The 144,179-nt window shown below is 43.4% G+C and overlaps 3 protein-coding genes and 2 non-coding genes across 11 annotated transcripts in view; 3 read left to right on the top strand and 2 right to left on the bottom strand.

The window, feature by feature from the left end:
- The window catches only part of LOC129860373 (semaphorin-4G-like), an 85,700-nt gene extending 26,748 nt beyond the window's left edge, over window positions 1-58,952 (bottom strand). The window contains exons 1-5 of one of the 2 annotated variants that reach the window (XM_055930729.1): window positions 58,613-58,952; window positions 32,609-32,879; window positions 10,657-10,805; window positions 10,172-10,234; window positions 9,868-9,966 (exon numbers count right to left, since the gene is read on the bottom strand). In XM_055930729.1, coding sequence (XP_055786704.1) covers window positions 9,868-9,966; window positions 10,172-10,234; window positions 10,657-10,805; window positions 32,609-32,735 — 438 coding nt within the window. In that variant the 5' untranslated portion in view covers window positions 32,736-32,879; window positions 58,613-58,952. The remainder of the gene's footprint in view (window positions 1-9,867; window positions 9,967-10,171; window positions 10,235-10,656; window positions 10,806-32,608; window positions 32,880-58,612) is intronic. The other variant, XM_055930728.1, reaches the window with a different exon arrangement.
- Window positions 58,953-68,331: 9,379 nt separating this feature from the next.
- LOC129860372 (transmembrane protein 180-like) lies at window positions 68,332-93,238 on the top strand. 3 transcript variants are annotated; one of them, XM_055930726.1, is made up of 8 exons: window positions 68,332-68,553; window positions 84,977-85,261; window positions 85,449-85,528; window positions 85,721-86,170; window positions 86,563-86,780; window positions 87,836-88,007; window positions 90,865-91,058; window positions 91,224-93,238. In XM_055930726.1, exons 2-8 carry the CDS (start codon window positions 85,085-85,087, stop codon window positions 91,478-91,480), a joined length of 1,548 nt encoding a protein of 515 aa, XP_055786701.1. In that variant the 5' UTR covers window positions 68,332-68,553; window positions 84,977-85,084; the 3' UTR covers window positions 91,481-93,238. The 3 variants fall into 3 exon arrangements, with proteins under 3 accessions (XP_055786701.1, XP_055786699.1, XP_055786702.1); XM_055930724.1 differs by lacking the exon at window positions 68,332-68,553 and adding an exon at window positions 73,687-73,936; XM_055930727.1 differs by lacking the exon at window positions 68,332-68,553 and adding an exon at window positions 73,968-74,090.
- A 5,877-nt stretch (window positions 93,239-99,115) lies between these two features.
- Window positions 99,116-99,231, top strand: LOC129861548 (U5 spliceosomal RNA). Its single transcript, XR_008760620.1, has one exon. It is a non-coding gene; the product is annotated as a U5 spliceosomal RNA (small nuclear RNA).
- Window positions 99,232-102,197: 2,966 nt separating this feature from the next.
- LOC129861545 (U5 spliceosomal RNA) lies at window positions 102,198-102,313 on the top strand. Its single transcript, XR_008760618.1, has one exon. It is a non-coding gene; the product is annotated as a U5 spliceosomal RNA (small nuclear RNA).
- A 16,881-nt stretch (window positions 102,314-119,194) lies between these two features.
- On the bottom strand, window positions 119,195-141,820 carry LOC129860370 (putative pleckstrin homology domain-containing family M member 1P). 4 transcript variants are annotated; one of them, XM_055930720.1, is made up of 12 exons: window positions 141,644-141,820; window positions 139,404-139,493; window positions 137,083-137,330; window positions 132,108-132,758; window positions 131,430-131,859; window positions 130,982-131,159; window positions 126,687-127,658; window positions 126,431-126,576; window positions 120,400-120,593; window positions 120,112-120,175; window positions 119,808-119,965; window positions 119,195-119,705 (listed from the first exon to the last, which is right to left on the bottom strand). In XM_055930720.1, the coding sequence occupies exons 2-12, from the start codon at window positions 139,455-139,457 to the stop codon at window positions 119,588-119,590; spliced, it is 3,213 nt and encodes a 1,070-aa protein (XP_055786695.1). In that variant the 5' UTR covers window positions 139,458-139,493; window positions 141,644-141,820; the 3' UTR covers window positions 119,195-119,587. The 4 variants fall into 4 exon arrangements, with proteins under 4 accessions (XP_055786695.1, XP_055786697.1, XP_055786696.1 ...); XM_055930722.1 differs by having other exon boundaries at window positions 141,563-141,649; XM_055930721.1 differs by lacking the exon at window positions 141,644-141,820 and adding an exon at window positions 141,064-141,496.
- Window positions 141,821-144,179: the final 2,359 nt, after the last annotated feature.

Raw genomic sequence — 144,179 nt, 5'->3', positions numbered from 1 at the left:
GTTACAAGTCCGACGCTCTAACCACTAGGCTACCTGCCGCCCCCTTTGTGTAGGCTTACCCTGGCTTCAGTGGTCGAAAAAGTACCCAAAGTCATACTTGAGTAAATTGTCATACTTGAGTAAAAGTGAAGATACCTTAATAGAAAATGACTTAGTAAAAGTGAAAGTCACCCAGTAAATCCAACTTGAGTAAAAGTCAAAGTATTTGGTTTTAAATATACTGAAGTATCAAAAGTAAATGCAATTGCTAAAATATACTTAAGTAACAAAAGTAAAAGTACAAGTATAAATAATTTCAAATTCCTTATATTTATCAAACCAGCATCATTTTCTTTTTTTTCATTTACAGATAGCCATGGGCACACTCCAACACTGACATCACTTACCAACAAAGCATTTGTGTTTAGTGAGTCCGCCAGATCAGAGGCAGTAGAAATTGACCAGGGATGTTAACTTGATAAGTGTGTGACCATTTTCCTGTCCTGGTAAGCATTTAAAATGTAATGAGTACTTTTGGGTGCCAGGGAAAATGTATGGAGTAAAAAGTACATAATTTTCTTTAGGAATATAGTGAAGTAAAAGTAAGTTGTCAAAAATATAAATAGTAAAGTAAAGTACAGATACCCCAAAAACGACTTAAGTAGTACTTTAAAGTATTTTTACCTAAGTACTTTGCACCACTGCCTCGTGTGATGTTTTGACAACCGTGTAAATCTATCTAGGACAACGTGACTTTTATCAATATATAAACCCTGTATTTATTCCCCAAAAATCTACAGGTACCCTGGTCCTGTGTGGCTCAGTTGGTAGAGCATGGTGCTTGCAACGCCAGGGTTGTGGGTTCAATTCCCATGGGGGGACCAGGATGAATATGTATGAACTTTCCAATTTGTAAGTTGCTCTGGATAAGAGCATCTGCTAAATGATGTAAAAATGAAACATGAATTAGCTGCTAATGTGGCTATCATACAGAACTACAAATGCCTGTCTCAAGCTTCACGTCACTCACCAGGGCCATGATGATCTAGACAAGACTGCCAAATCGAAGCAAAGGTATGAATATCTGGATTAACTATCTAATGTTAGCTAAATTTAGTAATGGGTAAATTTGTTTAAATTGACAATTCTGTGAACTGTCTAGGGCAAGTTTTGAATTTACACTAGGCTACACAATACCTGTAATCTAGCTAGTCTTGAGGCAACAGTGTGCTTACTTTACTGCAGGAAGACATTGATCTGTTTGCTGTTACCCTCTGGACAGCAGATTACTAGTATAGCTACAAGGAAAGGTAATGTAACCTTATTTAGTCCTATTTGCATTGGTGTGTTTTAAATGAATTGGTATTCACACATGTTTTTCAGGTAGAATTACTGTCATGTTATTGATACCAAATTGCCAACATTATTCCATAACCAATGGGTGAGCCTGAGTCTTATCACCTCCACTAGGAAAGCTGTTTCCACTTCCTGTAATATTTCAGTTATTGCAGGAAGTCCAGAGGAGCAGGAGTGTGTGAAGGGTTTTGTCCCAGCCCAACTCTAACCCCTGATAATCAACATAACAAATCACAGTGATAGGCTATGATTTGTAATCAGGTATGCTTTGTAATCAGGGGTGGATTCATATACTGTAGATGTTATTGATATATAACGCACGCTCCACTCTCAAGTTGAACTTGTTGACTGATGCCAAGGCGATGGTTGGCGAAGATAAAGGGAGCAGCTGCAGCCAAGGCATCATTGGTCCACACCTGCCCTGTCCTATCTATTTGTAAATTAATGTACTTGCCTTTGTGGTAGTAATTTGTGTAGTAATTTGTTGCATCGTATTGCTCAGTTTATCATTTGTGTCAACTTTGAATTCAATCTTAGCCACAGATTGTTAACTTACTTCATTTTGTACTTGACCTTTATAGACGCAGACCCGAAGACATTCAAGCAGCACTTTGAGAGCATGTATCCAAAGTCTTCAATGGTCCCAGTACTGGTTGATGTGCAGGCCTAAGTGACCACACACACTCAAATGGAACTCCAGCTAGGGTAAGATACTTTCATCATTCACACACAGTAGACATAGTCCATGCTTTTGTCACTTCTAGGTTAGACTACTGCAATGCTCTACTTTCCGGTTACCTGGATAAAGCACTAAATAAACTTCAGTTAGTGCTTAACACAGCTGCTAGAATCTTGATTAGAACCCAAAAATTTGATCATATTACTCAAGTGCTAGCCTCTCTACACTGGCTTCCTGTTAAAACCTCTTCGGCCTAGGGGGCAGTATTTTCACGTCCGGATGAAAAGTGTGCCCAAAGTAAACTGCCTGCTACTCAGGCCCAGAAGCTAGGAATCAAATAAAATCAAATTTATATGTCACATACACATGGTTAGCAGGTATTAATGCAAGTGTAGCGAAACGCTGGCGCTTCTAGTTCCAACCATGCAGTAATATCTAACAAGTAATATAACCTAACAATTTCACAACAACTACCTTATACACACAAGTGTAAAGGAATAAATACGAATATGTATATAAAAATATATAAATGAGTGATGGCCGAATGGCATAGGCAAGATGCAGTAGATGGTATAGAGTACAGTATATACATATGAGATGAGTAATGTAGGGTATGAAAACATATAAAGCGGCATTGTTTAAAGTGGCTAGTGATACATTACATAAAGATGGCAAGATGCATTAGATGGTATAGCGTACAGTATATACATATGAGAAGAGTAATGTAGGGTATAAAAACATTATATAAAGTGGCATTGTTTAAAGTGGCTAGTGATACATTTAGTGATACATTTAATTACATCAAGATGGCAAGATGCAGTAGATGGTATAGAGTACAGTATATACATATGAGATAAGTAATGCAGGGTAAGTAAACATTATATAATATAAAGTGGCTAGTGATGATTACATCAATTGTTCCATTATTAAAGTGGCTGGAGTTGAGTCAGTATGTTGGCAGCAGCCACTCAATGTTAGTGATGGCTGTTTAACAGTCTGATGGCCTTGAGATAGAAGCTGTTTTTCAGTCTCTCGGTCCCTGCTTTGATGCACCTGTACTGACCTCGCCTTCTGGATGATAGCGGGGTGAACAGGCAGTGGCTCAGGTGGTTGTTGTCCTTGATGATCTTTTTGGCCTTCCTGTGACATCGGGTGGTGTAGGTGTCCTGGAGGGCAGGTACTTTGCACCCGGTGATGCGTTGTACAGACCTCACTACCCTCTAGAGAGCCTTCCGGTTATGGGCGGAGCAGCTGCCGTACCAGGCGGTGATACAGCCCGACAGGATGCTCCTGATTGTGCATCTGTAAAAGTTTGTGAGTGTTTTTGGTGACAAGCTGAATTTCTTCAGCCTCCTGAGGTTGAAGAGGCGCTGCTGCGCCTTCTTCACTACACTGTTTGTGTGGGCGGACCATTTCAGTTTGTCCGTGATGTGTACGCCGAGAAACTTAAAAAACTCTCCACCCTCTCCACTACTGTCCCGTCAATGTAAATAGGGGGCTGCTCTCTCTGCTGTTTCCTTAAGTCCACAATCATCTCCTTTGTTTTGTTGACATTGAGTGTGAGGTTATTTTCCTGACACCACACTCCGAGGGCCCTCACCTCCTCCCTGTAGGCCGTCTCGTCGTTGTTGGTAATCAAGTTTACCACTGTAGTGTCGTCTGCAAACTTGATGATTGAGTTGGAGGCGTGCATGGCCACGCAATCGTTGGTGAACAGGGAGTACAGGAGAGGGCTGAGAACGCACCCTTGTGGGAACCCAGTGTTGCGGATCAGTAGGGTGGAGATGTTGTTACCTACCCTCACCACCTGGGGGCGGCCCGTCAGGAAGTCCAGGACCCAGTTGCACAGAGCGGGGTCGAGACCCAGGGTGAGGGAATAGCTACACTGTTTGTATTCGGTCTTGTTTCCAGTCACCTTGCCCTGATTAAAAGCAGTGGTTCGCGCGTTCAGTTTTGCGCGACTGCTGCCATCAATCCTTTTCCTTTTTTTCTCCCCGTTTCTGGTTAAACTCGCACACCGAATCAGCGTATTCGTCAATGTTGTTGTTCGCCGCAATGCAGAACATATCCCATTCCACGTGATCGAAGCAATCTTGAAGCGTGGAATCCGATTGGTCGGACAAGCGGTGAACAGACCTGAGCGCGGGAGCTTCCTGTTTTAGTTTCTGTCTATAGGCTGGGAGCAACAAAATTGAGTCGTGGTCAGCTTTTCCGAAAGGAGGGCGGGGGAGGGCCTTATATGTGTCGCGGAAGTTAGAATAGCAGTGGTCTAGGGTTTTGCCAGCCCTGGAAGCACAATCGATATGCTGATAGAATTTGGGGAGCCTTGTTTTCAGATTAGCCTTGTTAAAATCCCTGGCTACAATAAATGCAGCCTCGGGATATGTGGTTTCCAGTTTACATAGAGAGTCCAATGAAGTTCTTTCAGGGCCGTCGATGTGTCTGCTTGGGGGGAATATACACGACTGTGATTATGATCAAAGAGAATTCTCTTGGTAGATAATGCGGTCGGCATTTGATTTTGAGTAATTCTAAGTCAGGTAAACAAATGGACTTGAGTTCCTGAATGTTATTATGATCACACCATGTCTCGTTAATCATAAAGCATTACACCCCCGCCTTTCTTCTTACCAGAGTGATGCTTGTTTCTGTCCGCGCGATGCGTGAAGAAACCAGGTGGCTGTACCGACTCCGATAGCGTGTCTCGAGTGAGCCATGTTTCCGTGAAACAAAGAACGTTACAGTCTCGGATGTCTCTCTGGAATGCAAACCTTGCTCGGATTTCATCTACCTTGTTGTCAAGAGACTGGACATTGGCGAGTAGTATGCTCGGGAGCGGTGCGCGATGTGCCCGTCTACGGAGCCTGACCAGAAGACCGCTCCGTCTGCCCCTTCTTCTACGGCATCGTTGTTTTGTGTCGCCGGCTGGGATCCGATCCATTGTCCTGGGTGGTAGGCCAAACAGAGGATCCGCTTCGGGAAAGTCGTATTCCTGGTCGTAATTTTGGTGAGTTGACGTTGCTCTTATATCCAATAGTTCCTCCCGACTGTATGTAATAAAACCTAAGATTACCTGGGGTAACAATGTAAGAAATAACACATAAAAAAACGAAATACTGCATAGTTTCCGAGGAACGCGAAACGAGGCGGCCATCTCTGTCGGCACCGGAAGTTTTATTGGATATAATTGGTTTAGATTTAGATAGAAAACACTCTACAGTTTCTAAAACTGTTTGAATAATGTCTGTGAGTATAACATTACTGATATAGATATTTTGTAGTCATGTTGCGCGAGTTAGAACCAGTGTTTTTCTGGATCGAACGCGCCAAATAAATGGAAATTTTGGAGATATAACGATGGAATTAATCGAACAAAAAGACAATTTGTGCCAACAAAGAAGATCTTCAAAGGTAAGGCATGAATTATATCGTAATTTCTGCATTTTGTGTCGCGCCTGGCGGGTTGAAATATGAATGCCATGTGTTTGTTTGGTGGGGTGCTATCCTCAGATAATCGCATGGTTTGCTTTCGCCGTAAACCTTTTTGAAATCTGACACGTTGGCTGGATTAACAAGTGTAGCTTTAATTTGGTGTATTGCATGTGTGATTTCATGAAAGTTTAATATTTATAGTAATTTAATTTTGAATTTGGCGCTCTGCCATTTCACCGGATGTTGTTGAGGGGTTCCGCTAGCAGGAACGTCTAGCCGTAACAAGTTAAGGCAAGGGCTGATTTCAAGGTTTTACTGCTAACCTACAAAGCATTACATGGGCTTGCTCCTACCTCTATTTCCGAATTGGTCCTGCCGTACATACCTACACATACGCTACGGTCACAAGACGCAAGCCTCCTTATTGTCCCCAGAATTTCAAAGCAAACAGCTGGAGGCAGGACTTTCTCCTATAGAGCTACATTTTTATGGAATGGTCTGCCTACCCATGTGAGAGATGCAGACTCGGTCTCAACCTGGCCGGTTCCCCTCTCTCCACTGGGATTCTCTGCCTCTAACCCTATTACAGGGGCTGAGTCACTGGCTTACTGGTGCTCTTCCATGCCGTCCCTAGGAGGGGTGCGTCACTTGAGTGGGTTGAGTCACTGACGTGATCTTCCTGTCCGGGTTGGCGCCCCCGCTTGAGTTGTGCCTCGGCAGAGATCTTTGTGGGCTATACTCGGCCTTGTCTCAGGATGGTAAGTTGGTGGTTGAAGATATCCCTCTAGTGGTGTGGGGGCTGTGCTTTGGCAAAGTGGGTGGGGTTATATCCTGCCTGTTTGGCCCTGTCCGGGGGTATCGTTGGATGGGACCACAGAGACTCCCGACCCCTCCTGTCTCAGCCTGCAGTAGTTTATGTGTCGGGGGACTAGGGTCAGTCTGTTATATCTGGAGTATTTCTCCTGTTTATCCGGTGTCCTATGTGAATTTAAGTATGCTCTCTCTAGTTCTCTCTTTCTCTCTTTCTCTCTCTCGGAGAACCTGAGCCCTAGGACCATGCCTCAGGAATACCTGGCCCGATGACTCCTTGCTGTCCCCAGTCCACCTGGCCGTGCTGCTGCTCCAGTTCCAACTGTTCTGCCTGCGGCTATGGAACCCTGACCTGTTCACCGGAGGTGCTACCTGTCCCAGACCTGCTGTTTTCAACTCTCTAGAGACAGCAGGAGCGGTAGAGATACTCTGAATGATCGGCTATGAAAAGCCAACTGACATTTACTCCTGAGGTGCTAACCTGTTGCACCCTCGACAACCACTGTGATTATTATTATTTGACCCCGCTGGTCATCAATGAACATTTGAACATCTTGGCCATGTTCTGTTATAATCTCCACCCGGCACAGCCAGAAGAGGACTGGCCACCCCTCATAGCCTGGTTCTTCTCTAGGTTTCTTCCTAGGTTCTGGCCTTTCTAGGGAGTTTTTCTTAGCCACCGTGCTTCTACACCTGCATTGCTTGCTGTTTGGGGTTTTAGGATGGGTTTCTGTACAGCACTTTGTGACATCAGCTGATGTAAGAAGGGCTTTATAAATACATTTGATTGATTGACATCGTGTCAACAAAATGCTGTCTTCAATGCTTAAGGCCAGGTACCACACCCTCATAGGGTACTTTTCCCCCCTTAATCATATCACAATCAACTTTTACCAGTTAAATGTAGACACAAATTTCTGAATATTATATATTAAACATTTTCTGAAATATGTCATTAAAATATGCAAATGAGGTGATATCTCATTAAATATGCTAATATTTCCATATCGCGCAAATCCATTTTTCAGGACACTGGATGAAGTCAGCCTAAATACTTGAATTGAATTTTGTTAAGACACTCCATGATGGGACATGTCCAGAGCAGATCTATCTGTAAAATACTAAAGACATGTATGTAAAATGCATTTTTGGCATATTTTTCCACAGAAAATGTAATCTAGAATATAAATAAATAAGCATATCAACAATTCCCTCTAGGCAGGTCTAGAGAACATATCTATTCAGATGCTTCTGAAGCTGAGAAAAATTAGTTGGCGTGTGGGAAGAGTCTGCCTTTCGGGAAATTGCAGTGAAAGACAAGTACACTGAATTTAGACTACCAAACGCCTATTTAGAAAGGGGAAAGAGAAAAGGCAACCTAGTTGCCTAGTCAGTTGTCCAACTGAATGTATTCAACTGAAATGTGTCTTCCGCATTTAACCCAACCCCTCTGTGACCCAATAACCATCTGTTCAAAGTAAGTTACTAAATATAGTCCAGTTTGTAACAATCTCTATGAAATGGGCTTTTAAATGATGTCATTTAATGAGTGAGATTTGAAATCATTGATGTATGTCCATTTATTTAAGTGTTTCAAACTCATTAAAATGTTGATGAAGGTAGTATGATAAACTTAAGAAAATATACATTTTCATCAAGTTTTTGTCATTTTTATGGTTAACCTTTTGAAAATACTAATATTAATGGACCAAAACACCAACAAATCTCAAAATTGAAAGGTAGATGCAAGAATGTCATTTCATTCTGTGGTGACTGGCCTTAAGTTATGTTGTGTATGGCTCAATTTGTTGAAATGCTGTGGTCACTCATCGTCTTTAATGTTGTGATTCACATACACACAATGACCATGATATGAATGCTGCAACTGACAGAATGACTACGATGGACAACGCTGAGACCCCGATTATGACCGGACATTGGCCCGGATTTCTGTGACAATGACCTAAAAGCGGTGCAGAAACACTCAAGCACCCCATTTTATGTTTATTCCATGACCAACCATCCCTCTAGCTACCCCTTATTCCAGACTACGCCTTTTCTGCCCGATGGTCCCTCAACTTCACACACTTTGGAACTCTCCATCTTATCTCTTTAAACCCTCCCTACCGCCGCCCAATTTCCCTATGCTGCTTCCTTCACTGCTACTTTTGATGTGATTACATCGTTTTTAAAGTGCTGTGGTGTACTGTTTTTGCTACCTTTTTTTCTCTCGCTTGTGTAATGCCGTTCTCCTGCTTATTCTAGGGTTCAGACTGAACGCAGTGTTAAACGGGCTGGTCACAATTGACAGCGGCAACATGGACCTGTTCAATTGACAAGAAGGGTGTTGATGCAGCTGCGTGTAGGCATGGCTTCCTTGTTTTGAGTCCGTTTCTCATTCTGCTGGAGTTCAGCTAGCATTTTATATTAAACATATCTTACACACCCAGTTGTTTCTCCATTTGTAACTCACCCCCCGAACAGCACAATATGCTGTTTTACATTTTGGTCTAATTCCTGAAATGGAAAAGCAGAAGAATCTGTGCGCTCTTGGATAAGTTAGTAATAATAATTAATATGGTGCTCTTCAATGTCCCAGGTTTCTGGCATTGATGAATAAATAATGTAATTTTTTACTTCAAGTCAGATGTTTATATGTTATGTATGAAAGGCATATGTATGCATTGTTTACTATTTAGATTTATTTCATTGATGTAATTGTTGGAGTTCGGGTGTTTGACGTGATTGACGGGTGACTAGGTCTATTCTTGTCAAATAACTATGCTTAGTCATTCGTGATTATGGATGCATTCTGCAATGAGTTAATCTAATTTTGAATCTGCAACAAGTTAGATCTGAATTTCTTAAAATATAGCAGTGCATTCTGACACCATGAATTGAAATAGATTTCACCTCGTTCATATAGATGGCAGAAATAATAAAGGATTAAATATAGACTGCCATTGGCTGAAGGAGAAAACGATGTTGCTAATTTAATCTAGGAAGCTAGCTAGCTTCTTTGCAAAAATCTGGCCTAGAATTCGTAGCCCATTGTAAATATCTGACTGCTCCTCGGTTAGTATTATGTTCAAAACACAAGACCAAATGCATAAATAAGACCACAAATATTAGTTAAATAAAATATGGAACAGTAAATGAAAATTGTCAACATATCTTTCATTTTGGATCAAGGAAGCTAGTAGGCAGCTAGTTGACAGCAAAGGTGTCAACTAGAGATGACGTGCAGGAGCTTGCAGGGATTTGTAGTGTTGCAGGACGTCTCATTGGATGCTAATTAGCATTTTTGAATCATCTGAGAGTAAATAGAGCTGAATATATTGATAAAAGTCACCTTGTCCGAGAGAGATTTACACTGTTATCAAAACGTCACGCCAGGGAAAGCCTACACGAAACACAGACCTTGTTTGAAGTGGTTCTAAGATCTCCTTTGGGAAAAATGGATGATGAAAAAATGTTTGGAACCATTTCCGTGTTTAACCACTAGGTTTTATGGGGATTATGACGTGTCCACAGTAGGGCTCTATGGGCAGTTTGTTGGGAGCCGGAATATAAACCAGAAAATCCTCAGCAAAAGGAAGGACAGCTCTTACTATGTAAGCACAGAGGGGCCTGAAGGCGTGCGTGCCACAGACGTACAGGTGAGTCTCATTGTACCTCTGCAGGAAGCGGATGTGATTGTAACAATCTGTCTGTAGGAGACACAACAGTATGGTTATACATCTATATAACATCAACCTAATCTTGAAGGCTAACGCATTCACTTGACTCCTTCTTGATCAGGAACACATTATAATAACAACACCACATAATTGTTATACTAGATAGGGCCATCTAAGAGAGAGCGAGAGCGAGTTTGTGTGTTGAGCAGTGGGTGCTACACGTCTTTGGTTATACCTGATTGTCTTTTCCTTTGTTGAGACACTGCTTCTTCTGCTCTGCCGAAGCTTCCCAATCAATCTGCAAACATCGGGAGACAGTAATGACCACTCAGTGGGAGCATGGGGCAGTGTACCATGGCAATATTTCAATACTGCAGTGAATACTCCATTTTAAATACTCCAGTTACTCCCATCAACTACATCATTGTGTTTTAAGCTATTCTATTGGCCCGTGGGTAAATTTGCCCCCAACATTTAATCCAATACTCACACTGCAAAAAATGTACCTATAATAGGATTTACTGAATTTCCTTAAGGCTATTATCAGCCTGTCCTGTTTAAAAGTTGTGAAAGAGAAAAAGATTTGTGAAATAGGGTTAGTTTTGCCATTGCAACATATCGGTTATATGATTTGTTGTGCTGTACCAGCTAACCAGTTATAATACAATACAACGTTGTTGCCCTTCGAAACGGAAAGTTAGCGTCCTGGCTGGTACTCACCGTGAGATTGCCAGGTGTAGAGATGTTGGTGGTGTCCAGGGCGTAGAGAGCCCCCCTGGCCCCTACATACAGCACCCCATTGTCCTCCTCCAGTAGCAGCGTGCTGTAGTTCTGAGATGGGCTGCTGAACCGCTGGCAACCCAGCAGGCCTGAAAACAAACACACAAACTTACTGAGACTTTGGGGCAATTTAACTGAACCTGCATTGTGGTATTTGCACAGTTTTCCAAAGGTCAAATAAAGTCACAGAATAGTTTTGGTACTGGAAAAACCTATAATTATTATTTCTACTGCCAAGCACAGGTACAGTTGAAGTCGGAAGTTTACATACACTTAGGTTGGAATCATTAAATCTCATTTTTCAACCATGTAAAGGCAGTCAATGTTGTTCTCCCCCTTAGACGAGAAGGAGCATGGATAGGACCAAGATGCGGATTGAGGGAAATAAGCCATCTTTTAATGAAGAACAGCAAACAAGACACTACAAACTACAAAACAACAAACTAACAAACCTTCAACCGTCCTGTGTGGCCCAAACACTGACACAGGAACAAACACCCACAAACACCAGTGAAACCCTGGCTGCCTTTGTATGACTCTCAATTAGAGACAAACAATACACACCTGTCTCTAATTGAGAATCATACCAGGCCGAACACAAAACCCCACATAGAAATACAAACATAGACAAACCCACCCAACTCACGCCCTGACCAACTAAAATGAATACAAAATAAAGGAAAACAGGTCAGGAACGTGACAGAAACCCCCCCTTAAGGTGCGAACTCCGGGCGCACCAGCACAAAGTCTAGGGGAGGGTCTGGGTGGGCGTCTGTCCACGGTGGCGGCTCTGGCGGTGGACGAGGTCCCCACCCCACCATAATCAATCCCCGCTTCTTTATCCCCCTCCCAATGACCACCCTCCCACTAACCCCACCTAAATGAAGGGGCAGCACCGGGATAAGGGGCAGCACCGGGATAAGGGGCAGCACCGGGACAAGGGGCAGCACCGGGACAAGGGGCAGCACCGGGACAAGGGGCAGCACCGGGACAAGGGGCAGCACCGGGACAAGGGGCAGCACCGGGACAAGGGGCAGCACCGGGACAAGGGGCAGCACCGGGATAAGGACCAGCACCGGGATAAGGGGCGGCAGGTCCTGGCTGAGGGACTCCGGCAGGTCCGGGCTGAGGGACTCCGGCAGGTCCGGGCTGAGGGACTCCGGCAGGTCCGGGCTGAGGGACTCCGGCAGGTCCGGGCTGAGGGACTCCGGCAGGTCCGGGCTGAGGGACTCCGGCAGGTCCGGGCTGAGGGACTCCGGCAGGTCCGGGCTGAGTTGCAGCTCCGGACTGTAGGGCAGCTCCGGACTGTAGGGCAGCTCCGGACTGTCGGACGTCTCTGGCAGCTCCTGACTGGCGGGCGTCTCTGGCAGCTCCTGACTGGCGGGCGTCTCTGGCAGCTCCTGACTGGCGGGCGTCTCTGGCAGCTCCTGACTGGCGGGCGTCTCTGGCGGCTCCTGACTGGCGGGCGTCTCTGGCGGCTCCTGACTGGCGGGCGTCTCTGGCGGCTCCTGACTGGCGGGCGTCTCTGGCGGCTCCTGACTGGCGGGCGTCTCTGGCGGCTCCTGACTGGCGGGCGTCTCTGGCGGCTCCTGACTGGCGGGCGTCTCTGGCGGCTCCTGACTGACGGACGGCTCTAGCGGCTCCTGACTGACGGACGGCTCTACTGGCTCGGGACAGACGGGCGGCTCTAATGGCTCGGGACAGACGGATGACTCAGATGGCGCTGGGCAGACGGATGGCTCAGATGGCGCTGGGCAGACAGATGGCTCAGACGGCGCTGGGCAGACAGATGGCTCAGACGGCGCTGGGCAGACAGATGGCTCAGACGGCGCTGGGCAGACAGATGGCTCAGACGGCGCTGGGCAGACAGATGGCTCAGACGGCGCTGGGCAGACAGATGGCTCAGACGGCGCTGGGCAGACAGATGGCTCAGACGGCGCTGGGCAGACAGATGGCTCAGACGGCGCTGGGCAGACAGATGGCTCAGACGGCGCTGGGCAGACAGATGGCTCAGACGGCGCTGGGCAGACAGATGGCTCAGACGGCGCTGGGCAGACAGATGGCTCAGACGGAGCTGGGCAGACGGGCCGTTCAGGCACCGCTGGGCAGACGGCAGACTCTGGCCGGCTGAGACGCACTATAGGCCTGGTGCGTGGTACCGGAACTGGAGGTACCGGGCTGAGGGCACGCACCTCAGGGCGAGTGCGGGGAACAGGAACAGGGCACACTGGACTCTCGTGGCGCACTCTAGGCCTGGTGCGTGGTACCGGAACTGGAGGTACCGGGCTGAGGGCACGCACCTCAGGGCGAGTGCGGGGAGAAGGAACAGTGCGTCCAGGGCTCTGGAGACGCACAGGAGGCTTGGTGCGTGGTGCCGGAACTGGAGGCACTGGGCTGGAGACACGCACCATAGGGAGAGTACGTGGAGGAGGAACAGGGCTCTGGAGATGCACTGGAAGCCTGGTGCGTGGTGTAGGCACTGGTGGTACTGAGCTGGGGTGGGAAGGTGGCGCCGGATATACCGGACCGTGAAGGAGGACACGTGCTCTTGAGCACCGAGCCTCTCCAACCTTACCAGGTTGAATGGTCCCCGTAGCCCTGCCAGTGCGGCGAGGTGGAATAGCCCGCACTGGGCTATGCAGGCGAACCGGGGACACCACCTGTAAGGCTGGTGCCATGTACGCCGGCCCGAGGAGACGTACTGGAGGCCAGATACGTTGGGCCGGCTTCATGGCATCCGGCTCGATGCCCAACCTAGCCCTCCCAGTGCGGCAAGGTGGAATAGCCCGCACTGGGCTAAGCACGCGTACTGGGGACACCGTGCGCTTTACCGCATAACACGGTGTCTGACCAGTACGACGCCCTCTTACTCCACGGCAAGCCCGGGGAGTTGGCTCAGGTATCCAACCCGGCTTCGCCACACTCCCCTTTAGCCCCCCCCCCAAGAAATTCTTGGGTGAGCCTCTCGGGCTTCCAGCCTCTCATCCGTGCTGCCTCCTCAATCCACCGCTCCTGGGCTGTGGCTGCCTTCTTCACCTCCCGAGAGCGGCGATTCTCTCCAACCCTTCCCCAGGGTCCTTTTCCGTCCATGATCTCCCAAGACCATTCCTTCTGTGTCCAGTGCCTTAGTTCTTTCTCTCTCTCCTCAATCCGCTTGGTCCTGTTGTGGTGGGTGTTTCTGTAAAGGCAGTCAATGTTGTTCTCCCCCTTAGACGAGAAGGAGCATGGATAGGACCAAGATGCGGATTGAGGGAAATAAGCCATCTTTTAATGAAGAACAGCAAACAAGACACTACAAACTACAAAACAACAAACTAACAAACCTTCAACCGTCCTGTGTGGCCCAAACACTGACACAGGAACAAACACCCACAAACACCAGTGAAACCCTGGCTGCCTTTGTATGACTCTCAATTAGAGACAAACAATACACACCTGTCTCTAATTGAGAATCATACCAGGCCGAACACAAAACCCCACATAGAAATACAAACATAGACAAACCCACCCAACTCACGCCCTGACCAACTAAAATGAATACAAAACAAAGGAAAACAGGTCAGGAACGTGACAAACCAGTCCACAAATTTGTTGTTAACAAACTATAGTTTTGGCAAGTCGGTTAGGACATCTACTTTGTGCATGACACAAGAAAATCTTCCAACAATTGTTTACAGACAGATTATTTAACTTATAATTCACTGTATAACAATTCCAGTGGGTCAGAAGTTTACATACACTAAATTGACTGTGCCTTTAAACAGCTTGGGAAGTTCCAGAAAATTATGTCATGGCTTTAGAAGCTTCAGAAAGGTTAATTGACATAATTTGAGTCAATTGGACATGTACCTGTGGATGTATTTCAAGGCGTACCTTCAAACTCAGTGCCTCTTTGCTTGACATCATGGGAAAATCAAAAGAAATCAGCCAAGACCTCAGAAAAAGAATTGTAGACCACCACAAGTCTGGTTCATCCTTGGGAGCAATTTCCAAACGCCTGAAGGTACCACGTTCATCTGTACCATCAATAGTACGCAAGTATAAACACCATGGGACCACGCAGCTGTCATACAGCTCAGGAAGGAGACACATTCGGTCTCCTAGAGATTAACGTACTTTGGTGCGAAAAGTGCAAATCAATCCCAGAACAACAGCAAAGGACCTTGTGAAGATGCTGGAGGAAACGGGTACAAAAGTATCTATATCCACAGTAAAACGAGTCCTATATCGACAACCTGAAAGGCTGCTCAGCGAGGAAGAAGCCACTGCTCCAAAACCGCCATAAAAAAGCCAGACTACGACAAAGATCGTACTTTTTGGAGAAATGTCCTCTGGTCTGATGAAACAAAAACTGTTTGGCCATAATGACCATCGTTATGTTTGGAGGAACAAGGGGGAGGCTTGCAAGCCAAAGAACACCATCCCAACCATGAAGCACAGGGGTGGCAGCATCATGTTGTTGGGGGTGCTTTGCTGCAGGAGGGACTGGTGCACTTCACAAAATAGCTGGCATCATGAGGGAGGAAAATGATGTGGATATATTGAAGCAGCATCTCAAGACATCAGTCAGGAAGTTAATGCTTGGTCGCAAATGGGTCTTCCAAACGGACAATGACCCCAACCATACTTCCAAAGTTGTGGCAAAATGGCTTAAGGACAGCAAAGTCAAGGTATTGGAGTGGCCATCACAAAGCCCTGACCTCAATCCTATAGAACATTTGTGGACAGAACTGAAAAAGCGTGTACGAGCAAGGAGGCCTACAACATAATGTCACACCAGCTCTGTCAGGAGGAATGGGCCAAAATTCACCCAACGTATTGTGGGAAGCTTGTGGAAGGCTACCCAAAACATTTGACCCAAGTTAAATAATTTAAAGGCAATGCTACCAAATACTAATTGAGTGTATGTAAACTTCTGACCTACTGGGAATGTGATGAAAGAAATAAAAGCTGAAATAAATCATTCTCTCTACTATTATTCTGACATTTCACATTCTTAAAATAAAGTGGTGATCCAAACTGACCTAAGACAGGGAATTTGTACTTCGATTAAATGTCAGGAATTGTGAAAAAATTACTTTAAATGTATTTGGCTAAGGTGTATGTAAACTTCCGACTCCAACTGTACATGCTTCCACTTTTCAGAATAAGAAAACATTATGTTGAGTCTGGTATTATTCCTGTATTAGGGTATACATCTTGCCTCATAGAATGGCTGTACTGGCTGTACTTAAAGTTGTACTTAAAGTAATATAGTTGGAATATTATGCACATACATTCTCTTTACAATGGTTTCTGTGAACCTATAGCAGGCTGTGTTTTCTACCAATTCTTTCTCTTTTCCGGTATCTTAACTCGGCCCCTATGCTCCACACACAGATGCAGTATAGACTCTCTATCAGAAGTAAAGGAGTGTAACAAATTGACTGAAACAAGCTTTCAGTCCCCAGTAAATCAATGGGCGGGATGAAATTAACATAAATTCCCTTATTACTGCGAGCAGCCTGGGACACACTCCCATCAATTCACCAGAGAAAGGAGAGGGGGGGAGGAGAGGAATAAAGGGGGAGAAAGAGGAGGGGGGAAAGGAGGAGGAGAGGAAAAAGAGGGGGAGGAGGATAGAGGAAGGAAAAAGAGGAGGACAAGGGGAGGAGAGGATAAAAGAGAGGAGGGTATACCCATCTGCACCTCGCTGATTCATATTACTCAGTGTATTTTCCATTGTTCCTCCCTCCTTCTGTCCATCCCTGCCTCTCCATCTCTCACTTATTCACGCTATCTCTGTCAGCTTCCATCTCCTTAATCGCTCTTTCTCTTTCTATCCCATATCCTCACTTTTGAATCTTGATCTTCAAACTCCATCAATTAACTTTTATATCAAATGATTATCTTCCATCTCATCACTAAATGAGACCACATCTAATTATTGCAGCAACCTAGATGAAAACAATGACCTCTTTTCACATCTCGTAGGCAGGGCAGTTTGCCCCCATTTTAGACATTCTAGACTGCTGATAAAATATTTTTGTTTGATCAGTTTCCATGAATTAAGTGAAAAACACAAGGGAATGAATGTGGAACCCTGTGTTGTTCGTCTGCTGTATTTTCTTCAAGGGATATGAAGCGCAGACCCTGTACAATATGTACAACCCATAGAAACATGCAATGGTTTGGAGCAGGTGCTGTGCATTTTCAGCAACAAAAAAAAAGACTAATCGATTTGATGCTCCCATGAGGTAAATTGAAACAATGTTTTGAGTCTTTGGTCTTCTAACGGTCAAAACATTGTTACAATAACACATACAGACACTTGAAATAATAGATTTGCAGGGTGCCAAGGCTTACTATACACACAGTTACGCCAGGCAGATTGATTAGGTTATTCTAATAGGGTTAAAGACATGCTCCGGTACTTTGGTGACTATAAAGTCTTTTTTAAACCTCCCACTTTGGGCTGGATGTATCAATGTGTAGTTCATACATGCATAATCCTTATTATTGTCTTGCCTTAATTAGTCACAAAATCCCTAGTTTGAAAGCAATTGTTTATCTGGGAGCTATGCTGCGCTATTTTCCCTACATTTTCCCCCCGTGTGGGCCAGCCCCTTAGCAATTCCAGTTCAACCAATGAGCTTCAGCCCCTCGCCATATGAGTGACAGCTAGCAAGATGCACATGATGCACCCACAGCAGAGCGGGAGAGAGAGCAATGACATGGTGCACATATCTGCACATATGTGACAGAGTACGTCATTTTCGGGGACCACTTTTGGCTCGTGAGCTCTACTTTCAGAACTACTGGCTGAAAAGTATACAAACATATCGGAGAATCCTTTTAATAATGTAATTAAATGCTTTACTGAAGTTTTGGACAAAAAAGTCAATACATCTCTGTGGACAGTTACAAATAACTCAACCACCCTCGCAGACTGCAATGGCTAAAATGAATTTGGGACTGCCAGTCACTACAACAAATACTAAATGTTGTTGTCACTGGTAAAGTCACTTTGATATGCTATCAAACCTCTTTGAAGACCCCCTCCCTACACAAACAGTCTAAATAGTATCTCAGGGATACAATGGTGATACTATGAGTAGCACCCATGACCATAACCAGACTGAGTCGGTGTCAACCCACTACCCACCCCCTATGTCTTGAGGGCACCATGCTGCCAGGCAGGCAGAGAGCTAGTCAGACAAGCAGGCAGAGCCATGAGTGAGCCATGAGGATCTCTTCTCCACTCACCAACTCAAAGGTCAGGACACACTGGGGGGGTTATGAGGAGAGGTAGGTGCAGTCACGACACAGCAGGACACACAAACACAAACAGAACGACAGACGTGCGTGCACACAGACACAAATACACACAGGCGCAGGAAGACAGACAGACACAGTCACACTATAACTGTCCCTTTCTCAACAACCCAACTTGAACCCCAGAGGAACGTTATGTTTAGTCTGAGATCATGTTATTTTGCACAGTCACAATGACAGCCCATGGCCATGTAAAAAACACATTTCAATTTTCACTTATTCTATGAGTCATCCAAGAGTGGGCACAGGAAGTGGCTTGGATTATACATAAAATAAATAGTGGCAGACCATATGACGTAACATGCCACGCATGATGACAAATGATGAGGATGACGCAAAATGGCCGCCACCCAAGGCAGTTGGGGGGCGAAGATTCCTTTATGTCTGTCAGAAGCCTGACCAATGAGCTGCTCCGAAGGCAATGTTCTGAGGCCAAACAAACACATATGACAATTGTGGAATTTTGGGTAACAATTAATTGTCATGCAAATGACCAAGGTAAATGTTGTAATTCTTTTCCATTTTATTTATTTTTTAAGCTTGTAATGTATCATAATGCATCTTTGAAAATGACCTACGCCATACCTAATCAATACAGCACAGCTTCGGTGACACCCTGTCGCAAAAACAAATGGTTTTGACAGCTTGGAACGTTTGGAATTGATGCTCCTCCTGCGCCTTTCTGCACGTAAAAAATGTTAAACGTTTATCGGGTAAATCTACTTGAAAATAAAGTTGAATGTATTACATTTACATTTAAGTCATTTAGCAGACGCTCTTATCCAGAGCGACTTACAAATGATTATGACGAGAAAAAGCAAGGTCGGTGACACGATTATACAATAATTGTGACAGCCCTACACATCAGTATTAGGAAGGCCAGCCTTCTCCTGACTACGCAAAAAAATAGAATCTATTAAGCATAGCTCCAGTCCTCGAGGGTCACGGTCCTGCTGATTTCATCTATGCCTTTTACACGAACTAGCAGCTAGCTTCCACCTGGGAAACAATACGTTCACTATGTACCCATAACCAGGGACAAACCAGCAGGACTGGGAAACTTGTGGGCCTGAGTTGTGCACTTCTGATGTAGAGAGAGAGAGAGAGAAGGAGGGAAAGAGAGCAAGAGAGAGAGAGTACAGGATAGGCAGGGACCAAGAGAGAAAGACAGGTAGAAAGAGGGAGAGCGAGAGAGAAAGAGACATATATTGGCTTGCGGTTCCTACTTTAAACCCACAGCACAAGCTGCACATTGGGCTCTGTTAATCGATGATGAGAGTCCACAAAGCGAGGGGGCATTCAAGTTGAATCTGAGCTGACGGAGCGGTTTCTATTTAACATTGTCGAATGCACCCTGTGTGTACACTGAACATACACACTTTGCACCTATGCCATTTCACCTGACTCAAAGCTCTTTCAGTATCAGGCTGTGTGTGTGTGTGTGTGTGTGTGTGTGTGTGTGTGTGTGTGTGTGTGTGTGTGTGTGTGTGTGTGTGTGTGTGTGTGTGTGTGTGTGTGTGTGTGTGTGTGTGTGTGTGTGTGTGTGTGTGTGTGTGTGTGTGTGTGTGTGTGTGTGTGTGTGTGTGTGTGTGTGTGTGTGTGTGTGAGAGAGAGTGTGAGCCTTGGGGTAAATTGAGCCAATGGCAAATTTATCAAATTGAAGTGTTTTCTTCCCAGGCGTAACGCAAGGCATTATTACTGGGATATGAGGTAACAACAGGGTCTGGCTAAAAGTGTTTAAAAAAAGTACAAAGTGTTTATTAGGTGCTAAGCCTGTGTTAGAAAATGCTTAAAATGCTTAAAAGACAAAAAGCGATTGTGATTGTGTTGAAGTGTGTTTAGGAAATAAAGATAGACATGATATAAAAAAGTAGGGTTAATACTTAATTCAGTACAGAAATGTGTAGGCGGCTTAACTTGCCCTGTCCCACGCTCGGGGTAAGTTGTGCCAAGAGAACACTTTTTTAAGACAAGCTATGTTTTATAAAATGGAATGTGTACATGAATTCTGATTATTTCTAAGCATACACAATATTCTTTTTTATCAATGTTATTAATTTAGGGGTAGACCAACTTTAATATTGCAGATAGATTGTAATTGTAATCAATGTAATTGTCTGCATCACTTCCAATCCCCCATATTTTTTTGGTGTATATTTTCCTATATTATTTTCCCCTAACCCTACCATCCCTCCCCTAATTAGAGTAACAGACAACAACACTTAGGCTTCTACTTCCAGCGTATACAGATGAAGTCGGAAGTTTACATACACCTTAGCCAAATACATTTAAACTCAGTTTTTCACAATTCCTGACATTTAATCCTAGTAAAAGGTTAGTTAGGATCACCACTTTATTTTAAGAATGTGAAATGTCAGAATAATAGTAGAGAGAATTATTTATTTCAGCTTTTATTTCTTTCATCACATTCCCAGTGGGTCAGAAGTTTACATACACTCAATTAGTATTTGGTAGCATTGCCTTTAAAATGTTTAACTTGGGTCAAATGTTTTGGGTAGCCTTCCACAAGCTTCCCACAACAAGTTGTCCCATTCCTCCTGACAGAGCTGGTGTAACTGAGTCAGGTTTGTAGGCCTCCTTGCTCGCACACGCTTTCTCAGTTCTGCCCACAAATTTTCTATAGGCTTGAGGTCAGGGCTTTGTGATGGCCACTCCAATACCTTGACTTTCTTGTCCTTAAGCCATTTTGCCACAACTTTGGAAGTATGCTTGGGGTCATTGTCCATTTGGAAGACCCATTTGCAACCAAGCTTTAACTTCCTGACTGATGTCTTGAGATGTTGCTTCAATATATCCACATAATATTCCTCCCTCATGATGCCATCTATTTTGTGAAGTGCACCAGTCCCTCCTGCAGCAAAGCACCCACACAACATGATGCTGCCACCCCCGTGCTTCACGGTTGGGATGGTGTTCTTCAGCTTGCAAGCCTCCCCCTTTTTGCTCCAAACATAATGATGGTCATTTTGGCCAAGTTCTATTTTTGTTCCATCAGACCAGAGGACATTTCTCCAAAAAGTACGATCTTTGTCCCCATGTGCAGTTGCAAACCGTAGTCTGGCGTTTTTATGGCGGTTTTGGAGCTGTGTCTTCTTCCTTGATGAGCAGTCTTTCAGGTTATGTCGATATAGGACTCGTTTTACAGTGGAAATAGAGACTTTTGTACCTGTTTCCTCCAGCATCTTCACAAGGTCCTTTGCTGTTGTTCTGGGATTGATTTGCACTTTTCGCACCAAAGTACGTTCATCTCTAGGAGACAGAACACGTCTCCTTCCTGAGCAATATGATGGCTGCGTGGTTCCCATGGTGTTTATACTTGCATACTATTGTTTGTACAGATGAACTTGGTACCTTCAGGCATTTGGAGGTCTTGGCTGAGTTCTTTTGATTTTCCCATGATGTCAAGCAAAGAGGCACTGAATTTGAAGGTAGGCCTTGAAATACATCCACAGGTACACCTCCAATTGACTCAAATGATGTCAATTGGCCTATCAGAAGCTTCTAAAGCCATGACATCATTTTCTGGAATTTTCCAAGCTGTTTAAAGGTACAGTCGACTTTGTGTATGTAAACTTCTGACCCACTGGAATTGTGATACAGGGAATTATAAGTGAAATAATCTGTCTGTAAACAATTGTTGGAAGAATGACTTGTGTCATGCACAAAGTGATGTCCTAACCGACTTGCCAAAACTACAGTTTGTTAACAAGACATTTGTGGAGCGATTGAGAAATTAGTTTTAATGACTCCAACCTAAGTGTATGTAAACTCCGACTTCAACTGTACATACTATATACATTTTACAGACACAGTATATTTTACATTATAAACTAGGTGGTTGTTATGGGATTTTTATGAATAATGACTAAATTGTGTATACATGTCACGTTCCTGACCTGTTTTCTGTTGTTTGGTATGTGTTTAATTGGTCAGGGCGTGAGTTTTGGGTAGGTAGTCTATATTATGTGTTTTCTATGTTGGATTAATGGGTTGCCTGGTATGGCTCTCAATTAGAGGCAGGTGTTTGGCGTTTCCTCTAATTGAGAGTCATATTAAGGTAGGTTGTTTCACATTGTTCGTTGTGGGTGGTTGTCTTCCGTGTCTGTGTATGTTGCGCCACACGGGACTGTTTCGGTATGTTTGTTCGTTCGGTTTTTGTGTAGTCTGTTTTCCCTGTTTGTGCGTTCTTCGTGTTACATGTAAGTTCTTAAGTTTAGGTCTGTTTAGTTCGTTTTGTTATTTTGTAAATCCTTCCAAGTGTTTGTTTTCGTGTTTCGTCGTTTGTTTTAATAAATCATTATGTATTCACAACCCGCTGCAATTTGGTCAAATCCTTGCTACTCCTCTTCGGATGAGGAGAAGGAGGAAGCCCGTTACAGAACCACCCACCAAACCCGGATCAAGCAGCGGGTAAACGGACAGCGCACGAAACAGGATTTCTGGTCTTGGGAGGAAATCATGGAAGGAAAAGGACCATGGGCTAAAGTTGGAGTAAATCGCCACCCATGGGAACAGCTGGAGGCTGGTATGTGTTTAATTGGTCAGGGCGTGAGTTTTGGGTAGGTAGTCTATATTATGTGTTTTCTATGTTGGATTAATGGGTTGCCTGGTATGGCTCTCAATTAGAGGCAGGTGTTTGGCGTTTCCTCTAATTGAGAGTCATATTAAGGTAGGTTGTTTCACATTGTTCGTTGTGGGTGGTTGTCTTCCGTGTCTGTGTATGTTGCGCCACACGGGACTGTTTCGGTATGTTTGTTCGTTCGGTTTTTGTGTAGTCTGTTTTCCCTGTTTGTGCGTTCTTCGTGTTACATGTAAGTTCTTAAGTTTAGGTCTGTTTAGTTCGTTTTGTTATTTTGTAAATCCTTCCAAGTGTTTGTTTTCGTGTTTCGTCGTTTGTTTTAATAAATCATTATGTATTCACAACCCGCTGCAATTTGGTCAAATCCTTGCTACTCCTCTTCGGATGAGGAGAAGGAGGAAGCCCGTTACAGAACCACCCACCAAACCCGGATCAAGCAGCGGGTAAACGGACAGCGCACGAAACAGGATTTCTGGTCTTGGGAGGAAATCATGGAAGGAAAAGGACCATGGGCTAAAGTTGGAGTAAATCGCCACCCATGGGAACAGCTGGAGGCAGCTCGGAGAGCGGAGGAAACCGGAGAGAGGAACCGGCGTTATGAGGGGACGCGTCTAGCACGGAAGCCCGAAAAGCCCGCAAGTACAACCCCAAAATTTCTTGGGGGGGGGGGGGGGGGGGAGGATAAGAGGTAGTGGGTCTAGGGCAGGTAGGAGACCTGCGCCCACTTCCCAGGCTAACCGTGGAGAGCGGGAGTACGGGCAGACACCGTGTTACGCAGTAGAGCGCACGGTGTCTCCTGTAGGTGTGCATAGCCCGGTGCGGGTTATTCCACCTCCCCGCACTGGTAGGGCTAGAATGAGCATTGAGCCAAGTGCCATGAAGCCGGCTCTACATATCTGGCCACCTGTACGTCTCCTTGGGCCGGCTTACATGGCACCAGCCTTACGCATGGTGTCCCCGGTTCGCCTACATAGCCCAGTGCGGGTTATTCCATCTCCCCGCACTGGTCAGGCGACGGTGAGCATACAACCAGGTAAGGTTGGGCAGGTTCAGTGCTCAAGGGAGCCAGTACGCCTACACGGTCCGGTATATCCGGCGCCACCTTCCCGCCCCAGCTCAGTACCACCAGTGCCTACACCACGCACCAGGCTTCCAGTGCGTCTCCAGAGTCCTGTTCCTCCTCCACGCACTCTCCCTGTGGTGCGTGTCTCAAGCTCAGTGCCTCCAGTTTCGGCACCACGCATCAAGCCTCCTGTGCGTCTCCAGAGCCCTGTACGCACTGTTCCTTCTCCCCGCACTCGCCCTGAGGTGCGTGCCCTCAGCCCGGTACCTCCAGTTCCGGTACCACGCACCAGTCCTATAGTGCGCATCGAGAGTCCAGTGTGCCCTGTTCCTGCTCCCCGCACTAGCCTTGAGGTGCGTGTCTCCAGTCCGGTACCACCAGTTCCGGCACCACGCACCAGGCCTACTGTGCGCCTCAGCAGGTCAGAGTCGGCTGTCTGCCCAACGCCGCCTGCACTGCTCGTCTGCCCAACGCCGCCTGAGCCATCTGTCTGCCCAGCGCCTTCTGAGCCATCTGTCTGCCCAGCGCCTTCTGAGCCATCTGTCTGCCCAGCGCCTTCTGAGCCATCTGTCTGCCCAGCGCCTTCTGAGCCATCCGTCTGCCCAGCGCCTTCTGAGCCACTCAGTCAGCTACCTCTCTGTCCGGAGCTACCTCTCTGTCCTGAGCTACCTCTCTGTCCTGAGCTGTCTCCTCTATGTAGGAGGGGCCTTAGTGAAGGTTCCTGGACCATGGTCGGGGGCGAGGGTCGCCACTCAAAGGACGCGAAGGAGAGGGACAAAGACAGTGGTGGAGTGGTGTCCTCGTCCACCGCCGGAGCCGCCACCGCGGACAGATGCCCACCCAGACCCTCCCCTTGAGTTGTAGGGGTGCGCCCGGAGTTCGCACCTTGAGGGGGGGGTTCTGTCACGTTCCTGACCTGTTTTCTGTTTGGTATGTGTTTAATTGGTCAGGGCGTGAGTTTTGGGTGGGTAGTCTATGTTATGTGTTTTCTATGTTTGGTTAATGGGTTGCCTGGTATGGCTCTCAATTAGAGGCAGGTGTTTGGCGTTTCCTCTAATTGAGAGTCATATTAAGGTAGGTTGTTTCACATTGTTTGTTGTGGGTGGTTGTCTTCCGTGTCTGTGTATGTTGCGCCACACGGGACTGTTTCGGGATGTTTGTTCGTTCGGTTTTTGTGTAGTCTGTTTTCCCTGTTCGTGCGTTCTTCGTGTTACATGTAAGTTCTTAAGTTTAGGTCTGTTTAGTTCGTTTTGTTATTTTGTAAATCCTTCCAAGTGTTTGTTTTCGTGTTTCGTCGTTTGTTTTAATAAATCATTATGTATTCACAACCCGCTGCAATTTGGTCAAATCCATGCTACTCCTCTTCGGATGAGGAGAAGGAGGAAGCCCGTTACAATACATGTAACTTAGAACTATAACTAAACAGAGTACTACTATGTTACTGTATGGATGTATGAATCTTATTATAATCATAATACTGAATATAATGTGTGTAGTTTTAGTCAAGAATTAGAACAAGGACTTTCTGTTCCTTGTTAGAAACGAATGGAGTTATCATCAGACAGGCTGGAATGATGTGTTCCTTACAGGAAATTCTGTCTCTATCCAGGGAGGGGAGAGACCTTAGGCTGGTTGTAGATTGTTTAACAGGTGGCAGACAATGTGAGGAGGCTGTGAACTGTATTGCCATTTTATCCGAGAGGAGGAAGGACATTTTAAAACCTATGACGTCATTATTATTATATAACCTGATGTAAATTGTACTATGATCAGTACTCTCGAGAATAAACGCTATTGATTGATTTTGAGACTGGTTTCTGTCCATTTTATGCTAATAAGTATCTTACAAATTCTTATGAATGGGCAGAGTGTTTTAATTGAACATATAGGAATTCAATTCCTTTAACAATTTGAACATATAGGAATTAAATTCCTTTAACAGTGGTATAAACTGGGTGGTTCCCTTAATGCTGATAGTCATGGTATATCAGACCATATACCACGGGTATGACAAATTTTTTTTTTACTGTTCTAATTATGTTGGTAACCAGTTTATAATAGCAATAAGGCACCTTGGGGAATTTTGGTATATGGCCAATATACCACGGGTAAGGGCTGTATCCAGGCACTCCGTGTTGCGTCATATGCCACACACCCTCATGCCTTATTGCTTTAATAGTTATCTTTTGTTTGTTTTTAGTCCCCGCGTTCAGCTCCACTCAACCCCTCCCATCTATCTCTGAACACCATCCAGTCTTGATTTCTATTTGCCATATATTTTTTAACTGTGCTGTGATAATTCACAAAAGTTCTGAACCTTTCTATTCTCATAGACTCTACATATTGTACATGAAAAAAAATATTATTATATTATCGATCGATTGACTATGACTTTTGAAATCACCCAGCAGCGCTATTTGCAGGGGTAAACGCTGCAATTCTTAAGCCATTCCTGACCCTGCGACGAAAAACGAGCTACATATGGACGGTACCAAAACGAATTATCGAATGATTCTGTCTCTTTGCAGCAAAATCTGCAGAGCTGGGATGGTTGTAACCCCCCATATGCAGACATATTTGTTGGAAAGAATACTATATTTCCCTTGACGGAGTGATGCTGAATAAAAAAAAATGCCTCAACTCTCCCTTACATGTTTCAATCATTTTCAAGTTTTATTGTCACATGACCTAACCACTGTAGACACTGGTGAATACTGTCAGCTGTTGCTAAGTTGATCAATGATATATATAAGCCACTATCCTGGTGTTGCAAGCACCATGCTCTACCAACTGAGCTACAGAGGACCAACATTCCCTGTTTCCTATTTTCAAAAACCTCCAAAATGTCTGAAAATATCTCAAAATAGATTATTTGGACCAAAGGATCGGCATAGCTGCCTCAGCCTGAGTGGCTTCATTTCCTTATGTGAATCATCCCATTGGGAACAGTTCACACACAGTCAGCATAAACAAGACTGTTCTCTCTATCACTAGTGAAGTCTGTCATATTTACCATCACGCTTGGGACCTCGGGCAGTACTGTGGTTTTCACCTCATCGAGTGCTCGTGGTTGCCTGTATCGGCGTGACTGTGTATTTTGAATATAAACTTTTACCGTGACAGTTTCGAATGATGATGTTACAATGAAAGCAGTGCACGCACAGCATTAGCAGAGAGCAGAGATCTTTATCTCACGGTGGTAAATCAAGCACAACCTCCCAGTGAATGCATACAGCATACTACTCATATCCTGGTGCTATTTCAGGTACTGTCCCTACGCAAAGTCTGTCGCTGCTCAGATCCTGTCAAAAGCCAAGCCCAGGGAACATCGGAGAAAGAGATAGATCAAAGCATCCGAGGATAACTCCAATTCCTCTCTACTGTCACCAGAGGAATTTCACATTGAAAGAAGCCATTTTCTGCAAACACTGACGGGTGAGAACAAAGTGTAAAGTGCTGTGTACAACAACAAGAACGAAAGGCAGAGAGTTACTCTAGGGGCTGAGGGAGACAAAACATCTGATTCCAGATTGAGTTGATGTCAACTCATTAGAATTTTTGTGAGCAATTTGTCCTTTATTCTGTACAATTTTTTAAAATGTTTTGTCTGTTCATCTCGACACAACAACTGACTTGAATAAATACATGTGAATTACAGGTCAACATTTCCATGTATTATTTATTTACCTTACTATCGCATAGGTTCATGCCTCAGGACTGGTATGCTAGTCTACATAAAATCTCCAAAGACTACATAAAATTTCCCAACTGATGAAACTGCAATTTAAAAAATAAAATCCCCCAACTGATGAAACTGCAAATTCAAGGAGATTAAAAAAACTATTTATTTTTTTGAAATTTTAACCCGTTTTTCCTCCCCAATTGGTAGTTACAGTCTTGTCCCATCGCTCCAACTCCTGTACGGTCTGCTGCGGGAGCTATGTCGAGAATCTGAATCCGTAGTGACGCCTCTAACACTGCGACGCAGTGCCTTAGACCGCTGCGCCACTCGAAAGGAGAAAACAATATTCTTAACCATGTCTAAATAATACACACAAATCCACTACTATCAAGCCCTCCGCTGCCCTCTCCTCGTAGCAACAGTAGACAGATCTTACACATGCATCAATATTACATGGTTCCAATACTTCAAGTCTGGTTGGCACCAGCAGAGAGAGCAGGACATGGGAGACAACCCCCTAGGTACAACCTTGAGTTCAGACTAGGGCTGTTGCAGTGACTGTATTACCGCCACACCGGCAGTAATGAGTCATGAGCGCAGTAACATTCCATGTGACCGTTGAGTCACGGTAATCTCCTCTTATGCTGAATATGCTTTGGAAGTACCCAACTTGCTAACAACCATCGGGTCCTACTCAGGGCTCTAGTGTCCCTCTTACCACTCTGACATCAATGCAAATCCAGTCAAAAATCACATCAAACACTTATCATCTAAACACGATCTTGCTTTTAAAACTCACCTCACTGTGATGATCAGTTTGAAGAAAGACGTTCAACAACAGGTTGAAACTGAGTGTAAAACATGGTCGTTGTGGATGTTGTTTCAAAGCCTAACAAAACAAAATGGACAGTACTTTCTATGGTGATGATTACTTCAAAACATCCATACGCATAGGCTTATGAGCCCACAAAAACAGAATTACAATTATGATTGTTTATTTTTTATTTTCTTTAACCTTTATTTAACATTGTGCCGTTATACAATACATAGCCTACAGAAAAACAAAACAATTACTTACAGTTTTTTACGATTGCTTACACACTAAAATGTAACTTTTCCCACAATTAGCAAAACCTTACACTCAAGGAGCAAAACACAAGGCTAGATTTGCACAACTGTAAGCACATTGTCAGCTTCACACTATTTGCAAAACATTACACACAGTGATTTGCAAAACACTAAACACACTTGTATACATCAGACACAGAAGCATATCATGATGTCACTTCCTTGCAATTCCAAAGCACTGACTGTCAAATTACCACACCTATGAGCCAATCTGTTAAACACAGCCATCAGGTGCACAAACACATGATTGCTAAATTGTAGACACACCAATCAGGTTTAAGCACTATAAAAATGCAGCAGGTAGGTTCACCTGCCTTCAACCAAAATGGAAGGAGTCAGAAGAAGAGTGAGGGTGAGAGGAGGAGTACACAGAGGAGGAGAAGGAGGTAGAGGAAGAGGCTGAGCCAGAGGTCAAGGAAGACCTGAAGCAGGAGGAGAACGTGCACAAAGAAGAGGACCAAACTTATCAAATGACATTCGTGCAACACTAGTGGACCATGTTGTGGAAATATCATTGGCCACAGGGCTACAGGGCAACGTGGGGGTAACATCACCCTTTGCACTGCCATTTCACAGCATGGGGTTGTCCTCCGTCATGCCAAAATGGGCCCTTACAACACACCTCACATTCTCGCATTTTTGGACCGATTGCTCCACATCGTCACAGCAGGTAATGAAATGCACCAGATGCAATACACGGTCATCTGGGACAATGTGTCATTCCACCGCTCTGCTTTGGTCCAGAACTGGTTTCAACACCATCCATAGTTGACAGTACTATACCTTCCACCATACTCTCCGTTTCTAAACCCTATCGAAGAGTTTTTCTCTGCATGGCGGTAGGTTTACGGTCTCCAGCCCCAGGCTCAGGTACCCCTCATTCAGGCCATGGAGGACGCCTGTGACCAAGTCGACGCCGCAGCTGTGCAGGGATGGATTCGACATGCAAGACGGTTCTTCCCGCGTTGTCTTGCTAATGACGATATTGCTTGTGATGATGAAATTCTCTGGCCAGATCCAGCTAGGCGAAGAGATAATGTATAGTTTACTGTAGTATTTTCTGTACAATATTGTCAGTTTTTTTCAGATTATTTTTTGTTTGTTGTAATTTACTGTAATTGTAACCTGTACTGGATGCAGTATTGTACGTTTGTCTGTTTGCTGAGCTAACAGTGTTCTGCACACTACTGTAGTAGCATAAAAACTGGGACATGTTTTGTTGTGATTCTCCATGTTGACATGTTGTCTGATTTGGGTATATGGAGAGAAATAAATGATATTTTCCTCAGTATGCAGCATTGGTCTTGTGTAGTGTTTGTATAGTTGCACTTTCTCTGTGTACTTCATTTACAGTACTCTAATCACTGACAATTAGACTTGCTAAAAGTGTTTTAGGTTAGCAACAGCAGTGTGTAACTGGTTCAAAAAGATTGAAGTCATATGAAATGTGTATGGTAACAAAATATAATTTATGAAGTTGTGTATAGTTTTGACAAAAGTGTTCCATTTTGCAAATGATCTGAAGTGTTGTGCTACTTTGGTGTAGGGTTGTGCTAATTGTGTGTAGGGTTTTGACAAACCGGGCCCTGTTTTCAAAATTGTGCTTAAACAATTGAAAAAAACTAAGATGTCTTTGGTAAATAATTGGTACCCCAAAATACTCAAATTAACAAATTGAAGTAATTGCCTTTGAATGTGGACTGTATTATTAATTATGCTGGATGGACTGGTTACTTTATGCTATGGTCCAAAATGTCTAACCACGAGTCAGGGAGAGAACATATAGGCCTTGGCGATGCTGTTGGTTCATTGATTGTGCAGGGCGGCTTACAGAGTTAGCCTACAATTGTAGTTATAGTGAATTTGTATTTGATTTTGAATAGCCTATTAATAGGGCATTTTCATAATTAATTGGGTGACACATTACCTTTAGCTATACAGCATATCTCCCCAAAAATGCTCTTCCATCTCCTCTCTCTCCTTTATTCCTTTCTAGAGCATGCAGGGGGGCTGTCAACAGTTTAGTCACGCCTGCTCCCGCTCCCCTTCTCTGGCGCTCGAGGGCGCCAGGCTGCCCATTACGCACACCTGCCACCATTACACACACCTGTACTCCATCATTATGCACACTTGTCACCATTACATGCATCGGCGCTTCATTGGACTCACCTGGACTCCATGACTTTATTGATTGCCTCCTTTATATCTGTCTATTCCTTCCGTTTGATCCCCATGTCAGCATTAATGTCGTTATGTTTCCCTTGTCCAGATGCTGTCCGTGTTTCGTTTCATGTCTGTTATTTATTCAATATTCACTCCCTGTACTTGCTTCTCGTCTCCCAGCATCTGTCCTCACAATGACGTAGCGCATAGCCAGATCAATCTTTTGCATGACAATAAACTGCTGACAAAATGTCATGACCACCACAGCCCTAGTTCAGACCAGTCAGGCATTCATCTAGCCACAGAGAGAGGGACACACACACACACATACAAACACAAACAAATGCACACACACAAGAACAAACACACACATTTTTTAAATTTTAATTACAGTATGTCAAATATGCCCTTTTCCTCATGGTTATAAATTATTTCTCTGTATTATTGCGAGTTAATGTACACCCACTCCTACAGACCAACTGTAAAACATAGTGCAAAGGAATGATGGCCCTCTCACCCTAACTGTGAAACATTATAAATCCACCCAGAGCGACACGTACATTTATGCTCCTACTCTACCAGTGCCAGCACCAGCACCACCCACATAGCCCTTATTTCCATACACAGTAGTCAAGTGCCCGGTGGCCATTTTCCTCTAGGAGGTGCTACTCTCTGCACTCTCCATTTCTGCACTTGAGCATGTTTCTCCTAAGGGGAAATGACAGGGGGTGCATGCCCGTGCAGATTTTCCGACGTGAGTAGAGATCATACATGCATGCACACGCCCAAACGCACACACACACACACAAACCCCGGAGTCCGAATGTAGGTCAATGACTTCATTTTACAAGGATAAGGAGAAACTGTGATAGACCGACTCTGTACCACACACTTCTATAATAAAAGAGTGTACCAAATTAGCAGTAGAGGCTTTCTGAACAAAACTGAATGGTTCCATAGGAACTCACTGATACTTATGCAACACGCTATCTGGAATCCATTTCCCTGAATGGGTAACCCAGTGACATCCTACATTATATTAATACTACCTCAGGTGAAGAGCAACAATAGCTAACAAAGATTTTTGAGTAAAATGCCCATTCAAACACCCTAAAAGTCCTGTCTATCTCTTATCTCTAACCGTCTCTTTTCACTGCAATAGTCTGGTTTTGTGACTGCACCACAGTGCAGGCAGGCGAAGCACCCGGCTCTCTTCACTCCCCTCGTCTGTTAATAATATTCCTCCTCTCAAGACAGGAGTGGAGAGGATTGGAGAGCTGACAGCAGCCAGGTACAGTATAGTTGTCTGAAGAGCCTGCCAGGGATGGGTGATCCCTCTGCAGTAGCTTCTGCTGCAGTAGATAGAGAAAGAGAGGCTGAGCTGCTATGGGGGAGTGGTGGGGGGGGGGGGGGGGTATGCTGATGTGTATAAATGACGTACCCTAACCATTCTTCATAAATCATCTATTCAGCACTATTTCATTTTCAACACAGTCACTGGACAAGGCTCCACCGTAGAGGGGTCCGCTTTTATGGGTGATGAGAGCTTCTGTCTATTCTCTATTGTTTCATTAGAGCTGCATGGTGAACTAAGTGAACTAGGACAGGACTTGAGAGAGAGGATTAACAACTCCCTGGAAGTAGGGGCTGGCTGCCTTTGGGGCCAACTTCCAAAACTGTGCCACTTGTTTAAAGTGAACAGGAGGGAGTTGGAGCAGCCTTTGTATTGAATCAGCACAGTGAGTGGGATACTAGTATACTGTAGACATTCTATAAGTACAGCCAGGAGTTTTTCCAGGCCATGTGGCCTGACCAGAAAAAACTCCTAGGCCACAGCCTATAAGTCCCAGAGTTTTCCTTAGGTCAGGTGTAGTCGCGTTTCCAGGACAACCTCCTGGCCCTACCTAGTGTACAGCAACCTGGAGCCTTGGTCTGGTCTTACCTTGGTAGAGCACCGTGGTCCTGGGGGTGACGTCAAGGACAGGGCCGAAGGGGAACCCCCATACCCCTGACAGGCTACAGAGGAGCAGCTGTAGGAAGGGCGGCAGCAGTGTGGCGTGGTCCCCCATGTTTGCCAGGCTGACCTGGGTGCAGGTGGAGCCCTGTATGCTGTCACACACCTTGTTGCTTACACACACAAGAGTGATATTATCCTCTGTTGGGCTCAGCAGTGGTGGCTTCTAGGTCATCCTCTGTCTGTAGGAAGGCTCACTCTGCACAGAAGACAAAGAAGAAAAACAGATAGTATCCCACACTGTAGATGCCATTGTTTAGATGAGAGTCTGTGTGTGTGTGTGTGTGTGTGTGTGTGTGTGTGTGTGTGTGTGTGTGTGTGTGTGTGTGTGTGTGTGTGTGTGTGTGTGTGTGTGTGTGTGTGTGTGTGTGTGTGTGTGTGTGTGTGTGTGTGTGTGTGTGTGTGTGTGTATACACGCGTGCATAGGTACACATTTCCTGAGCCTGTTTCATATTTGTGCATAATCACACTGGTTCCACCATACGTCACCCCATGTTAGCTTAGGCCCAATAAGTACACACAAAATGAGTCAAGATGCATTACATAAAACACCAATTACAAAAGTCGATGATGAAGAAAAATTGTTGTTTTCTCTAATATTCTGGAACATGGCTCCACTTCTCCACTTACTAATTAGCAGTGTGTGTTGGGGGGCTAGGCTTGGCAGGGTGATGGCTAATCTAGTGATTAGGCCCGATGCCATGAGATCAGTCTCCGCCTGGTTGGCCGCACTCTTGTGCTCTGTCACTGATCAAAGGCCTCTAACATTAATCATGTTCTCCTCCCCAACCTACAGTGTAAACACACCAGCCTCTCACCCATCTGACACGAAATTGCGTCGATGGTGTCGCGTGTGGAAGATGGCCCGGGCGATGACCGCCTATCTGTCATCACCATGACGACAACATGGAAACTGCACATGGAAAGATAAACACATCTGCCTGAGCCATGTCAGGCCTGGATGATAACACGCATGAACAATTAGAAAGGGTAGAACAAAAAAGCACGAGAAGGATGTCCTCTGAAACGCTTTGGAAAATTGCTCAAATCTGACCAAAACATCTTTTCACATGTATTTTTTGTTCAAACATTTTAAATCTATTAACTGTTGACATGGACTGAACATATTTTTAAGGGTTTTATCTGTAGAAGAAGTGCTCGGTTGCATGTTACTTCTTTAGCACTACTGCTGCAGGCTACTTTCCATGAGAGTCTCTGACTAGTTTCCGACAAATTTACCTCAGTTGCCCCCCTGTTCAGAAAGCCCAGTTATATTGATTGATGGCCTACAGAATGTGAAAAGATATCAAAACGGAGTCATAGTCTCTCTGGATATGACCATCTGTCAGGCAAGACATAATGATATGAAAGATATTATCCAGCCTGACATTTCTACAGATGGCCAAGGAATACGCTCCAATTACGTGCCTCATATAATCCTTGCTTTACTGTAGCTATGAAAAGATAATATCACCATAATACCAAAAGCTTAAAAACCATAGCAAATAAGCATTTTCTCTACTATACCCCTAATTTGGTAGAGTTTCTCAAACTGAAATATTAACCCCCTAGAGTCTATTGACTGGTGCGTCAATCTAAGGAACATAACAAAAAAATCTCCAGCAAAATCTGTCAATTCATTTGCATGGGCTGCATCTCAAACCACCACATCCGCCTATAGCGAGCTACAGCGGTGTTAATCAGACCATGAGACATCCCGAAAATAGGTATTCTCACGAAAACGTCTGAAGCGTCCGAACGATTTGCCCACTCTATGAAACGACGAGACTCCCACGAACACGATGGTGGTCTCCGTTTCGCTCTACGACCCCCAAAAGCTCCAAAGGACTCATGTGAAATCGGTACTGTCGATGTGCCAACTTCTGTTTGCAGCATCAGAAGCGTTTGGACTATAAACTAATGTGACCCAACTGTGGAAAGAACACGGTGGTGTTCTCCATTTTGCTCTACCACCCCCGCAAGTGTCATGTGACTCGTCTGAAGGTAACCGGTACTGGAAAACACCCAATTATGGAAGTATGGAGGTAGTTTTGTGCCTACCCAAAAAAGGGGGTTAAATATGTGTAAAAAAAAATATATATATATATACAGTACCAGTCAAAAGTTTGGACACACCTACTCATTCAAAGGTTTTTCTTTATTTTTAACTAAAAAAGTGTTAAACAAATCAAAATATATTTTAGTTTTGAGATTCTTCAAACTAGCCACCCTTTGCCTTGATGACAGCTTTACACACTCTTGGCATTCTTTCAGCTTCACCTGGAATGCTTTTCCAACAGTCTTGAAGGAGTTCCCACATATGCTGAGCACTTGTTGGCTGCTTTTCCTTGACTCTGCTGTCCAACTCATCACAAACCATCTCAATGCGGTTGAGGTCGGGTGATTGTGGAGGCCAGGTCATCTGATGCAGCACTCCATCACTCTCCTTCTTGGTAAAATATGCCTTACACAGTCTGGAGGTGTGTTGGGTCATTGTCCTGTAGAAAAACAGATGATAGTCGCTCTAAGCGCAAACCAGATGGGATGGTGTATTGCTGCAGAACGCTGTAGTAGCCATGCTGGTTAAGTGTGCCTTGAATGTTAAATAAATCACTGACAGTGTCACCAGCAAAGCACCCCCACAGCATCACACCTCCTCCTCCATGCTTCACGGGGGGAACCACACATGCGGAGATCATCCGTTCACCTACTCTGCATCTCACAAAGACAAGGAGGTTGGAACCAAAAATCTCACATTTGGACTCATCAGACCAAAGGACAGATTTCCACCATTCTAATGTCCATTGCTCATGTTTCTTGGCCCAAGCAAGTATCTTCTTCTTATTGGTGTCCTTTAGTAGTGGTTTCTTTGCAGCAATTCGACCATTAAGGCCTGATTCATGCAGTCTCCTCTGAACAGTTGATTTTGAGATGTGTCTGTTACTTGAACTCTGTGAAGCATTTATTTGGGCTGCAATTTCTGAGGCTGGTAACTCTAATGAACTTATCCTCTGCAGCAGCGGTAACTTTGGGTCTTCCATTCCGGTGGCGGCCCTCAGGAACGCCAGTTTCATCATAACGCTTGATGGTTTATGCGACTGCAATTGAAGAAACTTTTAAAGTTCTTGACATTTTTTGGATTGACTGACCTTCATGTCTCAAAGTAATGATGGACTGTCGTTTCTTGCTGTTCTTGCCATAATATGGACTTGGTCTTTTTTAAAATAGGGCTGTCTTCTGTATAACATCCCTACCTTATCACAACACAACTCATTGGCTCAAACACTTTAAGAAAGAAAGAAATTCCACAAATGAACTTTTAACAAGGCACACCTGTTAATTGATATGCTTTCCAGGTGACTACCTCATGAAGCTGGTTGAGAGAATGCCAAGAGTGTGCAAAGCTGTCATCAGAGCAAAAGGTGGCTACTTTGAAGAATCTCAAATATAAAATATATTTTGACTTGTTTAACACTTTTTGGTTATTACATGATTGCATATGTGTTGTTTTTTAGTTTTAATGTCTTCACTATTATTCTACAATGTAGAAAATTGTTAGTTTTTTTTACCTTTATTTAACAAGTCAGTTAAGAATAAATTCTTATTTTCAATAACAGCCTAGGAACAGTTGTTCAGGGGTAGAAAAACAGATTTTTACCTTGTCAGCTCAAGGATTTGATCTCCCAACCTATCGGTTACTAGTCCAATGCTCTAACCACTAGGCTACCTGCCACCTAGTGTTTACCTGCTGCCTAAAGAGAAACCCTGGAATGAGTAGGTGTGTCCAAACTTTTGATTGGTACTGTATACATATTTCCTGAGATTTCTTATATCTCCTACATATAGGACAGAACCTTCAAAACCATATTCTTTATGATAAATGTTTTACTGTCTTTTTTGCCATTTATTCATGTGTTTTTCAATGTGTTTCTACTATTGTAGTTATTAAAGGCAAAATTCAATATTTTATCAAATTCATTTTTTATTCAAAACATTACACCTAAAGGAGACCTAAAATCAAATAGGTAAATTATCCATGGTATGACTATTTTAAAACAATTCCATATGTCAGCTTAGAAGTCAGGGAGAAGTCATGGTAAAGTCATGAAATTCCTCTGTCCAAATGTGTATGAACCCTGTAGATATCTATACTTGAGAGGAAGAGGTGAAGCGAGGGGATTTACTTTGCCCCAAATCTGTCCACGAAAAGAATTCCACAAAGTGAGGAATTTTTTGTATGGTCAATGAGAGAGTGTTGAATTTGGTCAACAAAAAATGTAACTGATAATTTGCTACGTGAGGCTTATTTGATCGCATTGAAGTTTTGCAATGCTTATATTGTTACGAGTGTACTGATTGACATAAGTGGACACAAGTGTCATTCGGACAACTTTTAGAAAAATATTTTATGTCTGAGTTGTGACTGTTGTTCACACGCATATCTGCCCTCTCATTAGGTAGAATGTTCCCACCTGATCTCACCTCCTCCCGCCTGCCTTCCGTCTTTGTGGACTTCAACTCCCATTGTTAGGGAGGAGACACAAGCATCTTGTAATTATATCAACCATCTCTGGCTATACTATGACACCAGCACTAATTGCCACATCTGCTAGTTGTATGTACTTTTGTTAATTGTTCTGTTAAGTGTTCCTGTCTCCCGATTGGCTGCTCTGTAATTGTGGCCAACTGACACAGGTGATTGTGATTAGACTTGATCAAAGGCACAGTTATGCATGTGTCTCTAGTCTTGTTCTCACTTGAGCTGTTTAGTTTTACGATTGTGTGTATTAATCTATTTTCTCAAGTGATTGGGTTAAGACCTACTTTTTGTGACCCACAAAGCAGAGGGAAAAGAGTTCTGCTTTCGCTGCTGTTGGACACTTGTTAAGCAAGTATGAAATAACCGTAGCTGAAGAGATTTATCCAATGAATGAGGATGGATGAATGAAATTGCTCTGTTCTAAACATAGAGACCATATCCACCCCGAGAAAGCGCACTTCAAATGGACCAAGGCAAAGTAGCATGAAATGGGGATTGTGTCTAAAATAATCTGACATTCTATTCTGGATAAGTCTAAAGAACTGTATACAGAGTTTCAAGTTTCAAGAGTTTTAATGTCACATGCACAAGTATAGTGAAATGCTTTTCTTGAAAGCTCTAATCCCAACAATGCTGTAATCCTGTAGAGTAGAACAAAAAAAACACGATAAATAGAAATAAGAAGAACACCAGAAACTAAGTAAGATATATACAGTGTCCGTTCCAATTCCATATTTACAATGTGCAGGGATACTGGAGTGATAAAGGTAGATACGTATAGCGGTAAGGGGACTAGGCATCAGGATATATGATAAACAGAGTAGCAGCACCGTACATGATGACAATAACAAGCTTGTGAGAGCTGTTTTGTGCGGCTTCAGTGCAGCTTTTGACATTATCAATCATAATCTGCTGTTGGAAAAAACGTATGTGTTATGGGTTTACATTCCCTGCTATTTTGTGGATCGAGAGTTACCTGTCTAACAGAACACAGAAGGTGTTCTTAAAACGTCATTATGGTAAGCGGTACTATTTTCCCCTCCGGATGAAAAGCAAAAGTAAACTGCCTGCTACTCAGGATATGGGATATGCATATAATTGGTAGATTTAGATAGAAAGCATTCTAAAGTTTCCAAAACTGTTAAAATAATGTCTGAGTATAACAGAACTGATATGGCAGGTGAAAACCTGAGAAATCTATCCAGGAAGTGGGATTTTTTTATTTTTGTAGTTTTCTATTGAATGCCATTGATTTAGGACTCAAATTGCACTTCCTATGGCTTCCACTAGATATCAAGTCTTTAGAAATTGTTTCAGGCTTGTATTCTGAAAAATGGAGTAAGACCACTTTGAATGAGTGGACCATTCAGTGTCCCTAAGGTTTTTCATGCGCACGACCGAGAGCACGCCTTGTTTTCCATTTATATTGACGAAGCTTTTGTCCGGTTGAAATGTTATTGATTTTTTTTTTTTTTTTATTTTATCCCATTTTGTCCCCAATTTTCGTGGTATCCAATCGCTAGTAATTACTATCTTGTCTCATCGCTACAACTCCCGTACGGGCTCGGGAGAGACGAAGGTCGAAAGCCATGCGTCCTCCGAAGCACAACCCAACCAAGCCGCACTGCTTCTTAACACAGCGCGCCTCCAACCCGGAAGCCAGCCGCACCAATGTGTCGGAGGAAACACCGTGTACCTGGCCCCCTTGGTTAGCGCGCACTGCCCGCCACAGGAGTCGCTGGAGCGCGATGAGACAAGGATATCCCTACCGGCCAAACCCTCCCTAACCCGGACGACGCTATGCCAATTGTGCGTCGCCCCACGGACCTCCCGGTCGCGGCCGGCTGCGACAGAGCCTGGGCGTGAACCCAGAGACTCTGGTGGCGCAGTTAGCACTGCGATGCAGTGCCCTAGACCACTGCGCCACCCGGGAGGCCCCCGAAATGTTATTGATTATTATGACTAAAAACAACCTGAGGATTGATTATAAACATCGTTTGACATGTTTCTACAAACTTTACTGATACTTTTCGGATTTTTCGTCTGTCTGTTGTGACTGCCTGGATTACTGAACAAAACACGCGAACAAAACAAAGGTTTTTAGATATAAAGAGGGACTTTATCGAACAAAACAAACATTTATTGAGTAAATGGGAGTCTTGTGAGTGCAACCATATGAAGTTCATTAAAGGTAAGTGATTAATTTTATCACTATTCCTGACTTGTGTAACTCCTCTAGTTGGCTGATAACTGTAAGGATTTGTCTGCTGGGCGCTGTTCTCAGATAATCGCATGGTATGCTTTCGCCGTAAAGCCTTTTTGAAATCTGACACCGTGGTCTTTAAACCGATGTATAACACTTGTATGTTTTATGAATTTTTATAATGAGTGTTTTTGACCCCCTAGAGAGGTTAAATGGAAGCCTCTCCAACATAATCCAGGTAGTCAGGCATTCCCCAGGGCAGTTGTCTAGACCCCTTACTTTTTTCAATCTTTACTAATGACCTGCCACTGGCACTGAGTACAGCTTATGTATCTATGTACAGTATGCCGATGACTCAACATTATACACATCAGCTACACATCAGCAGAACTGCAGTCCGTTTTAAAATGGGTGGCTAGAAATAAGCTAGTACTAAATATTTCAAACTAAAAGCATTGTATTTGGGATAAACCATTAACTGAACCCTCAACTGCAACTAAATATTTTAATGTATAATGTGGAAATTGAGCAGGTTGAGGAGACTAAACTGCTTGGTATAACCCTGGATTGTAAGCTGTCATGGTCAAAACATATTGATGCCATGGTAGCTAAGTTGTTCTATAAGGTGTAGTTGTATCTGATTTTACTGCTTGCATGAGTTACATGATGTGGAATGGAATTCCATGTTGTCATGGCTCTGTGTAGTACTGTCTGTTTTCCAGTCTGTTCTGGACTTGGGAACTGTGAAGAAACCCCTGGTGGCATGTCTTGTGGGGTATGCATGGGTGTCTGAGCTGTGTGCCAGTCATTTGAATAAACAGCTGTGAGTATGCATAGAGAAAAAAATACAAATAAAATATAAGGGTCAACTTAAATATTCTGTCTAGCCATTTTGTTAGCTATTTAGTAGTCTTATGGCTTGGAGATAGAAGCTGTTCAGGAGCCTGTTGGTGTCAGACTTGATGCAACGGTATTGCTTGCCGTGCGGAAGCAGAGAAAACCGTCTTGGGTGGCTTGAGTCTTTAAAGATTTTCCGGGTCTTCCTTTCACACTACCTGATATAAAGATCTTGGATGGCAGAGAGCTCAGCCCCAGTGATGTACTGGGATGTCCGCAACACCCTCTGTAGCGCCATGCGATCGGGGGCGGTGCTGTTGCTATACCAAGCGGTGTTGCAGCCAGTCAAGATACTCTCAATGATGCAGCTTTAGAACTTTTAGAGGATTGAAGGCCCATGCCAAACCTGTTCAACTTCCTGAGGGGGAAGAGGCGCTGTCGCGCCTTTTTGACAACTGTGCGCGTGTGTTCCATTTTAAGTCCTTAGTGATTTGGAACCGAGGAACTTGAAGCTCTCGAACCCACTCCGCTGCAGCCCCGTCGATGTGAACAGCGTGCTCGCCTGTAGTCCACGATCAGCTCCTTGGTCTTGTTGAGGGAGAAGTTATTGTCCTGGCTCCAGACTGCCAGGTCACTGACCTCCTTCCTGTAGGCTTTTTCATTGTCGCCGGTGATCAGGTCTACCACTGTTGTGTCATCAGCAGACTTGATGATGGTGTTGGAGTGGGGCGTGGCCATGCAGTCATGAGTAAACAGGGAGTACAGGAAGGGGATTATGCACAAATCCCTGTGGGGCCCCCAGTGTTGAGGGTCAGTGTGGCTGAGGTGATGTTGCCTACTCTCACCACCTGGGGTCGGCCTGTCAGGAAGTCCAGGATCCAGTTGCAGAGGGAGGTGTTCCATCCCAGGGTCCTAAGCTTGGAGGGGAAAATGGTGTTGAACGCTGAGATGTAGTCACTGAACTGCATTCTCACATAGGTATTCCTCTAATCTAGATGGGTGAGGGCAGTATGAAGTGCAATTGAGATTACGTCGTCTATGGATCTTTTGCGGCGGTATGCAAATTGGAGTGGGTCTAGGGTATCTGGGATGATGGAGTTGATGTGAGCCATAACCAGCCTTTCAAAGCACTTCATGATTACAGATCTTGTGCCACGCTGTCAGCGCAGTAGGATGTGTATATCTGTCTTTGTCTTATCCCATGTCTAATCCCATGTAAATAGCCAGTCATTTTTCGTATATATCTTAATCTCGCTTTCTATCTACAAACTAAATATACTTTTCTGCAACCCGCCTCACCCAATGTGGTACGGATCTGCTATTTTTATTCCTTATAACTGGAACTTCCATCGGGAGCTAGCCAGCTAACTAGCTACTAGTCTTTGTTAGCCACAGCTAGCGGTCCTCGTCTTTTTCCCCCCTGGCATCAGCCAGCCTTAGCGCGGACAACACCTGCCAGTCTGCACAGCGCAATATCAACCCAAAGCATATCGGACTGCATCTCTCTACCATATCACCGGATTCCTGACGCTCTGGATCATTACACCGGATCATTACTCCGGATCATTGCAGCTAGCTAGCTGCAAACGAGTGGCTACTGTTAGCTAATGCCTCTGTCCCGAAGCAAGCACCAGCTAGCCTCGAGCTAGGCCCATATACCAGCTAAATCTCGGGCTACAATACCTCCTTTTCCAATTGGCCTGGACCCTTTATTGTCGACATGGAGCCCCGCCGATCCTTCACTACTGGACTGCCGACGTGATCACCCGATGTGGTCTCAACAGGCTATTCTGTTACGAATTCGCCGAAGAACCATCTACTAGCCCCGGCCCGCTAGCTTTTCTGAACGCTGTGTCCCCTGCTCGCCTAGCGTAGTAGTGACTACCGAACAGCACCCTGACTCGCCTATTGCTGCTCTTTTGACTCTATGATCACTCAGCTACACAGCTGATGCCCCCTGGACTGTTTCGATAACACGGTACCTCATTTTGTTTACCTGTCGGCCCCAGCCTCGAACTCAGGTCCTGTATGTACATAACTGACCCACTCTGCCCATTCATCGCCATTTACCCGTTGTTGTCTTAGCTCTCCTGTTCAACACCTGTAATTGCTTTATGCCTCTCTCTAATGTCAATATGCCTTGTCTACTGCTGTCTTAGCTAGTTTATTGTTTTATTTCACTGTAGAGCCCTCAGTCCCGCTAAAAATGCCTTAGCTCTTTCATCCCACCCCACACACATGTGGAGACCTCACCTAGGTTAACTGATGCCTCCAGAGACAAAACATCTCTCATCGTCACCCAATGCATAGGTTTACCTCCACTGTACTCACATCCTACCATACCATTGTCTGTACATTATGCCCTAAATCTATTCCACCACGCCCAGAAATCTGCTCCTTTTATTCTTTGTCCCCAACGCACTAGACGACCAGTTCTTATAGCCTTTAGCCGTACCCTTATCCTACATCATCCTCTGATGTAGAGGTTAACCCAGGCCCTGTAGCCCCCAGTTCCACTCCTATCCCCCAGGCGCTATCATTTGTTGACTTCTGTAACCGTAAAAGCCTTGGTTTCATGCATGTTAACATCAAAGCCTCCTCCCTACGTTTGTTTTTTTCACTGCTTTAGCACACTCTGCCAACCCTGATGTCATAGCCATGTCTGAATCCTGGCTTAGGAAGGCCACCAAAAATTCTGAAATTTCCATCACCAACTACAACATTTTCCACCAAGATAGAACTACCAAAAGGGGGAGGAGTTGCAATCTACTGCAGAGATAGCCTGCAGAGTTCTGTCATGCTATCCAGGTCTGCCCAAACGGTTCAATCTTCTACTTGTAAAAATCCACCTTTCCAGAAATAAGTCTCTCACTGTTGCCGCTTGTTATAGACCCCCTTCAGCCCCCAGCTCTGCCCTGGACATCACATGCAAATTAATCGCCCCCCATTTATCTTCAGAGTTTGTACTGTTAGGTGACCTAAACTGGGATATGCTTAACACCCCTGCCGTCCTACAACCTAAGCTAGATGCCCTCAATGTCACATAAATTATCATGGAACCTACCAGGTATAACCCTAAATCCGTAAACACGGGCACCCTCATATATATCATCCTGACCAACCTACCCTCTAAATACACCTCTGCTGTCTTCAACCAGGATCTCAGCGATCACTGCCTCATTGTCTGCATCCGTAATGGGTCTGCGGACAAACGACCACCCCTCATCACTGTCAAACGCTCCCTAAACACTTCAGCGAGAAGGCCTTTCTAATCGACCCAGCCCGGGTATCCTGGAAAGATATTGACCTCATTCCGTCAGTAGAGGATGCCTGGTTATTCTTTAAAAGTGCTTTCCTCACCATCTTAAATAAGCATGCCCCATTCAAAAAATGTAGAAGTAAGAAAAGATGTAGCATTTGGTTCACTCCAGACCTGACTGCCCTTGACCAGCACAAAAACATCCTGTGGAGTACTGCATTAGCATCGAATAGCCCCCACGATATGCAACTTTTCAGGGAAGTTGGGAACCAACATACACAGGCAGTTAGGAAAGCAAAGGCTAGCTTTTTCAAACAGAAATTTGCATCCTGTAGCAAAAACGCAAAGGTTCTGGGACACTAAAGTCCATGGAGAATAAGAGCACCTCCTACCAGCTGCCCACTGCTAGGAAACACTGTCACCACTGATAAATTTACGATAATCGAACATTTCAATAAGCATTTTTGCTACGGCTGGCCATGCTTTCCACCTGGCTACCCCTACCCCGGTCAACAGCTCTGCACCCCCCACAGCAACTTGCCCAAGCCTCCCCCATTTCTCCTTCACCCAAATCCAGATAGCTGATGTTCTGAAAGAGCTGCAAAATCTGGACCCCTACAAATCAGCTGGGCGAGACAATCTGGACCCTCTCTTTCTAAAATTATCCGCTGCAATTGTTGCAACCCCAATTACTAGCCTGTTAAACCTCTTTCGTATCATCTGAGATCCCCAAAGATTGGAAAGCTGCCGCGGTTATCCCCCTCTTCAAAGGGGACACACTCTAGACCCAAACTGTTACACACCTATATCTATCCAACCCTGCCTTTCCAAGGTCTTCAAAAGCCCTTTTAACCTCTATAGGGGGTGTGGGACGGTAGCGTCCCACCTGGCCAACATCCAGTGAAATTGCAGAGCGCGAAATTCAAAAATACTCAATTCAAATATTTAACATTCTTGAAAATGTGTTTATACATCAAAATAAAGCTTAACTTCTTGTTAATCCAGCCGCCGTGTCAGATTTCAAAAAGGCTTTACGGCGAAAGCAAACCATGCAATTATCTGAGGACAGCGCTCAGCACACAAAACATTATATACAGTTACCAGCCAAGTAGATTAGTCACGAAAGTCAGAAATAGCAATAAAATTAATCACTTACCTTTGATCTTTGTATGGTTGCACTCACAAGACTCCATGTTACACAATAAATGTTTGTTTTGTTCGATAAAGTCCCTCTTTATATCCAAAACCCTCCATTTTGTTGGTGCGTTTTGTTCAGTAATCCAATGGCTCAAATGCGGTCACAAGAGGCAGACAAATTCCAAATAGTATCTGTGAAGTTCGTAGAAACATGTCAAATGATGTTTATAATCAATCCTCAGGTTGTTTTTAGCCTAAATAATCGATAATATTTCAACCGGACAATAGTGTCGTCAATATTACAGAAAAACAAGAAAGGCGCGCTCTTGGTCGTGCGCAGTAACCAGCTCTGAGGACATCCCAGGGTCCACTCACTCAATGTTGTAATTCGCCCTCAGTTTTCAGAATAAAAGCCTGAAACAATGTCTAAAGACTGTTCAAAACTAGTGGAAGCCATAGGGAATGGAATCTGGGTCCTATCCCTTTAAATGGTGGATAGGCTTTCATTGGAAAAACAGACACTTCAAAGTAATGGCACTTCCTGGATGGATTTTCCTCAGGTTTTTGCCTGCCATTTCAGTTCTGTTATACTCACAGACATTAGTTTAACAGTTTTAGAAACTTTGGAGTGTTTTCTATCCAAATCTACAAATGATATGCATATTCTAGCTTCTGGGCCTGAGTAGCAGGCAGTTTACTTTGGGCACGCTTTTCATCCGGAGGTGAAAATAGTGCCCCCTACCCTAGTGAGGTTAACAAACAGATCACCGGCCATTTTGAATTCCCCCGTACTTTCTCCGCTATGCGATCTGGTATCAAAGCTGGTCATTGGTGCCCCTCAGCCGCACTCAAGGTCCTAAACAATATCATAACCGCCATCGATAAAAGACAACACTGTGCAGCCGTATTCATTGACCTGGCCAAGGCTTTCGACTCTGTCAATCACCACATTCTTATCGGCAGACTCAACAGCCTTGGTTTCTCAAATGACTGCCTAACCTGGTCCACCAACTACTTCTCAGAGTTCAGTGTGTCAAATCTGAGGACCTGTTGTCCGGACCTCTGGCAGTCTCTATTGGGGTGCAACAGCGTTCAATTCTCGGGCTGACTCTTTTCTCTGTATACATCAATTATGCCGCTCTTGCTGCTGGTGATTCTCTGATCCACCTCTACACAGACGACACCATTCTGTATACTTCTGGCCCTTCTTTGAACTCTGTGTTAACAAACCTCCAGATGAGCTTCAATGCCATACAACTCCTTCCGTGGCATCCAAATGCAAGTAAAACTAAATGCATGCTCTTCAACCGATCACTGCCCACACCCGCCTGCCCGTCTAGCAGCACTACTCTGGGCGGTTCTGACCTAGAATATGTGGACAACTACAAATACCTAGGTGTCTGGATAGACTGTAAATTCTCCTTCCAGACTCACATTAAGCATCTCCAATCCAAAATTAAATCTAGAATCGGCTTCCTATTTCGCAACAAAGCGTCCTTCACTCATGCTGCCAAACATACCCTCGTGAAACTGACCATCCTACTGATCATTGACTTCGGCGATGTCATTTACAAAATAGCCTCCAACACTCTACTTAGACTGCATCCAATTTGCTATCACAGTGCCATCCGTTTTGTCACCAAAGCCCCAAATACTACCCACCACTGTGACCTGTATGCTCTCGTTGGCTGGCCCTCGCTTCATATTCGTTGCCAAACCCACTGGCTCCAGGTCATCTATAAGTCTTTGCTAGGTAAAGCCCCGCCTTATCTCAGCTCACTGGTCACCATAGCAGCACCCACCCGTAGCACGCGCTCCAGCGGGTATATTCCACTGGTCACCCCCAAAGCCAACTCCTCGTTTGGCTACCTTGCCTTCCAGTTCTCTGCTACGAATGACTGGAACGAACTGCAAAAATCGCTGGAGACTAATATCTCCCTCACTAACTTTAAGCATCAGCTGTCAGAGCAGCTTACAGATCATTGTACCTGTACATAGCCCATCTGTAAATAGCACACCCAACTACCTCATCTCCATATAATTTATTGTTTTGCTCCTTTGCACCTCAGTATCTCTAATTGCACATTCATCTTCTGCACATCTATTACTCCAGTGTTTAATTGCTAAATTGTAATTATTTCGCCACTATGGCCTATTTATTGCCTTACCTCCCTAATATTACTTCATTTGCACACACTGTATACATATTTTCTATTGTGTTATTGACTGTACGTTTGTTTATCCCATGTGTAACTTTGTTGTTTTTGTCGCACTGCTTTGCTTTATCTTGGCCAGGTCGCAGTTGTTGTAAATGATAACTTGTTCTCAACTGGCCTACCTGGTTAAATAAAGGTAGAGTAGAGTTCTTGGGAACAGGAATAATGAACTTCTGCTTAAGACATGGGATTACAGTCCTCTAGATCACCCAGTCCTCTAGGTCGGCGTTAGTGTTGGTTTTGTTATTGTCGAAGCGTGCATAAAATGCGTTGAGTTCTTCTGGTAGAGAGGCATCGTTGGGTAGATCACGACTGGGTCTTCCTTTGTAATCAGTAATGACTGTAGACCCTGCCACATGTGGCGGGCTCCGGAACCTGTGTAATATGTAATATGAAACCTCCCTCGGGAGGTAAAAGGGTTGGCATTTGACGATCAGGTATTCCAACACATGTGAACAATGGATCGAGACTTCAACTGAGCTCGAGTCAGCACATAATTTGTTGTTGATGAAGAGGCAAAGCCCTCCCCTCTCGATTTCCCTGACTCCACTGTCCTGTCCGCTCAGTGAATGGAGAATCCATACAGTTGGATAGCCATGGGGGGTATCTTGTCCGAAAGCCATGCTCCAGAAAAGCTGACAATATTGCAGTTACTAGAGTCCCGTTGTTAGCAAATCCGTGATCGGAGGTCATCCATCTTATTATCAATTGGCCAATGGAATGGAGGAAAGAGGTGGCCGCTCTTCCCTTCGCGATTGAGATGTCAATATAAATCTTATTTGGGTATAAAGCAGGAAAATAACAAATGTTCAAGAAACAGAAACAGAACCTGGAACTGTTCCGGAACATAACCATTATTTTAAAAGGGAACCGGTTAATAATGTTCTTTTATGTTGCAGGGAAAAAATTATAGTCCCGCAACAAAACACAACAAAGCGCCTATGCAAAGCCCGGACTCTGTCACTCAAACTAATTCCAGTGTCTGCCTAAAAGCTGTAAATCTTTGCCTTTGCGTGTTTACGCTACCTGCCCCTCCCCCCTCCGAAGCATAGGCTACTGTACTTACGTTTCAAGTTTGATTCAGAAAATAGGGAGATATATTTTTAGCTAGGGAAGAATGGATTAACTTTTTCAATGCTAGTTAAGGACACTACAGGCTTAGTTATTACCTTTCACGTTGGATTTATTAACTACAAAATGGTAAGACATGTTTAATTCTGCCGCTCTGCACACACACGTTTGTTAGCTAGCAAGCTCAAGCTTGTTAGCTAGCTAACGTTAGCTCAAAGGACATTCAAAGTTCCTCCATAGAAGCAGTTCCTCCTAGGTATAATTCTGTGAACCTAATTCATATAATGCATGTCATAACAAGATGCCCAGACTCCTCAACCCTGTCTCAATCTCTCCCCACCTGCAAAATTTCAGTTGCATGTTGCGCCATAGGCTACACTTGTCTGGCCATCAGGCATTTAAACAACTAGCGTGCCTGCTCTATCCACACTTATTGGTGAAGTAACTGAATGAGCTAAATGTTGTTGTTTTTAACTGCTGATTTCACAGGTTAAAAGGGGAACAGAAGGGCCTCCAGAGTGCCACAGTGGTCTAAGGTACTGCATCGCAGGCTGCATCCCAGGCTGTATCACAACCGACCGTGACCAGGAGTCCCATAGGGCGACGCACAATTAGCCCAGCGCCGTCCGGGTTAGGGGAGGGTTGGCCGGGGGGGGGCTTTACTTGGCTCATCGTGCTCTAGCGACTCCTTGTGGAGGCCTGGTGCCTGCACGCTGATTCGGTCGTCAGTTGAATGGTGTTTCCTCCGACACATTGGTGCAGCTGGCTTCCGGGTTAAGCGAGCGGGTGTTAACAAGCGTGGTTTGGCGGGTCATGTTTCGGGATGCATGACTCAACCTTTGCCTCTCCCGAGCCCATTGGGGAGTTCAGCGATGAGACAAGATCGTAATCATGAAATTGGGGAGAAAAAGGGTGTAAAAATTACAACAACAAAAAAGAACGATATAAACTGGTACTTTTTTGGGGGTTCGAACCGGTTCAGAACTTTATTTTGCTTGTTGGAACATAGGAACTAAATAGTGGTTCGAAACGAACCCTGGTATAAAGCATATCCTTTGAACACAATGAACATTTTAGCATATTCACCAATAGCCCTATCTGACACATCGCACCCAACAACAAACATGAGTATGGTTACAGGCACACAATAATTGTCAGATTAATATAATAGTTTTATTAAAACCTGTACATGCTTTGCAAGAAGAACGATTTCCCTAATAATCCTGTTTACATGGACACATCTGAAATCAGGCTACCTGATGGCACTCTGATACATGCAGAAAATCACCAATCAAAATTAACATTTTACCACAGCGACCATGTTATTTTCGGGAAGCAGATTTGATCCTGAGTTCGGACATACAAAGTTTGCATGTGAAAACCACTTCTAAGACGCATACATTCAGTTCCGGAATTACTTTACTTGCGCTAAAGAGGGAAGCTCGTTCGGCTGGTGCTAGCATATGCGCAGATCAAATATACAGCTGAAATGCCGATATTTTTTATTTTATTTTTATTTTTAAGGTGTTTAAATGTCCTAAGAAGTCGAAAGATTGCTCAGTTTTAATCGGCATATGCTTACTTTGATTTTGATTGTCACGGCTGTCGTTAGAACGGGACGAAGGCGCAGCGGATGTTGAGTTCCACATATTTAATTCAAAGAGAACCTAAAACATAACAAAATATATAAATAAATGAACAACTAAACGTGACTACGTGGTGCACAAACACAAAACAATATCCTACAAACACAGGTGGGAAAAATAGCTACTTAAATATGATCCCCAATGGGAATCATACAAAACACCAACATAGAAAATATAATCTAGAACACAACAGAAATTATAAACTAGAATACCTCCTAGTCACACCCTGACCTACTACACCATAGAGAAACAAGGGCTCTCTATGGTCAGGGCGTGACATTGATGTTACGCTGATTAAGATAAGCAGTAAGGTGTTTACATTACTATTGCATAATCATGCTACTACCATAATCAGTTTAATATCTAATTATTACTGCGTATGTAAACATACTGACTGTCGCAACATTACCACAACACAGTAGTAGAGGCACATTAACAATTATGTCACATTGACGGAGAGAGGTTTCACGTTTTTTCAGTAAAATATCCAACTGAATAAAAGGTTAAATTTTTCAAACCGAAGCAAATCCAGATAAGGGCAGTAAAAGGCTAGTGAATAGTCATGACACAAGGTCATTTCCTTCTCAGTGTTGGAAAAGTACCTACTCTCTTTCATTTGAACCCTGAGGGTACAGAACTGAATAAATTATTGGTGATCCACAAACATGAAGAGGATAACACGGGATCCCCCTTTTGATGTGATTTACACCCTACCTCACAACAACCCTCCATCTCCGGTGTCACCTTGAATCAGTGTCCATGAGTTACAGGGTCACAGAGTTCAGGTTGCTTATCATCATCACTTCTGGTGCTCCATACTATATTACATCTTTATATCTGCGGCCAACAAGGCAGAGTTCATCTCAGCCTATGCGTCCCTCCAGTCCCTCGACTTCTTGGCACTGACGGAAACATGGATTACCACTGATAACACTGCTACTCCTACTGCTCTCTCCTCGTCTGCCCACGTGTTCTCGCACACCCCGAGAGCTTCTGGTCAGCGGGGTGGTGGCACTGGGATCCTCATCTCTCCCAAGTGGACATTCTCTCTTTCTCCCCTGACCCATCTGTCTATCGCCTCCTTTGAATTCCATGCTGTCACAGTTACCAGCCCTTTCAAGCTTAACATCCTTATCATTTATCGCCCTCCAGGTTCCCTTGGAGAGTTCATCGATGAGCTTGACGCCCTGATAAGTTCCTTTCCTGAGGATGGCTCACCTCTCACAGTTCTGGGTGACTTTAACCTCCCCACGTCTACCTTTGACTCATTCCTCTCTGCCTCCTTCTTTCCACTCCTCTCCTCTTTTGACCTCACCCTCTCACCTTCCCCCCCTACTCACAAGGCAGGCAATACGCTTGACCTCATCTTTACTAGATGCTGTTCTTCCACTAATCTCACTGCAACTCCCCTCCAAGTCTCCGACCACTACCTTGTATCCTTTTCCCTCTCGCTCTCATCCAACACTTCCCACACTGCCCCTACTCGGATGGTATCGCGCCGTCCCAACCTTCGCTCTCTCTCCCCCGCTACTCTCTCCTCTTCCATCCTATCATCTCTTCCCTCTGCTCAAACCTTCTCCAACCTATCTCCTGATTCTGCCTCCTCAACCCTCCTCTCCTCCCTTTCTGCATCCTTTGACTCTCTATGTCCCCTATCCTCCAGGCCGGCTCGGTCCTCCCCTCCTGCTCCGTGGCTCGACGACTCACTGCGAGCTCACAGAACAGGGCTCCGGGCAGCCGAGCGGAAATGGAGGAAAACTCGCCTCCCTGCGGACCTGGCATCCTTTCACTCCCTCCTCTCTACATTCTCCTCTTCTGTCTCTGCTGCTAAAGCCACTTTCTACCACTCTAAATTCCAAGCATCTGCCTCTAACCCTAGGAAGCTCTTTGCCACCTTCTCCTCCCTCCTGAATCCTCCTCCCCCTCCTCCCCCCTCCTCCCTCTCTGCAGATGACTTCGTCAACCATTTTGAAAAAAAGGTCGACAACATCCGATCCTCGTTTGCTAAGTCAAACGACACCGCTGGTTCTGCTCACAGTGCCCTACCCTGTGCTTTGACCTCTTTCTCCCCTCTCTCTCCAGATGAAATCTCGCGTCTTGTGACGGCCGGCCGCCCAACAACCTGCCCGCTTGACCCTATCCCCTCCTCTCTTCTCCAGACCATTTCCGGAGACCTTCTCCCTTACCTCACCTCGCTCATCAACTCATCCTTGACCGCTGGCTACGTCCCTTCCGTCTTCAAGAGAGCGAGAGTTGCACCCCTTCTGAAAAAACCTACACTCGATCCCTCCGATGTCAACAACTACAGACCAGTATCCCTTCTTTCTTTTCTCTCCAAAACTCTTGAACGTGCCGTCCTTGGCCAGCTCTCCTGCTATCTCTCTCAGAATGACCTTCTTGATCCAAATCAGTCAGGTTTCAAGACTAGTCATTCAACTGAGACTGCTCTTCTCTGTGTCACGGAGGCGCTCCGCACTGCTAAAGCTAACTCTCTCTCCTCTGCTCTCATCCTTCTAGACCTATCGGCTGCCTTTGATACTGTGAGCCATCAGATCCTCCTCTCCACCCTCTCCGAGCTGGGCATCTCCGGCGCGGCCCACGCTTGGATTGCGTCCTACCTGACAGGTCGCTCCTACCAGGTGGCGTGGCGAGAATCTGTCTCCGCACCACGTGCTCTCACCACTGGTGTCCCCCAGGGCTCTGTTCTAGGCCTTCTCCTATTCTCGCTATACACCAAGTCACTTGGCTCTGTCATATCCTCACATGGTCTCTCCTATCATTGCTATGCAGACGACACACAATTAATCTTCTCCTTTCCCCCCTCTGATAACCAGGTGGCGAATCGCATCTCTGCATGTCTGGCAGACATATCAGTGTGGATGACGGATCACCACCTCAAGCTGAACCTCGGCAAGACGGAGCTGCTCTTCCTCCCGGGGAAGGACTGCCCGTTCCATGATCTCGCCATCACGGTTGACAACTCCATTGTGTCCTCCTCCCAGAGTGCTAAGAACCTTGGCGTGATCCTGGACAACAGCCTGTCGTTCTCAACTCACATCAAGGAGGTGACCCGTTCCTGTAGGTTCATGCTCTACAACATTCGCAGAGTACGACCCTGCCTCACACAGGAAGCGGCGCAGGTCCTAATCCAGGCACTTGTCATCTCCCGTCTGGATTACTGCAACTCGCTGTTGGCTGGGCTCCCTGCCTGTGCTATTAAACCCCTACAACTCATCCAGAACGCCGCAGCCCGTCTGGTGTTCAACCTTCCCAAGTTCTCTCACGTCACCCCGCTCCTCCGCTCTCTCCACTGGCTTCCAGTTGAAGCTCGCATCCGCTACAAGACCATGGTGCTTGCCTACGGAGCTGTGAGGGGAACGGCACCTCCGTACTTTCAGGCTCTGATCAGGCCCTACACCCAAACAAGGGCACTGCGTTCATCCACCTCTGGCCTGCTCGCCTCCCTACCTCTGAGGAAGTACAGTTCCCGCTCAGCCCAGTCAAAACTGTTCGCTGCTCTGGCACCCCAATGGTGGAACAAACTCCCTCACGACGCCAGGTCAGCGGAGTCAATCACCACCTTCCGGAGGCACCTGAAACCCCACCTCTTTAAGGAATACCTAGGATAGGATAAAGTAATCCTTCTAACCCCCCCTCCCCCTTAAAAGAGTTAGATGCACTATTGTAAAGTGGTTGTTCCACTGGATATCATAAGGTGAATGCACCAATTTGTAAGTCGCTCTGGATAAGAGCGTCTGCTAAATGACTTAAATGTAAATGTTTATAAACTGGGTGGTTTGAGCCCTGAATGCTAATTGGCTGACAGCCATGGTATATCAGACCGTATGACAAAACCATTTATTTTTACTGCTCTAATTACATTGGTAACCAGTTTATAATAGTAATAAGGAACCTCAGGGGTTTGTGATATATGGCCAATATACCATGGCTAAGGGCTGTATCCAGGCACTCCGCGATGCGTCGTGCTTAAGAACAGCCCTTAGCCGTGGTATATTGGCCATATACCACACCTCCTCGGGCCTTATTGCTTAATTATATGAAGCACTCCATCAGGACAGGTAGAAATTAGCAAGACCTTCGGGAAGCCATGCACTACATTTTAACTTGACCTATAAATTGAGTGGGGATTATGTGCCTTATAATGTAACAAAGGAAAGCTTCCATACCATGGAGCATCAGTTTTTCCCAGCTCTAAGTTGTCACCATGCATATTTGCTGGACTCGAGCGCAAATTTCACTGGGGACGGGGAGACAAGATCCCACCCACATTCTGAAAATGCATTTTGGTCCCCCCCAGTTTTATCACTGCACTGTGATACAAAAAGCGGCATCGGTGTGCTTTAGGACCATGCGGATGCCTCAGAGCTATTGGGTAGGCTGTTTGGCGTATCAACCGGCTGGATTTCAAACCACGCAGACACCACAGAGCGTGCAAACAGAGACAGCTGTTGTCTGTGTGTTGTGCTTTTTCTCAGCGTTGTAAAAGCAAGCAGACCAGAAACTGGCTACTCTTCATTTGACTGATGTAGCTGGCAAGGTAACTGCTGTTTGACTTAACAGAAATTTATTTATTCCCAGTGCTGAATTAGTAGTGTAACTAACATGAAACGTGTCAGTTATACATGTTTCATCCCCCCTCGATTGAAGTTCTGTCTGAAGTGAATTAACTAGCTAGCTATTAGCTACCACAGCCAGTTTAGCGCTAGCCTCTAGCTTTCTGTAAGGTAGCAGTATCTAACAGCTGTTGTGTGTATGGACATGTTTTGTAGCCTTTGTTAATGTCATTTTGGAGTCAGTTTTATTGTAAATCTGAATAGAATATGTTTCTTAACACTTCTACATGAATATGGATGATACCATGATTACGGATAATCCTGAATGAATCGTGACTAATGATAAGAGAGAAAGTTAGGCGCACAAAATTCATACCCCTAAAACTAACTTCTCACCACTACAATAACAGGGGAGGTTAGCATTTTTGGGGGATATGATATTTGTGCACCTATAACTTTCTCACTCATCATTATTCATAGATGATTATCCATAATCATGTTAGCATCCACATTCATTGGGAAGTATTTATAAACATTATATTCTTTTTACAATAAAAGTGAACCCAAAAGGATAATATTACAGTACCAGTCAAAGTTTTGGACACATTCAAGGGTTTTTCTTTACTTTTACTGTTTTCTACATTGTAGAATAATAGTGAAGACATCAAAACTATGAAATAACACATATGGAATCATGTAGTAACCAATATAGTGTTAAACAAATCAAAATATATTTTAGATTCTTCAAAGACACCCTTTGGCTTGACAGGTTTGCACACTCGGCATTCTCTCAACCTGCTTCACCTGGAATGCTTTTCCAACAGTCTTGAAGGAGTTCCCACATATCCTGGCTTCTTTTCCTTCACACTGCGATCCAACTCATCCCAAACCATTTAAATTTGGTTGAGGTCGGGTGATTGTGCAGGCCAGGTCATCTGATGCAGCACTCCATCACTCTCCTTCTTGGTCAAATAGCCCATACACAGCCTGGGGGTGTGTTGGGTCATTGTCCTGTTGAAAAACAAATGATAGTCCCACTAAGCGCAAACCAGATGGCATGGCGTATTGCTGCAGAACGCTGTAGTAGCCATGCTGGTTAAGTGTGCCTTGAATTCTAAATAAATCACTGACAGTGTCACTAGCAAAGCACCCCACACTATCACACCTCCTCCTCCATGCTTCACGGCGGGAACCACACATGCCGAGATCATCCGTTCACCTACTCTGCGTCTCACAAAGTCAAGGCGGTTGGAACCAAAAATCTCACATTTGGACTCATCAGACCAAAGGACAGATTTCCACCGTTCTAATGTCCAATGCTCATGTTTCTTGGCCCAAGCAAGTCTCTTCTTCTTACTGTTGTCCTTTAGTAGTGGTTTCTTTGCAGCAATTCAACCATGAAGGCCTGATTTCACGCAGTCTCCTCTGAACAGATGATGTTGAGATGTGTCTGTTACAATTTTCCGGATTGACTGACTTTCATGTCTAAAGTAATGATGGACTGTTGTTTTTATTTGCTTATTTGAGCTGTTCTTGCCATAATATGGACTTGGTATTTTGCCAATCTTCTGTATACCACCCCTACTTTGTCACAACACAACTCATTGGCTCAAACGCATTAAGAAGGAAAGAAATTCCACAAATTAACTTTTAACAAGGCACACCTGTTAATTGATATGCTTTCCAGGTGACTACCTCATGAAGCTGGTTGAGAGAATGCCAAGTGTGCAATGCTGTCATCAAGGCAAAGGGTGGCTACTTTGAAGAATCTCAAACACTTTTTTGGTTACTACATGATTCCATATGTGTTATTTCATAGTTTGATGTGTTCACTATTATTCTACAATTTTGAAAATAGTACAAATAAAGAAGAACCATTGAATGAGTTGGTGTGTCCAAACTTTTGACTGGTACTGTAGATTGTGTAGAAACCAGGAAATTAGCTTTAGAATACCCCCCCCAAAAAATCTGAGGGAGGACCCCCAGAGCCCCCTGTGAGGTTATGTCCCCTCCACTTCAAAAACCAAAGTCACGCCCCTGGCTGGACTGGTGAGTTGTCCTCTTCAGAATGTACCTGTATTCTAAAGGCTCATGTCATGAATAATGAAGTGATCTACTATAAAGGCCTTCCTCAGTCCACTAATACTTGAAGAGAGCACCAAAGGCAGTTTCCAGTGTGAAATCAATTTGTTACTAGTCCTAAACACACACAAACACACAGCAAGGGCGCAGATGATGGGAACATCTAGCAAACCAAAGGTTGTGTGTTCGAATCTCATCATGGACAACTTTAGCATTTTAGCTAATTAGCAACTTTGCTACTTTTTCCTACTTTTTTAGCTACTTTACAATTACCTGGTATGTTAGCTAACCCTTCCCCTTACCCTAACCTGAACACTTTTAGCTAGTCATTCACCTAACTCTAACCTTAACCCTTTAACCTAACTCCTAACCCTAACCTTTATCCCTAACCCCTAGAGCTAGCTAACATTAGCATTAGCCACATAGCTAACGTTAGTCACAACAAATTGGAATTCTTAACATCAAATTTTATTTGTCACATGCGCCAAATACAACAGGTGTAGACCTTACCGTGAAATGCTTACCTAGAAGCCCTTAACCAACAATGCAGTTCAATAAATAGTAAAAAAAATATTTACTAAATAAACTAAAGTAAAACATTTAAAGTAACACAGTAAAATTACATAACAATAACGAGGCTATATACAGGGGGTACCAGTACAGAGTCAATGTGCGGGGATACAGGCTAGTCGAGGTAGGTTGGGGTAAAGTGACTATGCATAGGTAATAAACAGTGAGTAGCAGCGGGGGGGTCAATGTAAATAGTCCGTGTGGCCATTTGATTAATTGTTCAGCAGTCTTATAGCTTGGGGGTAGAAGCTGTTAAGGAGCCTTTTGGACCTAGATTTGGTGCTTCGGTACTGCTTGCCGTGCGGTAGCAGAGAGAACAGTCTATGACTTGGGTGACTAGAGTCTTTGACAATTTTGCGTGCCTTCCTCTGACACAGCCTAGTATATAGGTCCTGGATGGCAGGAAGCTTGGTCCCAGTGATGTATTGGGCCGTACCCTCTGTAGCGCCTTACGGTCGGATGCCGAGCAGTTGCCATACCAGACGGTGATGCAACTGGTCAGGATGCTCTCGATGGTGCAGCTGTAGAACTTTTTGAGGATCTGGGGACCCATGCCAAATCTTTTCAGTCTCCTGAGGGGGAAAAGGTTTTGTCGTGCCCTCTTCACGACTGTCTTGGTGTGTTTGGACCATGATAGATTGTTGGTGATGTGGATACCAAGGAACTTAAAACTCTCGATCCGCTCCACTACAGCCCTATCGATGTTAATGGGGGCCTGTTCGGCCCTCCTATTCCTGTAGTCCACGATCATCTCCTTTGTCTTGCTCACATTGAGGCAGAGGTTGTTGTCCAGGCACCACACTGCCAGGTCTCTGACCTCCTCCCTATAGGCTATCTCATCGTTGTCGGTGATCAGGCCTACCACTGTTTAGTCGTCAGCAAATTTAATGATGGTGTTGGAGTCGTGCTTTGCCACGCTGTTGTGGATGATCAGGGAGTACATTTACATTTCGCAAATTCGTAACATATTGTACGTTTAGCAAATGTGTGAACATATGGACGAATTGCAATTCGTAACATATTGTACGAATTGTAATTCGTAACATATCATACGAAATAGATGATGGATCCACAAATTCATTATTACATACCATATGAAATGTTAGATATCATACTAAATGTAGTATCTTGGATTTAGACCAGAATAATAGGACATGCTCTGAGACCAAGTTGAAATATTTTGCCTCACCATTGCTTGTTCAAGTGGCCATACACTGACCTATATGGCTTTGCCTATTAGAAAACTTCAACAGCAATGTACTGTATATGGCCAGGAAAATGTTGCTTATAGATAAGTCAACTCGAGTGCTATATATGCTCTCAATATCATAGCAAGTTTGTAGGATAAATATTTTATATTATGACCGAGATCAGACAAAACCGTCATGAGCTTCATTTGCATTCCAGCACCTAATTGTACACATCGCAACATAACTTCGAATCATTCTGCCACGCGCGCAAGTGTTGTCTTATGTTATTACGCATTTTCAGAGTAGCCTACCAATAATAACCATGCAATGTACTCTGTCTGAAATAAATGATCCTATGTCGCCTAGTAACACCACCGCGACGCAATACACATTTCCACAATGTTACGTGTCTGACGAACACTGCAGCATTTTAAGAATACTTCTTAGAGCGCTTTCTCACGCACCTGCACCTGCCTGCGATTTGTCCTGTACCTCACACACCCCATTCAAGACTGAATAGGTGAACTGAACGAAATACAATACAGAGCACTGTACAGTAGGCTACAGTACAGTTAGTCTTATGTAGTTACAATTGTGTAAACCTTACCTTGCAAATGTTCTACGAAACTAGAGAATACTCTTCTATAGAATAATTATTTGTGAGTCCCCGCGTGGTGTTGGAGTGGTGCGCAGTCCAGCGCGCATATGCCAGCCTATGCTCTGTCAAACCAGCGTATTGTGCATGCATATGTCTATTCTAGTCCCAACACCGGTGTCGCGCTCTCTCTCTCTCTCTCAATACATGCGCAAATGGTTTCAAATTAGAATGTTAATCAATCCCTTCTTGCCATTGTAAACAATTATCTCTATGCTCATTTCCTTGTTACTTCTGACATGGTAACATGCAACATGCAACTGGTCAGCTGTGTCACTACACATAGGTTTCAATGTGCGTTTCCGAGTGGCGCAGCAATCTAAGGCACAGCATCTCAGTGCTAGAGGCGTCACTACAGACCCTGGTTTGATTCCAGGCTGTATCACAACCGGCTGTGATTGGGAGTCCCATAGGGCGGCACACCCAGGTTAGGGTTTGGCAGGGGTAGACCGTTATTGTAACCAATAATTTGTTCTTAACTGACTTGCCGAGTTAAAAAAAAAAAAAAGATATTTGAATTGGTGTGACTTAATGTGCGCCTGATGTGGAAAGCCTATATACAATTCTAATAGCTTCCTACGATGATATATTCAAATCGATATGATAACTGTTTTGTGTGTGTGTGTGGCAACAAATTGATTTCACACAGGTTATACTGGAAACTTCCTTTATCATAATAAATATGCACTCACATCGACTTAGCACCACCTGTTGGGGGACCATGGGAGTTGAAGTGATATCAGGGTCCATATACAAAACGTTTTTTTTTTTTTTTAAAGGTCCTAGGAATCATGTTAAACCCTGTTTTAAAACCCCCAGCTCGGAGTAGGTTTTAGGACGAAGTAAAGACACTGCCTAGACAAACTCTGAGCAAAGAGTAAAATCAACTCATAAAAGTTTATCTCACTGCTAATCGCACAGTTTGAGGTTCCGCAAAGGGAAGATGGAGATGACGCTCATTGACACTGTTGCAAATTATAGACAATAACCAATGAGGCACCGCCAGCTGTGAACTCTATAGCACGCTTAAGACAACCACAGTGAACATGACTGTACATCAAATGTTGTAATGGTAAAACGTTTATCATTTTTGCTTAATCTTAATTATTGCCTAATGTTGGCACGCATAACCTTTAAAAAAAAAAAAATGTTTACCAATTCTGATGGTTGTCAAAATTCCGTTAAATCAACAGGCTACTCGTCACTCCCGTTTGACAACTCTAAATAGCTTTGGCACAGTTTAATAACTGAGGATAGCTTCATATTATTTTTTGATTTTTATAAAGCATTTGACACAGTAGAGCAGCAGTTTCTCTTCCACACCCTTGAGAGATTTGGCTTTGGGGATTTTTTCTGTAAGGCTATTAAGACTCGCTATGCAAATGGTAACAGCTTTATCAAATTGAAATATGGCACCTCACCTAGATTTGAATTAAAGAGAGGAATTAGGCAAGGTTGTCCTATCTCCCCGTATCTGTTTTTATTAATCACCCAACTTCTTGCAAATTCTTTAAAAAATAGTCCTGTACAAGGTATTTCCATAGCTGGTAAATAAATTATTATAAGCCAGCTGGCTGATGATACTACACTTTTTCTGAAAGACGCTAACCAAATTCCCATATCGATCAATGTGATACAATCCTTTTCCAAAGCGTCTGGTCTATACCTTAACATTAATAAATGTGAACTCATAGCTGTCAAAGATTGTGTGACACCTTCATATAATGTCATTCCAGTAAAAGAAGAACTTGAATACTTAGGCATAACCATTACAAAGGATCAGAAGTCTAGAGGCTTACTACATTTTAACACGCTTATTAAAAATACCCAGAAAAAGCTAAATCAATGGCTACAGAGGGAATTATCTTTAAAAGGTAGAGACCTTCAGCCTTGGTTATTAGGAATCTCTAGACTAACACATGGTGCTCTATCTTTATATCTTGACAGTAAAATAAGCAAGGAGATAGACCAGATGCTTTTCAACTTTCTGTGGAGAAACTGTACCCATTACATTAGGAAAACTGTTGTAATGAACACTTATGAGAATGGTGGACTGAATTTTCCGGACTTTACTACTTTAAATAATACTTTTAAGATCAATTGGATAAAACAATTCCTAAGAAGACCCACTTCTATCTGGAATTTTATTCCTCATCGTGTCTTCTCTACTTTTGGTGGCCTTAACTTCATGTTGTTGTGCAATTATAATATTGACAAAATTCCAGTGACACTTTCTGCTTTTCATCGGCGGGTTTTCTTGTCATGGTCCTTAATTTATAAACACAATTTTTCTCCACACAGATATTATATATGGAATAATCGGGATATATTGTATAAAAATACGTGTCAAGACCTGACCCTCAGAGCCTACCTTCTATTGACCCTGTTGACTCATCAGTAGGAAAGATTTGTTTCTCTTTTGGTCCATTCAACAACCGAGTGATACAACATTCTGCTGAAACAAGGTTCGTATCTATACCTTATGTCATGCCTTATTGGAATGGATTTATTGATAATATCTATTGGAAAAAAGTTTGGATGTTGCCACACACATACCTACTTGTTAACAAAATGAAGGAAGTTTCCTTTAAAATTATTCATAAATATTATCCTGCCAACCACTATATGAAGAAGTTTAAGGAAAACATCAACTCAAATTGCTCCTTTTGTAATGACCACCCAGAAACAGTATTGCATCTGTTTTGGCATTGTATTCACGTAAGCAAAATGTGGCAAGACATCAGTAGATTTATAATTGAACACATTTATGAAGATTTTACACTATTGTGGAGAGATGTACTGCTTGGATTCTTTACATACGATAAAAATAAGCTGAAACATTTCTGTAATTAATTTCATTATTCATTTGGCCAAATTTCATATACACAAATGTAAATGTATTAACAAAAAAACATTTTCTTACCCTACAAAAAGAAATTGAACTGTATTTTAAGACTGTTAAATACTCTACTAACAAAAAAGCTGTTAGAATTGTAAGTGTATGTATGTTCCTTAAGGTCCTTGTGTTAATTGTAATGTGATATTGTACCCCCTAGCTCGATTGTCCATTATATATAATCTATATATACTTGTGTTCCCTTATGTACTTTCTGTATTGATTTGTTGTTAATAAAAAATAAATAAAAATAAATCTGTTTAGTTACTTCTACGCATGCCTCGGAGTTCTGGTATAAAACGTGACATCACTAATAAAAAATAAATTTAAAAAAGCTTTGGCACAGTTAGGCATCAAGTCACTTGACGATAATGTTGCTTGCAAACATTATATGCAACATTTGAAAGGTATATCATTTTCATCTAACACAATCAAAGTTAATAGCAGGTGTGGATGTTTTCAATTGCCTAATTTATAGCATACCCAATTTTGTGATATTGCGTAACAAAGGGATAACTTGAAATCAAATTAATTAGGTTACTGAAATAATCGAATTAAAAATATGTGATAATCCGAGTGGTTATAAGAATTTAGGCATATCATGTGAATTAGTCCTCATGTGATGTCATTGTCAAACGCACAAGAGATGTTGTATGTCTAGATTACTTATTGGTTGATCATAATGAAATATCAAAACATTCTTTCAACAACTCCAAGGCAATTCCATGTGTTGCTGGAAGCACTTACTCACTGCATTTTTCTATTATCAAGACACCTCCTGGTAACTCAACTGGTTGAGACAGCTCATGAGGTCTCCTAAATATCTGTTAGTGCTGAATGACTAATGTAAGAAATTGTATTAGATATTGGTAACTTGTTCTAACAACTTCTCAACATTACCTATAAGTTGACACAACATACACACCCCCTCTTTCTCTTGGACATATGCTGGACACATAGGACATATACACGGCACCCACAATTCCCCTCCCCCATGACAATCACACAGACACACCCAACCCATGGTTGGACCTCAGGACAAAGAACTCTCAGGAACCAATGGAACGTGGACACCAGGCCTGATCAGGACTACCCAAGACCCAGACCGACCAATCGGAAGGCCAGACTCGCAGATCAACCTACTTTGCTTGTTGTCTATATATAAAACTGTATGACTGTGGAAACTCCCTCTTTTCCAAATGACCCCATACGGATCGGATAGAAAAGAGCCGTGCTGCACGCTTTGCATAATATTTTTACACTTGAATAAACCTGCCTTATTATAAAATTATCCACCTCGTCCTATGTCTCCACTTGGTCTCCTGTCTCAAGTAAAAGAATTATCATCAACACTAACCATTTATTTTTTCATTTTTTTAAACAACTAATTGACTTATGTTCGGTTAAATTGTTTGAATTCCAATTCTTCGTTTTTTTTCTTCTGTGAGCTCAATGTGCAGTTTCTGTAGAGATAAATCCGATTAAGTCTGAACTGTGCAATGTAGTAGGGAGTTGTAGTTTCCAACAGGCCAATATTCGATGTAGTTTAGCTCAGAAAACATGGTAATTAACTACAATGACCATAATCCATTGCGCACCCATTTAAACTTGTCTGGTCTGTGCTGAGCGGAAGAGAGAACGTGCAATCCCAAGCAGTTACTTCAGGAACCTGAAAATACATGATTTAAGTGATTAATAGTTGGTATTCAGCAGTCATAAAAGCATGCCTTATTTACCTTGAACTAGTAAAATTGTGATTTGTCAGACAGCATAGGTGTAAGAGCTGTCGCTCTCCTCATCCTCAGATGAGGTGAGGAGAGAAGGATCTTCTGACCAAAATGCGGGTTCAGGGAAATATGCCATCTTTATTATAAATTACAAACGATGAAGATGGTAACACGAAACAAAACAAAACACTTTCAAAACTACAAAATAACAAAACGACGTAGAACGAAAACCTGAACATAAACTTACATAACTGAAACGTAAACTCACGAACAGGCAACAGACGACATCGAAACAAAACGAACAGCCAAACAGTCCCGTTTGTGAATATACATCGAATAACGACACGAAGACATCACAGGAGACAATCACCCACAAACACACAGTGATAATGCCCTACCTAAATATGACTCTTGATTAGAGGAAAATGCAAACCACCTGCCTCTAATCAAGAGCCATACCAGGCACACCGAAACCAACATAGAAACAGATAACATAGACTGCCCACCCAAAACACATGCCCTGACCATAAACACATAAAAAACAACATAAAACAGGTCAGGACTGTTACAATAGGCAGCATCTCTATAGAGATGAGATGATAGCTTGGAATGAAATAATACAAGTAATAAATTCAAACAAATGTTTAATTAAAGTAAAGTAACGTGAATAATTGAGGGTTAATAAGTGATTTGCAGTAATGGGCAGCCACTACCATCATGGGACTTTTATTAATAGTTTTATTCAACCCACATAATGCATATTGCATTTAATGTTAACATTTTTTTAATCAAAACCAAAATTGAAAACAGATTTTTTAAATAGTCGAACCGAAACCGAACCAACCTCAAAAGGAACTAATCGCTCCGCACATATCTGTCCTTTAGGTGAGACTCTTGACTTCATGCATAACTTTTATTTTTAACCGTTAGAGGAGTAAAATGTCTCTATTCTCACCACTTATGACCAATTTTCTACTCTGAAACGCTTGTGTATACGGCCCATGGTCCGCCATGCCCATTTAATCTGACCTCTTTCCAAAGAGGTTTCGAACATCAATGTTTAAATAAAGGTTAAATAATCGTAGTAATTTTGATCGAAGAGGCCAAACTGATCCTTAATCAGCACTCATACTCTTGAGAAGCTTGATACATAGGCAATTCCTTATTTTAGTAGGCTATTCAATTAAGATAGATTTTCAGTAAAATAACTCATGTCACACAAGAACCAAAATGAAGAGACAAAACCCCAAATAGTTCCCTATTGAGGGACTCGCCTCCTACTGAGACTTACAGTCGCATTTTATAGCCTACAATAATAAACCCCTAAGAAAAAGTGGTTAAACAATGGTCTGAACCACCTCTAGAATCACATGTACTGTGTACAGCTTTTTTAACGCCAGAACGGGTTAGGTTACATGCAGGGGCGAAAATCTGAGATCAACCTTGGAGGGGACAATTACATTCAATTTTCTCAAGAGCAATTCCTGAGGGGGACACCAAAAGTAGTGCTGTAACACATAGCATACGTTGTTAAATGTATATTGAGGAACCATAATTCCTACAACTGGATAATTGATAGGTACAGTAGTTAACTGAAGGGTTTTCCCAACTTGTTCAAATGTTTAAATCATTATAATTCTACTACTAATAATAGTTATAGCATTGCTCCTTACCAGTCCAGTATGTATGCAGGTATTCGTACTTACAACCAGCAATATCAAGAAAGGTCAGTAGTTGACAATGGTACTGTACACTGTATGGGTGTAGTTTTCATAAATACAATGAACATGGTGTGATCACATCTAAAAGAATCTCCATTGAGAACCATCACAAAGTTGGTCTCCGTATTGAATTGACCTTTTAATTTGACTTTTTCTGATACATTTATATAGTCATTAAATATGTCCACCTGGCCTGAGTCTACAATATCTTTGCAAGAACAAAAAGCTTAAAATAAGTACAGTTCTAAAAGCAAAATATCTACTTCAATGAAAAACCCAAATAAATCAACCAAAATATCCTTCAGTCAGTGTCTCAACTCTTCAAACAGCAGCTATGGACAAGTATGTCGCACAAAGTATGCAATTTTAAATAAAATAACATGAAATAAATCATTTGTAAGTGTACTAAAAACTACTAAACAAAAGAACAACTATCAATTACACCATGGGTTCTCAAACAGGGGTCCATGGACTAATTGCAAGGGGTCCGTGAAATAAAAAAGTGTAATGAATGTAGTCAGTACCACAAGGTTTCCAGTAAGTTTACATATAATATAGAGGGGGTGGAGGTCCCTGAGGACCGCTCAAAACCTTGCCTGCCTTGCCTCAAAATATGCAGGGGTTCCAGTACCCCAAAAAGGTTGAGAACCACTGCTATACACACTACTGAACAAAAGAACCGAGCATATGTTTGCGGGTTTCCTCAACAACACATCAGTTGGCACTTTCGCAATGCCCTCGCCTGTTGTCTCCGACACCCTGTATAGCCCAATAAACTCCTTGTGAGAGACATGGTCATGGTCAACATAACGCAGACAGACATTCTCCTGTTCAGCACCAGAGACATCTTGAGTACCATCAACAATTAATGAAAATTGTACAATCGGAAGAGACCTAATCTCAGCTGCAATGCCTCGAATGACTATTGGCCATGATGTTCAGAATTTCATTCTGTGCTTTGGGGCCTGTGTACATTGTGGTACGCTCTGTTAACCACTTCAGTAAAATGGGATCATCCTCTTCTGCCCTAAGTTTCAAAATCTGGTATAAATTCCCACTGTCATCCGTGTGGCCTCTAAAGGCTTGTCCCTGTCTTACTACATGCCGCACCGAACTAACAATTTTCATCAAGCAATGCCTTGCGTCATCCAGCTGTTTACCCCACGCGCTGGACATAACTGGACACTGATTGGATTTAGCTGGTGTGCTGTTACAATTACAAAGTAGCGGTGGGTTTGGCAATTTTGATGTGCTGTGAATTTTTCAATGCCTTTTCTCCAGTTCCTAAATCCTGCACTAATGAAGGCAGCATCAGCTCTTTGGCCAAAAGATGGCTGGCTTGAAAACCCTTGGCTACAGTGAAAACACAACACTCCTTTTATTGATGGATTATAATGTAGCCAGGGGAAATCGCGAAACCATCTCTCTTGAAACGTCAACACTCTGTTGGCAAGAGTTTGCGGTTCTATAAATTGTGGGTGTGGCTGATATGGTTTTGTGCCATCACTGTGGTAACTGGACAATGCTGTGCCACTGTCCCCTATACTGGTGCTGCTGGCAACAAGGGTGACACTTGGTCCTGCCGTGGCTGTGACACTGTCCTCTGAAGTCTATCTCCCTGGCTCTTTCCCTTTCACCACCCTAACTGACTCAGTCTGTCTCCTAGAAAATAAATAAGGTGTTTGCCGTACTCCTAACTACCGGTACCCAAAACTACACAATTAATCACAACAGCAATACCATTGCCGTAAACAAATCTTAGTTTAGTCACCAGTTTAAGTTGAGAGTGGGGGTATCCATGGCATTTTCCAATTATGTCCCTATTTTACAAGTCAAAAAAATTGAGAACCTTTCATAATGTTGCCAAACAAAGACTCAACAAACTTACCTGAGACTCCCTGTCTGCCAGTCTGTCCCTGCATATCTGTCCCCAACTCTGCTGTCTGTGTGCCATCTGTTGCCTGCTCTGCCTAATGACATCATTGTGAAACATTTCCATTCGCATTTCACTTCTTTCTTATGAACATTTTATCAACTAGTCGTTGAGATATTAGGATACTAGAGTTCTTACTATGCGTTTTGGTGTACTGACAAATACTCTGATGTCCGTCTTCTTACTTTTTTCTGCCATTTTTCTACCTGGCTGGCTGGCTGGCCTAGCTGCACACACACACATTTACACAACACATGCTGCAACCTTTTGTAATTTAAATAGTTTGTTTCATATTGGCTGGCTTCCAACAATAGCTGAATTTGTAAAGCTAGCGAGCACCAATTCCGTTTCTGTGTGTTTGCTATAATCTTTGCTACCTGGTTAAATAAAGGTGAAATAAAATAAAATAAAAAAAGTTCACTATCGACAATTTATCTTTTGCAACGAGACCATTATATATATTTAAGACAATGGTAGAAGAGAGTGTAGTTCTGTTCTGTTCAGTTTGGACTTCAGTTTATTGCTAACCTTATCACAGGGACGTCGAAGCACTACAGCTGCATGCTGATCTTGGAATAAACTGACGATAGCAAAGATTCCATCTTTGACGACGCCACATAAATGGAATAGGTACTAGCTAGCTTGATAGTTAATGTTTGCTTTAGTTTGCGCGCTAGCTCTGCAAATTCAACTAGTGTGTGAACCCTGCCAACATAAAAATAAATAAATAACATTGCTATGGACCTGCTATGGATTGACTGGATTAACCTCACGTCAGTTACGTACATGTGCCTTTCGGACAGTAGATACGAACTCTCTATTACCTTGCCAGCTAAAGAACTGGCAGTGGATCAAACCATTGTGAGGCAAAGGGCGGGGGGGGTCGCAATCTTTTGAAATTTAAATGCGCTATTAAGTGTCTATAATCAGCACAAGTGTTTTCATTGCGTATTATTAATATTATTGAAATTACATAGTTATGTTTACAGTGATATATTGGGGGGGACAAATCATATTTTTCCCAAGATCGTGTCCCCCCCGGCCCCCCTGGGATTTCCGCCTATGGTTACATGGTGACATTTGATTATTATTTTTTGTTATGCATCACAAGTTTTTCTTCCTCTAGTCCACAGGCCAACTTTAGTTCCCATCTCTCTGCACTGTGTTACAGTTCAATCTCAACTGGGGGGATTCCTAGTTCCTCCTCCAAGCAGTCCCTTTTTCTATTTTTATGGGAACCAAGGGCCGGCCAGCCAGTCATCCGTTTCTCTATTCTCAGAACTGCATTGTACTGTATATTTGTATTGATTCAGAGGCTCCCTCCCACCCCTTCCCTTATTACTTGGAAGTGACTGCTTGGCTTAACTTGTAGAAAGACACACCGAGATAGATATGGCACAGAGGGTATGTAGAGAGCTCGTCATACACTAACATAGTATGTATCAGAAAGGCTTGCAATAATCAAAGTCAAACAGAAGACACAACACGATTTTCTTTGGATCAAAGTAGGCTTTTTCTTTCAACAGAGATCTGTCGTACAACATGGTTACAGTGACAATTTCAACAAGGACTGTGGGGACCGGTGTAACTTCAGCTTCAGTGAGAAATGTAAACTGGTAAGTTAGTGATTCTCTCTATTGTATTATTATGTCAATGCTGTTCAATATTGTTACTAGTCGCCCTAACAGTTGATGGGACTGATTTCTATCCAATTTTATCCTGTGAATTAAAACCTCAGTAAAGTGGATGGTTTTGATCAGTTGTAGTTCATCCACATACTTGTATTGTTTTAGAGAGAGAACACAGGAGAGAGAGAGAAAAAGATAGATTAAACAGTTGTGACATAAATTAGACTCAGCAACAAGACAAAGATCAACCATTCACTTTACACTGGTCCGCAACATACATATCACGACACAGCGGGCTATAGCCTACAGTATGTGTTGTACATACTGTATGTCATTCCATGTAGGGCCTCCACAATCAGAAGCCCACCCTGGGCCTCATGTGACACACACCCTGTCTGATCACACACGTCTGCACGCTGTGACTCAGAGAGTGGCCTAGAGATATCCCTGACTCATTCCATTCTCGTGGGGGTTTGTTTTCTCTGCAAGTCTATTGTGAAATGCCATAGCAACTCTTTTTCCAGCAAATGGACAAGACATTTCACTGTCATTCCAGCTGGGATTTTGGGGGAGGGTTTTGAATCAGCCCTAGCAATGTCAATTCATTGTATTTTCAATGTACTCTCGATAGACATAAGCACCTAGATGTGCTGTCAAAGAGTAGAGGTATGTGTCGTTTTAAATGTCAACAGTGCTATGCTATTTCATATTAATATGTCTATCAAATAAAACAACAAAGTGTGAAAACATTTCTTTCTGGCCCTTCTGGTGTACTACTTTCTGGTCTACTGTGTAAACCAACTAGGCCTACTTGATGCTGCATTAGTGATTTGCTTGATTTGCTGAATCTAATGAGCGTTTGGCCATGAGAACTGAATTCCATAGATGGTAGTCGCTCAGATAGACATCTATGGACTCAATTCTTCTTGCCTGGCAGCTACAATCAGCAACCAATCACCTATCAAGGACAACCGAGAAAAGGAAAGAAAAATGATGTTTATTTGATTTTGGTAAGATATTGCAACAATGTCAGGCCCCCTAAGCAAATTCATCTGAATTATCATAAAGTTGCTTTGTTCTTATTGTCAGCACACTGTCCCATTATTTTGAATTTGCATAAAAGAAGCAATCAAACACACATAGAACGTGACTCAGGTGGCACATCTTCTTCTTATTCGATGAGGTTTAACGGCGGTTGGCATACAATAAATGTTGCATTACTGCCACCTACTAGACTTAAGCAATAAGGCATGAGGGGGTGTGGTATATGGCCAATCGGAAAATATTCAGATCACTTGACTTTTTCCACATTTTGTTACGGTACAGCCGTATTCTGAAATGGATTAAATATATAAAAATCCTCAGCAATCTACACACAATACCCCATAATGACAAAGAGAAAACAGGTTTTTAAAAATATCTACAAATGTATTAAAAATTAAAAACATACCTTATTTACTTAAGTATTCAGACCCTCACTATGAAACTCGCAATTGAGCTCAGGTGTATCCTGTTTCCATTGATCATCCTTGAGGTGTTAATATAACTTGATTGGAGTCCACCTATGGTAAATTGATTGGACATGATTTGATGATTTGGAAAGGCACACACCTGTCTATATAAGGTCCCACAGTTCATAGTGCATGTCAGAGCAAAAACAAAGCTATGAGGTCAAAGGAATTGTCCGTAGAGCTCAGAGACGGGATTGTTTCAAGGCACAGATCTTGGGAAGGGTACCAAAAAACGTTTGCAGCATTGAAGGTCCCCAAGAACTCAGTGGCCTCCATCATTCTTAAATGGAAGATGTTTAGAACCACCAAGACTCTTCCTAGAGCTGGCCGCCTGACCAAACTGAGCAATCAGGGGAGAAAGGCCTTGGTCAGGGAGGTGACCAAGAACCTGATGGTCACTCTGACAGAGCTCTAGAGTTCCTCTCTGGAGATGGGAGAACCTTCCAGAAGGACAACCATCTCTGCAGCACTCCACTAATTTAAGGAATCTCAAATATAAAATATATTTCGATTTGCTTAACACTAATTTGGTCACTACATGATTCCATATGTATTTTTTCATAGTTTTGATGTCTTCACTATTATTCTACAATGTAGAAAATAGTAAAAATAAAAACCCTTGAACGAGTAGGTGTTCTAAAACTTTTGACCGGTAGTGTACATTCCATCCCTGCAGTACAGTTTATAACCATTTCTATACATGCAAAGAAATCCAATCTTACTGAAACATATATCACTTGTTGGTTTATCCCCCTGTACTGGTACAGATCTACTACTCACACCACTCCTCTCAGGATCCCCCCTTTGGCCCATCTTTCTCTACTTTCTTCACTGCCTCAGCATATGACAACTTCTGCATTACACTAAACGTAGAAACCTCAACCTGCCTCTCTCGCACGGGACATTTCTGATCCCCAGCCCCATGGGCACCTCTACAATTAACAAATACCACTACTGTCTCATGCCCTTTTGCACACTTCTCACACCTAGGAACCTCCAACCAACACACTGCTGTCACATGCCAATAAGCTTGACTATTCTTCTTTAACAAACCATCTCCCTTTATTCCTGCCATTTTTAACCTATTCAAGCTCACCCTCTTCCTCCTTCTCTTCTCTCTCAAACCTCCTCTGCCTCTCTTTTCCCCTCCATTCCTCCATATTCCAAGTATAAATCTCCTTATAATACCCCACTTCTCCTGACATACAGTTGAAGTCGGAAGTTTACATACATACACCTTAGCAAATACATTTAAAGTCAGTTTTTCACAATTCCTGACATTTAATCCGAGTGAAAATTCACAGTTTTAGGTCAGTTAGGATCACCACTTAATTTTAAGAATGTAAAATGTCAGAATAATAGTAGAGAATTATTTATTTCAGGTTTTATTTATTTCATCACATTCCCAGTGGGTCAGAAGTTTACATACACTCAATTAGTATTTGGTAGCATTGCCTTTAAATTGTTTAACTCGGGTCAAACGTTTCAGGTAGCCTTCCACAAGCTTCCCACAATAAGTTGGGTGAATTTTGGCCCATTCCTCCTGACAGAGCTGGTGTAACTGAATCAGGTTTGTCAGGCCTCCTTGCTCGCACATGCTTTTTCAGTTCTGCCCACACATTTTCTATAGGATTAGGGTTTGTGATGGCCACTCCAATACCTTGACATTGTTGTCCTTAAGCCATTTTGCCACAAGTTTGGAAGTATGCTTCGGGTCATTGTCCATTTGGAAGACCTATTTGCAACCAAGCTTTAACTTCCTGACTGATGTCTTGAGATGTTGCTTCACTATATCCATATAATTTTCCGACCTCATGATGCCATCTATTTTGTGAGGTGCACCAGTCCCTCCTGCAGCAAAGCACCTACACAACATGATTTTGCCACCCCCATGCTTCACGGTTGGGATGGGGTTCTTCAGCTTGCAAGCCTCCCCCTTTTTCCTCCAAACATAACGATGGTCATTATGGCCAAATAGTTCTATTTTTGTTCCATCAGACCAGAGGACATTTCTCCAAAAAGTACGATCTTTGTCCCCATGTGCAGTTGCAAAACGTAGTCTGCCGTTTTTATAGCGGTTTTGGAGCAGTGGCTTCTTTGTTGATGAGCGGCCTTTTAGGTTATGTCGATATGGGACTCGTTTTACTGTGGATATAGATTATTTTGTACTTGTTTACTCCAGCATCTTCACAAGGTCCTTTGCTGTTGTTCTGGGATTGATTTGCACTTTTCCCTACCAAAGTACGTTCATCTCTAGGAGACAGAACACGTCTCCTTCCTGAGCGATATGACGGCAGCGTGGTTCCCATGGTGTTTATACTTGCATACTATTGTTTGTACAGATGAACTTGGTACCTTCAGGCATTTGGAGGTCTTGGCTGAGTTCTTTTGATTTTCCCATGATGTCAAGCAAAGAGGCGCTGAGTTTGAAGGTAGGCCTTGAAATAGGTACCTCTCCAATTGACTCAGGCTAATTGACATAATTTATCAGAAGCTTCTAAAGCTGTGATCATTTTCTGGAATTTTCCAAGCTGTTTAAAGGTACAGTCAACTTAGTGTATGTAAACTTCTGACCCACTGGAATTGTGATACAGGCAATTATAAGTGAAATAATCTGTCTGTAAACAATTGTTGGAAGAATTACTTGTGTCATGCACAAAGTAGATGTCCTAACCGACTTGCCAAAACTACAGTTTGTTAACAAGAAATGTGTGGAATGGTTGAAACACTTAAGTTGGAGTCATTAAAACTCGTTTATGTAAACTCCAGACTTCAACGGTACATCTTGTTCTTGTCTTGTAAAGGGACGCCATTTAACCGGCTGTCACAATCTCCGTACATGAGCCCCTCGGGATGTAGTGCTCACATAGGTGGCGCTTTAACCGTTGTCATACTACAAAGAAATGAGAGGGGAATTTAGAGATACTGGGGCATAAAGACGAGATGCTTGTGTCTCCGCATTAACAATCATATTCGTTGTCAACTGAAGTCTGTTAAGAGCCCGCCTATTGCTCTCTTTGGATTGATGGATTCATCTCGTTATTTTAATACATTTTTGAATATTCGATGTATTGACGTCAGCAGCCTGTATTCAATAGAGAGGGAGACGCTAGTCAGTTCAATTCAAGGGGCTTTATTGGCATGGGAAACATATGTTTACATTGCCAAAGCAAGTGACATAGATAATAAACAAAAGTGAAATAAACAGTAAACATTACACTCAGAAAAGTTCCAAGAGAATAAAGACATTTCAAATGTCATATTATGTATACATACAGTGTTGTAATGAAGTGCAAATAGTTAAAGTACAAAATGGAAAATAAATAAACATACATATAGGTTGTATTTACAATGGTGTTTGTTCTCCACTGGTTGCCCTTGTGGCAACTGGTCACAAATATTGCTGCTGTGATGGCACACTGTAATAGATATGGGAGTTTATCAAAATGTGATTTGTTTTCGAATTATTCGTGGGTCTGTGTAATCTGAGGGAAATATGTGTCTCTATGGTCATACATTTGGCAGGAGGTTAGGAAGTGCAGCTCCGATAATAAGTGCTCTATCGTATAAAATAAGCCTCACGTATCAAAATAGCGATTCATTGTATCTTGACTCAATTCAACACACTCAGGCTTCCCCATACAAAACTGGTAACATGCTTAACGTGTGCCCATTTTGGGCGGAGTAGACCCTCTCGCTAGCCTCTTCCTCTCTTGGGAAACCCCTGTCCGTGATCAGCCCAGAGGGCGTGGCTGATTAGAGTCATTTTTGTGTGACGTGTACTAATGGACCGCAAACTGTGGCTTGTATTGATTAGAAAGGTTTCCAATTAGTTTCCGATGCTTCATTTAATGATAATGGTAAGTACATTTTCCATTTTGTTAGGGGATTGGTCTAACCACAGGTCTAGCTAGTTAACACGCCGGTTTAGTGGTTAGCCTACGCTAGCTATACCAGCTATCGACCTGTCTTCGTACGTCTCGACGACAGCTGATGCAGCGAATACAGCTAACGGTAGCTATCTAACCTGTAGAACGACTGGACAAATCTGATACCGGGGCGCAACTATATATTGTCTAGCTAGCTAGCTATCTATATGTGTATAGCTATCTCACTAGCTAACTAGATGTATGTATGTATGTATGTATGTATGTATGTATGTATGTATGTATGTATGTATGTGTGTAATAGCAATAGCTCCCTTTACTGCATCTAATTCCTGTAAGCCACCCAGTATTGTTATACACGTTCCTAATGAAAGCTGCTGTGTGTGTGTGTGTGTGTGTGTGTGTGTGTGTGTGTGTGTGTGTGTGTGTGTGTGTGTGTGTGTGTGTGTGTGTGTGTGTGTGTGTGTGTGTCAAGTGGGAGAGAACACTTGTCTGCCTATTCCCAGAGGTCTATTCGCTCATCAGCCCAGCCCCAGAGATCAAGTATCAGACCACAGTCCCACGCAGTTTCACAGTATCTAACACAGTGGGACGAACTAGTTGTGTAGAGTACACAACACGTGCACAGCCCTCTGCCAGCCCACCTGCTCTCTCTGCCAAGAAGCCTCTCCAGTCTTAGCAGGCAGGTGAGAGAGCTGCCCTGGCATCCACTAGAACTAGAGTTGGCCCTAGTTAGAGGTGTACTGAACAATACTGTACACAAACTACTTTGCTACCTGTTCCCAGAAGATTAAATGAGCTGAGATGAGTGAGATGGGAATCACATTGTGAGATGTGATACAATACAGTGCGGAGAAGCGAGTCGTTCTGCTCCACTGCATGGATCTGATGGGACCAGGCGTAGCTCGCATTCACATTTGCTCTACTCGTAGGCCTATTTGTTGACATTTGGCCTGATCAGAACTCTGTGTTTATTTATTTATTTAACCTTTATTTAACCAGGTAGGCAAATTGAGAACACGTTCTCATTTACAATTGCGACCTGGCCAAGATAAAGCAAAGCAGTTCGACACATACAACAACACATAGTTACACATGGAGTAAAAACAAACATATAGTCAATAATACAGTGAAAAAAATAAGTCTACAGTATATACAATGTGAGCAAGTGAGGTGAGATAAGGGGGGTGAAGGCAAACAGATATATGTATAAATAAATAAAAATATAAAAAGGCCATGGAGGCGAAGTGAGTACAACACAGCAAGTAAAATAAAAACTAAAAAAAACACTGGAATGGTTGGTTTGCATTGGAAGAAAGTGCAAAGTAGAGACAGAAATAATGGGGTGCAAAGGAGCAAAATAAATAAATAAATAAATACAGTAGGTAAAGAGGTAGTTGTTTGGGCTAAATTGTAGATGGGTTATGTACAGGTGCAGTAATCTATGAGCTGCTCTGACAGCTGGTGCTTAAAGCTAGTGAGGGAGATAGGTGTTTCCAGTTTCAGAGATTTTTGTAGTTCGTTCCAGTCATTGGCAGCAGAGAACTGGAAGGAGAGGCGTCCAAAGGAAGAATTGGTTTTGGGGGTGACTAGAGAGATATACCTGCTGGAGCGCGTGCTACGGGTAGGTGCTGCTATGGTGACCAGCGAGCTGAGATAAGGGGGGACTTTACCTAGCAGGGTCTTGTAGATGACCTGGAACCAATGGGTTTGGCGACGAGTATGAAGCGAGGGCCAGCCAACGAGAGTGTACAGGTCGCAGTGGTGGGTAGTATATGGGGCTTTGGTGACAAAACGGATGGCACTGTGATAGACTGCATCCAATTTATTGAGTAGGGTTTTGGAGGCTATTTTGTAAATGACATCACCGAAGTCGAGGATTGGTAGGATGGTCAGTTTTACAAGGGTATGTTTGGCAGCATGAGTAAAGGATGCTTTGTTGCGGAATAGGAAGCCAATTCTAGATTTGACTTTGGATTGGAGATGTTTGATGTGGGTCTGGAAGGAGAGTTTACAGTCTAACCAGACACCTAGGTATTTGTAGTTGTCCACATATTCTAAGTCAGAGCCGTCCAAAGTAGTGATGTTGGACAGGCGGGCCGGAGCAGGCAGCGATCGGTTGAAGAGCATGCATTTGGTTTTACTTGTATTTAAGAGCAGTTGGAGGCCACGGAAGGAGAGTTGTATGGCATTGAAGCTCGCCTGGAGGGTTGTTAACACAGTGTCAAAAGAAGGGCCAGAAGTATACAGAATAGTGTCGTCTGCGTAGAGGTGGATCAGAGAATCACCAGCAGCAAGAGCGACATCATTGATGTAAACAGAGAAGAGAGTCGGTCCAAGAATTGAACCCTGTGGCACCCCCATAGAGACTGCCAGAGGCCCGGACAACAGACCCTCCGATTTGACACACTGAACTCTATCAGAGAAGTAGTTGGTGAACCAGGCGAGGCAATCATTAGAGAAACCAAGGCTGTCGAGTCTGCCAATGAGGATGTGGTGATTGACAGAGTCAAAAGCCTTGGCCAGGTCAATGAATACGGCTGCACAGTATTGTTTCCTATCGATGGCGGTTACGATATCGTTTATGACCTTGAGCGTGGCTGAGGTGCACCCATGACCAGCTCTGAAACCAGATTGCATAGCGGAGAAGGTGTGGTGTGATTCGAAATGGTCGGTAATCTGTTTGTTGACTTGGCTTTCGAAGACCTTAGAAAGGCAGGGTAGGATAGATATAGGTCTGTAGCAGTTAGGGTCAAGGGTGTCCCCCCCTTTGAAGAGGGGGATAACCGCAGCTGCTTTCCAATCTTTGGGTATCTCAGACGACACGAAAGAGAGGTTGAAGAGGCTAGTAATAGGGGTGGCAACAATTTCAGCAGATAGTTTTAGAAAGAAAGGGTCCAGATTATCTAGCCCGGCTGATTTGTAAGGGTCCAGATTTTGCAGCTCATTAAGAACATCAGCTGACTGTATTTGGGAGAAAGAGAAATGGGGAAGGCTTGGGCGAGTAGCAGAGGGGAGGGCAGTGCTGTTGTCCCGGGTAGGGGTAGCCAGGTGGAAAGCATGGCCAGCCGTAGAAAAATGCTTATTGAAATTCTCAATTATAGTGGATTTGTCGGTGGTGACAGTGTTTCCTATCTTCAGGGCGGTTGGAAGCTGGGAGGAGGTGTTCTTATTCTCCATGGACTTTACGGTGTCCCAGAACTTTTTTGAATTTGTGTTGCAGGAAGCAAATTTCTGCTTGAAAAAGCTAGCCTTGGCTGTTCTAACTGCCTGTGTATATTGGTTTCTGGCTTCCCTGAAAAGTTGCATATCACGGGGGCTGTTCGATGCTAATGCAGAACGCCATAGGATGTTTTTCTGTTGGTTAAGGGCAGTCAGGTCAGGAGAGAACCAAGGGCTATATCTGTTCCTGGTTCTAAATTTCTTGAATGGGGCATGCTTATTCAAGATGGTGAGGAAGGCATTTTTAAAAAATGACCAGGCATCCTCTACTGACGGGATGAGATCAATATCCTTCCAGGATACCCCGGCCAGGTCAATTAGGAAGGCCTGCTCGCTGAAGTGTTTCAGGGAGCGTTTGACAGTGATGAGTGGAGGTCGTTTGACCGCTGACCCATTACGGATGCAGGCAATGAGGCAGTGATCGCTTAGATCTTGGTTAAAAACAGCAGAGGTGTATTTGGAGGGCAAGTTTGTTAGGATGATATCTATGAGGGTACCCGTGTTTACGGAATTAGGGTGGTACCTGGTAGGTTCATTAATAATTTGTGTGAGATTGAGGGCATCAAGCTTAGATTGTAGGGTGGCTGGGGTGTTGAGCATGTTCAAATTTAGGTCACCTAGCAGCACGAGCTCTGAAGATAGATGGGGGGCAATCAGTTCACATATAGTGTCCAGAGCACAGCTGGGGGCAGAGGGTGGTCTATAGCAGGCGGCAACGGTGAGAGACTTGTTTTTAGAGAGGTGGATTTTTAAAAGTAGAAGTTCAAATTGTTTGGGAACAGACCTGGATAGTATAACAGAACTCTGCAGGCAGTCTTTGCAGTAGATTGCAACACCGCCCCCTTTGGCCGTTCTATCTTGTCTGAAAATATTGTAATTGGGGATAAAAATGTCTGAATTTTTGGTGGTCTTTCTAAGCCAGGATTCAGACACGGCTAAAACATCCGGGTTGGTAGAGTGTGCTAAAGCAGTGAACAGAACAAACTTAGGGAGGAGGCTCCTAATGTTAACATGCATGAAGCCAAGGCTATTACGGTTACAGAAGTCATCAAAAGAGAGCGCCTGGGGAATAGGAGTGGAGCCAGGTACTGCAGGGCCTGGATTCACCTCTACATCACCAGAGGAACAGAGGAGAAGTAGGATAATGGTACGGCTAAAAGCTATGAGAATTGGTCGCCTAGAGCTACCAGAGCAGAGAGTAAAAGGAAGTTTCTGGGGGCGATAAAATAGTTTAAAGGAATAATGTACAGACAAAGGTATGGTAGGATGTGAATACAGTGGAGGTAAACCTAGGTATTGAGTGATGATGAGAGAGATCTTGTCTCTAGAAACATCATTGAAACCAGGTGATGTCATCGCATATGTGGGTGGTGGAACTGCAGGGTTGGATATGGTATAGAGAGCAGGGCTAGAATCTCTACAGTGAAATAAGCCAATAAACACTAACCAGAACAGCAATGGACAAGGCATATTTACATTAAGGAGAGGCAAGCTTAATCGAGTGATAAATAAGGGTCCAGTGAGTAGAGGTTGGTTGGGGTCGTGGCGATCCAGACAGCTGGCCGGGTATATGGCTATCGGTAGCAGCATAGGATGGAGGTCTGTTTGTAGATACCTCGTGCGTTTCCGTCGGTAGGTTCCGTGTAGTGGGGTTTTGTTCAGATAGCAGCCGATAAGACAGCTAACGATTAGCGGGCCTCAGATGAGCGTTCAGGTAACGCCGGGACGGAGGTGCCGGTTGGATAAATCCCCCGGGCAGATAACGTCGGCAGTCAGTCGTGAAGGCCCGGTGGGGTTCCGTATCTGCAGCAGCAACAAAGAAGCGGGTCCGGATGGTGATGGAACTCCTCAGCTGGCTAGCTCCAGCATGATTTGAGTTAGCTCCGGGGTCGACGTAAGCCAATAGTCACACGGTATGCAGCTAGCTAGCTGCGAAATCAAGGTGCAAGTGTCCAGAGGCTGCGGTTGGAATCCGGGGAAACTGAGAGAAAAAAAGTCCCGGAATGCTCCGGTCCGAGTCGCGTTGCACAAAAGTGCCGGTAGATTATCGAGCTAGAGGAATAGCTGATGACCGCAAAAACGTGGGCAGCTGAAACACCAACGCTAGCCAGCAAACCGGCTAATTTCGGGGCAGCTACAGATTAGCTTCTGGCTAGCTATCGGAGTAGCTTCTGGATTAGCTTTCAGGCTAGCTTCTGAATTAGCCCCTGGCTATCTTCCACGATGGATTTTCAGATTGAGGTAAATAGTACTTATTGTAATTGGTGAAGCGGGTTGCAGGAAAGCTTTTGCAGGAAAGCTTTTGTAGTTGAGTTCTTGGATAATAAAATAAATAAAAGATATGTGAAGAAAAGGTGTAAATATATATATATACAGGACACGACACGACAACACGGAAAAATACGTCTGAACTGCTAAGCCACCTTGGTGCTTTCTCTGCTGAGAACCTGTTGGCGAAAAAATGATTTGGGTAATGCTGGGACAGGGCCATGGCACAGGCAGGTGTGGAGCCAGAGCCTAGGCATTATTAACACAAAAAAGATTCCATTGGACGCCACATGTGAGACATGGGTTCTGAAGGCTGAATCATGCTGGATCGTAGCGGGGAACCTCTATGCTTCACTTCAGATGTCAAAACTACAGTAGTAGTAGTAAAGAGAATGCAAAGAGTGCAAAGCTGTCATCAAGGCAAAGGGTGGTTATTTGAAGTGTAAAATAAATGTTGATTTGTTTAATACTTTTTTGGTTACTACATGATTCTATATGTGTTATTTCATAGTTTTAATGTCTTCACTATTATTCTACAATGTAGGTAATAGTAAAAAATAAAGATAAACCCTTGAATGAGTAGGTATTCTAAAACTTTTGACCGGTAGTGTAGTTACCAATAAAATGGTCTGATGGTGAAGTGGACGTCAGAAACAGACTCCATGAGGGTGGTATGAGGGCCCGACGTCCACAGGTAGGGGTTGTGCTTACAGCCCAACACCGTGCAGGGCATTTGCCAGAGAACACCAAGATTGGAAAATTAGCCGCTGGCACCCTGTGCTCTTCACAGATAAAAGCAGGTTCACACTGAGCACATGTGACCGACGTGACAGAGTCTGGAGACGCCGTGGAGAACGTTCTGCTGCCTGCAACATCCTCCAGCATGACCGGTTTGGCGATGGGTCAGTCATGGTGTGGGGTGGCATTTCTTTGTGGGGCCGCACAGCCCTCCATGTGCTCGCCAGAGGTAGCCTGACTGAGATGAGATCCTCAGACCCCTTGTGAGACCCTATGCTGACACATGCACATTTGTGGCCTGCTGGAGGTCATTTTGCAGGGCTCTGGCAGTGCTCCTCCTTGCACAAAGGCGGAGGTAGTGGTCCTGCTGCTGGGTTGTTGCCCTCCTATGGCCTCCTCCTGATGTACTGGCCTGTCTCCTGGTAGCGCCTCCATGCTCTGGACACTACGGTGACAGACACTGCAAACCTTCTTGCCACAGCTCGCATTGATGTGCCATCCTGGATGAGCTGCACTACCTGAGCCACTTGTGTGGGTTGTAGACTCCGTCTCATGCTACCACTAGAGTGAAAGCACCGCCAGCATTCAAAAGTGACCAAAACATCAGCCAGGAAGCATTGGAACTGAGAAGTGGTCTGTGGTCACCACCTGCAGAATCACTCCTTTATTGGGGGTGTCTTGCTAATTGCCTATAATTTCCACCTTTTGTCTATTCCATTTGCACAACAGCATGTGAAATTTATTGTCAATCAGTGTTGCTTCCTAAGTGGACAGTTTGATTTCACAGAAGTGTGATTGACTTGGAGTTACATTGTGTTGTTTAAGTGTTCCCTTTATTTTTTTGAGCAGTGTGTATATATATATATATATATATATATACATACTGAACAAAAATATAAACACAACATGCAACTAGGGTTGCACATTTTGGGGAATATTCAGAGGTGGAAACTTTCCTTGGGAAATTCAAATTAATATTCATACCATTTAAATGTAGATGTTTTTTTGCATTGGATATATTTACCATAACTTATGGAGACAGAAACATAAACATTTTACCTCATGAGTAGATATACTTGCAAATGATTAAATCATTCCAATAGAAATAAAACAATTTAGTGACGAATTCAACTATAAATGAGTTGACTTTCACATGGGATGATTTCACTGAACAACAAAAGAAATGGCATATTGAATGATCCCCAATGATCCATTGCATCTCCCAAAAACATTTTCATCATACATCTGTAAAATGATAGTCTGAAACTAAAGCTTTGGTTGTCTTCCTCTCAGGCTTTCATATCTTCTCCCTGGACCTCCTCAATGTCCACCTTCTGAACATCAGACTCTGAGGCCTCATCTTCACTGTCATTTTCCAACCTTGTTGAGGATGGCTCGTTGTCAGGCTCAAAAAGCCTCAAATTTGCCCGGATGGCCACCAATTTGTCAACCCTTGTATTGGTCAGCCTGTTGTGTGCTTTGGTGTGTGTGTGTGTGTTCCCAAACAAGGACCAGTTGCGCTCTGAGGCTGATGATGTTGGTGGGATTTGGAGGATGATAGAGGCAACAGGGGAAAGGGCGTGTATGGGCTTCAGGCAGAAGTCTTCACGCTTTTTGATGTATTTCAGAACTGCAGTTTCCTCTGCTTGGAGCAACAGTGAAGTGGGCCATATGGATTTCTTCTCTTACATCTGCAAGCAGAGTTTGAACATCAGACAGAATGGCATTTTATCCCTCAATCCGTGCAATGGCTACTGCTATAAGTTTCAGGAGTTTCAGGCTGCTTACCACTCTCTCCCAAATTACATCATCCAGGAGAATTCTCTTGATGGGGCTGTCCATATCGGCAGACTGTGATATGGCCATTTCTTGGAGAGACTCCTTCCCCTCTAGGAGACTGTTAAACATGATGACAACACCACCCCAACAGGTGTTGCTTGGCAACTTCAATGTGGTGCTCTTATTCTTCTCACTTTGCTTGGTGAGGTTGATTGCTGCTACAACTTGATGACCCTTCACATACCTAACCATTTCCTTGGCTCTTTTGTAGAGTGTATCCATTGTTTTCAGTGCCATGATGTCCTTGAGGAGCAGATTCAATGCATGAGCAGCACAGCCAATGGGTGTGATGTGAGGGTAGGACTCCTCCACTTTAGACCAAGCAGCCTTCATGTTCGCAGTATTGTCTGTCACCAGTCCAAATACCTTCTGTGGTCCAAGGTCATTGATGACTGACTTCAGCTCATCTGCAATGTAGAGACCGGTGTGTGTTGTCCCTTGTGTCTGTGCTCTTGTACAATACTGGTTGAGGGGTGGAGATGATGTAGTTAATTATTCCTTGCCCACGAACATTCAACCACCCATCAGAGATGATAGCGAAAGCAGACTATATTGCAATGATTTGCTTGACCTTCACTTGAACTCTGTTGAACTCTGCATCCAGAAAATGAGTAGATAAAGCATGTCTGGTAGGAGGGGCATATGCTGGGAGAAGAACATTTAGAAATCTCTTCCATTACACATCGCCTGTGAGCATCAGAGGTGAACCAGTTGCATACACAGCTCGAGCAAGACATTCATCATAATTTATCTGACTACGTTCCTCCATTGAGTCAAAAAAAACTAATGATTCCAGGAGGATCCTGAGCTGTTGCGATCGATAAGGTGTCCGATTCATCATTTTCACCTCAAATAGAAGTAGAGGGACTTTTGTCAGAGGTTGCTTGTTGTGAGCGCTGAGGGAACTTTATGCACTTGGACAGATGATTCTGCATCATTGTTGATTTCTTCACATATGATTTGGCACAGTATTTGCAAATGTACACAGCATTTCCTTCTACATTAGCAGCAGTGAAATGTCTCCACACATCAGATAGTGCCCGTGGCATTTTCCTGTAAAGATTAGAAAAATAATTGTAAAAAAAACCAAATACAATTCCATGTACAGATAAATAGTTAAGCAGTTAGATTACAGAACTCCTTTGTAAGATAAATGTTTTAAAATGAAACATGTATGGAAACTGGTGAATTAACACTCCTCAGTTAGCAGGCTCAAGCAAGCTAAAACCCACATGGTAGCAAAAACTGACTAGCAGAAATTGTTAACAAGTTAGAACTGATTTAAACACACTTTGCTGTAGGCTACTATTTACTAATTAACAAAAAATTATGTATGTCATATAAAATATTCACCCCACCCAGTATTGTAATCAAAACTTACCAGAAGGCATGTAGTCCTTGGCTCAGACAGTGTAGTAGTGTGGGCTCAATAGCATCTCATTAGTGTGCAAGATCTTGAGAATCAAGAGTGCACTGCACATGTGATGGAAGAATGCACTGTGCATGCAGAGGGTTGCAATTCTATTGAATTGGGGATAGTTTAACCAAAATATTCCACAAGATCTAGAATTGCCTTATGTGTATCCCACAAAAAAAGGTTCACTGTTACAAGCTAACATTTTAAAATGAATTTACGCAACATTCCCAAAATTCCCGGGCTTAACTTCCCATGGGAAATTTCCGGAAAAATGCCAGAAATTTACCGGAAAGTTTCCAAACCTTTGCAACCCTACATGCAACAATTTCAAAGATTTTACTGAGTTACAGTTCATATAAGGAAATCAGTCTGTTGAAATAAAATAAATAGGCCTTAATATATGGATTTCACATGACTGGGCAAGGGCACAGCCATGGGTGGGCCTGGGAGGGCATAGGGGAGCCAGTCCCAGCCAATCAGAATGTTTTCCCCCACAAAAGGGCACTATTACAGACAGAAATATGCCTCAGGACCCCTCAGATGATCCCGCAGGGGAAGAAGCCAGATGTGGAGGTCCTGGGCTGGCGTGGTTACATGTGGTCTGCTGTTGTGAGGCCGGTTGGACGCACGTTCCTCCGTTTGTCTTTGCCTCAAACCTGACTAGTCTCGTAGTCCCTGAAAAACATTCCCACCGCATGATGATGCCACCACCATGCTTCACCGTAGGGATGGTGCCAGGTTTCCACCAGAGGTGACGCTTGGCATTCAGGCCAAAGAGTTCAATCTTGGTTTCATCAGACCAGAGAATTTAGTTTCTCATGGTCTGAGAGTCCAAACTTCTTACATTTTAAGAATGATGGAGGCCTCTGTGTTCTTGGGGACCGTCAATGCTGCAGACATTTTTGGTACCCTTCCCCTGATCTGTGCCTCGACACAATCCTGTCTTGGAGCTCTACGGACAATTCCTTCGACCTCATGGCTTGGTTTTTGCTCTGACATGAACTGTCAGCTGTGGGACCTTATATAGACAGGTGTGTGCCTTTCCAAATCATGTCTAATCAATTGAATTTACCACAGGTGGACTCCAGTAAAGTTTGAAAAACATATCAAGGATGATCAATGGAAACAGGATGCACCTGAGCTCAATTTCGAGTCTAATAGCAAAGGGTCTGAATACTTTTTAAATAATTTTTTTTATATTTTTTTTATATATATATATATATAAATTGGCAAACTTTTCAAAACGTTTTTTGCTTTGTCAATTTGGGGTGTTGTATGTAGATTGATGAGGAAATGTTTTTATTTAATCAATTTGAGAATAAGGCTGTAATGTAACAAAATGTGGGGTCTGAATACTTTCCCGAATGAACTGTAAGCTGTGTTACTCTTGCTCCTTTGTCTATTCGCTAAAGCTGGCTCTTCTGCCACGCTGTACATTAACCTAGCCTAACCCACCTCACACTTCACACATCCACATTTAGTCTGCCCTCCAAATGGTTGTTGACATGTTTCTTGTTTGCTCTCTGTAGGAGTGGGTACGGTGGTGCCCCTAGCCCCAGCCCCCTGGTCTGTGGGATGACTCAGTGAGTGTGGTGGGGTGTGGCGGCGGGGAACGGAACAGAGACCGAGTGAGAAGAATGGGCAGGAGGGGCTGTGACTGCAGGTTTGCTGTCTCCACTGGTGTCCCCACTGCGGTCCTTTACGGCTCCCTGTCCCTGTTTGTCTCCATCCTGCACAACGTCTTCCTGCTCTACTACGTGGAGACCTTTGTCTCCGTTTATAAGATCGACAAGCTCTCCTTTTGGGTCGGAGAGGTGAGTGACAGTTCCTGCCTTTTAATGGCCTATTGTAATATTTGTGGTTTGGACGCTTTCTGCTTTAGACAATGACAAAGGTGTTGGATAAAGCAGAAAGACTGATACCCTGGCTTTTTTCTGGGTTAGGATGTTTAACCATACTGCTATACTAACTCCTCCACCACTGACTCTCTGTCCCACACAGACAGTGTTCCTGATATGGAACAGCTTAAACGATCCTCTCTTCGGCTGGCTGAGTGACCGCTCCTTCCTCAGCTCCCCACAGTAAGACCTACTCTTTTCATCGTTTTCTCAAATCAATGGTGCACCTCTCTCTCTCTCTCTTCTTCAATCTCTACGTCTCGCTCTCTTTTTCACACTGTCTTGAAAACACGGTTGGATAGCACAGTTAGTGAAAAGTGGTAGAAGTTTCTTTACCATTGCACTATACTTTTTTTTCTCTCTCCTCTATCGTAGATCTGGCCCCCAGATCTCCAGCCCAGAGGTGGTACTGAAGCGGCTGGCTGCCCTCTCTAGGAATGGCCCCCTGTTCGCCCTCTCCTTCCTGGCTTTCTGGGTGTCATGGGCGCGGCCGGGCCTCCAGTTCCTGGTGTGCTTGTGCCTGTACGACGGCTTCCTCACCGTGGTGGACCTCAACCACAACGCCCTGCTGGCCGACCTGGCGGTGTCGGCCTACGACCGCACGCGCCTTAACTTCCACTGCTCTCTGTTCAGTGCCCTGGGCTCGCTCTCAGTCTTCCTGTCCTACTGCGTCTGGGACAAGGGCGACTTCTACTCGTTCCGGCTGTTCTGCGTAGCGCTGGCGGTCGTCTCGGCACTGGGCTTCACCGCCGTGTCGCGCCTGTTGACGAGCCGCTTTCAGAAAGAGGCGCGCCTGAGACAGGACGAGGCGCTGCAACTCAAAGAGTAGGTGACATTATTATTCATCATGTATGCACTCGAGAAACACTTGGTTTACATTATGCACTGACAAGCAAGTGGTAACTGAATAACGACACCCGTTCTTGGTTTGCTTCCCACAACTCACCTTATGGCCTCAAATCAGGCGTTTAATCTTTCTACTCCTGTGGTGTCTATTCCAGCTTTGGCCAGGCATATGTCTTGCTAATGGGAATTTTAAAGAGACTGAAATGTGAGCAAATAGAATTGATGCACACTTTGCACACACTCATTCAGTCTGTTGTGCAGGTAGATCAACAGCAATACCTGCTTAGGTTACAGACTCAATCCCGTGTGTGTGTGTGTTTGACGTTACACTAGTTGTCATTTCACTAATCCCCCCCTTCCCTCTCGCTCAGGTTGAGTATTGGCCAGAGCCCTCTAACCCAGCAGGAGAAGCCAGTGACTCTAGGAGAGTATCTAAGGCAGCTCTCCAAACACAGAAACTTCATGTGGTTCGCCTCTATGAACCTTGTCCAGGTGTTTCACTGTCACTTCAACAACAACTTCTTCCCTCTGTTCCTGGAGCACCTCCTCTCTGACAGCATCTCTGCCTCCACCGGCTCCATTCTGCTGGGTAAGAGGAGTACTGCTTGGATATATGCACCATGACAAGGGAAGGGCCTCGAGTATAGAATGGGCTTAGTTTCATACCCTGGTCCCAGATCTGTTTGTGCCGTCTTGGCAATTTCTATGGCCGTTGTCACGTTTGGCCTGACGATGACCGTAGGAGTTGGCAAGATGGCACCAACAGATCTGCGACTAGGCTATTCGTTTTGGTCTGTTTACATTTTACGGAAGGATTAGTTCTTAGAATGTGAGGAAACACAATTGATCACTTGTCTGCATGCATTTAATAAACGTGGCTTTTCAGTCCACGGTCACACTTTGTTTGGCAAGTCTGGATTTTCCATCTGTATATGCTCAACAGATGGTCATACTTTCAACAATCTATCAGTTGATAAGCGACTGCTTGCTAAGATTAGGTTTAGCTCCCGGGTGGCGCAGTGGTCTAGGGCACTGCATCGCAGTGCTAACTGCGCCACCAGAGTCTCTGGGTTCGCGCCCAGGCTCTGTCGCAGCCGGCCGCGACCGGGAGGTCCGTGGGGCGACGCACAATTGGCATAGCGTCGTCCGGGGTAGGGAGGGTTTGGCCGGTAGGGATATCCTTGTCTCATCGCGCTCCAGCGACTCCTGTGGCGGGCCGGGCGCAGTGCGCGCCAACCAAGGGGGCCAGGTACACGGTGTTTCCTCCGACACATTGGTGCGGCTGGCTTCCGGGTTGGAGGCGCGCTGTGTTAAGAAGCAGTACGGCTGGTTGGGTTGTGCTTCGGAGGACGCATGGCTTTCGACCTTCGTCTCTCCCGAGCCCGTACGGGAGTTGTAGCGATGAGACAAGGTAGTAATTACTAGCGATTGGATACCACGAAAATGGGATAAAAAAATAATAATAATAATAAAAGATTAGGTTTAGGATTAGGATAAGGGCTAAGGTTAGGGTTAGTACAGTCGATGGTTAGTTGAGATTTCACTCAGTCGCTAGTGAGAGAATCCATCTGTAGATGCTCTACAGACTATCCAAATAAAGTGTTTCCCAGTCCACTAACAGCTGCTCTTGACAACTCTTCACAGGGATCTCCTACATAGCACCCCACCTGAACAACCTGTATTTCCTGACCCTGTGTCAGCGCTACGGGGTCTACGCGGTCATCCGCTGGCTGTTCCTGGTCAAGCTGGCTCTCAGTGTGGCCATGCTGTTGGCCGGGGCCGACCAGGTCTATCTGCTGTGCATCTTCATCGCCAGGTACTGACACACACACAAACCCACACACACACACACACACGTTCTTCTTCAATTGAATACTGTGCACTAGCTGCTAATGTAAGATACTAACAGGAATGTTAATAAGTTACATATTTGTATTTCATTTTACATATCAAGGTCATGTACTCAAGTCATGAAAGTTATTTTCATATCAAGGACCCAGTGTCATGTGTTTTTCCAATACTTGTCGAAGCTGAGCAAATCAAGGAAGATTCCCAGCTTACCCAGCAGTTTTGTGTGGCTCTGTTTGCGTTGTACCTGGCTGGGTGTTGTGTGTCAGCCAACCAACCAATCCCTTTATCAACATGGGGCTGGCAGCGGCTGGGCGCAGCCTACCACTAGTCCCCTTGGCACAGTGCCATTGTTTTCGTAGACCGAAATGAGATAAAGTCATAGTGGAGGAGAGGCTTTTTTCTGTTAGTTTGGGCCTTTAAATAAATGCCTTGACCTTTTAGCCCAGGAGGGTTTTCCCCCCTTCTAAACTCCTGCTCGGGAAAATCGGTTGCATATTCCACATCGTTGTCTATTAGCAGATCAAATCAAAATCATGTTTTATTTGTCACATGCCTCGTAAACAACAGGTGTACACTAACAGTGAAATGCTTACTTGCGGGCCCTTCCCAACAACGCAGAGAGAAAAATAAAAGAAAGATAGTAACACAAGGAATAAATACACAATGAGCAATGACAACATGGTTATTATATACACGGTGTACCGGAACCGAGTCGATGTGCAGAAGCACGAGGCAATTGAGGCAGACACACACATACAGGCATGGGCAAAGTGACTTGGCAACAGGATGGATAATAAGCAGCAGCGTACGTTATAAGAGTTAGTGCAAGGAGGGGTGTCAATGCAGATAGTCCTGGTAGCTATTCAGTTAACTACACTGAACAGAAATATAAACGTAAAGTGTTGGTCCCGTGTTTCATGAGCTGAAATAAAAGATCCACATCATTTTCCACACGCACTAAAAAACGTATTTCTCTCATGTTGTACACAAATGTTTTTTACATCCCTGTTAGTGAGTATTTATCCTTTGCCAAGATAATCCACCCACCTGTCAGGTGTGACATATCAAGAAGCTGATTAAAGAGCATGATCATTACAAAAATGTGCAGTTATAGTCACACAACGTCTTGCAAACGTCCAGCTATTGCCAGATAATTTAAACTTTATTTTTCTACCATAAGTCGCCTCCAATGTTGTTTTTAGAGAATTTGGCAGTACTGTGTGTCCAACTGGCCTCACAAATGCAGACAACGTGTAAGCATGCTAGCCCAGGACCTCCACATCCGGCTTCTTCACCTGCGGGAGGGATCGTCTGAGACCAGCCACCTGGACAGCTGATGAAACTGTGGGTTTGCACAACCTAAGAGTTTCTGTAAAAACGGTCAGAATCTGTCTCAGGAAAGCTCATCTACGTGCTCGTCGTCCTTCGCGGATGAATCCCAGTTTCCACTGTACCGGGCAGATGGCAGACAGTGTGTATGGCGCCGTGTGGGCAAGTGATTTGCTGACGTCAACGTTGTGAACAGACTGCCTCGTGGTGGCGGTGGGGTTATGGCATGGGCAGGCATAAGCTATAGACAATGACCACAATTGCATTTTATCAATTTGGATGCACAGAGATACTGTGACAAGATCCTGAGGCCCATTGTCGTGCCATTCATCCGCTGCCATCACTTCATGTTTCAGCATGATAATGCAGGGCCCCATGACACAAAGATCTCTAGACAATTCCTGGAAGCTGAATATGTTCCAGTTCTTCCATGGCCTGCATACTCACCAGACATGTCACAAATTGAGCATGTTTGGGATGCTCTGGATTGACGTGTACAACAGCAGGTTCCAGTTCCCGCCAATATTCAGCAACTTCGCACAGCCATTTGAAAAGGAGTGGGACAACATTCCACAGGCCACAATCAACAGCCTGATCAACTTTATGCGAAGATGTGTCATGCTGTATAAGGCAAATGGTGGTCACACCAGATACTGACTTTTTGTCTGATCCACAACCCTACTTAAAAAAAAAAGGTATCTGTGAGCATCTGTATTACCAGTCATGTGAAGTCCATAGATTAGGGCCTAATTCATTTATTTCAATTGACTGATTTCCTCATATGAACTGTAACTCAGTAAAGTCTTTGAAATTGTTTCATGTTGGGTTTTTTATATTTTTGTTCAGTGTATTTAGCAGTCTTATGGCTTGGGGGCAGAAGCTGTGCAGGGTCTTGTTGGTTGCAGACTTGGTTCATCGGTACCGCTTGCCATGCGGTAGCAGAGAGAACAGTCTATGACTTGGGTGACTGGAGTCTCTTCTTTTTTTTTACGGCCTTCCTCTGACACCGCCTGGTATAGAGGTACTGGATGGCAGGGAGGTCAGCCCCAGTGACGTACTGGGCCGTACACACTACCCTCTGTAGAGCCTTGCGGTCAGATGCCAAGCAGTTGCCATACATAACAATGATCTAGCCAGTCAAGATGCTCTCAGTGGTGCAGCTGTAGAACTTTTTGAAGATCTGAGGGTCAATGCTAAATCTTTTCAGCCTCCTGAGGAGGAAGATGTGGTGTCATGCCTTCTTCATGACTGTGTTGGTGTGTGTGTGTGTGGACCATGTTAATTCCTTGAAGCTCTCAACGCGCTCCACTACAACCCCGTCAATGTGAATGGGGGTGTGCTCGGTCCTCTGTTTCCAGTAGTCCACTATCAGCTCCTTTTTGTCTTGCTGACGTTGAGGAAAAATTGGAAACGGTGTTGACAATACTTCAGTAATGGCTCTGAAATATGCTTATACTCTTGTGCTCCTTCTCCCCCCCCCCGCCCCCCCCAAGTAACCGGGTGTTTACGGAGGGCACCTGCAAGCTGTTGAACCTGGTCATCACAGACCTGGTGGATGAGGACTTTGTGGTGAACCAGCGCCAGCAGGCGGCGTCAGCGCTGCTCTTCGGTATGGTGGCCCTGGTAACCAAGCCTGGCCAGACCTTTGCTCCTCTCATCGGCACCTGGTTGCTGTGCGTCTACACAGGTATAAATTGGCAGAGGGGCGAAAGTACAAAATTCTGTTTTAATAAAGGCTCCTCGAAAATGGTGGAGATGCTAGAATCAAACCAATTTCACTAACCTTCTCTAGGCGGATTCTCACGCATTCATGCCTGTTCTTTATTCTCAACATCTCTCTCTTTATTTCCAGGCTATGATATCTTTGAGAGAAACTCCATACAGGACTCTGCGGCAGCGATGGCCTCCCCTGTCTCAGGCCAAGCAGGCTTCACTGTTCCACTTCGCCAGGGCTGTTTCTACCTGCTGGTGTTTGTGCCCATCTCCTGCGCCCTGCTGCAGCTACTGGCCTGGTCCCGCTTCACCCTCCACGGCCGCCGACTGCAGGGCGTCAAGGCCCAGAGGCAGGGAACCCAGCACAGCCACCTCATGGATGTCAAGGCCATCTGATCTGAGCCCAGCCCTTCTGCACCTTCACTCAACTGCATGATGCTATACCACCATCTGCCACTGGGGTCAGCAGAATGGAACACTGGAGAACTGATTTAAATCCAACTGTCAGGGACAAAAATATACTGTGAGAATCTTGCCTTATTTTGATATTAAGAGGATAAAGACGATATGTATGAACTGATGACTAAATGATACAGCAGAGCCAATCAAAGATTAAGATTCCCATGCCCCTCTGGGACAGGGCGAGTAGACCAGCCTAGGTTGAGGCGCAGCCTGGAATGCATTTCCATCCCCAAAGGAACACAAAGTGTCACCAACTTTGCTATTACAGTGTGGTTACCCATTTTTGTATGTTTCACCCCATGGCAAAATGTGTTAAATTGCTGTGTGAAGGAAAATATTAAGTATGAAAAAAAAATGTGTGTATGTGCACATGAGTATAAAGCCTGATTTGCATGGACCTTGTGCTTTAAATTACAATTAGTGGTGAACCATCACCATGTTATTCTCTGTGTCTTTATGAAGTACTTCTAGCACTAATCTGCATGTTCAGAATTGTAAAAAGTCAAGCAACTATTTCTCTATTTGTTTTACCGTGACCAGATGGACTACTTCTACTGAAATAGCTGCCGTCTCCAGTATTCAGCGGAATTGCCTCGTGTTTTCTCACGCATTGTTGTGACGTGTTTTATCGTTTAGGGAGCTCGTACAAAACAAGGCCCTAAACAACGTCTGTTTACATGTGTACCCCAGTTCAGGAAAGAGATGTGTTTTTACACAGTGTACAAAACATTAGGAATATCTGCTCTTTCCATGAGACTGACCAGGTGAAAGCTATGATCCCTTATTGTCGTTAAATCCACTTCAATAAGTGTAGATGAATGGTTGAAAAAAAAATTTTAAGCCTTGAGACCACTGAGAAATGGATTGCGTATGTTTGCCATTCAGAGGGTGACTGGGCAAGGGAAAATATTTAAGTGCCTTTGAACAGTAGTAGTAGGTGCCAGGCGCACCGGTTTGAGTGTCAAGAACTGCAACGCTGCTGGCTTTTTCATGCTCAACAGTTTCCTGTGTTTATAAAGAGTGGTCCACCACGCAACGGACATCCAGCCAACTTGACACAACTGTGGGAAGCATCCATGTGGAACGCTTTCGACACCTCGTAGAGTCCGTGCCCTGACGAATTGAGGCTGTTTTGAGGGCAAATGTGGGTGCTACGCAATATTAAGGGGTTCCTAATGTTTTGTACACTGTGTATATACTGTACCGTGAAGAGAATTGAGAAACAAAGATTTGACTGAAAATGTGAAACTGTTGTGCCATGATGACCCAACTATATATGATCATCATGAAGAATACATTCCGTACTTTTTCCAAAGTTCCGTTTTTGAATACCGCTGCTACATGGTTTTCTATGTGAACAGAGTATTAAGGAGTCTTAAATTCCATCATATTAGTATTACATTTTTTTTTCTAAAGTATTGTGATAATTTGAAGACACCTTGAGGGTAGTGTTTTTTTAATTAAGTGACTCAGGAATTGTAGTTTCAGCACCATGTGATTTACTTAGCCAGAATGGAAAGCAGAGGTTTGATCTTATAAGACATCCTTACGGTATACAGCAGAGATGCCTGTATTTGCCAGTTTTGTTATGGAATACTGTACAATGTTTCTGTCTGGTTGTACCCCTGCTCATTGTAGCATCGGCCATTTCCGACCATCTTTGTGACCTTTTATTAAAGTGATCTCACTGCTTGTGGAATGTGTCTTGTTGCTCACGTTCACAGATGTGTTATGGTCTGTTAGACTTGTCCTAACTCGCAGCCTCGCACCAAACCCAGGAGCTCAGGTCTGTGTCCGGGCTACCTTCACTTACTAGACTAGGACAGGTGACGTGTCTCACCTCAGGCATCTTAAACCTAATGACTAAATTCCAAATACCTTTCATTTTAATTAAGGTCCAATGCAGCTGTTTTTATCTCAGTATCAAATAATTTCTGGGTAACACTTAAGTACCTTACTGTGAATTGTTTCTTTGTTTTCAAATGAAATTGTCAAAATCTGTTATTGGCAGAGTGGTTTGGAACTGTCTTATTGGTCTATTAACTCATTTACTCAACTTCATCCCACCAAAACAGGCTGAAATTTCTGATGTTTTTTTTCAAACAGCTCTTGCATTAAAAGGGAATTATCATTTTCACAATTTCACAGTATTATGCCAACCTTAGTAGTGTGGAAATATATAAAACACAGGAAAAGCATATTTTTTAACTTAACTTGGCCTTTAAATACCGAATGGGACCATATCAACAGATTTTTAACCAGGCAAGAACAGAGAAACATAGGTGCTCACTGCACAGCATACACAATAATAATGTGTGACAAATATCTGTAAACATGGCTTCTGCTGCTATGTTGTAGGCTAGTTATGTGGATATTAATTGTGTACTTTGCTCAGATTAATAGAGGGTTCAATCCTAAATTGAATTGATGTATAAATTGATACTACAGACCTTGAGAACTATGCTTGCCAACTATCACACGTAATCGCCATACAGAGTATCAAGTAACCAATCAGAGCCAGCGATCAGTCATTTAATTAGCCATTTTCAGACGCTGACAAGATGCAGGTGATGTAACACCGGAGGTAACATGATTTTGGACGGTTCAAATCAAATCAAATTTTATTTTTCACATGTGCCGAATACAAAAAGTGTAGACCTTACCGTGAAATGCTTACTTACAAGTCCTTAACCAACAGTACAGTTCAAAAAGAGTTAAGAAAATATTTACCAAATATACTCAAGTAAAAAATAATCAAAAGTAACACAATAACATAATAATGAGGCCATGTGTGGAGGTACAGGTTAGAGGTAATTTGTACATGTAGGTAGGGGTGAAGTGACTATGCATAGATAAACAGCGAGTAGCAGCAGTGTACAAAACAAATGGGGGGGGGGGGGGGGGGTCAATGTATGACTCCAGTGGCCATTTGATTAACTGTTCAGCAGTCTTATGGCTTGGGGGCAGAAGCTGTTAAGGAGCCTTTTGGTCCTAGACTTGGCGCTCCGGTACCGCTTGTCGTGCGGTAGCAGACAGAAAAGTCTATGACTTGAGTGACTGGAGTCTCTGACAATTTTATGGGCTTTCCTCTGACACCGCTTATTATATAGGTCCTGGATTGCAGGAAGCTTGGCCCCAGTGATGTACTGGGCCGTACGCACTACCCTCTGTTGCGCCTTACGGTCAGATACCGAGCAGTTGCCATACCAGACGGTAATGCAACCGGGCAGGATGCTCTCGATGGTGCAGCTGTATAATTTTTTGAGGATCTGGCGACCCATGCCAAATCTTTTCAGTCTCCTGAGGGGGAAAATGTTTTGTCGTGCCCTCTTCACGACTGTCTTGCTGTGTTTGGACCATGATAGATCGTTGGTGACCCTGCTCCCTGCTCCACTACAGCCCCGTTGATGTTAGTGGGGGCCTGTTCAGCCCGTCTTTTCCTGTAGTCCAAACTCAGCTCCTTTGTCTTGCTCACATTGAGGGAGAGGTTGTTGTCCTGCCACCACACTGCCAGGTCCTCCCTATAGGCTGTCTCATCGTTGTCAGGCCTCCCAAACGTAATGATGGTGTTGGAGTCGTGTTTGGTCACACAGTCGTGGGTAAACAGGTAGTACAGGAGGGGACTAAGAATGCACCCCTGAGGGCACCCAGTGTTGAGGAACAGCGTGCCAGATGTGCTGTTGCCTACCCTTACCACCTGGGGGCGGCCCGTCAGGAAGTCCAGGATCCAGTTGCAGAGGGAGGTGTTTAGTCCCAGGGTCCTTAGCTTAGTGATGAGCTTTGTTGGCACTATAGTGTTGAAAGCTGAGCTGTAGTCTATGAACAGCATTCTCACATAGGTGTTCCTTTTGTCTAGGTGGGAAAGGGCAGTGTGTAGTGCGATTGCATCATCTGTGTATCTGTTGGGGTGGTATGCGAATTGGAGTGGGTCTAGGGTATCTGGCAGGATGCTGTTGATGTGAGCTATGACCTGCCTTTCAAAGCACTTCATGGCTACCGACGTGAGTGCTACGGGGCGGTAATCATTTAGGCAGGTTACCTTCTCTTCCTTGGGCACAGGGACTATGGTGGGCTGTTTGAAATATGTAGGTATTACAGATTCAGTCAGGGAGAGGTTGAAAATGTCAGTGAAGACCCTTGCCAGTTATCCGCGCATGCTTTGAGTACACAACCTGGTAATCCATCTGGCCCCCGGCTTTGTGAATGTTGACGTGTTTAAAGGTCTCGCTCACATCAGCTACATAGAGCGTTATCACACAGTCATCCAGAACAGCTGGTGCTCTTGTGCATGCTTCAGTGTTGCTTGCCTCGAAGCGAGCATAAAAGGCATTTTGCTCATCTGGTAGGCTCACGTCACTTGGCAACTCGCATCTGTGTTTCGCTTTGTAGTCCATAATAGTTGTCAGGCCCTGCCACATCCGACGTGCGTCAGAGCCGGTGTAGGAGGATTCAATCTTAATCCTGTATTGACGCTTTCCTTGTTTGATGGTTCGTCTGAGGGCATAACGGGATTTCTTATAGGCGTCCGGATTAGTGTACCGCTCCTTGAAAGCGGCAGCTCTAGCCTTTAGCTCGATGCGGATGTTGCCTGTAATCCATGGCTTCTGGTTGAGATATGTACAAACGGCCACTGTGGGGACAACGTCGTCGATGCCCTTATTGATGAAGCCGATGACTGAGGTGGTATACTCCTCAATGCCATTGGATGAATCCCGGAACATATTCCAGTCTGTGCTAGCAAAACAGTCCTGTAGCGTAGCATCCGCATCATCTGACCACTTCCGTATTGAAGCAAGTTACTGGTACTTCCTGCTTTAGTGTTTTCTTGTAAGCAGGAATCAGGAGGATAGATTTATGGTCAGATTAGCCAAATGGAGGGCAGCGGGGAGCTTTGTATTCATCTCTGTGTGTGGAGTAAAGGTGGTCTAGAGTTCTTTTTACTCTGGTTGCACATGGCAGGTCATCAATCTTATTTTCCAATGATTGCATGTTAGCAATTAGAATTGATGGCAGCGGGAGTTTACTCGCTCGCCTATGGATTCTCAAAAGGCAGCCCGATTAGCGTCCTCTTTTCCTCTGTCTTTTCTTCACGCAAATGACGGAGATCTAGGCCTGTTCCCCGGAGAGCAGTATATCTTTCTCGTCGGACACGTTAAAACTTCTTAAGGATCAGCGTTCCGTCAACGGGACAGTTGTAAATCATACAGCCACATGACGTTGGCCGAGTCTGACTCTCAGCCGAGTACCCCAACTCTCAGCCCAGATCCACTGTGCTAGCTGGGTATATATGCTAGTTATTTAGTTGTGGTCATCTGGCTTTAGTATTAACAAAAGTTTACTACAAATTCTAGCTAGCTAGCAATAACATTAGCGCATCTTGCTAATTAGCGTACATTAGCTACAGCAGGCACAAGACAAATAAGCTACTGCCACCTTGTGGCCTGGAGTATTTAAAAGAAGCAAATCGGAGGTAAATCTGTTCTATGTTAACAACAAAAATGAACTGCCGACACTGGGTATAGGTGCTAAGTACCTATCAGCAGACAGATTTCTCGGTGTGTCTGACCGTTAACAAAATCATTGTGGGCCCCCTGGAGGTTAAGGCTACTTTGCACGTGCCCTGCGTGCCCGTGAGATATTTGACCATGATTACTACAAGTTTAGATAAATGGCTATACTAATTTACCAATCTAAAAATGATTAGCTGACATGGCTAATTGAGTGACTAATAGTGACTGACAAAACAAGAGAAAAACTGCTGATGCACAACCAAATGTCGAACTTGCATCTTATGTATTCTACTATTTAAACTCTCAACAGTAAATTGAGACCACGACTGAGTTCCTTTTTGGTCGGAAGCAATCACTTATGTCACTTAAGACGAGCTGGCCCTGAATGGATTAGATGACCATCGTCCAGACATTCTGCGATGAGACATTACTACGATGAGACATTATTACTAATGGCTAGGATGCGGGGATTGAGCTCGGGCCGATTACATTATTATTTTTTTGTTGCCAAAATGTAACCTGCATATTTTTTGGGGGGGTGCTTTATTGGTAGTAAATGTAGCAATTATATATTACGAATTTATTTTTTTAATTTACTCAGATAATTGCAACCCATTCACAACCTCATGTGACCAAAATTTGGGTTGCGACCCACTAGTTGAGAATAGCTGATCTAATCTGTAAACAACCATCACCAACCGAAACCTGGTGGAAAGGGGTTTTAAGATGGTGCATTTGACCATATAGAGCCAAAACGCTGTAAATTAGTTTTGGGGATTCTGTTGCACATATTACCACCTGCAGCATTAATTACTGCTATAATTATTTTCAGTTGTTATCACATTTCTACACGTCATCTTTAGATTATACTTACTTATTGTACACTTAGTTGCCAGTTTATTAGGTATACCCATCTAGTACCCCCCTTTGCCTCCAGAACAGCCTGAATTCTCAGGGTTATGGAAGCGTTGCTCGATTCGTATCAAGGGGCCTAACGTTTGCCAGGAAAACATTCCCCACACCATTACACCCCTGCCACCAGCCTGTACTGTTGACACCAGCCAGGATGGGGCCATGGACTCATGTTGCTTACGTCAAATCCTGACTCTGCCATCAGCATGACACAACAGGAACCGGGATTCGTCGAACCAGGCAATGTTTTTCCACTCTTCAGTTGCCCAGTGTTCCCACTGGAGCTGCTTCTACTTGTTTTAAGCTGATAGGAGTGGAACCCAGTGTGGTAAGGGAATGCGGGAGTCGGGGGGTGGGATAGAAGGGGGGTTAAGGCGTCAGCATAATTCAATTCTTGGATGGGAAGAAGCGGGGTTTGGATGGGTGGCTATCAGGGATAACTGTGGATGGGGGTAACCAGGATATTTTTGTTTATTTTTGTTGCCTTGTCTCAAATCTGTTTTATTTTTAAATGTTCATTCTCTTTTACTTTTAAAACTGTTTTTGATGTATACATTTTGTTTAAATGTGTCAAAATCTTGTCTGTTGTAATTTTGTAAATAGCACATACACCAAAATGTACATTTGTATACATTTATACCTCTGCTCTAATAAAACATATTTGAAACAAAATGTATTATTCGAAACTTTCCAGGTTCTCATGGGGATTATTATTCTTTGCAGAAGAACCTGCTGTTGTTTATTTCTGTAACTTTTTACATTGCCATTTTTCTCTTTGGAACTGAAGCTGTTTTTTTTAATTATTATTCATGGTTGATTCCAGAACCTCTGATACACTATAACGTAATGCAAGGCGAAATCAGCACAAGAGTGCCACCTACCAACAAGATTCGCTAGTGCAAATCCAACTGCGCATGCGTAGGTAATTACCCATCATGCACCTTACGTGAAATAATGTTCGATTTGAACTGTAATATTTTCAAACTGGAATATATTTATACTATCTTAATATTCTGCGATGCATTCTTATGGCTGGACACGTTGAACAGGGCACAAGATTTGCTTCTGGGTGCCGAGATTATTTTTACCGTAATACGGAATGTCATGTCCTTGAATCCCTTACCAATTTTACTTTCTTCAAGGTAGTAAACTCTGGTTTCTCTTCAGATCGCATAAATCTTTCGCCTTTTACTAAAGATTTCCGTGGGGAGGAACATTATGAGTATCAACTAATTTTTTGATGCCCTGCTTTACGGCGGGGCTTCCTTTCTTTGTGAATGAAAATCATGACTTACTGATAGATTTATGTATTCCAGGTGGTGTTGTTCTGTTTCCTAAATGTCTGGATGATTTTCATCTAATTCAGTTGTTTTTAACTCTCGACTGAGACAACCTGGCCCAATTTGGGTTTCAATGCAAAACCAGTTGATATTCAGGACCAGCTCTTGCGTTTTTGGTGGCCCTAAACAGTATATTTTTTAGTGGCCCCCCTCTTCATGGCAAGAAAAATGTACGTTTTAAAGTTAATTTCCTGCAATTCTACACATTTTGCCATTGGGCATAAAGAACATGTTTGGCTGCATAGTAAGGCTGCATAGTAAACATGACGCCCCAAGAATGCATTTGCCAGGCCAAAATGACACGATAATGTAATATCTGTGTTTTATTTATATGGGTCTAAAATATTATCAATTTTGTGGAACATAATTATTTTTAGTGATGATTTGGACCTTTCAGTAATCCTTTTATTATTTGAAATGTTTTTAGTAGCTCTTCAAAAGGTTGATACACATTTCAATGATGACATATTATGAAAATTCACAAGGGCTTTTGAAAATATTAGCATATTTTTCTTACAATCAAAGTTTCACATTCAACCTTTTTGTGTGAATAACAAAATAAATCCACTCTAAACATGTTTTATAATATTTCAAAACATTTATTTACAAATCCAAAGTTCATCATCAATATAAATGACAACAATTGTGAACTTATTGTGAACAACAATTGTGAACTTATTGTGAACAACAATTGTGAAAGCTTGGGAAGAACTGGCACCTCTTCTGGCACTGGCTGCTCTGAGTGGTGGGGGCATGGCTCTCTTTCATCACTCCACATCTTTCCATTGCCTCAGTGATAACCTTTGGTAGGTTGCAACAGCCTTCCATGCGCCTCTGCATGTGTGGGATCACAAGCTCTTTGACCAGCTCCAGCTGTTCACACCTCCCATGAAGTTGGGGTTGGCAACATCCAGCAGCTTGTACCACAGCACCATTGGCTACCGCCTTGTCTGGCGTTTGCATGTGTAATTACGCACCATCTGATCTATAATGTCCACTACTCCTTTTGTGCAGTTATAGTATTGGATCATCTCTGGCTTCTTGTTCGCACTGGCCTCATCCGCCACTTTGTCGTCATGCAGGGTGCTCAGGAGGACAACAGCCTTTCGCTGCTTCGGGCACGTAACTCACCATGGTCAAATTGACATTAAAACCAAACTCGGAGCTATGCATCTTTCTGAACTTGGATGGCATCATAATTGGTGGTATGTCCGGCTTGTTTGGGCGAAGAGTCCCCACAATTGTCAAGTTATTTTCCAAGAGGTACTCTGTCAAAAAGACACTAGTAAAGAAGTTGTCCATTGTGATGTTGCAACCTGTGATTCAAAACAAACAAATTATCAATTTACTTTATTTACCAAATTATAAATTTGGAATTTTTATTCTATAATTTTTTTGTAATAATACAACGTCTTACAATAATGTAATTTAATTTTAAAATACACACTAGAAAATATTTTTAAAAGTCTGAGAGAGGTATTGCAATAATACTTAGAGAGCATACTTCACCTATTTGTCTAATTTCACTGCACAACTTTCAGACAACACTCTCTCCAAGGTTCTTCTGAGCCTCCTCTCCTGGCTGTCTGCCTGCCTGTGTAGACTATGCCATCAATAGCATAGGGGACTCTTGCATCACATAGCCAGAAGACCTTTATGCCATATTTGGCAGGCTTGCTGGGCATGTACTGTGTGAACCTGCTTCTGCCCCGGAACGGCACAACCTGCTCATCCACTGTGACGTAGTCGCTAGGGATGAACCTGCCACTACAGTTCGCTAGCAAAAGGTCCCACACATACCTGAAGGCTGCCAGGTGGTCCGTTGCATTTCTGAACCCTCTGGTCCTTTTGTTATCAAGCCTCGGGTAGTGACATATATCCTCATACAGTTGAATTTGGAAGTTTACATACACCTTAGCCAAATACATTTAAACTCAGTTTTTCACAATTCCTGACATTTAATCCTAGTAGAAATTCCTTGTCTTAGGTCAGTTAGGATCACCACTTTATTTTAAGAATATGAAATGTCAGAATAATAGTAGAGAGAATTATTTATTTCAATTTTTATTTCTTTCATCACATTCCCAGTGGGTCAGAAGTTTATATACACTCAATTCGTATTTGGTAGCATTGCCTTTAAATTGTTTAACTTGGGTCAAACGTTTGGTGTAGCCTTCCACAAGCTTACCACAATAAGTTGGGTGAATTTTGGCCCCTTCCTCCTGACAGAGCTGGTGTAACTGATCAGGTTTGTAGGCCTCTTTGCTCGCATACGCTTTTTCAGTTCTGTCCACACATTTTCTATGGGATTGAGGTCAGGGCTTTGTGATGGCCACTCCAATACGTTGACTTTCTTGTCCTTAAGCCTGTATTTGAAGTTTTGTTATTGAATACTGTTGTACCCTTGCTCATTGTAGCATCTTTCATTTTTATTCTCATGGGAATAATTATTCTTTGTATGAGATGAGAAGAAACTGTTGTTGTTTATTTCTTCTACTTTTTACATTGCCATTTTTCTCTTTCGAACTGAAGCTGGTTTTTAATGATTATACATGGTTTAACCAGAACCTCTGACAGGAACTAATGTAATGCATGGTGAAATCAGCACAAGAGTGCCACCTGCCAACAAGATTCGCTAGTGCAAATTATTCTGCGCGTGCGTATGAAGTTACCCATCATGCACCTCACGTGAAGTAATGTTATTTCTTTACTATCATATTTTAAAACAGGAATATATTTCTACTATCCTAATACTCTGCAATGCATGGTTATGGCTGGACACGTTGAACAGGGCACAAGATTTGGTTCGGGGTGCCGATTTTAATATTATCGTAATAGGGAATGTCATGTCCGTGAATCCCTTTCCATTTTTACTTTATTCAAGGTAGTACACTCTGGTTTCTCTTCAGATCGCATAAATCTTTCGCCTTTTACTAAAGATTTCCGTGGAGAGGAACATTATGAGTATCAACTAATTTTTTGATGCCCTGCTTTACGGCGGGGCTTCCTTTCATTGTGAAAGAAAACTATTAACGTTATATTTATTATAGGTGTTGTCGTTTCCAAAATGTCGGGATGATTTATCCAGTTTTTCATAATTAACTCGCCAGACGACCTGGCTCAATTTGGGTCCCAAGTAGTGATGGGCATTCCGGATCTTTTCAGAGAACCGGTTCGTTCGGCTCAGCTCACCCAAAAGAGCCGGCTCTTTTGGCTCCCGAACGGCTCTTTAAAAAATATATGTTTTGTATTTTTTCAAGTCAAACAGTTTGCGATAGTTTGACTATGATTGGTGTTAAAACAATTCTAATTAAATTATGAAATGAAATCATACTCTACCTTAACCACAATGTATTTAAAAATGCATTGGTTTGTTATGAAAAATAATACTATAAACATTTGCATATAAAGTATAACTTTTTAATGTATATAAACAAAGTGCATATAAATCTAACCATTCAAAAAGGATTACAACCTGAACAGCATAATAGAATATTGCACCATATCAAAGAAAAATAAATAACAATGTGTAAATTGCCACATGGTCCCGTGTGGCTCAGTTGGTAGAGCATGGCGCTTGCAACGCCAGGGTTGTGGGTTCAATTCCCACGGGGGGACCAGGATGAATATGTATGAACTTTCCAATTTGTAAGTCGCTCTGGATAAGAGCGTCTGCTAAATGACTTAAATGTAAATCTGCAGCCTCCCACAAGTTGAAATAAATGTAAAAAAGAAGGATGCTATTACACATGTGCAGTTAAAGTATAAGTTTTTTAATGTATATAAACAAAGAGCATACAAATGTTACAATTCAAAATGAATACAATCTGAACAACATAATTATAGCACCATGTCAAAGAAAAATAACTAACAATGTGCAATCCTGCAGCATCCCACTTAAAACATTAAACTGGTCAATCAATCAATCAATCAATTTTATTTTATATAGCCCTTCGTACATCAGATAATATCTCGAAGTGCTGTACAGAAACCCAGCCTAAAACCCCAAACAGCTAGAATGCAGGTGTAGAAGCACGGTGGCTAGGAAAAACTCCCTAGAAAGGCCAAAACCTAGGAAGAAACCTAGAGAGGAACCAGGCTATGAGGGGTGGCCAGTCCTCTTCTGGCTGTGCCGGGTGGAGATTATAACAGAACTATGCCAAGATGTTCAAAAATGTTCATAAGTGACAAGCATGGTCAAATAATAATCATGAATAATTTTCAGTTGGCTTTTCATAGCTGATCATTAAGAGTTGAAAAACAACAGGTCTGGGACAGGTGGCGGTTCCATAACCGCAGGCAGAACAGCTGAAACTGGAATAGCAGCAAGGCCAGGCGGACTGGGGACAGCAAGGAGTCACCACGGGCGGCAGTCCCGGCGCATGGTCCTAGGGCCCAGGTCCTCCGAGAGAAGGAGAAAATTAGAGAGAGCCAAGATTTTCAAAATGTTCATAAATGACAAGCATGGTCAAATAATAATCAGGAATAAATCTCAGTTGGCTTTTCATAGCCGATCATTAAGAGTTGAAAACAGCAGGTCTGGGACAGGTAGGGGTTCCATAACCGCAGGCAGAAGAGTTGAAACTGGAATAGCAGCAAGGCCAGGCGGACTGGGGGCAGCAAGGAGTCACCACGGCCGGTAGTCCCGACGTATGGTCCTAGGGCTCAGGTCCTCCGAGAGAAAGAGAGAAGGAGAAAATTAGAGAGAGCCAAGATTTTCAAAATGTTCATAAATGACAAGCATGGTCAAATAATAATCAGGAATAAATCTCAGTTGGCTTTTCATAGCCGATCATTAAGAGTTGAAAACAGCAGGTCTGGGACAGGTAGGGGTTTCGTAACCGCAGGCAGAAACAGTTGAAACTGGATTAGCAGCAAGGCCTGGCGGACTGGGGACAGCAAGGTGTCAGCATGCCCGGTAGTCCTGACGTATGGTCCTAGGGCTCAGGTTCTCAGAGAGAAAGAGAGAACGAGAGAATTAGAGAGAGCATACTTAAATTCACACAGGACACTGGATAAGACAGGAGAAGTACTCCAGGTATAACCAACTGACCCTAGCCCCCCGACACATAAACTACTGCAGCATAAATACTGGAGGCTGAGACAGGAGCGGTCAGGAGACACTGTGGCCCCATCCGAAGAAACCCCCGGACAGGGCCAAACAGGAAGGATATAACCCCACCCACTCTGCCAAAGCACAGCCCCCACACCACTAGAGGGATATCCTCAACCACCAACTTACAATCCTGAGACAAGGCCGAGTATAGCCCACAAAGGTCTCCACCACAGCACAACCAAGGGGGGGGCGCCAACCCAGACAGGAAGTTCACGTCAGTAACTCAACCCACTCAAGTGACGCACCCCTCCTAGGGACGGCATGAAAGAGCACCAGCAAGCAAGTGACTCAGCCCCAGTAACAGGGTTAGAGGCAGAGAATCCCAGTGGAGAGAGGGGAACCGGCCCTGGAGAGACAGCAAGGGCGGTTCGTTGCTCCAGAGCCTTTCCGTTCACCTTCACACTCCTGGGCCAGACTACACTCAATCATATGACCTACTGAAGAGATAAGTCTTCAGTAAAGACTTAAAGGTTGAGACCGAGTCTGCGTCTCTCACATGGGTAGGCAGACTGTTCCATAAAAATGGAGATCTATAGGAGAAAGCCCTGCCTCCAGCTGTTTGCTTAGAAATTTTAGGGACAATTAGGAGGCCTGCGTCTTGTGACCGTAGCGTACGTGTAGGTATGTACGGCAGGACCAACTCGGAAAGATAGGTAGGAGCAAGCCCATGTAACGCTTTATAGTTTAACAGTAAAACCTTGAAATCAGCCCTTGCCTTAACGGGAAGCCAGTGTAGGGAAGCTAGCACTGGAGTAATATGATCAAATTTCTTGGTTCTAGTCAGGATTCTAGCAGCCGTATTTAGCACTAACTGAAGTTTATTTAGTGCTTTATCCGGGTAGCCGGAAAGTAGAGCATTGCAGTAGTCTAACCTAGAAGTAACAAATGCATGGATTAATTTTTCTGCATCATTTTTGGACAGAAAATTTCTGATTTTTGCAATGTTATGTAGATGGAAAAAAGCTGTCCTTGAAACAGTCTTGATATGTTCGTCAAAAGAGAGATCAGGGTCAAGAGTAACGCCGAGGTCCTTCACAGTTTTATTTGAGACGACTTTACAACCATCAAGATGAATTGTCAGATTTAACAGAAGATCTCTTTGTTTCTTGGGACCTAGAACAAGCATCTCTGTTTTGTCCGAGTTTAAAAGTAGAAAGTTTTCAGCCATCCACTTCCTTATGTCTGAAACACAGGCTTCTAGCGAGGGCAATTTTGGGGCTTCACCATGTTTCATTGAAATGTACAGCTGTGTGTCATCCGCATAGCAGTGAAAGTTAACATTATGTTTTCGAATAACATCCCCAAGAGGTAAAATATATAGTGAAAACAATAGTGGTCCTAAAACGGAACCTTGAGGAACACCGAAATGTACAGTTGATTTGTCAGAGGACAGACCATTCACAGAGACAAACTGATATCTTTCCGACAGGTAAGATCTAAACCAGGCCAGAACTTGTCCGTGTAGACCAATTTGGGTTTCCAGTCTCTCCAAAAGAATGTGGTGATCGATGGTGTCAAAGGCAGCACTAAGGTCTAGTAGCACGAGGACAGATGCAGAGCCTCGGTCTGACGCCATTAAAAGGTCATTTACCACCTTCACAAGTGCAGTCTCAGTGCTATGATGGGGTCTAAAACCAGACTGAAGCATTTCGTATACATTGTTTGTCTTCAGAAAGGCAGTGAGTTGCTGCGCAACAGCTTTTTCTAAAATTTTTGAGAGGAATGGAAGATTCGATATAGGCCGATAGTTTTTTATATTTTCCAGGTCAAGGTTTGGCTTTTTCAAGAGAGGCTTTATCACTGCCACTTTTAGTGAGTTTGGTACACATCCGGTGGATAGAGAGCTGTTTATTATGTTCAACATAGGAGGGCCAAGCACAGGAAGCAGCTCCTTCAGCAGTTTAGTAGGAATAGGATCCAGTATGCAGCTTGAAGGTTTAGAGGCCATGATTATTTTCATCATTGTGTCAAGAGATATAGTACTAAAACACTTAAGTGTCTCTCCCGATCCCAGGCCCTCGCAGAGCTGTGCAGATCCAGGACAGCTAAGCCCTGGAGGAATACGCAGATTCAAAGAGGAGTCCGTAATTTGCTTTCTAATGGTCATGATCTTTTCCTCAAAGAACTTCATGAATTTATTACTGCTGAAGTGAAAGCCATCCTCTCTTGGGGAATGCTGCTTTTTAGTTAGCTTTGCAACAGTATCAAAAAGAAATTTTGGATTGTTCTTATTTTCCTCGATTAAGTTGGAAAAGTAGGATGATCGAGCAGCAGTGAGGGCTCTTCGGTACTGCACGGTACTGTCTTTCCAAGCTAGTCGGAAGACTTCCAGTTTTGTGTGGCGCCATTTCCGTTCCAATTTCCTGGAAGCTTGCTTCAAAGCTCGGGTATTTTCTGTATACCAGGGAGCTAGTTTCTTATGACAAATGTTTTTCGTTTTTAGGGGTGCAACTGCATCTAGGGTATTGCGCAAGGTTAAATTGAGTTCCTCAGTTAAGTGGTTAACTGATTTTTGTCCTCTGACGTCCTTGGGTAGGCAGAAGGAGTCTGGAAGGGCATCAAGGAATTTTTGTGTTGTCTGAGAATTTATAGCACGACTTTTGATGCTCCTTGGTTGGGGTCTGAGCAGATTATTTGTTGCGATTGCAAACGTAATAAAATGGTGGTCCGATAGTCCAGGATTATGTGGAAAAACATTAAGATCTACAACATTTATTCCATGGGACAAAACTAGGTCCAGAGTATGACTGTGGCAGTGAGTAGGTCCAGAGACATGTTGGACAAAACCCACTGAGTCGATGATGGCTCCGAAAGACTTTTGGAGTGGGTCTGTGGACTTCTCCATGTGAATATTAAAATCACCAAAAATTAGAATATGATCTGCTATGACTACAAGGTCTGATGGGAATTCAGGAAACTCAGAGAGGAACGCTGTATATGGCCCAGGAGGCCTGTAAACAGTAGCTGGCCTGTAAACAGTAGAATGCAAATCTCTCAAAGAAAAATCTAGTCAGCATTGCTGTGTGCTGCTGGTTATAACATGGCAACAAGTTCAAATCCCTGAGCTGACAAGGTATCTGTCGTTCTGCCCTTGAACAGGCAGTTAACCCACTGTTCCTAGGCCAACATTGAAAATAAGAATTTGTTCTTAACTGACTTGACTAGTGTTACGGATATAAGTATTCTGTGTGTTTCTTTTCTCTCCTTCGCCCCTACTCACAGGTGACCATCATCATTCCCCAATCAGTCATCAATCAGTCGCTAATCAGAAGACACCTGCTCCTTTTCCCTTACTCAATCACATTCCCTTTCCCTTGGATTAAAAACCCTGTCAATTGTATTCTCTAGAGCAATCTCTCTGTAGATCTCTTGTGTGGTTTAGCATCTACATGTCACTTTGTCCCCACCTGTGAGTATTGTGTTTGTTATGGTGTTTGATTGATAGTGGGAAAAGGGGGTAACCAGACAGTTCGCCCATGGGCATACACTAACCCGTAGGTAAACTTTGTTAAATACACTAGTTAGAACTGGGCGGACCACCCACTGTATTTTTGGTTAGCTGTTGGTGAAGTAGGCTAGTCTAGCTTAGGGGTGTTTGTGGATACTTATTATTTATTTTCTTGGGTCCAGCTCAGCCCCTTTTCCTGCTCCCCCCATTACCGTGTGTTTGTAAATAAACCCTGAGTGTTTGACGGTAGATATTAGTTGTCGTGGTTATTTCATTCTCACTCTTACTTTGTCACTACTATAATTTGCATGAGTTATGTTACGGGTCCCATTACTATCCCCCCTAGACTGTCGGGCCAAAGGGATTCGTAACACCTAGTTAAATACAATTATTTGTCCTGTTTTCAAGAAGACCCTTGTCATGACTTTAGTCAGCCGTGGGTAGACAGAGGCCTTGCTGCTGAGGTTATTCTTTGGCATCACTGAAGGCTAACTTCTTAAACCTGGGGTCAAGTGCTATCAGAAACCGCTGTACTTGACCCCAGGTTTAAGAAGTTAGCCTTCAGTGATGCCAAGGGTGTCCATCAACTCTGTCACATGTCCTGTGGTTACATTTGCTTCTCTCTCTGGCGGCTGGCTTCTCTCTCTGGCGGCTGGCTGTGATTCGCTGCAGACCCTTACACAGGAGTATCATTTTTGAGGCTGTCACATAGTTCAGGTTCATGTTTTGTCTACTGATACTACATTCTCATCTACTGCTCATATACAATACTGGATTAAATAATGATGTAGTAATAATTACTTACTGTACCTCTCTCCACTGATCTCCACAGTGACCTGCTCAAAGGGTTCCAGGATTCTGCGCACCTCCTCCACCACCTCCCGTTCCTCTTGGGTCAGAGCATCAACAGATGCATTGACAATGGCCAGGGTAGAGATGATGGCATCCTTTGACAAAAGAAACCGCTTCAACATATAAAATGATGAATTCCACCTTGTAGTGCAGTCTTGTTTAGGCCTCAGCTCAGGCATCCCCATCTGGCGTTGTGTAGACTTTAGTTTTTCAGCATCTACTGTGCTCCTGTGGAAGTATTCCACAGCTGCTTTCACTTTGTCCACAGTGGGCTTCATCATCTTCAGAGCATCTCTTACAATCAGGTTGAGTGTGTGGGCAAGACATGGATGATGGGTCCATTGTAAAATGTTCATGGCTTTGGTTATGTTAGCTGCATTGTCGCTAACACAACAGACCACTTTTCCATCTACTTGCCATTCTCTGGCCACTCTCAACAGTCCCTCTGCCAAGTTCTCTGAGGTGTGTCTGTCGCTGAACTCAAAGCAGTCCAGAAGACAGCTAGACATCGAAAAATCTTCAATGAAGTGACATGTTACCGATATGTTAGAAGTGGTTACCCTTGATGTCCAGCAGTCAGTGGTAAGGCAAACTGCAGTAGCTTTTTGGACTCTTTCCCGCACTGAAGTCTGCGTGCTCTCGTACAGTTGTGGAATAAGTGATTTTGAAAGGGTTTTCCTGTTTGGAATTGTGTACATTGGATTTAGACTGTCGCTATAATTTCTAAAACCTCTGTCCTCCATGATCGAAAATGGCTGGAAATCGGTGGCAATCATTTAGGCCAATGCAATATCAATTTGGCCTTGTTTTGCTACAGATGTAGACTTTGGCATAAACTGGTCCATAGAAGACTGCGTTGCTGTGGGTCATGGAGTAGGCCTACTTGACTGAGTGGATACATCTCCACGTGTGGAGGTTCTGGCTCCACCACTATCACTAGCAGGCCTGCTAGTTTCTCGATGCTCTGCTACAGCTAGCTTCACAGTTGGGTGCACAGTTCGCATATACCGGTGTACGTTGTGCGTAGAACCGGCTTTATATTATGTTTTGGCAAATTCTACAATGTGCTCTAACATTGTCTACATTATTAAAATGCATCCAAATACTACTGTGCTTCCGACTCATTTTCCAGCTTTTTTCATAGCTGTCCTTCCTCGGTTGCTAAGTGTGTGACTGTGTTGGCTCCGCCCTCCCTCACGCATCTTTGGTTCATTGGTTGACACCTCGTGTCTGACTGACAGGAACAACAGGTGAGGCTGTTACTCTGAGCAGACAGTCAGAACGAATGTGTGCGCCTGAGCAGTTAGGCCTACAGTATATTATTTTATTTCTTTTTTCGTTCTTTTAATTAGTTCATTCTATTCATTTAAATCTTTTGATTATGCAGATCTTAATTTTTATAAAAAGATTTGGCTCTTCTGATATGCAAGCCGGCTCCCAACGTTCACCTACAGGAGCGGGCTCTTAGAGCCGACTCGTTCGCGAACGACCCATCACTAGTCCCAAGGCAAAACCAATTGAGATTCAGGGCCGGTGTTGTGCCGAAAATCTCCCCCTGACAGAATTCTCCCCTCCTTCGCGTTCTTCATTGTAGCAACTTGCTTGCTCGTTGAGATTTCTGCTCTTCACTACATTGTCAGTTTAGCCTACATTTCACTGATCTTAGTAGCAGAAAGCATTTTTATCTGCAATTTTCGGTTTGGCTATTTGTTTCAAGTGTATGTGGCGGATCTAGCTTGTATGGCGCCCCGTGCCGCCCCCGGCAAGATGCCGTCCTGGGCGGCTGCCCATGTCGCCCGTACCTAAATCTGCTACTGATTTTTGTATTGGTCTATAAATAAATCTCTTTGCCAAAATTCATCATCTCTCACATGTCTTATCCGCATAGTATTTTTTTGAAAGTGTAAGGATAATAATTCAGCTATAGTTGTTCTGAAATGTTTATTGCTTGCCAACATTTTACTCCCTCTATGTTTAATATAACACACATACATTAATTATTAATTTCGGTTGCCTGTCCTGACGTGAAGTTTGTTCTATAGAAAGTATTTGACTCTGATGTGTGTCAAAGTATTTGACTCAAGCCACAAAATTAAGGAAGTTAGAAGGGGGGGTTCTGGCAGGGGGGAGATTTTCGCCCCAACACCTGTTGGCTCTAGCCCCCCGAAAAATGTATTTTCCTATGAATTAAGTCGCACAAAAACAAGATTTTTTTAGTGGCCCCCCTCTTGAAAGCAATGTACGTTTTGAATAACATGTTCTGCAATTCTGCAGAGAAAGATTTGCCGTTTTCTGCATTCCTACATTTTTTTCTACGAGGCAGAGAATTTGTTGTTCTAAAGCAAATTTCCTGCATTTGTACAAATTTTGCCATGATTTATGATGCCATGTTAATAATCATATCTGAGTGAGAGTGACTAATAATACAGACACACAAAGAAATCTGACTGATGATAGGTACTTCGCACATTAGGAGGCCGTTCTCTTTCTAGAACAAAAGACATCTCTGCTGTGTACAGACCTGGTACCGACAAACCTGACGTTTCTACTTGTAGAATCGCAATGCTCGTCAGTGGCTGAGAACTTGATTTTGAGCCATTCAGAGAGCACGAACCTCCATGTGGGGGAGTTCGACAGAAGTGACAATACAAAGGATAAGAGGGAACTTTTCGTCTGTCACAAGTTAGCACAGCCACATGGTCATAATTATGTCTAAAAGCACGCATATTTCTACAATCTCTTAATCTGATTTAAACCTAACCACACTGCTAACCATATGCCTAAACCTAACCTTAAATTAAGACCAAAATACATTTTTACAATTTATCAGAATTGTTCTAGCTAACTAAAACATGTCTTTACATCTAGCTGATGAGTTTTGTGCTTTAAGAATTATTTTTCTCATTAGTTTGCTAACTACACTGAACAAAAATATAAACGCAACATGTAAAGTGTTCGTATCATTTGTCATGAGCTGAAATAAAAGATCCCAGAAATGTTCCATATGCACAAAAATCCTATTTCTCTCAAATTCTGTGCACACATTTATTTACATCCCTGTTAGTGAACATTTCTCCTTTGCCAAAATAATCTATCCACCTAACAGCTGTGGCATATCAAGATGCTGATTAAACAGCATGCTCATTACATCAGTGCACCTTGTGCTGGGGACAATAAAAGGCCACTTAAAAATGTTCTGTGTTGTCCCACAACACAATGCCACAGATGTCTATGTTTTGACGGAGCGTGCAATTAGCACGCTATTTGCAGGAATGTCCACCAGAGCTATTTCATGTTAAAACCTGTTAAGGCTAGGGGGTGCTGTTGTCACTATTTATGGAAATCGTGTAATTTTTTAAACGGCTTCCTACAAAATTCTTGATCGTACAATATGCATATTATTATTATTATTGGGTACAAAACAGTCTATAGTTTCTATAGCCGTTGAAATTTTGTCTCTGAGTGGAACAGAACTCATTCTACAGCAATTTCCCTGACATGGAGTCAGATTTCACACATTTTGGCCCCTGTTCTGGAGTCAGTTTTAAGGCCACTGTTATTGCTATGAGTATACGGACACTGCTTACGTCTTCCCCTGGATGCCTTTACGTGATGACGCTTTGAATGGTATCGATTGCCCAATCACAGCCACTATAAATGAAAAAATCCTGTAGGTAGGAACTCTTTTCTAGGTGCGTCAGGCGCGCGGAGGACACCGACCTACTGTTTTTCCAAGCATTAGTGTAGCCAGTTATATTTCTCCGGTCATATTTTTACTCGTTATAGGAGTTAAAAACATCATAAGGTAGTTAATTTAAAGCGTTTTATAGAAATTTATATCCGTTTAGTGCGATTTTGGGACATTTATTTCTGAGCCACTGTGAATCTCTGGGCACCGTTCCAGTTCATGCCGAACGCAATGTGCATTTCTACATGGCAAGAGGACAGCTTTCGACCAAAAGACGATTAGACCCAAGAAAGGATTCTTTGACCAAGATTCTGATGGAAGAACAGCTCAAAGTAGGAACAATTTATTATGATAAATCGTGTTTCTGTCGAAAAATGTTAGTGGCTTAGGACGCCATCTTTTTTGACGTAGCTTCGCTTGGCGCAAACTGTATTGAAAAGTAAGGATAATTTAAAAAACGTAATTCCGCGATTGTATTAAGAATTAAATTGTCTATCAATCGCTGTCCACCCTATATTTTTTAGTCACGTTTATGAGTATTTATGTATACGACTAGATCACTGTCTAATATGGCGCACGACATTTTCTGACCAGCTGGGCTACTTTTCTCATTGTCTAACCATGATTTTGGTGGCTAAATATGCACATTTTCGAACAAACTGTATATGTATGTTGTAATGTGATGTTACAGGAGTGTCATCTGAAGAATTCTGAGAAGGTTAGTGAAATAATATATTTTATATTTTTGCGATGTTTACGTTATCGCTCTCTTTGGCTAGAATCAATGCTGGGGTAATGTTTGCACATGTGCTATGCTAATATAACGATTTATTGTGTTTTCGCTGTAAGACACTTAGAAAATCTGAAATATTGTCTGTATTCACAGGATCTGTGTCTTTCGATTAGTGTATGCTGTGTATTTTTACGAAATGTTTGATGATTAGTAGTTAGGTAAACACGTTGCTCATTGTATTTATTCTTGTCCATTTGTGACGGTGGGTGCAATTGTAAACTATGACATCTACCTGAAATATGCACTTTTTTCTAACAAAACCTATCCTATACCATAAATATGTTATCAGACTGTCATCTGATGAGCTTTTTTCTTGGTTAGTGGCTATCAATATCTCAGTTTAGCCGAATTGGTGATAGCTACTGGTGTTGGTGGACAAAGAAAAGATGGTGGATTATGCTAATGTGTTTAGCTAATAGATTTACATCTTTACATATTGTGTCTTCCCTGTAAAACATTTTAAAAATCGGACATGTTGGCTGGATTCACAAGATCTGTGTCTTTCATTAGCTGTATTGGACTTTAATGTGTGAAAGTTAAATATTTAAAAAATATATATTTTTTGAATTTTGCGGCTCTGCCTTTTCAGTGGGGGTGGGGGGGGGGGTGCCGCTAGCGGTACCCCGGGGCTAGACAGGTTAATATCTCTACCATGAGCCGCCTCATGTCATTTTAGAGAATTTGGCAGTACGTCAAGCCAGCCTAACAACCGCAGACCAGGCTTTGTGTGGGTGAGCGGTTTGCGGATGTCAACGTTGTGAACAGAGTGCCCTATGGTGGCAGTGGGGTTATGGTATGAGCAGGCATTAGCTATGGACAAAAAACACAATTGCATTTTATCGATGGCAATTTGAGTGCACAGAGATACCGTGATGAGATCCTGAGGCCCATTGTCATGCCATTCATCCATCGACATCACCTCATGTTTCATGATAATGCACGGCCCCATGTCGCAAGGATCTTTACACAATTCCTGAAAACAGAAAATGTCCCAGTTCTTCCATGGCCTGCATGCTCACCAGTGTGTGAGTTTCAATTCTGTCAATTCAGAAATCTATGTAACACTAATAATGAATGCTATCCTAAGACTTTATAAACAAATGACTTTATGAATTGATTGACTTTAAACGGAACTGATGTGTGTGAAAAGAAAGGTACAATGAGGGAGGTCAAAACAGCAACCAGACAACCCTTCCTGTCCTTCCTCTCCTCTTCCTGTCCTTCCTCTCCTCTTCCTGTCCTTCCTCTCCTCTTCCTGTCCTTCCTGTCCTTTCTGTCCTTCCTCTCCTCTTCCTGTCCTTCCTCTCCTCTTCCTGTCCTTCCTCTCCTCTTCCTGTCCTTCCTCTCCTCTTCCTGTCCTTCCTCTCCTCTTCCTGTCCTTCCTCTCCTCTTCCTGTCCTTCCTCTCCTCTTCCTGTCCTTCCTGTGAGCTAGTCGGCTAAATTGACTCCAACTCTGAAAGGGAAGAGAAAAACAACACATACAAGCTTAACATAATATGACACCATAAAAGGTGAGATTTATGTTAACTAAATACTGCTTGTATAGTGTAGTTAGAGGCATAAATATCGGAACAGTGCGGTAAAGTTGGTAATACTCGCTGTTTACTCATGGAATTTCTATTTCAGATCAAAAGATGAATATGACAGGCAAATATTTAGACAGCAAACTGTTGTTTTGGGATATTTTCTAACCCAGAAACAACAGCTATACATTTGCCTCATATTAATACTTTGATCTGAAATACCAATTAGCCTACATGAGTATACTCTAAAAATGACCTACTTTACTTCACTGTCGCACACTTATGACACTACCTGTGATGTAGAGACATTTTTTTTTTACCATTGATCTCGGCTTGGAAAAGCAGCTGATACATTTTAACCTTGACTGCTGCTTGTCTTTGCTGAGGCAGCTTCTTCAGTGTTGGGACCAGGCTCATGGCAAAGAGGGTCTCTTCATCCTCCTTCCTGTGAGCATCAGGTTGGGCTGCATCCCTCTCGACGGCTCGGAAGAGCCTCTTCTGAAATGAGTTGAGGGGATCTGGGGGCTGGTACCTCCGATGACGCCTGGTGTGACGTTGTTCCTCTTCGTTTCTCTCCCCGTTTCTCTCCACGGCCACATCCTGTTCAACGAGGTCCTCAGTGGTCACTTCCGTGAGGTTCATAATAATCTCAGGTGGTCCTAGATCCAGAGGTGCTTCCTCCATTTCATCATCTTCCATGGCTGCACCGGTGGTGGTCATACTTGTGGATGATGTAGATGTTGTAGAGGGTCTCGCTGCACCGGTGGAGGCGATGGTCACACTTGTCGATGATGTTGAGGGTCTTGATGCACCGGTGGTGACAACACTTGTGGATGACGTAGTAGAGGGTCTGGCTGTAAAATTGCCACTCGTTACCCTAGGCACAATAAATGGATCCAGAAAAGAAAGAATGTAGCAGAAGCGCCAAGGCTACTGGCCTGAAGCTGCTGACCCAGACCTCTTCTTCTCTTTCTCTGCCCTTCTCTCTCTCTGATACCTGTCCCTGAGTCCTCTCCACTTCCTCCTACAGTCTTCTTCTACATAGACATGAACATGATAAGCCAAACCATTACCTAGCATAACTAGAGTTATTAGATAGCTATCATGAACATGTCACCTACTGTACACACAGACACACACGGTTATCTGACCAAATTATAAGGGGTACAGTAGTATCTACCATTTCTATTACTATTTATCGGACATTTACACTCTTTCAAACATGATTATTTGGTAAAGTTATCAGGGGTATTAACTAGCATAATTTATATGACTATTTCTTTCACGCACACACCTCATTGGCTAGGTTAGCAAGCTAGGTTAGCTAGCCATTACATATCTGAAGGAAAGCTATCCATTTCCTAAAGTTACAATTTTAAGAATGACATCTTTCCTCAATGTTTGAATGGTAAAAGCATTCCCTCGCCAAATTACACATTAAATAATTAATTTAAAAGGCCATATACTTTATTTTTAATTTAACTAGGCCCTTTGAATGAATCATGATTTCTCTGGGATGAAAGCTGGCTGAAACTATTGAATGAACATCACTACAGGAAAAAAAAAGTCATAAATGTGTTAAGGTGCAAGTATGAACAACTATTTAGAATATTCAGAAACAAAGCAGGAACATTGGTCTTTCTCTAATCCCACTACAAAGCTGTAGTGTGATTGGCAACTGTGATTTAAGCATATCCTCCTTTATGCTAGTCAATATCCTGTTATTTCAAATAGCTGCTCATACTGGTAGGATACCAGAATGGGTGGGGAGAGCCTATCTGAGATGACATGCTTCCTTTCAACGTTAGCCTGGAACCAGACTGATATTTTTGCAGCAGAATGACTATAGTTTCAGAGTAAAGTGGAGCATCAATCCTAGCCCAGTGCATTGAATCAATGACTAGCTGTTATAACTTAATAATGCTGGTGTGTGGGGTCCGAACTTATCAGGTGACAACAGCAAGACATTCAACAAGAAACTCCCCTTGTGAATGAATGGATTTGTATCAAGATCCAAGTAGTCACAAATGTTGCCATTTGGCAAATAACACTCAAATGACAATCTATCTTATTGACACTACAATATTTAAAATGGCCCATTTCCTCATTTACTTTTTGTGGTACAATTTCAGTGATGTTGCATGCTACACAATAATACAATCAATGGAACATGATGTCTGAGTGTAAAAGTTAAATAAAAATGAAGGCACGATGTGTGAGTTTGCAAGTGCAGTTTTTTTTTTTACAGGCGTATATATTTATCCCCTCTTGTGAAACAAGTGAATATTTATTTTATGCGAGACAAGTGACTTGTTCCTTTGAGCTTCCCAGAACGTGGCGGACTGCACTAGCATCGAATAGTCCCCGCGATATGCAACTTTTCAGGGAAGTCAGGAACCAATACACGCAGTCAGTCAGGAAAGCTAAGGCTAGCTTTTTCAAACAGACATTTGCATCCTGTAGCTCGAACTCCAAAACGTTTTGGGACACCGTAAAGTCCATGGAGAATAAGAGCATCTCCTCCCAGCTGCCCACTGCACTGAAGCTAGGTAACACTGTCACCACCGATAAATCCACAATAATCGAACATTTCAATAAGCATTTCTCTACGGTCATGCTTTCCTCCTGGCTACCCCAACCCCGGCCAACAGCTCCGTACCCCCCGCAGCTACTTGCCCAAGCCTCCCCAGCTTCTCCTTCACCCAAATCCAGATAACAGATGTTCTGAAAGAGCTGCAAAACCTGGACCCCTACTAATCAGCTGGGCTAGACAATCTGGACCCTCTTTCTGAAATTATCTGCCGCCATTGTTGCAACCCCTAATACCAGTCTGTTCAACCTCTCTTTAGTGTCGTCTGAGATCCCTAAAGATTGGAAAGCTGCCGCGGTCATCCCCCTCTTCAAAGAGGGTGACATTCTAGACCCAAACTGTTATAGACCTATATCCATCCTGCCCTGCTTTCTAAAGTCTTTGAAAGCCAAGTTAATAAACAGATCACAGACCATTTCGAATCCCACCGTACCTTCTCTCCTGTGCAATCCGGTTTTCGAGCTGGTCACAGGTGCACCTCATCTACGCTCAAGGTACTAAACGATATCATAACCGGCATCAATAATAGACAGTACTGTGCAGCCATCTTCATCGACCTGGCCAAGGCTTTCGACTCTGTCAATCACCATATTCTTATCGGCAGACTCAACAGCCTTGGTTTCACAAATGACTGCCTCGCCTGGTTCACCAACTACTTCTCAGAGTTCATTGTGTCAAATCGGTGGGCCTGTTGTCCGGACCTCTGGCAGTCTCTATGGGGGTACCACAGGGTTCAATTCTCGGGTCGACTCTTTTCTCTGTATATATCAACGATGTCGCTCTTGCTGCTGGTGATTCTCTGATCCACCTCTACGCAGACGACACCATTCTGTATACATCTGGCCCTTTGGACACTGTGTTAACCTCCAAACGAGCTTCAATGCCATACAACACTCCTTCCGTGGCCTCCAACTGCTCTTAAATGCTAGTAAAACCAAACGCATGATTTTCAACCGTTCGCTGCCCGCACCCGCCCGCCTGACTAGCATCACTACTCTGGACGGTTCTGACTTAGAGTATGTGGACAACTACAATTACCTAGGTGTCTGGCTAGACTGTAAATTCTCCTTCCAGACCCATATTAATCCAAAATGAAATCTAGAATCGGCTTCCTATTTCGCAACAAAGCCTCCTTCACTCACGGCGCCAAACATACCCTCGTAAAACTGACTATCCTACCGATCCTCGACGATGTCATTTACAAAATAGCTTCCAACACTCTACTCAGCAAACTGGATGCAGTCTATCACAGTGCCATCCGTTTTGTCACCAAAGCCCCTTATACACCACTGCGACCTGTATGCGCTAGTCGGCAGACCCACTTGCTCCAGGTCATCTATAAGTCTTTGCTAGGTAAAGCTCTGCCTTATCTCAGCTCACAGGTCACGATAACAACACCCACCCGTAGCACGGGCTTCAGCAGGTATATCTCACTGGTCATCCCCAAAGCCAACACCTCCTTTGGCCACCTTTCCTTCCAGATCTCTGCTGCCAATGACTGGAACGGATTGCAAAAAAATATATAATATTCGCTGAAGCTGGAGACATATTTCCCTCACTAACTTTAAACATCAGCTATCTGAGCAGCTAACCGATCGCTGCAGCTGTACATACGCCATCTGTAAATAGCCCACCCAATCTACCTACGTCATCCCCATATTGTTTTTAATGTACTTTTCTGCTCTTTTGCACACCAGTATTTCTACCTGCACATCGCCATCTGCTCATCTATCACTCCAGCGTTAATTTGCTAAATTGTAATTACTTCACTACTATGGCCTATTTAAATAAAGGTGAAATAAAAATATAAATGTACAGAAATATACAGCGAGTGTTTCCTGTAAACATGAAATAACACCACAAGCCTCCAACCAATGACATCAATGTATACATTTATTTTATTTTAATTTTTTTGCATAAAGTAGATTCTTTGCATCATCCTTCATATTTGATTCCTTGGCTTGGACACTCAAGACGTAGAGAGAGTTCAGAGAGGTAAGAACATATCAGTGGGCTTCACCTTGTCAATCACGTCAATTCAATAGCAGAAACCTTTCTATATTAGTGCAAGTTGTGTAGCTCTTGGCTTTTTACACTATCCAGTTCGGTTGGTCATGTTTGGTCTGTGGTCGGTACATACAGTCACACTTCCTAATTGCACTTGAGGTTAGTTCATGTAGAAAAAAAGAAACTAGAAGCCGGACGTGAATGTCTGCTCTTGTCGTTTGTCATTTCATAGGTCTCTGCAGCTACAGGAAGGCCACTGGGTCAAACAGAGCAGTCCTGCAGATCGCTCTCGAGGTACCTCTGAAGACGCATGCAACGTGGACACGAGGACGACTGGGCCTTGCAAGTTGCGTGAAACATTGCCTTACACTCTTTACACCTGAGTGGGAGACAGAGCGAGTGAGTGTGTGGAGAGAAAGAGCGGGGTGAACTGATCACTGAGTGAACACATCCCAATGTATTGAAGTGACAAGGGCCCTACCTGGCAGTGGTGTCGAACTGGAAGGGGAAGATGATGTCACCGGCATGACAGATCTGGCAGATGTAGCCCCTCTGGGTGCAAAGGTCACATTGTTGAACGTGGTTGGAGGCAAACCGGATCAAAATATTCAAGTAGGCAACATATGTTCCCTCCGCTATCTAAAACACAACATGGAAAAATATACCATTTAAGCTTATTAACTACATCTACTTGGTTTCTGGTGGTGTGAATGTTAAGAATGTGTATTATTTCATTTTAAAGGGAAATGACTAACAGGTAAGTAATGACTGTATATAGTAGATACCTGTTGTAAGTCCATGACACTGTAGAGATGGCTTGATTCTAACAGGTATGTCCTTAGGCCCAGTCTTGAGAAAAATAACACAATAGTTATAGAAAGTCAATGAAAGCTTATGTGGAAATAATCAATGCATTGCCTTTTGGCCCAAATCTAGATCACATAAAATAAAGACCAGGGATGACTGGATTTCTCAGAATGCAGGATCAATATGATCCAGCTCACTTTGATAAACTTGCATTTGACCCAGTTCTGCAATACAAGAACACCCAAACAAAAGTCGCTCACACACACCTGGTCTGAATATCCTTGCATGGCCCACTGCGGCAGGTGAGCAGGTAGTGTCCTACAAGCTGCAGCCTCTGTCTGAGACTGTGTGCCTGGGCCATGGCCTCAACATGCTCCCACAGGTTAGGGTTCAAAAGGTGAAGGTTGAGCAGGGGCTCATGTTCAACCTGAGCCAGCAGTTCGAGGGCCTGTCTGGAGACCTACATGTACACAACCAGGGCAAAGGACACACGAGAGCAGTTTAACAACAAACACAAACAATATTGATCAAAGGAGAACAGGATTAGCTCAATGTCAAAGCAAAAAGACGAATGACAAAAATAGTTATTTTTCCATAGATGTGTGCAAATAAGAACAGGGTTCATACACATTTTGACAGGGAATTTCATGACCCAACAACTGGCGGTGTCTCTATGTACGTGTAAAGAAATTAAGCGTAATGTGGTATCAACACTGGAAGCCAGTGCTCTGATCCCATGTACCATCTCCCGTCGTTGTGCAAGGCACTTAACCCCCCGACAAAAGTGGAAAACCTGTTAGGCAACTGTGTAAAACACGTGGTCAACCCTCAGGTTGGAGAGCTACTGGGGGTGCAGGCTTTTGATCGAACCCTGATCAAACACAGAGACAGTTTATCAAGGTCTGGTTGAGCAGTTCATTTCTCAAATGTGATTTGTTAGTGGGGGACAGGAATAAAAGCCCACACTCCCCCATTAGCTCTCCTGGAGGATAGTTGACCAACCTTTGATGTAAAAGATTGCAACATTACAACCAAATACATTTTATGCCTTTAAATAATTTGTTCATTCAATATATTAATGATCATATGGCTATGGTAGGCTACAAATCTTTTTATTTCAGCAGAAGCAAGCCCACAAATTTTCTTCAGTCATATTTCTCTTAGCTACCTTAGACGTGTTTACTTTGCAGTTTGACTAGCATCTATTGAGTTGCAATGTCCCGTACATTGGATGGCCAAATCAACTTGAAAAGCAGTGCATTCGGAAAGTATTCAGACCCCTTGACTTTCCACATTTTGTTACCTTACAGCCGTATTCTAAAATAGAATAAATAAATAAAAAAATCCTCAATCTACACACGATACCCCATAATGACAGGGTGAAAACAGAAATACCTTATTTACATGAGTATTCAGACCCTTTGCTATTGATATCAATCTAAGATGGCGTAGCAGTCAGACGTCCTTGTCTTGTCCCATGTATATATCCGTTGCATTCTTTTAAATATTTTTTCCTAAACCCCAACTTCAAAATACTCTCCTGCAACCCGCCTCACCCAATGTGGTGTGGATCTGTTTTTTTTTCTAAAGTATTTCTATTTACCTCTAAACTGGAATACCTCAACTGAAGCTAACTAGCTACCAGCTATCAGTCAGCTAACCACTGCTAGCGGTCATCAGCTAACCTTTAGCTCGGAAAGCTCTCGCCAGTTCGTACAACGCATTTCAAACCAGAGCATACCGGACCGATTTTCCACTCCAACTAGCCTGGAGCTAGCCCATGCTAGACCCATCTCCCGGCTAGGGCTCCTGGGCTTCTCGACGTCAATGCACGAGGAGGAAAAAAACAGACTTTCCCCCATCGCAATGTCCCTCTAAGGGCCTTATGCTAGCCCCGCCCTGCTAACTGCTATCCCTGGCCCGCTAACTGTCTGAATCACCGGCTACGCATGCCTCTCCCTAATATCAATATACATTGTCCATTACTGTCCTGGTTAGTGATTACTGTCTTATTTCATTGTAGAGCCTCTAGCCCTGCTCAATATGCCTTAACCAACCATGTTGTTCCACCTCCTACATATGCGATGACATCACCTGGTTTAAACGTCTCTAGAGACTATATCTCTCTCATCATTACGCAATGCCTAGGTTTACCTCCAATGTACTCTCTTCCAAACCATACCTTTGTCAGTACATTATGCCTTGAATCTATGCTATCGTGCCCAGAAACCTGCTCCCTTTACTCTCTGTTCGGAACGTGCTAGAAGGCCAGTTCTTATAGCCTTTAGCCGTACCCTTATCCAGCTTCTCCTCTGGTGATGTAGAGGTTAATCCAGGACCTGCAGTGCCTAGCTCCACTCCTACTCCCCAGGTGCCCTCATTTGTTGACTTCTGTAACCGTAAAAGCATTGGTTTCATGCATGTTAACATTAGAAGCCTACTCCCTAAGTTTGCTTTAGCACATTCTGCCAAGCCGGATGTCTTAGCCGTGTCAATTCTGGCTTAGGAAAACCACCAAAAACCCTGAAATTTCCATCCCTAACTATAACATTTTCCGCCAAGATAGAACTGCCAAAGAGGGCGGTGTTGCAATCTACTGCAGAGATAGCCTGCAGGGTTCTGTCTTACTATCCAGGTCTGTACCCAAACAATTCAAGCTTCTACTTCTAAAAAAATCACCTTTTCAGAAACAAGTCTCTCACCGTTGCCGCTTGCTATAGACCACCCTCTGCCCCCAGCTGTGCCCTGGACACCAGATGTGAATTGATTGCCCCCCCCATCGATCTTCTGAGCTCGTGCTGCTAGGTGACCTAAACTAAACTAAGATTAAAATTAATCACTTACCTTTGATGATCTTCATCTGATGGCACTCCCAGGTCTCCATGAGACAATAAATGTTTGTTTTGTTCGATAAAGTTAATCTTTATGTCCAAATACCTCCTTTTTGTTTGCGCGTTTAGTCCAGTAATCCAAATGCACAAAGCGCGAGCACAAAGTCCAGACGAAAAGTCAAAAAAGTTCCATTACAGTTCGTAGAAACATGTCAAACGATGTATATAATCAATCTTTAGGATGTTTTTATCATAAATCTTCAATAATATTCCAACCGGACAATTCCGTTGTCATTAGAAAGGAAAGGGAACGGAGCTCGCGCTCACGGCCGTGCGCAATAAACAACTAAAGGCTTTCAGCTGAGCCACCTGCTTTGAGTGGTCTTATTCTCTCCCCTTTCACAATAGAAGCCTGAAACAACTTTCTAAAGACTGTTGACATCTAGTGGAAGCCTTAGGAAGTGCAATCTTTCTCAACAAAGCATCCTTCACTCATGCTGCCAAACATACCCTCGTAAAACTGACCATTCTACCGATCCTCGATGATGTCATTTACAAAATAGCCTCCAACACTCTACTCAACAAATTGGATGCAGTCTATCACAGTGCCATCCGTTTTGTCACCAAAGCCCCATATACTACCCACCACTGCGACCTGTATGCTCTCGTTGGCTGGCCCTCGCTTCATACTCGTCGCCAAACCCACTGGCTCCAGGTCATCTACAAGTCTCTGCTAGGTAAAGCCCCGCCTTATCTCAGCTCACTGGTCACCATAGCAGCACCCACACGTAGCACGTGCTCCATCAGGTATATGTCACTGGTCAACCCCAAAGCCCATTCTTCCTTTGGCCGCCTCTCCTTCCAGTTCTCTGCTGCCAATGACTGGAAATAACTGCAAAAATCTCTGAAGCTGGAGACTCTTACCTGCCTCACTAGCTTTAAGCACCAACTGTCAGAGCAGCTCACTGCACCTGTACATAGCTCATCTGTAAATAGCCCATCCAATCTACCTCATCCCCATACTGTATGTATTTATCTTGCTCCTTTGCACCCCAGTATCTCAACTTGCACATTAATCCTCTGCACATCCTACCATTCCAGTGTTTAATTGCTTTATTGTAATTACTTTGTCACCATGGCCTATTTATTGCCTTACCTCTTATCCTACCTCATTTGCACATGCTGTATATAGATTTTCCTACTGTATTATTGATTGTATGTTTGTTTATTCCATGTGTAACTGTGTTGTTGTATGTGTCGAACTGCTTTGCTTTATCTTGGCCAGGTCACAGTTGCAAATGAGAACTTGTTCTCAACTAGCCTACCTGGTTAAATAAAGGTGAAACATTTTTTAAAAAAAATATGAGACTCGAAATTGAGCTCAGGTGCATCCTGTTTCCATTGATCATCCTTGAGATGTTTCTACTACTTGATTGGAGTCCACCTGTGGTAAATTCAATTGATTGGACATGATTTGTAAAGGCACACACTTGTCTCAAAAGGTCCCACAGTTGACAGTGCATGTCAGAGCAAAAACCAAGCCATGAGGTCAAAGGAATTGTCCTTAGAGCTCTGAGACAGGATTGTGTCGAGGCACAGATCTGGGGAAGGGTACCAAAAAATGTCTGCAGCATTGAAGGTCCCCAAGAACACAGTGGCCTCGATCATTCTTAAATGGAACAAGTTTGGAACCACCAAGACACTTCCTAGAGCTGGCTGCCCGGCCAAAGTGTGTAATCAGGGGAAAGGGGCCTTGGTCAGGTAGGTGACCAAGAACCCGATGGTCACTTTGACAGAGCTCCTCTGTGGAGATGGAAGAACCTTCCAGAAGGACAACCATCTCTGCAGCACTCCACCAATCAGGCCTTTATGGTAGAGTGGTCAGACGGAAGCCACTACTCAATAAAACGCACATGACAGCCCACTTGAAGTTTGCCAAAAGGCACCTAAAGACTCCTAGATCATGAGAAACAAGATTCTCTGGTCTGATGAAACCAAGATTGAACTCTTTGGCCTGAATGCAAAGCGAAAAAAATCTATTTTAGAATAAGGGTGTAATGTAACAAAATGTGGAAAAAGTCAAGGGGTCTGAATACTTTCCGAATGTACTGTATCTACAAAACAGGTTTTAAACCTCATAATCCAAAAGAAAGGCAACATTAATATTTTTCCTAAAATTAATGTTCACTTCACATATTATTTTGATTATTTTCACGATTCAACAAAATTGTTGTTGATGCAACGAACGAAACAATCGTTTCAATGAATGGTAAACATTTTTTTATCAACTTTGTATGGCCTTATTCGTGAGTTCGGTGAAAAGTTTTTTGGGGACATGATGACATGACGAAAACATTATTACAAGCTAATAATAGCTTACCAGTTAACTACAGGGTATAAGATACTTTTGTGTATGTGGACACACCTTCAAATGAGTGGATTCGGCTATTTCAGCCACACTCATTGCTGACAGGTGTATAAAATCGAGCACACATCCATGCAATCTCCATTGACAAACATTGGCAGTAGAATGGCCTTACTTTAGATCTCAGTGACTTTCAACTTGGCACCGTCATAGGATGCCACCTTTCCAACAAGTCAGTTTGTCAAATGTATGCCCTGCTAGAGCTGCCCCGGTCAACTGTAAGTGCTGTTATTATAAAATGGAAATGTCTAGGAGCAACAACGGCTCAGCCGCAAAGTGGTAGGCAACACAAGCTCACAGAACAGGACTGCGAGTGCTGAAGCACGTAAAAATAGTTTGTCCTCAGTTCAAAACTGCCTCTGGTAGCAACGCCAGCACAATAACAGTTAGTCTGGAGCTTCATGAAATGGGTTTCCATGACCAAGCAGCCACACAAAAGCCTAAGATCACAATGCGCATTGCCAAGCATCGGCTGAAGTGTTGTAAAGCTCGCCGTCATTGGACTCTGGAGCAGTGGAAACGCGTTCTCTGGAGTGATGAATCACGCTTCACCATCTGACAGTCCGACAGACAAATCTGTGTTTAGCGGATGCCAGAACGCTACCTGCCCCAATGCATAGTGCCAACTGTAAAGTTTGGTAGAGAAGGAATAATGGTCTGGGGCTGTTTTTCATGGTTCGGGCTTGGTCCCTTAGTTCCATTGTAGGGAAATCTTAATGCTACAGCATACAATGACATTCTAGACGATTCTGTGCTTCCAACTTTGTGGCAACAGTTTGGGGAAGGCGCTTTCCTGTTTCAGCATGAAACGTGCACAAAGCGGGATCTGTACAGAAATGGTTTGTCGAGATCAGTGTGGAAGAATTTGACTAGCCTGCACAGAGCCCTAACCTCAACCCCATTGAACACCTTTGGGATGAACTGGAACGGTGACTGGAGTTTTATGACTATACAAACCCTAAAGAATAAGCTTTACCAAGGATGTGCTTTGACACAAATGTTAGCTCTGTGTGTGGTCCATAGACCCCGTGAGAGACTCACCTCGCGAGGCGTGAGGTCCCAGTTATGCACCATGCGGGAGGGTATGGCGATGGTGTCACCCTGGTGACAAGCGTCGCAATAGTACTTCCCTGAGAACTCGCACAGTCTGGCTTTTCCCCGGGAAACACCCACCGGCTTTGGACAACCTGCAGAGAAGGCGGTAATACATACTCGGTCTCTCCCAGTAACGGCATGGTAAGGGAAACTTAATGTTTACAAAAGAGTTGCCTGTTATTAGGTTATGCTTTAGAGCTACCTGCACACTTGAAGCCCTGAAGGTCCAGCCCCTTCTCTGTGGGCACTGTATATAGATGGGCCAGCAGCACCCCGTCCCCCTTCAGTCTATGCTGCACCAGTCTGTGGACGTTGCCCCATGCCCCAGTGGCTAACCCGGGGCTATTAGGCTCCCCGATCTCTCCATTCTCCAGGTAGGAGTCCAGGACTCCCCTGATGATGCCCCTCCAGGCACGCGCCTCCTCAGGGCTCTTGGCCCTCAGCTTGAGCGTATCTCTGGCTGTTACGACCCTAAAGAAAGCCGGTCCCCCCAGAGAAACGTCTGGGACCACGTCCCGTATCCCCTCGATGGGGTGGGAGCAGCACAGTACCTTTCGCCCATCCTGTACCCGGAAACTGTTGAGAGTCTCCAAGGAGAGGGAGAAGACCAGAGGAGTCCAGTTGCGAGCCTCTGCGTCCTGGGATAGGTACAGCACCGCCTCCTTAATGGCGTCTGACTCAGGGACTGTGGGACGCGTCCAGTCTAGCTCAAGTGGCTTCTGCTGCTCCTGCTCAACCGCAGTACCCCCTCGCTCGGGACTGGTGGGTACGGAGGGGGACGAAGGGGAAGATTTTCGGGGCTCTTCCAGGATGACAAAGCTGTCAGTGGACTGCAGCACCTCTGAATGGTCGTCAAGGCGGTGCAACGGGCGGAACTTGCTGACGGCCTCTGCGATGCGGTCCACCCAGTCCTCTGCCTCGTCATGGTTGGCTGCCCGCAGGTGGAGCCTCTTCCCTGGGAAGGCCAGGTCGAAGCGGCCCTCGGCCGAGACGACGCGGGCGTCTTCGCAACGCAGCAGGGAGCAGTTGTCACAGCAGGTGCGCTCCTCTGCGTTCAGGTAGAGGCGGAACTCGAAGGGCGAGAGCTCGCAGTAGTAGTCCCGCCACATGCCCACAGCGCCCCGCCGCTCCAGATGGCCCAGCTTCAGCAGCCCACGGAAAGGGTTGGACAGGCCTGAAAGAGAAGAGTGAAAGAAAAAAGGGAGGGAATGAAAGAGCGAGTGAAGTCAAGGGCGCCATTGAAAAACTGCAAAACAGATCTAAAGTGAGCGGGCCTTATTTCTGTCCAGATAAAAACTTTGCTAATGACACTCAAGTATAACAGGTTTTATTGTAACATGAATATAATTTTTGCACTGCGGATTCAACACATAAGTGTAATAACCCTTAGCCCTATACTATATGGATAGGGCTAAATTGAAATGTTTTTTTTTTTACAGAAGAAATATTGACAGCATATGCATAACCACGGTAGCAAAAAAAGGGACCAGTTTGAAGTATACGGGAATTTGAAAGCTTGTTCTATTGCCAACATAACTGGCTGATTCTAAAATACGATTTTACAGTATTAGGCTTTCACAATGCAATTCAAAGAAGCAGATCGTAATTTGTGAGCATAGAATGCATCTGCATTCAGATGTGTAAGTCTGCAGCAAATTTTCTTCACAATACAACAAAGATACGCTCATTCTATATACCTTTGCACAGTATATTACATGAGTTTTATGATATGGAAATGTTAAGCGCACATTTGAACTCACAGGTGTTTGGCTGGCTTATGACATCAAAGTGGTATTTATTATCTTTCAAAATACATTGAGTCCTCAGTTTACAGCATTTCCCTCAAAACTAGAGGTCGACCGATTAATCGGAATGGCCGATTAATTAGGGCCGATTTCAAGTTTTCATAACAAACGGAAATCGGTATATTTGGACATCGATTTGGCCGATTTTTTTTCTCTCTACACCTTTATTTAATTAGGCAAGTCAGTTAAGAACACATTTTTATTTTCAATGACGGCCTAGGCACGGTGGGTTAACTGCCTTGTTCAGGGGCAGAATGACAGATTTTTACCTTGTCAGCTCGAGGATTCAATCTTGCAACCTTACGGTTAACTAGTCCAACGCCCTAACCACATGCCTCTCATTGCACTCCACGAGGAGCCTGCCTGTTACGCGAATGCAGTAAGAAGCCAAGGTAAGTTGCTAGCTAGCATTAAACTTATCTTATAAAAAACAATCAATCATAATCACTTGTTAACTACACATGGTTGATGATATTACTAGTTTATCTAGCGTGTCCTGCGTTGCGCATTCGAAAAAGGACTGTCGTTGCTCCAACGTGTACCTCACCATAAACATCAATGCCTTTCTTAAACTCAATACACAGAAGTATATATTTTTAAACCTGTATATTTAGCTAAAAGAAATCCAGGTTAGCAGGCAATATTAAACAGGTGGAATCGTGTCACTTCTCTTGCGTTTATTGCACATAGTCAGGGTATATGCAACAGTTTGGGCCGCCTGGCTCGTTGCGAACTAATTTGCCAGAATCTTACGTATTTATGACATAACATTGAAGGTTGTGCAATGTAACAGGAATATTTAGACTTATGGATGCCACCCGTTAGATAAAATACGGAACGGTTCCGTATTTCACTGAAAGAATAAATGTTTTGTTTTCGAGATGATAGTTTCCAGATTCTAACATATTAATGACCTAAGGCTCGTATTTCTGTGTGTTATGTTATAATTAAGTCTATGATTTGATAGAGCAGTCTGAGCGATGGTAGGCACCAGCAAGCATTCATTCAAACAGCAATTTTGTGTGTTTCGCCAGCAGCTCTTCGCAATGCTTCAAGCATTGCGCTGTTTATGACTTCAAGCCTATCAACTCCCGAGATTAGGCTGATGTAACCGATGTGAAATGGCTAGCTAGTTAGCAGGGTGCGCGCTAATAGCGTTTCAAACGTCACTCGCTCTGAGACTTGGAGTAGTTGTTCCCCTTGCTCTGCATGGGTAACGCTGCTTCGAGGGTGGCTGTTGTCGGTGTTCCTGGTTCGAGCCCAGGTAGGAGCGAGGAGAGGGACGGAAGCTATTCTGTTACACTGGCAATACTAAAGTGCCTATAAGAACATCCAATAGTCAAAGGTATATGAAATACAAATCGTATAGAGAGAAATAGTCCTATAATTCCTATAATAACTACAACCTAAAACTTCTTACCTGGGAATATTGAAGACTCATGTTAAAACGAACCACCAGCTTTCATATGTTCTCATGTTCTGAGCAAGGAACTTAAACATTAGCTTCTTACATGGCACATATTACACTTTTATTTTCTTCTCCAACACTTTGTTTTTGCATTATTTTAACCAAATTGAACATGTTTCATTATTTATTTGAGGCTAAATTGATTTTATTGATGTATTATATTAAGTTAAAATAAGTGTTCATTCAGTATTGTTGTAATTGTCATTATTACAAATAAAAAAATAAAATAAAAAATAAAAAAACATTTTTATTTTTTTATAAATAAATCAGCCGATTAATCAGTATCGGCTTTTTTTGGTCCTCCAATAATCGGTATCGGTGTTGAAAAATCATAATCTGTCGACCTCTAAACAAAACATCTGCCGAAGTTGCCCAATTAGCAGGAGGGACGGGGCAACTTCTTGTCACGCACGGTGCTCAAATTCAGAACGGCTGTCAGTCAAAAGCCATGCAGATCTGAAGCGGAGAACCTGAGCGCTGACATTGTGTATAGCATGTTACTGTACAGCCACTGCGTTCCAATTTAGGCAAGTATCAAATCTGATTTGTCACATATACAACAGGTGTAGAGGTAGACCTTACCGTGAAATGCTTACTTACAAGCCCTTAACCAACGATGCTGTTGAGAAAATATTTACTAAATAAACAATAAAAAAATAAAAGAGCAACAATAAGAGACAGTGGCAGAAACACTATGTACAAGATAAGTACATAATCAGAGTCCAAATCTGCCATTTTCAACCCGTATATGGGCACGAGTGTAAAGGGCTACACATACTCCATCATAAGGAGGAAGTACCAGCAAGATAACCTATTTATAATTATCTGAAGTTGTAAGCAAAAATGAGGAAGCACATACCAAGAAGGTAAGACAGAATTCATGTACATTTCACAATAATAGAAGTTCTGGGCCTTGATATTTGTTTCACAATAATAGAAGTTCTGGGCCTTGATATTTGTTTCACAATAATAGAAGTGCTGGACTTTCCAATGACTCCTCATCATCGAAACAAAATTATTTGTTTCATCTTGCTTCTCTGAAACTACAAGTGTGACAAAAACCAGAATGATGGATGAAAACTAGGAACAATACTTTTGGCATGTCACCTCATGACCAAGGCCACTTGTGGTGGTGGTTGAGCACTGGTTACAACAGACTGCATCCCAAGGTGTTGTGTTCAAGAAGTGATAGAAGTGGTGGTGCTCCTGGTTTTGGGAGCTTACCTATCTGCCTGCGGTGAACCACGCTGGGGGGAGACTGGGGCGTCTCGGGCTCTGGAGGAGGAGAGGTCAATCCATTCACAAGAGCTGGGCCAAAGCCTAGTAAAGACTCATCGGGGTCAACCAGTTCCTCAAGGTGTGGCTTATAGATGTCATCCTCAGAGATCCAGGAGTGGGAATGCTGAGAAAGGGAAGACGGGTTTTACTTAGTGACGATTGGTGGCTAATTGAGCAAATCTTGAAATAGAATGATTGTTTCAGCATGTAACCATATAAATCCACAGATGCTTTATAATTTCGCAAAAACTTTGCACAATATGAATGCAAAGGTCAAGGAGAACTCAAAGAACTTAAGGTCAGGTCAACCACATGATGAGTGAGTCAGACTGAGTCTGATGAAGAGAGGGAGACCGAGAGAGAGAAAAATAAAAAAACAAGAGATTCAACTTACTGTGATTGAGTCTGTAGACACCCTCCTGCTTTGCACGCTGGTAGTACGGCATAGGTTTGTGTGGGCTGAAGGCGCAGAGGTGCTCTTAGCAGAATCTTCTGTCTTTTTCTCCTGTGCCGTCTCTGTGACAGGTAGGTGAGGAGTTGTCGCTGTACTCTCCACACAGTCACTGTGACTGGAGGGCACTTCAGTGTGCGAGGGCACTTCGGAAGGGACATGGGTCTTAGTGGACGGCTCCTCCTGGTCTGACCCCACTGAAGCAGGGTTAGAGGAGCCAGTGAGGGGTGTGAATGGCCCCTGGGTCTCGCCGTCAGAACCGCTGAAGGCCGTATTCTCTGAGAGGTGGTTTGCACCCGGAGTGGAAACGTACGAATCCTCGTGCATGGAATCCTGACTGGAGTTGGTACTCTCCCTGAAGTCTGTCAGAACACTGCAGTTACAGAAAGTAGGAAATGTCAGAGGTCAACAGAAATCACCAAATGAAAACGAGGGACAACATGTTATCTAACTTTTTCACTAATTTCTGTACACATCGTTAGTTGAAGCATGTTGCTTACATCACCTTTTTTGGATAAAAGCATCTGCTAAATGTCTTAATGGTTTGGAGATTAACCATGGCTGTGATTCAAAGGGCCTCAATTCTTCAGACAGGCACACTGACCCACACTCACGACTTACTCTTTAAGAGGCCTCTTGGCATTGACATCGTTCTCCAGTCTGGCAGAGATCTCCAGGTCACATGGCCAGGGCTCCTTGTCTGGGCTCTTGGGGTCATGACCCTGCAGCAGACTGTCTGAGCTTAGGCTGGAGGAGAGCTGAGATGACCCTGTGGTGTCCAGGCTCAAATTAGAAGAATTTAGAGAGGTCCTACCCCCTGAAACCCCCCCAATCACCCTCCTCTGCACCCCTGTCCCCCCATGCTGCACTTCGACCGTATCCGACCCGCCGGACGACAGTGACACCGTATCCCAAGAATCCTTGTGTTTGGTGAGACTGGGAAGGTCGACAGCGTCGGCCTGGGTGGTGAGGCAGAGGCCGGCCAGAGCCAGTGGGGTGGTGGTCCACTCGTTGAGCACGGCTGACTTGTACGAAAGGTTGAAGACCAGGGAGGCCAGGCCCTGGAGATAACTGAGCAGCACCTCACGCTCCTCAGGGTCCAGGAGCAGGGCGGAGGGCTGGTAGTGGGCCTGCAGGTTGGAGTCCTCACGGAATAGGGAGGCCAAGTAGCACTCCATCAGGCCGTGGTTGAGGGCCAGTCGCAGCCAGGCCCGGCAGCGACCCACGTCCGTACCCACAAAGCTCAGCTTCTCCAGCTCCGTGATCACGTCACTGAGGGGGCCAGGAGACATTAGAGAATCGTTTTATGTACAGTATACAGTAAACATTCTACACCACCTGATCTTAAACCTTTACTAAATTGTCATTCTGCTTAACACCTAAAAACAGGGTATATGCAGGGTCCATGAAGTTTCATTTAAAGACTAAGACCTTTTTAACACACACCTGCTAATATTCCTCTCCAGAAAGAAGTCCATGTAGGCAATAATTATTATTAGGGCTGGCTCATTTTATCAAGGTGTACTATTTCAGCAATGTAAATTCTCCTGGAGCCTAACGGATGTTGTAGCATAGCGGTTGACTATAGATGGCTGAACAACACTTTTCAAATCAGATGTGCCAGCGCTACACCACTTGATATTGTTAAGCCTAATAACATATATCGACACAAAGCGTAAAAAAAAAATGGAGGTGCTGTTTTTTTGGGGACCGATTTGCGTAATGATTTGTCAACTTGCGCACAATCCCCCTGTCCTTGACATCCGGTCTGCTGCTGGCTCTTTTGCGTGTCTTGACCAGTCAGTCACGGAAATCGCAGGTCGTGCACAACACACAAAGCTCAAGGCGCGCGCTCCACTTTCCTCCGGTATTTATTTAGCAAGCGTGATAACATCACTCCAGACACGCAAAAACTTATAGAAAACGTAGCAGCCTATACACCTAAACATAAGTGATCTGACATTCTGTATTGCATGGAAACAAGAATATATTTCAGTCTGATCAACTGTAGGCTACTAACAGCAGCAGCTGCAGTCTAGCCTACTATGCTCCCTGTCCCTCTGGCAGGACTAAACAAAGCCGTGAGACACAGACGGTAACGTTGTGTAAGCTATTTATAATAATAATAAATGTAATTTGTAAAGCGCTTTTCTCACACCTAAAGGCGCTGAAGAAAATATGGACTAATAAAAACAATCCTAACACAGAACATTGAAAGCAGACAATCAAAGTCATATACTGGTGTCGTCAGACGCGGTGGACAGGAGAACAGAATTAACATTGGTCCTTGAAAGCTTTTCTTATTAACAGCTCAGTCTTTAGCGGAGCCTTGAACGAGGCCAGAGACTCTGCAGCCCTGACACAATAGGATCACATTTGGTTTATATACAAATTTGGGCTAACTTGGCGACCTAGACTTTTTCAATCCAAAATGATTAACTGGAATGAATCAATAAACAAAATAGCTGACATGGACTGTGAGTTCATGTTTAATTAGGCCTACAGTTGCATAGGGCAGGACTACACAATGCAAACCTGCATAAAGCAAGCTCTCCCCTATGAGTTTTATTGTCCAATCATGTTGCATTCTCTGTGCATAGGAAACAACCCTAGTCCTTCTTTAAAATATAATGAATATGAACAAGTACAAGGTTCCTGCAGTTCGACAGGGTTCTCATCCTCCCCAAGGCCAGGAGATTAAAAAAAACAACATGTGACCTGATTAGAAAAAAACTCATGTCTCATCATAGCCCATATTCAACCTTTTTAAAAACAGATCATGTCATACCGTATAAGGCACAGCGTTTTACCTTATTAGGTTACCAGATCAGGAAAAACTACAGGCGCCAGATTTTCATTTTCTTGCCACAACACTCCGGGACCTGTGGTGCCACCTCTGGCATGGGGTGGCCCATCAAATTCAATTTTATTGGTCGCATTCACAGATTTAGCATATGTTATTACGGGTGATTAGGCTACCCCAAATGGACTAATCATTATCTAGATCAAACTACTGTAAGCGTTCAGAAAAGTTGACTTCGATAGCAATATCAGCTAGAATAATACTCAATACAATAACACTGAACAAATGCCTTGAAGTCAAATATCTAGCACTGTTACTGTATAAAATCCCTAACATCTGGAGATCTAGGGTGTGCAGGATTGTGATCCAGCACTGCTCAAACACACCCGTGTCAGCATAACAAGGTCCTGTTGAGAAGTGGATTTTTACAATCTGGTGTGTTGGAGTGGGGCTGGGGGAAAAAAAAAGGTCTACACACCCAGTAGCTCTCCTGGAGGTATTATACTATAACAAGTTGAATAAATGAGTCCCTCATTCAGTGAATCAGGTATCAAATGGCTATACTTCGAAGCTAGGTAGCTAAGCAGAAGGGCTCTAGACAGGCTTTTTCCAGTGGCCAAGTAACACGTGAAGAACTATTTCATCTAACATGTTCAGGAAATGCATGATGGATATTTTGATGTGCAACACATCAAAATAGGACTCGGAATAATCAAATATATTTTGAAAGATGAATGTGTCTGCATGTCTTTTGTGCATATTGGCTTAGGCTATATAATTTACCACCTGAGGAAGTGGGAACTCACACAGACTGCTAACTCTAAATATGATATTGTTGCTAGATCGCCATGCAATTGATCCAACAGTGCATTTAATGTCCAACAAAAAATGTCCCATTAGACCTATAACGTTACTGTATATGCTACTTGATTTATTCACCGCAAATGGCACACTGCGCGCCATTGGCGCATCGTCTCAATCACATATACTTCAATAGTGGTACTCTGTTAGTGTTATTTCATCTATATTGACAGGCGAGAAATAATTGTTATACTCACATCAGGCTGAGACTCGCCTCTTTTTTAGGAACAGTAACAGTAGTTTTAAAAAATGGCGTCTTCCCGCAATTACATTTTCAGATGCTGCTCATGCACTTTGCTGTGTTACAAAGTGGGATTAAAACAAATTGAATTGTCCATTTTTGTCAACAATCTACACAATTTTTGACAGAGTACTCTAACATTTGCAAAAAAAATAAAACACTAATATATTTCGATAAGTATTTAAAACACCCGGAGTAATTACATGATATTGCTACCAAAGGTGTTCTTACAGCAGTGAGTCTTTCTGGGAAAGACTAAGAGCTTCGCACCCTTGGATTGTACATTATTATTTAAAACTCTGTCAAGCTGGTTGTTGATAATTGCTAGACAGTCATTTTCAAGTCTTGCCATTGATTTTCAAGGTGATTTAAATCAAAAGGCCACTCAAGAACATTCACGTGCTTCTTGGTAAGCAACCAGTGTACAAAACATTAGGAACATCTGCTCATTCCATGACAGACTGACCAGAAGAAAGCTATGATCCCTTATTGATGTCAACTGTTATATCCACTTCAAAATCAGTGTAGCTGAAGGGGGGGGTGTTAAAGGAGGATTTTTAAGCCTTGAGACAGATTATGTGTGCCATATAGAGGGTGAATGGGCGAGATAATGGATTTAAGCGCCTTTGAACAGGGTATGGTAGGAGCTGCCAGGCACATCGGTTTGAATGTGTCAAGAACTGCAACACTACTGGGTTTTTCATGCTCAATAGTTTCCCGTATGTATCAATAATGGTCCAACACCCAAAAGACATCCAACCAACTTGACAACTATGGGAAGCATTGAAGTCAACATTAGCTAGCATCCCTATGGCATGCTTTCAACACCTTGTAGAGTCCCTGCCCCAACTAATTGAGGCTGTTCTGAGGGCAAAAGGGGGTACAACTCAGTGTATATTTACTCAAAGGGCTATTCAATGTGAGGCACATTGTGAGGCACTGGAAAACTTCCCCGGTCTTTGTGGTTAAATCTGTGTTTGAAATTCACTGCTTGACTAAGTGGCCTTAGAGATAATTGTATGTGTGGGGTACAGAGCTGAGGAAGTCATTCAAAAAAAATCATGTTAAACACTATTATTGCAAACAGAGAGTCCATGCAACTTAAGCACATTTTTACTCCTAGTCTTGCCGTAACAAAGGAGTTGAATACTTATTGTCTCAAGACATTTCAGCTTTTCATTTTTAATTAATTTGTAAAACTTTCAAAAAACATAATTCCACTTTAACATTATGGGGTATTATGTGTAGGCCAGTGACCAAAAAAGTCTAAATGTAATCCATTTTAAATTCAGGCTGTAAGACACAACGTGGAAAAAGTCAAGGGGTGTGAATACTTTCCGAAGGCACTGCACTTTCATTGCAGAAAGCAGGTTAATGCACATTAACCAAATAATGGTTTTAGAACAAAAACATTTGCAGGAACGCTGTGTAGCCTAATCAGCGATGTAAGCAAAATTGCTTCGGTAGGAGGGCAATGTCGGGGTCGGAAATGTAGTGTTCTTTCAAATTGTATAGGCTACCGCGCTCTCTCTGGCAACAGCTCCTCCAATCACGGAACCTATGTGTATAAGGCATTTTTTGGGGGGGTGTTATATTAACAGAGGGTAACAGAGACCCCCTAAGAGGGGTCTGTAGGGTTATCTGTAGGGGGAAGTGTAATTGTTAGTGTACAGCTCCAGGCTTCCACCCACCCGTGAGTGACCGTCTTGAGAAGGCTCCAGAACACAGGCTGGGGGAGGGGTCCCCGGGACGCCCCTTTCCTGCCATGTCCTCCGGCCTTGGAGCGGACATATTTGCTCTTGATGCCGTGGATAAAGACGGCCTCCAGAGAAGCGCACAGCAGGTTGGCGTCGCCATCCTCGCTGGTTACCACGGCATCGGTCATCACGTAGCGCTTCTGCAGAGCCTTGAGTGACCACGCCAACTTCTCTTTGATCCACTAAAAAAATGGTGAGATGGGTTAAATCAAAATGTATATATATATATAGTACTCAGTTTACTTCCTTTCAGCTTCCCTTTCCCTAAGGCGACAACCTGAAATGTAGGCCTATTAAAAATGTGGAAATCAATGTAGTCATAGGTACATTACATAACTTGGTGAAAACCTCTGCATAAAGAATCAAAAATATGAAAGGCAGTGGGACATTACATTGCTTCCATTATGGCATCAATCAGATCCAACATTTTGTCACGATGACAAGGATCGGCCGTCGGCCTTGGGTCAAAAAGTTGTGCAATAAAGGTAGTAGGGAAAAATATAGTTTGTGGGCCTTGAATGATAAAACGCAGCATCATATATGATGCAAAATGCTTCATACCGGCTGGATTTCTAAAGTTACACACATTGAAAACTTGATGGGTGACATGCAAACATTTTGGGACTATAACAACGGACTAATAAAACAAATATCAAAATAGTTTTTGGGTGGAGTTTTCCTTTAACATACATACATCTAGATTGAATTTACGAACACACCCGAAATCGTAAAATGTCTAGCTAGTCATTTGTTATGCTAACAAGCTAGCAAGAGGTTGCATAGCAACACCATCAACTTCCAGTAGATAGGCAAAGCGCTAGTAAGCTCAACTGAAAGGATACCCTTCGTTTCCAGTATACTAAAATGATCTAAAAGTATATAGTAATTTAGTATGGGTATTCGAACACAGCTCAGGAGTAGCTAAATGTGTTTGTTAATTAAACGGTCACTTACTGTGAGACTGGCAGTTATTTGCTTGACAATCACCGGCTGACAAAATGTCATGACCGCCACAGCCCTAAGTGGGCTAAAATTCCACAGGCCACAATCAACAGCCTGATCAACTCCATACGAAGATGTGTGCGCTACTGTCACACCAGACACTAACTGGTCTTCTGATCCACATCCCTACCTCTGTGACCAACAGATGCATATCTGTATTCCCAAGTCATGTGAAATCCATAGATTAGTGTGTATTGAATTTATTTCAATTGACTGTTTTCCCTGATATGAACTGTAACTCAGTAAAATCTTTGAAATTGTGGCATGTTGAGATTATTTTTGTTTAGTATAATTTGGACCATGCACGGGCTATATACTCATTTTGGAGTAGAACTGAGCTTCTCAGTCCTTCACCACAAGCCCCCCCTCCACTGTTAGACATTTTGCAAGAGGAAACACTGCAAGTCTGTACAGTAGAGTATAGTACACATTACAGTAGCGCACAGTACAATGTACTGTAATGTACTCTACCGTGCTGTCCAAACGTGTGAAATTTAGGCTATTTCAGATGTGGTGCGGACTAACAAAATGTGTTCGTTTGGGGGCAGAGCTCATTACAATAATAGCCAGTGTATATAATAATACCCAACTTTGCAGAAGGACAGGTCTACTGCATATTTTGCCCTTTGTGTGCCTATTCAGGGTTACATGACCATGAAGAGAATGATATAGCCATAATTATGCATTTCTGTATAGCACAGATCAAGGACCTGTGATGTAATTATGTTACCATACTGCCGTTACCGAATGTAAATCCACTTCACCTACTGTAGTTCAATAACCAAAATATATTTATTTTCTTTTCAAACTCAAGGTGCCATGTCACAGCTGACACCCCATTCTTTCTGCAGACATCTTTGAATCTTGATTCACAGCAGATATTTGACAGTTTTTGGAAAATGTGGTCGAAAAAAAAAAAAAAAGAATTAGTGCGATTTTACTACAACTCTGTTACCAAACGCATCTGCAGTTCGTCCAGTAAATGTGTATTTGTAAAACGTTCCGTGTAAATTCTTCAAAGACGTCCATGTGCATAGCGTTGTATGGTTTGTTAAACTTTGAAAATCAACAGGTTTGGTTTGGCATACATTTCAAAGTGAAAAATCTGAATCAATGCGTAATGCATCCATGTGTTACTCAAACACTAACAAAGTAGGCCCTGTGTGAGAGATATCTGATCAACTTTTCAGTGTTAAGTGGAAGTGGTTTATTGAATTAAACAGGCTATTTACAGCAAAAGAGGTTGAGCCTACCTGCTTGACGTCTTCCGCCTCTGGCCCCGTATCTGGGGTCTGTGTGGCTAGCATCGTGCCTCCAGGGATGTGTTACTCTCACATGACATGCTGTGACATACAAATAAGATATCCGCTGTGGTTATACTGGCAAAAACAAGCTGAACCAAGAATAACTCACTGAAAAATACATTGTCAGTCAGTTCTGCAATTCCCAGCCCCCGTTCTTCTCAATGTAGGTGACACTTGACATATAGTGCTTTCAGAAAGTGTTCAGACCCCTTGACTTTTTCCACATTTTATGTTACAGCCTTTTATTCTAAAATTGATGAAATAATCCCCCCCTACCTCAATCTACACACAACACCGCACAATTGAAGCAAAAATAGGTTGACGTTTTTGCAAAATAAAATAAAAATGCAATTTCACATTTACATAAGTATTCAGACCCTTGACTCAGTACTTTGTTATTAGATCGGGTTCAAGTAAAGGCTCTGGCTGGGCCACTTAAGGACAATGAGACAATTGTCCCAAATCCACTCCTGGGCTTTCTTGGCTGTGTGCTTAGGGTCGTTGTCCTGTTGGAAGGTGAACCTTTGAACCAGTCTGAAGTCCTGAGCGCTCTGGAGCGGGTTTTCATCAAGGATCTCTCTGTACTTTACTCCGTTCAGCTTTCCCTCAGCCCTGACTAGTCTCAGTCCCTGCCGCTGAAAAACATCCCCACAGCATGATGCTGCCACCACCATGCTTCACCGTAGGGATGGTATTGACCAGGTGATGAGCAGTGCCTGGTTTCCTCCAGATGTGACGCTTAGCATTCAGGCCAAAGAGTTACATCTTGGTTTCATCAGACCAGAGAATATTGTTTCTCATGGTCAGTCTTTTAGGTGCCTTTTGGCAAACTCCAAGCGGGCTGTCATGTGCATTTTACTGAGGAGTGGCTTCCGTCTGGCCACTCTACCATAAAGGCCTGATTGGTGGAGTGCTGCAGAGATGGTTGTCCTTCTGGAAGATTCTTCCATCTCCACAGAGGAACTCTGGAGCTCTGTCAGTGACCATCGAATTCACTTCTCCCCTGAATGCTCAGTTTGTCTGGGTGACCAACTCTACGAAGAGTCTTGGTGGTTACAAACTTCTTCCATTTAAGAATGATGGAGGCTAATGTGTTCTAAGGGACCTTCAATGCGGCATAATATTTTTTTGGTACCCTTCCTCAGATCTGTTCCTTGACACAATCCTGTCTCGGAGCTCTATGAACAATTCCTTCGACCCCAAGGCTTGGTTTTTGCTCTGACAAGCACCGTCAACTGTGGGAACTTTTTAGACAAGTGTGTGCCTTTCTAACTCATGTCCAATCAATTTAAATTTACCACAGGTGGACTCCAATCAAGATGTAGAAACATCATGCACCTGAGCTCAATTTCATAGCAAAGGGTCTAAATACTTATGTAAATGTTTTTTATTTTATACATTTAACAAAACTCTAAAACTGTTTTTGCTTTCTCATTATGGGGTACTGTAGATTGAGAGAAAACAATATTTTTTTTTAGAATAAGGCTGTAATGTAACCAAATGTGGTAAAAGTGAATGGGTCTGAACACTTTCTGAACGCACTGTATTTAAAGTAAGCAAACACAGACTAAAAGGGCTGTGACATTCATTGACATTAATAGAATCTTACGTCTGCATTTTCGGTTTGAACTGAAGTAGCCTATCGGTGAGTGGACACTTCAGATGTTAGGCCTAGATATTAATCATACGGTCTGCTGGGGTTTTTGTTGACGGTAAGATATGTAGCCACAGAGCAAAAATGACACCGGTTCACTTCCTGAAAGAACTGGAAAAACGGAACGTCCAGTAGTACTCGTACTCATGAGAACATTACCGTGTGTGTGTGTCAAAAGCTGTGGCTTGATCTTTGGATTCCTTGCTGTGTCCATCTAGCTACGTTAACTACAGTAGTGCACAAAACAACATTACTTTATTACTCCTAACACTCAATGCCCAATGTTTACGTCTCCAAATCAGCTTGAGAACCCCCAGTATTGTCGTCTTGAAGCGATGTCAATAAAAAGCCAAATATACAATATACATACATACCTAACGATGTATATTTGCCAAGAAATATAGATAAAAACATAAAAGGAACCTCGCGTATCTAAGTTAGCTAACTTACATACCGTGTAATTGAGTTGGGCTACAGGCGTCGTTAGTTAGCTATGTTTAAAGAGAAAAGAAGCGAAACAAGATTTTTTCCCCACCGCTTTGTTGTTCTTGTTTGACTCCTACATGGACAGCAACATTGTCTCATGATGTCATTTCTCTCACACGTAGATTCCTTAGCCTAATATAGAAAGAATAGTCGACTCGGACGTGTCTTCGATCTTCAACTAACGTTAACTCAGATTCAGGTTAAACTCAATGAGAGAACAAATGCATCACGGGATATATCTTTTTTTCTTCTGTGGGTTTTATGGAGGACTACAACCCCAAAAGGTGTATTGCCGCCACCAAATGGACGGGTTTAAACCAGAACAAGATAGAAAGAAAATCCATACGTAATAGCGAAACTAACTTAATCCACCCAAATAAAAATAGTACAAACCAGAACAACAACTTATTCATTCTTTCAAATCTTCATATCTTCTTTCTCAGGCTCAAGGACTTGAGAGAGTGGTACTCCTTGTTACAATGTTCCATGTAACTCCTTCCACGGAGGAATCTTTCAGCCACAGGACTTCCTGGACTTTCTCTCCACCTTGGCAGTGCCATTAATCCCCATAGCTATAAAGACCACAAAATCCACCTTCTTAACCTTTAAAATATCAGGATCCTGCTGGTGAAAGGCAACCCCTGCAGCCTGCAGTGAAGGCCTGTCCACCACCATGGGCTTTTCAGGTGCACGATTCAAACCCTCAACCCTTTTAACAGTTGCTGCATATGAAATGCTCTGGACAGCCCTGACTTTGGACTCCTCATTCTCTTTCATCCTTGTGGGGCATTTGAAAGACGTAGCTTCATGGTTCCCACCACAATTGCAACATGTCACATTTTCATCACTTTCATAACACATGATATGATCTTTTCCATAACTTGGACATCTCGACTTCTCCCTTCTGCAAACACTTGAAACACGACCAAATGCTTTACAATGATCACACTGCATTGGTCTTTGGATAAATACTCGGAATCTGTAGTTAATATACCATAACTGCACATGAGTAGGGAGAGACTCCATATAAAAAAAATATGAAATATATATATAAAAAATAAAATAAAGAACCGATAGACTTCACTTTTTCTTTATTCACCACATGATTCATCTATTCATCAACTTCCCACGAGACGCCAGATATAACCCCCTTGAGGGGTGCCCTGTTCCCAAGAGACACACACGACACTTCAAACTTACCAAATCGGGTGAGACGCAACACACATGTCTTCTGATCCGCAGAAGCAATAAAAATCTAGACAGGCCCCCCTCTCGTGATCCTCACAGCCTTCAATCTACTCAGCACTCTCTCCACCAGTTTGGATATCTCAAATGGATTCCTCAAGATTGGTCATTCGATCAGCTGCTCCTCATTAACAAAACTCACTCTTACAAGATACTAAGTGACATTCTCATCACTGTGTACAACTTTGCTCCATTTTCTATTATTTTGGACAATATTCCAATTCTCCTTGATTCTACCACCATTAGATTCAGAATCTACTTCATCATCCGCTTCCGCCATCTTTCAACACCTCAACGGGAATAATTTTATTCCATCATGGGATATGTCTGGATCTACTGTACTTGTAGATCTTGCAGACTTGTTGCAGCAAAGATAGCTGTGCTTGCAAGCAACTAGATGTGACTGACTACCAACTGGACCAATGGTGCCCTATAAAATGCTTCTCATTCCTGTTCAGTGAGGTTTTGTTGGATAAATAGTGTGATTGCAGAAGTCTTCCAGAACCACACATATGCTCAGGTATTTTCACTTGGAAATATAGGACAACTTTTTGCTCTAGCATACCCTTACCCCCAGTGGTGTAAACTACTTTGAAGTACTAGTAGTAGTTTTTTGGGGGTATCTGAACATTCCACTACATTCCTAAAGAAAATATAGATTTTCCCTGACACCAAAAAGTATTTGTTACATTTTGAATGCACAGGCAGGGGAGAAATATGGTCCAATTCACACACCTATCAATATAATGCGTTGTCATCCCTACTGCCTCTGATCTGGCGGTCTCACTAAATACTAAAATACTGTCTTTGTAAATTATGTAAAAGTGTTGGAATGTGCGGTTGTCTGTTAAAAATAGAAAATCATGCCATTTGGTTTGCTTAATATAAGGAAATTGATGTATAGCATTTACTTGTATTTTTTACATTTACTCAAATATGACAATTTAGTACTTTATCCAACACTACCTTTAAAACCAGATACTTTTAGACTTTTACTCAAGTAGTATTTTACTAGCCATGGTACCAGTCTCTTTAGCAAAAATTTCACTCCCTGTACTCCATATAATTTGGCAATGACAAGGAGTGGAATGATAGCTAAAGAGACTGGTATCTTCTAAAGTATCTTTCCTTTTAATTAAGTATGACAACGGAGTACTTTTTCCACCATTGCCTACCCCTTCATATTCTTTAAAGGCTATGTCTGTCTGCCCAATAGGCCTAGGCTAGGGCCCTTTGCTATGTATGTCATTTAATAAAGGCTTTTAACTTCTCCAAATGTTAGTTTCTTCACATTCTTTGGAGGTTTGCCCAATGCGTTGGCATTGTTCATGCTATCAGCA

The sequence above is a fragment of the Salvelinus fontinalis genome, chromosome 8, assembly GCF_029448725.1.
Source record: "Salvelinus fontinalis isolate EN_2023a chromosome 8, ASM2944872v1, whole genome shotgun sequence".
Lineage (NCBI taxonomy): Eukaryota > Metazoa > Chordata > Actinopteri > Salmoniformes > Salmonidae > Salvelinus > Salvelinus fontinalis.
Note: the sequence above shows the minus strand (reverse complement) of the source record. Positions and strands in the feature narration are given on the sequence as shown.

What these genes read in the sequence shown, in the direction of transcription:
- LOC129860370 (XM_055930720.1), bottom strand. Translation starts at nt 139,457, where the DNA reads ATGCTAGCCACACAGACCCCAGATACGGGGCCAGAGGCGGAAGACGTC. An exon ending in CTCAAGACGGTCACTCACGG is followed by an intron (nt 132,759 to 137,082) that starts GTGGGTGGAAGC and finishes TGGCCCCCTCAG; the next exon opens with TGACGTGATCACGGAGCTGG. An exon ending in TGCAAGGATATTCAGACCAG is followed by an intron (nt 120,176 to 120,399) that starts GTGTGTGTGAGC and finishes ATTTTTCTCAAG; the next exon opens with ACTGGGCCTAAGGACATACC.
- LOC129860372 (XM_055930726.1), top strand. Translation starts at nt 85,085, where the DNA reads ATGGGCAGGAGGGGCTGTGACTGCAGGTTTGCTGTCTCCACTGGTGTC. An exon ending in CTGTGCATCTTCATCGCCAG is followed by an intron (nt 88,008 to 90,864) that starts GTACTGACACAC and finishes GCCCCCCCCAAG; the next exon opens with TAACCGGGTGTTTACGGAGG. An exon ending in GTTGCTGTGCGTCTACACAG is followed by an intron (nt 91,059 to 91,223) that starts GTATAAATTGGC and finishes CTTTATTTCCAG; the next exon opens with GCTATGATATCTTTGAGAGA.